General features: G+C 50.1%; 2 protein-coding genes, 1 long non-coding RNA gene and 1 pseudogene across 10 annotated transcripts; 1 reads left to right on the top strand and 3 right to left on the bottom strand.

The window, feature by feature from the left end:
- Positions 1-8,035: 8,035 nt before the first annotated feature.
- LOC128776053 (U4 spliceosomal RNA) lies at positions 8,036-8,140 on the bottom strand (annotated as a pseudogene).
- A 15,512-nt stretch (positions 8,141-23,652) lies between these two features.
- LOC128772965 (uncharacterized) lies at positions 23,653-26,501 on the bottom strand. Its single transcript, XR_008417104.1, has 4 exons — positions 26,273-26,501; positions 25,391-25,506; positions 23,950-24,245; positions 23,653-23,762 (listed from the first exon to the last, which is right to left on the bottom strand). It is a non-coding gene; the product is annotated as an uncharacterized LOC128772965 (long non-coding RNA).
- A 15,408-nt stretch (positions 26,502-41,909) lies between these two features.
- On the top strand, positions 41,910-76,736 carry GRHL3 (grainyhead like transcription factor 3). 2 transcript variants are annotated; one of them, XM_019461800.2, is made up of 16 exons: positions 41,910-42,164; positions 53,787-53,973; positions 57,032-57,093; positions 58,494-58,839; positions 59,096-59,169; positions 60,131-60,284; positions 60,495-60,606; positions 61,976-62,070; positions 63,731-63,889; positions 64,440-64,518; positions 64,641-64,774; positions 66,787-66,821; positions 67,954-68,042; positions 68,929-69,014; positions 71,439-71,503; positions 75,794-76,736. In XM_019461800.2, exons 1-16 carry the CDS (start codon positions 42,148-42,150, stop codon positions 75,906-75,908), a joined length of 1,809 nt encoding a protein of 602 aa, XP_019317345.1. In that variant the 5' UTR covers positions 41,910-42,147; the 3' UTR covers positions 75,909-76,736. The 2 variants fall into 2 exon arrangements, with proteins under 2 accessions (XP_019317345.1, XP_019317344.1); XM_019461799.2 differs by having other exon boundaries at positions 64,638-64,774.
- A 3,981-nt stretch (positions 76,737-80,717) lies between these two features.
- On the bottom strand, positions 80,718-136,071 carry STPG1 (sperm tail PG-rich repeat containing 1). 7 transcript variants are annotated; one of them, XM_019461803.2, is made up of 11 exons: positions 136,007-136,071; positions 133,038-133,156; positions 130,717-130,857; positions 118,365-118,486; positions 111,507-111,665; positions 107,525-107,626; positions 102,920-103,090; positions 98,018-98,126; positions 92,890-93,055; positions 83,786-83,976; positions 80,718-81,827 (listed from the first exon to the last, which is right to left on the bottom strand). In XM_019461803.2, the coding sequence occupies exons 3-11, from the start codon at positions 130,841-130,843 to the stop codon at positions 81,751-81,753; spliced, it is 1,224 nt and encodes a 407-aa protein (XP_019317348.2). In that variant the 5' UTR covers positions 130,844-130,857; positions 133,038-133,156; positions 136,007-136,071; the 3' UTR covers positions 80,718-81,750. The 7 variants fall into 7 exon arrangements, with proteins under 7 accessions (XP_019317348.2, XP_019317347.2, XP_019317346.2 ...); XM_019461802.2 differs by having other exon boundaries at positions 133,038-133,149; positions 136,007-136,052; XM_019461801.2 differs by lacking the exon at positions 133,038-133,156 and having other exon boundaries at positions 136,007-136,065.
- Positions 136,072-137,178: the final 1,107 nt, after the last annotated feature.

Here is a 137,178-nt window from a genome sequence, read left to right as displayed (position 1 = left end):
CACAGTTTGTGGTTCAAGCCCTGCGTCGGGCTCCGTGCTGACAGCTCGGAGCCTGGAGCCTGCTTCGGATTCTGCGTCTCCCTCTCTCTCTGCCCCTCCCCTGCTCATGCTCTGTCTCTCTCTGTCTCAAAAATAAATAAAAACATTTTTAAAAAATTAAAAAAAAAAGAATGGAGGAGGGGCAGAGGGAGAGGGAGAGAGAGAATCCTAAGCAGGCTCCACACTGTCAGTGCAGAGTCCAGCTGGAGGCTCGAACTCACGAACCATGAGATCATGACCTGAGCCCAAACCAGGAGTCAGATGCTTAACCGACTGAACCACCCAGATGCTCCGACAGACTTTGATCTTAAGGGAAATGAAATAAGCAAGGATTGCACGTCGACTGCCTGCCAGCATTATGCTATCTACACATATTTCCTTACTCCTCACAACAGCCGGATCAAGTAGGTACTATAATTGCCCCCATCTTACAGATGAGGCGATCGAGGCTCAGGAGAAGGGAAGTGACTTACCCAAGGTCATGCGGTGATAATGGGCAGAGCTGGATCCGAGCCCAGACTATGTGCCTTCAGAGGTCACACTGACCCTGAGTAATTCAGCACAGGTTAGCAGGTCCCCTAGAAACTACTCTCAAAGTGTATGGCTTTTGTCAGTTGACTTCTGTTTGCCTTATGAGCCTGTAAATTCCTGGAAGCAGGGTCTGTGTCTTACTCCTCTTTGTATCTCTGATACTCCCAAAGCGTGCCTTGGAAACAGACATTTCCTGACGGACGAGCAGACGAGTGGATGGATGAGTGGCTAGACGGACCGACGGGAGGACAGATGGACAGGTGGATGAACCAATGAGCGGATGAACAAAAGAGTCCCCAGATGAAGGGCTTGCACCCCAAACATTCCTCTTCAATAGCTCCCTGCCCCCTTCCCCAGGGACAGCCCGGCTCAGAGCAGAAGACGGAGGGAGACAAGTGGGGGGAAAAATACACCCCACGTGACCACCAAGCCTCTTTCAAAGTGTCATCGTGGTGGACACGACAGATTCCAGCCTCAATAGTCATGCCGGCCTGTTGGATGCCTCCATGGTGAGCAGACTTCCCAGGTACCCATTAAGCATGGGACTAGAGCCTGATTCACGCTTCAGCCTTTCCTCCCCCTTTCCCTCCACCAGCACTCACTGCCCCACCCCAATTCTCGGCCATAAGGAGAGAGCCCCCCCCCCCCCATCAGATTCTGTTACCAGAGCCACCAAAGCCCCAGAGAGGGAGAGAGGCCCTGAGGCTGGCTTTGGGCCAGGAAGTGGGTCAAAGGCCACTGCCTCATTATCAAAATAGTAGCGAACCCGTCGTCATCACCGCGCTGAGCTGATAACATCTCTGCCTCCCCACGATAGATAGATGTCATAGATATCCCGGGAGGAAGGGAGGGGACAGGGTGGCATGAATATCTCCAGCCCACACTCACTTGGGAGGGATGAAGGAGATGATGCATTCAAAGCACTTCACGGGGATGTGGCCCATAGTAAGCGCTCAATAAATGGAAACCACGATCGTTCGTGCTACCAATGATCGTTAAAGATAATTCACTGCCATTGAGGAAGCACTTCGCTCTGGCTACGTCTGGAATGGTAGCCCGTGGTTTTGATCTCGCGGCCCTGGCACACCCCATGGGAAATGCTGTGTTTATTTGCAGGCATTTCGGCTGCGGTCCTCGAGTGTTCAGGTGTGAAGTCAGGGGCGCCAGCGAGTTTCTTCAAGCCACTTACACTTCCAGGGCCTCCGTTTCCCAAACGTAAAACGCCCTACCTGTGGATGAGTAAATGAGGACTGGCATCCCTACGCTTGGTGTCGAACGAGAATCCTGAGAATAAGGACACAAGTCCAAATCCCCGTATTTCCGGCAAACAACTCGGGCAGGTCTGACGCAGCGGACCCCAAAACTGCTTCGGGGAACGTGGAGTTAAGATTTGTAAACAAGGAGGGGCGCCTGGGTGGCTCAACCTTCGGCTCGGGTCATGATCTCACGGTTCGTGGGTTCGAGGCCCACGTCGGGCTCTGTGCTGACAGCTCGAAGCCTGGAGCCTGCTTCGGATTCTGTGTCTCCCTCTCTCTCTGGTCCTCCCCGCTCATGCTCTGTCTCTCTCTCTCTCTCTCTCTCAAAAATAAAATAAACATTAAAAAAAATTTGTAAACAAGCTTAGCAGTTCTTGGCAGTCGTAAGTGCTCGGTAAAGAACTTGCTGTTACCAGCGGCCTCTGAGCTGTCCCAGAGCTCTCCACTCCCCACCTCTTACATCTGTCGACTTCCTTCAGAATTAAGTCTGAGCCCCTCCAGTGCTCGGCCACGTCTCCTGCTGCAACCCTGGTGCGGGCCACCTACATTCCTGCGATTGGTTTCCTCTCTTCCACACTTGGATCCCCAGAGTCTAGTCCCCACCAAGCGGCCACGCGGATCCTGTTTCTCCAACAGCTAAATCGGATCATGACACTGAAAGCAAAATGCAAACTGCTCCCCGTGATCTGTAAGATCTGGCTCCTGCCTGTCTCTCCAAATAGAGCTTGATCTTTCACTCCGTGGCCAGCCACACTAGCCTCCTTTGCTGTTCCTAAAACAGACCAAATTTGTTTCCACCCCAGGACCTTTGCACCTGCTGTTTCCTCTACTGGATCTAGTCCAAGGGTGGCTGTTCTCATCACGAAGGCCCCAGTTCAAGGGTTACCTCCTCAAAGAAGGCTTTTATGACCCCTCTCAAATGTTGCCCCCCGACATATTGCATTGTGTTTTTCATAGCACGATCAGAAGTGAACGTTTTATTTTTGGCCTGAAAACTCCATTGAGGGGGAGACTTTGTCTCTTTTGTTCATTTCTGTATGTTCAGTGTCTACAGAAAGTACCTAGAAATATTTGTGGATACCATAAATATTTTGCTGAAAGAACGAAGTTATTATTACTGTTTGGTGAGCATATTAACATGTCTGTGGTAGGCGAAGGCAAAAGAGGGGTTTCAAAACAGAATGACATCTCCCTTTTCTAAAATTTTATTTCAAAAAGCACACACGCACACACACTACACACTACACACCTAAATGAATATATACACATCTATAAGGGATTTATCAATTTTTTGTAAGTTTATTTATTAACTTATTTAATTTTCAGTAATCTCTACACCCAATGTGGGGCTCGAAATCATGAGCCCGGGATCAGGAGTCGTGTGCTCTTTCAACTGAGCCAGCCAAGCGCCCCATGGGATACATCAAAATGTTGAGTTTTTTTGTTTACAGTCAAAACGCTTTTATTTTAAAATTAGAAATAACCTACGAAACACTTTCTATTTTGAAAAAAAAAAGTTAAAAACGTTTTTTAGGGGTGCCTGCGTAGCTCAGTCCATTAAGTGTCCAACTCTTGATTTCGGTTCAGGTCATCATCCCACGGTTGGTTCGTGAGTTTGACCTCCGCGTCGGGCTCTGGCCTGCTTGGGATTCTCTTTCTCTCTCCCTTTCTCTCTGCCCTTTCTGCTCTCTCAAAATAAATAAGTGAACTTTAGGGGCGCCTGGTTAAGCGTCCAACTTCCGCTCAGGTCATGATCTCACGGTACATGGGTTTGAGCCCTGTGTTGGGCTCTGTGCTGACCGCTCGGAGCCCGGAGCCTGTTTCGGATTCTGTGTCTCCCTCTCTCTCTGCTCCTCCCCTGCTCATGCTCTGCCTCTCTCTCTCAAAAATAAATATTAAAAAAATTTTTTTAATAGACAAGAAAGTGATGTTGGTGAGATGTAGGGGCATGGGTTTGGGGGACAGATCGCCTAGGGCTTGAACCCTGCCTCCTAGCACTTTTAGCTGTGTAACAGGTTTCTTAGTCGCTCTGTGCCTCAGTTTCCTCATCTAGAAAATGAGAACTCACACCTACCTCTTATTGGGGTTGTGGAGATTAATGGGATCATCAGTGTGAACCTGCCAGTCCCAATACCTGGCTCTATTGAGAAGGTCTAGTTCTCTGGGGCCCAGTCCAGAAGCCATGATGGAGGCTTCCTCCTCCATAAAACAGGGAATAATCATAATATCTACTCCATTGGGTGGCTCTAGTGACCTTTTAAAAATGTTTATTTGGGCGCCTGAGTGGCTCAGTTGATTGAGTGTCCGACTTCGGCTCAGGTCATGATCTCACGGTCCGTGAGTTCGAGCTCCGCGTCCGGCTCTGTGCTGACAGCTCAGAGCCTGGAGCCTGCTTCGGATTCTGTGTCTCCCTCTCTCTCTGCCCCTCCCCTGCTCATGCTCTGTCTCTCTCTCTGCCAAAAAATATTTATTTATAATAAATATTTATTTATTTTTGACAGAGAGAGAGCTAGCTGGGGAGGGGCAGAGGGAGAGAGAGAGAGAGAGAGAGAGGGAAAGAGAGAAAGAATCTTAAGCAGGCTGCATGCTCAGCATGGAGCCGGACACGGAGTTCCATCCATGACCCTGAGATCGTGACTTGAGCCGAAATCAAGAGTCAGACGCTTAACCGAATGAGCCCCCCAGGCGCCCCAGTTCTAATGACTTAAGACAATAAGGGATGCACAGTGCTCCACAGGGCGCATCCTTGGTGCTTAGTAAACGTTAGGCATCATCATCACCTCTGTGGTGCTAAGAAAAGGGTAGGAAGAGTAGAGGTTCTCCAGGGTCATTGCGTCCGGATTCTGGGACAAGTTTTCCCAATCTCAGTCTCCTCATCTGAGAAATGGAATCATAATAGTACAAATGGGAGAAAGTATGTAACGCCTTGGCACATTGCCCTGCAGTCAAGCCCTCAGTGCTACACTCTCCAACGCGTTTACCGAGTGCCCGCTCGGTCCTAAGCACCTGCCCCCGGGGGCAGGGGTTGGGCTGATTCTGTATCTGAGGGTCCTTGGCTGACAAACCACCTGATCCCTGGCTGTCAACGCTGTACAGTAGAACGACCTACTGTCCCCAGGAAAGCCAGCCGGGCGGGTGGAACGGCATCTGGCTCGGGGCTCGGGAATGAGCACGTCTTGATGATCCCGCGTTTGGCAGACAAGTTTAGAAAGCGGAGGCCCACCTTCGGGGCAGGGCCTGGCCTACGGCCAGAGGAAGCCCTCGGTCTTGCCGGCGCCCTGAGCATTCCCTGCTCTGGGCCTCCACAGGGCTTTCTTCGTGCGGTGACGGCGCAGATGACTGCTTCTGGGCGGCACGTTAGCCGCCAAAGGGCTGCCCCCGACTTAGCAGCTGGGGAGGCTCTGCTGGGCTGAGCCAGCCGCTGCCCCACAGCCCTGGACACTCCCCACCCTGCGCTGGCCAACCCCCAGGACGCCAGTGCGCTGGCCCAGAAGGCCTGGGGAGAGAGGAACCAGAGCCACGGTGGGGCTGGGAAGCCCCAGATCCCCTGAGGTCTCCAGGCTAAGAGTTTCAAGTTTGTCTGTTCCTCACAGCAACCCTTCCAGGCAGGGATTATTAGCTCCGCTTTGTAGATCGGAAACCGGCTCCCGAGAGGTTGATAATGGGTGGCCCGAGGGTCCCCAGCCCCGCTCAATCCCTTCTGGCTGCCCAGCGTGAGCCCCCCGGAGGTGTGGCCAGAAGGGGACGAGTGACAGTGCTGAAGCCGCTGTTTGACATCACTCAGCATTTAGCGAGCCCGGACTGCGTGATGGACTATGTGATGTGCGCAATGCGCATGCGTTGTCTCACTCTGTCCCGACCTCACGCCCTATTATTAGGCCTCTTGCAGACGCGCAAAACGGAGACCCATGAAGTTTATTTGCCCCAGAGCGCACAGCTGGTAAGTGGCAGGATCAGAGTTTGGACCCAAATTTCTCTGTCCCCCAAGCCAGGATCTTTCCTTTCCATTTCACACGCTCCTCTGTGTGGCACAGACCCCGGGAAAACGAGTTTCAGAGTCAGGGATGGTGGCGGCACTGATTGAGGATGGGAGAGAGGGGTTCGGGGAAGAGGGGAAGAATGAAGGCCAGAGGAAGCAAGACAAATGGAGGAATCACGACCCTGTGTTGATTAAGGCAGGTTGGTAACATTGCAAGCCTTTTTAAATCTCTTTAAAGTACAGGGGCGCCTGGGTGGCTCAGTCAGTTAAGCCTCTGACTTCCGCTCAGGTTGTGAGTTCGAGCCCCTGCATCAGGCTCTGTGCTGACAGCTCAGCGCCTGGAGCCTGCTTTGCTCTGCCCCTGCCCCGCTTGTGCGCGCGCTCTCTCTTTCAAAGATAAATTAACATGAAAAAAAAAAATTACACGAAAACTCATTAAAGTGTAATATACCTGTAGTCAGAAAAAAGTAATAAACATTCCGGAAAAGTGTAGGAATCGTGAAGTTTCACACACCGAGCATTGCCATCAGCACCTCAGTGAGGAAGCAGGACCTCTCCAGCGACCCCCCCTCGCGCCCCCTGCACTGACCACTGTCCTGACTCCTCATCAGCGGGTCACGTCTGTTTTGTTTTGAATGAAATCACGCGCATTCTTCCGTGTCTGGTTTCTTTCATGCAACATCATGTTTGTGTCTAGCAACTGTATTCTTCAACATTTTCTTTGGAACATTTTCAAACATACAGCAAAGTTGAAAGGCTTTTCCAGTGAACTCCCACAAATCTACTACCCAGGCCCTACTGTGAACATTTTATTACACTCGCTTTCCTTTCATATCAAGCCATCTCTCTATCCATTCATTACTATGTCTATTTTATTACGCATTTCAAAGTAAATTGCAGACATCGGTCCACTTCCCCTAAGTACGTCAGCTTGCATGTTATTAAGGGGTTTAATATTTGTTCACGTTGTCTGGTGCAAAATTCAGATACGACAAAATGCACACATCTTGAGCACACAGTAAATTGTGATAAACGCACGCACACGGGTCACCCCCCAACCCTGTCGGGTTATAGAACATTCCCGTCACCCCCAAAACTTCCCTTGTGCCCCCTCCCAGTCAGTACTCCCCTCACCCTGCGCCCGTGGGCAACTACTGTCCTGATATTTTTCTACGCTATATTAGTTTTGCCTGTTCTAGAACTTCACATAAATGGAATCATGCAACATTATACCCGTTTGTGTAAGGCGTCTTTCTCTCAGTGTAATGTTTTCGAGATTTATCCAGGTTGTTATACCTACTGGTAATTTGTTCTTTCTATACCACAGTTTATTTAACCCTTCTCCTAGTGATGGCCACCAGGGCTCCTTCTTCTGGAAAAGACGCTGTAAACACCCTTCTATAAGCCTCTTTGTGCAAGTACTCTTACTCGAGTAAGAGTACTGATAATACCTGCACTAAGGCGTGGAAGTCTTAAGTATTGGGTCACAGGGTAGGTATATGTTTTGTGTTACAGAAAACTGACGGGCTCTTTGCCAAAGTGGGTTTTATCAATTCATATTATCACCAGCGATGAATGAGAGACCCAGTTCCTTCACAGCCTTGTCAACATTTGGTGTTGGCGTCTCTTCACTGCTTCTGGCAGGTACTTTGCATTTCCATGAAAAGGCATCCCTCCCTTCAGGTGGATACAGCTCCTTGCCCAGGCTCACAGCCTAGCAAGCAGAGTACATGCTCTCTTGTGCAGACCACAACCTGCCCAACTGTACATGGCAACCCTGCTTCAGGTCTTCCCGTCCAATGAGCACAATGAATAAGAGCCAACCGTTGGAGCGCCATCTTTATTTTAAAGAAAAATAGCATTCACAGTGGTTGAGATTGGCCTCTGCAGTCAGTCCGGCTGGACTCACACCTCGGCCTCACCACACACCAGCCGGGTGATGATAGACAGATTACTTAACGTTTATAACTCGTTCTCTCTAACCTACTCACAGGTTTGTTGTGAAGATTAATGAGATGAGACACACGAGCTGCTTAGCACAGGGGCACCTGGGTCGTTCAGTCGGTTAAGCATCCGACTCTTGATTTCGGGTCAGGTCATGATCTCACGGTTGGTGAGTTCAAGCCCGCATCAGGCTCCGTGCTAATGGTACAGAACCTGCTTGGGCTTCTCTCTCTCTCTCTCTCTCTCTCTCTCTCTCTCTGCCCTTCCCCTGCTTGTGTGCACGCTCTCTCTCAAAATAAATTTAAAAATTTGGTGGGGGGGAATTTTCAATTAGCAACAATCGTGCCTCAGATAAACCTCATTGGCTACGACACTGCCACTGTGCAGTGCTGAAATTTAAAAATTAAGAAGAAAATATGCTCAGCACAGTGCCTGGCACCCAGGAAACACTAGCAAATGTTAGTTCTTTTGTTATTTTTACGTCCGATCCGAAAAGCTACGTCCGTGCTTATTGGAGAAAAGTTAGAAAGTCAATAAAAGTAGAAAGAAGTTTGAAGTCATCACGACGTCGCCAGCAGCCAAAGATAACCAATATTAATGCTTGCTGCATTTTTTTCTAGCCCTTCTTCTACAGAATCTTTTTAAACACACAGTTGGCATCATACTCTATCCGCAGCGTCATATCCTCTTTCTTAGAATTGACTCTTCATCGTTAGCGCCTTCCCCTGTCCTCGCGGATTCTTCGAAGATTCTGCTCTGAAAGGCTGAGTGATGCTCCGGCAACAGTCGTGCCGCATCTGGAACGTGTATCCATGTGCAAGGAGATGCAACAGTGGGTTCAGGAGCAACCACCCTTAGACAACAGCCTTCATGTCCTTGACCACGTGTGGTGTTGCCTTAGGATGGTTTTAAAGCCGTCGATAAATGTTGCCGGATTGGAGCCACGATGCAAAAACACCCTTTTGCCTATGTCCAGACATAGCAGGATGAGACGGTAAAAAGTTGCGAAGAAAACAAGTGAGACAAGCCACGAATGCGAAAGAGAGCAAGCAAAAGCCCCTCCCTGGTCCCCTTTTCATCCCACTGGTAAACAGCAGTCACTTTGATGTACATGCTTCTGGCCCTTTCTTCCATAGGTACGTAACCACAGACACACTGATCCAGGGCTAGCCAGGGGTCCGGGAGCCTGCCCAAACCTGGGTCCGGTCCTGACTGCCGTGCGTGACCGCGTGGGACCCCGGGCAAGTTACACCTAGCCTTGCCACGTGCCCCGTTTTAGAAGGTCTCGGGCAGTTGTTTCTGCAGTGAGTTTTCTAATGTCTCCAGCACCTCCCCCCCACCCCCCCACCCATCCTCCATCAACCTCCGAACGGATACGGAAGATTGGGTGAAAGCCCATTCCTGAAGCCGGGTGGGGGTCCCCTTTGCCCTTTGGACCAGACATTCCTGCTGAGCCGCTTCTCGAAGGCCCCTGGACCACAGGCAAGGTTGGCACCCCTGACGCTTGAAGCAGGGGGACGTGGATTCACCTGGGCAGATGGGGGATTGCACAAGTTGCCTACACGGATGCCTCCCGCCTGGCTCCTCAACGCTCACCCAGGTGGGTGTGGCTACGTGGGGACAGGTGGGACCTCACTTACCACTTGGGGGCCCCAATCATGGTCATCCTGTCCCCGTCAGGGAGCATGGAGAATGCCATCTAACGCTTTCTCAAAAGTGACATCGCCTTCTCCAGCCCAGGGTGTTGTCAAGCTATGGCTGTCACCACGGGACAGGAGGGCATCTCACAGAACATTTAAATAAATGTGGAACAGGCCGCAGTGAGTGACCCCCGCCCCGCTTAGGCCTTCCCCAGGCATTGTCAGATGCGCCTTCTGTGTGCACCGCCCCCCGCCCCCACCCGCACCCCCTGCTTCTGTCTGTCACCTCTTGGTGCTGACCTCATTCAATCGCGTGGGGAAAATCAACTGTGTGATTAACGAAAATTGCAAGACACGCTCAGCTTTACCTGGAAACTCTCCAGAGAGCTGCTTCCTCCAGGAGCGGGGAACTGGGCCACATGTTCACTTTATTTACTTCCCTACACATATCTGGCCCACTTTGCACGGTGATTCATTTCAGGAGAGGTGGATCAGATAGGGCAGCACCCAACGCGGAAGCCGGCTGGGAACGGATGCTTGAGTCCCGGAATTGCCTTCCCGGTAACCTCGGAAGCGGGCTCTCCTCTTTCCCACTCACACTCGCCCTCTCTCCTACCTGACGAGGCTCCTCGCCAGAAATCCCGAGCCTTTTGCCCATTTGCCACAGGAAAAGGGGACTGGCCTTTCGGAGGGGCGGGTGACTCAGGTGGAGTCCCCAGGGAGACCCCGCGGGCTCAGAGTGCCACTGTGCAGCCCTAGCAGGTTGAGGACCTCCTGAGGACCCGGTTTCCTCATCTGCAAAATAAGATGCTTCCTCTCGGGGTGCTACCAGTTTCAGCGAAATCACATTGTGGGGAAGCTTGCCTCTGGGCCTTCGCACACGCTGTTCCTTCTTCCGGAGACACGGTTCTTGTCACTCCACCCCAGTCCCAGCCCCTCCGCCTGACGGACACCAACGATACTTTTGGACATAGTTTACACGTTATTTCTTCACCCCCAGTCTAGCCTGCGCCCAGAAATACAGTCTTTTGCGCTCTTCTTTCCGCCTCAGCTTAAGTACCTCTGGACTCTTTTTTAACGCCTGCCTCCTCGGCCAGGACCGGGAGCTTCACAGGGCAAGGCTGGGTCTGCGTGGCTCGCCCCCCACCCCCGCACCCCCACCCCGGTCCCTGGCTCCTCGACACAGGTCTGACCCATCGCTGGCCCTCAGGAAACACCAACGTCCCTTTCAGAATCAGGAAGCAGCCGGCAGCTCTAAAGCCTCCCATGCCTACGTGGGAGGCCCTTAGACTTGGCATCTTGCGGATCAAGGCCGGGCCAAGGCCAAGGGGACTGTGGCAGAAGCCTTGACGTTCGCTGGGGTGCCTTGCAGCTCTGGGCCCGTGGCCGAGCTCCCCCTAGAACTCGGGGTTCAGTCAGTTCCCTGATTGTGCGGTCAGATTAGGGGCGGGCAGGCCCGGGCAGGCCTCCTCTGAAGCGCAGGCCGCCGGGACGGGCAAACCCAGGGCCTCGCCCACGCAGCCCTGCACGCTGAGCGCACACAGGCTGCTACATGCCCGGCGAGACGCGGCGGGCTGCTCGCCCCACACAGTCACAACCTGTCTCCATTTTGAGGGCAAGGGAAGCCCCTGAGGTACAGTGTGGCCCCTTGAGCCCCCCACACCAAAGACACACCGGGTAGACACACACGCTGACAGATGCCCCTGTGCGCCCACCCTCCACTCAGAGAAAACTGGGGGGGCCGGGCCCAGCCCTCTGCTGTGGGTTTTCACGGGCCCAAACAGTCCTGGGTTTACGAGCTGAGGAGGGTGGTAATCCTGATAAGCATGGCCCCGTGCCACAGGAAGCTGCTCGTCTGTGTGCCCTGGGGAGCTACATTGAGTGTGAGAATCATGCCAACGGTAGCCGCCACCGAGGCTGGCTTTTGTCAAAGGCTCGCTGTGTGCCAGGCACTGCGTTAGGCCCTTGGGACACGGCGAGGAGATGAGCCAGACCTAAGAAGTTCTGCCCTCGCGCAGCCGATGGCTGGAGAGGACAGACGGTAAATGGGATACCTGGCGTGGCTTCCAGCGGGTTGGAAGGCGGCCGGTGCTGTGGAAGGAGAAGAAAATAGGAAAGAAGTGTGGGGCTGGGCGGGGGATCTCTGAGCTGCTGCACGGCGGTGATCAGGAAAGGCCTCCTGGAGAAGGGGACCGGGGATCATCTCGCGTCATCTTGTTAACAAGCTCTTGGAGTCATTATACTCGCCATCCCCATTTTATGGATGAGGGAACTGAGGCTCCGAGGGTGTCCCTGATATCCAGGCGCTAACCTGCCGTGAGACCCTGTCCCCTTGCCCCCTTGCGTGGTGGCCCCAGCCTGCCAGGCCCCTGCGGGACCCTGGGCTGTGCTCAGAACCCCACCTGCTGGGTTGGCCCAAAGAGAGCAGCTGCTGAGTGTCCTAGGGCCCGGCACTCCTGCCCGGCAGACCTGTTTGGGCTGGACAGCCCAGCCCCTGAAAAAGTTCTTTTGTGTTTTATCAAAGGGCCTCACAGAGGGTTAAACGCCCTCACATTAGTGCTAATTTGGGGCTGACTGTCCTATTCAGCCAGTGACAAAGCCAGGTGTTTGCACAAGGGCCTGAGGAATGGGACCACACGCACTGCCAGGAGCACGGCTCTGTGCCCTCCGCCCCCTGCCCTCCCAGGCACCTGTTTCTGTCCCAGTAAGTAACCGGAGCTCTGTTTCTGGCTCTGCCCCACATCTGCACCAGCCTTCGCCCAGCTCTCCCAGTGGAAGAGACCTCTGGGAAGGACTGGGAGCCCCACCTACCAAAGGGCCCAGGGACCTTGATTTGGCTGCAACCCCCTCATTGGCACGAACAAAAATGTTTGTAATAGGGGCGCCTGGGTGGCTCAGTCGGTTAAGTGGCCGACTTCAGCTCAGGTCATGATCTCGCGGTCCGTGAGTTCGAGCCCTGCGTCGAGCTCTCTGCCGACAGCTCAGAGCCTGGAGCCTGTTTCAGATTCTGTGTCTCCCTCTCTCTCTGCCCCTCCCCCGTTCATGCTCTGTCTCTCTCTGTCTCAAAAATAAATAAACTTAAAAAAAAATGTGTGTAATAATGAAAAATGAAGACACCCTAAATGACCATCTAAGGGAGAAATAGCTTAATAAATGAGAGAATACACCACAGATCTTTAGAACGAGTGAGGCAGGTATGTAGGGACCAAAACACAGAAAGTAGCACACAGCCTGTTGTTATATGAGAAAGGGAAATTGCACAATTAAATAGACAGTAGTCTCCCATGTAGGTTAATTGAAAAACAACCCAAAAGAGGGCCACATGTCTTTGGATATGGTTGTAAACATATATATGAGTCTGATTTAAGGATTTAGAAATCAGTTCACTTTGGTCAGAAAAATCATAAAACATTAAAAAAATTTTTTTTAATTTTTTAACGTTTATTTTTGAGAGAGAGTAGGGGAGGGGCAGAGAGAGAGAGGGAGACCCAGAATCTGAAGCAGGCTCCAGGCTCCGAGCCATCTGCACAGAGCCTGACGTGGGGCTCGAACTCACGAACTGTGAGATCGTGACCGGAGCCGAAGTCAAGACGCTCAACCGACCGAGCCACCCAGGCACCCCTGAAATGTTTTTTTTTTTTTTAAGAGTCTGGAAACAAAACATCAAACTATGAACGGGGAGGGGTATGGATGGGGAAATAAAAATGGACTTTCAATGTTTCATTGAATTTTCTTCTGAATTGTTGACAAGTTTTTAAAGAATGAGACTACATGTATACATATGTATTTCTGTATGTATATGTCTCTGGGGGCTGGGGCTGGGGAGAGAAGCACGTTTGACAAAGAACTCCCATTTTGTTATATACAGTGGCTTCTCATCATTTGTGATAATTCTGTTCTGTAAAGTCCCTACTGCTCCCAGGGGAAATACAGGCGAACGCTCCTGCAAGCCTCTGATCACGTTTCCATCAACTGATCAACCTGTAACCTTGTTTGACATGTTTCTGTTTAAATGCACCTTATTTAACATAATTGCTGATTTCTTCACATTGACCTCACAGCCTCTCTCTCCCTCTCTCTCTCTCCTGTTCTCTCTCTCCGCCCCTCCCCCACCCACGCATGTGCGCACCCTCTTTCTCTCTCAAAATAAATAAATAAAACTCAACAAAACAAAACAAAACAAAAACAAACCCGAAACAAGAAGGTGGAGCGTCACCGTGTTTATCGTCAACTGGGAATGTGTGTGTTGGGCAGTTCGTATCCCCCCCCCCCCCCCCCCACTGGATGCGTGTCCAAAAACGACCACAAAGGTGCCTCAGGTGCTGACTTGGGGATTGCGAATAAATCTTGGCAAGCTGGCTACTCCACAAACACAGACTCTGCGAATAATGAGGGTCAACCGTCCGTTCTTCAGCCTTCTTCCCACCGCAAGCTCCGGGTACCCGTGTCAGGCCGCTGGGGGGGCTGCGTGACCTTGGCTATGTCAGTATCTGAGCTCGGTGTTCTCTCTGTACCAACGCGGTGCCTGACAACTTTTTGGTAGGTCTTCAAAATTCGAAAGACAACCACCGTTGTTACCCTCACCCCTGCGTCTGTGCCCTGCGGGGAGGGGGACGTTCACCTGAGGTTTGGAGAAGTTTGTCTGCCTCAGAGCATCGGGCTCACATCTTTGGCACGCACGCTCTTTGTCCCAACCTTCCCCTCCCTGGCTGTCCCGCCAAACCCAGACGACCATCTGAATGTCGAAAGTTGCAGTCACTAGTATGACTTCATGATACCGGGACAAATCAGGATGGTTCCCCTTTGAAGTGGTGCCTTCGCCTGTCCTCTCTTATCACCTCCGGTGTGGCGGTGTGGCCCTGGGGCTCCGCTCGCTCCTTGGGATTCCCCTGAGACGCTCAGCCCAGATCCCACCGGGTGATGGTTTAACGGTCCAGATACTCGGGCCCCGGGGCCAGAAGAGCCGCTCACCCTGGGCAGTCAGTACTCCTCGGGCTCAGCACGGGGCCCGGCAGAGATGGGCCTGTGATCGGCGAGCCGGGCAAAGCCGGGCGCCCTGTGAACGCCGAGTGGAAGAAATAGGGACCGGGAGTGAACAGAACTTCCCACCACAAAACTCTCCCAGCACGAGCAGAAGGCAGTGAGCCCGTGGAGAATAGATCCAAAGTACAGCTTGTCATCAGCGTGTGCTTCGTAAGTGGTATCCAATGTTACTGATATTTTTGGCTCAATCTAGTGTCTCTCAAATCCTAAATGGCCCCCGATACATTTTGCACTCTAATAAAACTACGAATAAAAAGCCTGGGAGCAGAGCGGGGATTGCAATTTTTCATTTAAAAATTAAAGCTGAGCCTGGGTGGCTCCGTGGGTTAGGCGTCAGGCTCGTCCTTTCAGCTCAGGTCACGATCTCACCGCTGATGAGATCGAGCCCCGCTTCTGGCTCTGCGCTGACCTCGTGGAGCCTGCTTGGGATTCTCTCTCTCCCTCTCTCCCTGCTCCTACCCCGCCCCTCTCTCTCTCTCTCAAAAATAAATATATAAACATTCAAAAAGATTTATACAGGGGCGCCTGGGTGGCTCAGTCGGTTGAGCAACCGACTTCAGGTCATGATCTCGTGGTTGGTGAGTTTGAGCCCCACATCGGGAAGCCTGCTTCAGATTCTGTGTCTCCCTCTCTCTCTCCCCCTCCCCCGCTGTCTCTCTCTCTCTCTCTCTCTCTCTCTCTCTCAAAAATAAATAAGCATTAGAAAAATTAAAAAAAGATTTATCCAAAAAAAGAAACTTTTAATATTGAAGAGATTAAACACAGTAATGGGGGAAAAAAGAAGGAAGCAGCGAACAGAGTTAGCGTCCCTTATGTACTTGCGAAGAGGGACAGGAAAGGAGGAAGCAGCATGCCTGACAACTAAATAACCAAACAATCCAGTGAAATGACACCTGAATCGGACGGAGACATCGGAGCCCTCCTCCTCTGACCACCGCTGGAAAGGGCAAGCAGTGAAATGAGCCAGGGGATATGTCACAGGCACTCGCACGACAGGTGCAATTGCTAGGCGATCGGTTCTGTGCCGTGTCTTTTGAGTGTGTTAACCAGTTTAAGCTCCACGCCAGTCCTAGAAGTATTACTGACCCCGTCGTACAGAGGGGCAGACTGAGGCTCCAAAGAAGCAAAGCGGATCACCCAAGGTCACAGGGCCGGTTAGCAGGGCGATTGAACTTGAATCCACACGGCTGGCTCTAGACCCTGCCCTCCTAGCCACTACGGGCCACTGTCCCTCTGGGCTGTGAGTGTTCTTGTCCCTCAGAGGCACTTCCAGGTGGTGGACATCCCATAGGGTGATGATAACACGAGGCTTGTCGGGACCACGCCCAGATTCCGCCGCCCAGATCACTGGGTCCGGACTCCCCTTGCTTGCCTCTTTCCCATTTCTCTGCCGCCTGTTCCAACAGACCTTTCCAGTCTTATCTCCTTCCCCTTCTTCCCCTTTCCACCGACTCGACTCGGTGCCCCAGCCCAGCCCAGCCCAGCTGCTCCCTGTTCTCTAGTCACACCCCGCGCATTCCTGTGTCCAGGCCCTTCCCGTTGCTGTTCCTTCCTCAGCCCAGAATGTGTTCTCCCACCCCTGTCCACTGGAGTCCTCCCCACGTCCCAAGTCAAACTTTGGGGCCACCTTGCTCGCGAAGCCCTCCCTGGCCGTCCTGGTTGGAATGTGTCACACCTTGCCAGCCGCTGGGCTTCAAGAGCTAACTCTCGATCGGCCCCAAAGCCTGTCGTCCCCCACGGCCACAGCCCACCCTAAGAAATTCTCATTGACCGGCAGCCTGGGCCGCACGTTCACACCCCTTCCCACCACAGATGTGGGGGTGCCGGAGAGCAGGGAGCTTTGTATAGCTCATGTCTTCGTCCCCACAGCCTCACCCGGCATTTGGCGTGGTAAACAGAAGTACTTCCGGCCCTGCAGGTGCAATGAATATCTTGACGGTAAAAGTAGCGACAGTTTCAAAGTCATCTGTTCTATGGATCCGTGCTCTGTGACTTATTTGCCCCATGAGTCTCTGGGTGCCGTGCGTTCGTGTTGTCAGCCATTAGGCTGACGATAGCACGATGGTGTTCCCAAATCTTCAGTTCCAGGGCTCCTTGGGGCTCCCTCAACATACACCATTCTTCATCACACCTTTACCACGCTGTTCCCTCCATCGGGAATGCTTTTCCCCGCCACAGTTGCTCAGAGAATCCAATCCTTGCAAACTGGGTTTAAATGTCCCCTCCTCAGAGAAGCCTTGCCTGACCACTCAGCACCCTCTTTTGTCCCCAGAGCTAGCCATTTCTTTTGAGTTCCCGACACACTTCACACCTACCTGGGTGGTGGCTAAGCTTGCTGGTGCACGACAGTGGATTTGTCTCTATGTCTGTCCCCTGATGGCTTTTTAAGGCCAGGGACACGTCATATCATCTCTGTGTCCTCAGGATCAAACATAGTAATGTTCAAGCGTTTTTAGGCGTGGACCTCTCTCTCCAAAAGAAAATCTATGAGCATCTTGATATAAAACAGGTACAAGGAAAACAGTTCCTGGGGCGGTGGGTAGACACCCCTGCCTGTGTGGTCACCTCAGACCCTGCCTGGGACCCTCCCTTGGAGCCCCTGAGCTTCTACAAAAGTCTGAAAGCCCCTGACTCAGCACCATGCTGGGAACAAGGTCACTGCTCAACAGATACTTTTTAAATGACTTGAAGAGCAAACCCCTTCGTGACCCAAGGAATGAATTCCTTGGAGGAGAATTTCGGACACCTTGATTGCAAGGAGGGGTGCACCAAGCCTTTGGGTCAGGAGACAGGGGTTCAAGTCTGAGCCCAATTGCTGTCTGGCTGGCAGGGACCTCACCTCCCTGGACCTCATTTTTCTCATCCATCAAATGAGAACGGTAACACCTCAGCAGGGCTCCGGGTTTGTGATTATTCCCAGGGGCAGGGCTGTCTAACCACCCCTTCCCCTGCCCATCATTCATGTCCACTGAAGTCAGGATGGTGGGCCAGTCTGGTATAAAGATGCGAGCATGGGCTTTGGCACTAGATCCCAGCTCTGACATCGACTAGCACGGTGAGCCTCAGTTTGTGCATCTGCCAAATGGGGATAAAAATAGTAGCTCAGAGGGTAGCAGTAAGCATGCGGCCAGGTCCAGAATGTTCTACCCTGAGGCCTGAGGCCTCACTTTCTAGCCCTGCGACCTTGAGCAGGTTAGGTTACTTAACCTCTGGGAACCTCAGTTTCCCCATCTATACAAAGGGGCCCATAGTAATTGCTACACGGGAGCAACTGATACCACCCCCCATGGGGCTGTTGTCAGGATTAAATTAATTTATATCTAAAATGTGCTTAGCCCATGGGGCGCCTGGGTGGCTCAGTCGGTTGGGCGGCTGACTTCGGCTCAGGTCATGATCTCGCGGTCTGTGAGTTCGAGCCCTGCGTTGGGCTCTGTGCCGACGGCTCAGAGCCTGGAGCCTGTTTCAGATTCTGTGTCGCCCTCTCTCTGACCCTCCCCTGTTCATGCTCTGTCTCTCCCTGTCTCAAAAATAAATAAAACGTTAAAAAAAAAATTCTTTTAATAAATAAATAAATAAATAAAATGTGCTTAGCCCAGAGCCCGGTACGTGATAAGTTTGCTTGACAAGAGCTGATATTTAATACGAATTCAGTTCGAATTCAGCATGTTGCATATGAGCTTTGGGGGAAAACACACACACACACAAAACTCAAAAAACAGAAGGTGGGCAGAAACTCCAGGGCTTTGGATCTCCCTCTGTAACCTCCTGTGAAAGGGACAGAGGCAGCTTCTCTGGTAGGGTGGGGGTGCCCCATGGTGTGCTTCGGGGCGTGTCCTGCTGCCTGACTCAGAGAAAAGCACCCCCTCCCACCTGTCCCCCACCCGTCTCCCGCGGCACCCTGCGCCTGCCCATCCGTGTGGTGATCAGACCTGACCCTGGAGAGCTGCAAAGATCCTATCACTGCCCCAGGGCTAGGGGTGGCAGGAGCGGTTATAATTACGGGTTTCATCGAAATTGTGGCTGTGATGAGCCCCGCTTTCCACGGCTCCTCTAAGAGCTCTGCCTGGGCCCTCCCCAACCCCTCCCACCTGGGTGCTGCCAGAAGCCGGCACTCCCAGCCCAGGGAGCTAAGCACTGTATTCGAAGTATCTCATTTAATGCTCACAAAAGCTATTGTCTCTCCCCACCCACCCCGTCCCATTTTACAGATGAGGAAACTGAGGCTCAAGGAGGCAAAGCAATTCGCCCCAAAGCAAGTGGCCAAGACAGGCTCCAAGGTGCTTCTGGCTCATGGCCCGTGATCTTAACCTCCACCCCAGCCTGCATCTTGAACAGAGCCAAAATCTGCTTGTAATCGTACAATTCGGAAACTGGGCTCTAGAACCCAACTGCCCTGGGTTTGAGTCTAGGCTGTGACGTTGTGTGATCCTGGGCGGTCATACCGCCTCTCTGAGCCTGGATCCCCCGCCACACCTCCCCCACCCCCGATCCCCTGGCTTGAATGTGAGAACTATGTGAGAAAACATAGGGATCTGTAAATGCCTGGAATAGAGAAGGGTCCGGTCAGGGTCAGATACCCTTCCTTCGCTGTTGTTAGTGTTAAGGTTTATTGACGAAGAGTCTGCATAGATACAGTCATCAGGGTGTGAAGAAACCTCTTGGTATCAGACGTGCCACATGTGACATTCCCAATTTTCTCCAGATTCTGAGTCATGGAAATGTGGATTGAGTCACGGGGTTTCCATTTTGCTTATATTAAGCCATCAAATTGTGGGATCTTTAACAGAATCTTTGGTGGAAAGCAAATGAAACAGATTCCTCCCCCGCCCCCCCATTTGCTGTGTGAGTGGACCCCAGTCAGTCAACGTCTCTGATCCCAGAGTGTCTCTCTCTAGCTGAATGTGTTGATCCTTTGCCTGGAAGCTTGTAGCGACCACGGTGCAGAGCCTGGAGCTCTGGGAGGGAAAGGGGTTTTAGAAGCCCTAGGTTGGGGCGCCTGGGTGGCTCAGTCGGTTAAGCGTCCGACTTCAGCTCAGGTCACGATCTCTCAGTCCCTGAGTTCGAGCCCCGCGTCGGGCTCTGGGCTGATGGCTCAGAGTCTGGAGCCTGTTTCAGATTCTGTGTCTCCCTCTCTCTCTGCCCCTCCCCTGTTCATGCTCTGTCTCTCTCTGTCCCAAAAATAAATAAACGTTAAAAAAAAATTTTTTTTTTTTTTAAAAAGAAGAAGCCCTAGGTAGTCCTGTCCCTTGTTTCCTGTTTCCAGTCCCTTGTTTCCTGTGATAAATGACTGAGAGACAAAGATGCCCAATAGGGAGAGGGAAAGGGAGGGGGTGTCATTTACTGCTCTGGGAGCACCTCTCTAAGACACAGCTTGGAGTTCTAACCATCTCCGGTGACCCACTTCACTCTGTGGCCCAGAGCAAGTATCACTCTGGCTTTCAGTGACTGTGCCGTGATCACTTGTCTCAGACTTACTCACGTCTCCCGGCGAGGCAGGAAGGAAACACCGTGCCTGGCGTTAGGCAATCCCGAGGACCGGGCAGGATTCCATTAACCCCAGAAATGAACCTTGGGTTCCCATCTGCCAGGTCCCACCCGTGCCGAGGCTGGGGCTTTATCCTAATTTACGAGCTTCTCCATTTTGCCTGTGATTATGTCCCTCTTATTCATGAGCAGGCTTAGGACATTCAGGATTTCCTTAATTAGCGTTTCCTCTTTCCTGAGCATTCTGTCTTAGGATCTTTATAGGTCATTTACGACCTTGCAAAGTTTGACATTGTCCCAGGCAACTCTGGTTTCTTCGCTGGGAAGGACAAGGGACAGGTTGAGAAGACAGAAATGGGCGGCTCATCTCAGTGGGCAGGTGGGAGCCGCTTCAGCTCAGGTCAAGGGCAGCCTCTTAATCACCAAAGGCCGTAAGCTCACCATGTCCGGTCACTGGAGGACAGACACCATGCAGACAACCGGCCCGGAGCGGAGGTTTTGTACGTACGCTCTTTGAAAATCCAGAGGGCCAGAAACTGGTCTCCAAAGACAGCAAGTTCCTATCACCTTCCCCACTTTTTTTTTTTTTTTTTTTTTTTTTTTTTTTAGCTTCTGGGTTTTTTTCCGAGCTTCTAGTTCTGCGAGGTGCTTTCTGCCAAGGCCCTTTTCCCCCAGCCTCAAGCTCTCTCTCGGGCTGAGGTGGGCAGGGGAAGGGCCGGAGGTGAGATACAGTCCCAGTCGACACAAGCACCTTTCTTTTCGTTCTGCGGTGTTGGACACACGGGCACGCTTAATAAAACAGGTGGCTGATCCGAAGTGCTGATTCGGCCACGCCCCCTTCCTTTCATCTTGGGCTGTGAGTGTTTAACAGCCACGCTTAACAAGAAGAAATGGAATTTATCTCCTTAATAAGCCACCCTGAAGTCACTGGGCTTAATCATGTTCATCTCCCAGGAGGCTGCGGGGATCATTTCTGGTTTTAGTAATAATTCACCTAGTGTGCTGCACAACGATCCATATGGTCATTTAAAACAGCAACAAACTCGGGGCGCCTGGGTGGCTCAGTCGGTGAAGTGCCAGACTTCGGCTCAGGTCGGGGTCTCGCGCTTCGCGGGTTTGAGCCCCGCATCGGGCTCTGCGCTGACAGCTCGGAGCCTGGAGCCTGCCTCGGATTCTGTGGCTCCCTCTCTCTCTCTGCCCCTCTCCCCCCTCAAAAATAAATAAACATTAAACGACAACAAAAAAGAAAACCCATTGATACGGGTCTTTTGAAAAAAGCAAGTTTATAAAACATAGCACCTTGTGTGCAATTCCGGTTTTGTTGGGGAGCGTCCACTTGTGGACGGGAGAATAGTTTGGAAGGTTTAAAATATCAGCACTGGATGGTGAGGTAACGTGGTTTTTGAATTTTCGGGTATTTACTGCCTCTCGAGATTTTGATAAATTCCTTCCACAAACATACACTATACTCGAGAGTCAAGAAAAAAGTAACCCCCAGGATATCCCTCAAACAAACTTGAGCTTGGCTCAAACAGTCTCGGGGACTCAGACCAAAAGAAAAATCTAGATGTCGTAACTAATTTCTGCTTTTATATCCCCTTCCTCAATTCAGGCCCACCTCCCCGCAAGGCCCAGGAGTTGAAGGTAGGGAGAAATGATCACTCGTCATTTGTGTTCGACTCAGTAGCACATTTGCCCCCCTAGTTCTGGCTCCTTCCCACAGTGAGAGCTGTCACAGAGGCACGCAGGGGTGGGAGCGGCTGTCTTTCCACAGCCCTCAAATGTTTGGCTTCTCCCAGCCTGTGCTTTATCCTGAAAGCCGGGGGTTAGAACTACCGTTCACTTCTCTGAGGGAGGTTGAGAGGAATTTGCCGGTTCATCCTGGGTTGAGGCAACCAGACCTCGAGTGTGGAACCAGCCTCTTTCTCGCAGCCTTTCGGGGGGCAGTGTTCTCGGCAGAAGCCGGGACGGGCAAGGCCTCAGATAGGGGCTTCGGGTACTAACTCTCTTCAGCTTCCTTGAGAACAGCCTGATTCCCTCCCTGCCTGAAGTTAAGCCTGGAAAGTTCCATCCCCATGATTGGAGGAAGAAGAGGGGTTTACAAAAACGCCCTGGAAGATGAGGAGGAGGGCAACAGGCCGTTTGGGAGTCAAACGACATTTGTGGCTGATGAAGGCTGATTTTGAACCCCAGGTGGTAATTTCCCGTGGGATGGGGAGAAACCTCGAGTGGGCTGACTGCTGGGGCCTGCTCCTGCGATGGCTGTGCCCAGGCCTCCCTTCTGCCAGGCGTGGCTGGCGAGGAGCGCCTTCCCAGTGGCCCGGGCCTCCCTTGGGCCCGCTGCCCCGCAGCTGCCATTTCAGATGTGAGGCTGCAAGCTTCTGGGGGGGGGGGGGGGCACCTCCCGGGAGATTACGCACCCCTGCGGGAAGGCTCCAGTGAGGAGGAAGGCCGGGCGAGAGGGGGTACTCAAATGAATATCAGGTCCACGGTGGGCACTCAGTAAATGAATGAACCCCGGGAAGCAGTGGCTAAGCCACTGGAGCTGGTGGATCTGGGTTCACACCGCGGTTAAGAGCTGTGTGTCGGGGCGCCTGGGTGGCTCAGTCGGTTAAGCGTCCGGCTTCGGCTCAGGTCATGATCTCACGGTCCGTGAGTTCGAGCCCCGCGTCGGGCTCTGTGCTGACGGCTCAGAGCCTGGAGCCTGCTTCAGATTCTGTCTCCCTCTCTCTCTGCCCCTCCCCTGCTCATGCTCTGTCTCTCTCTGTCTCAAAAATAAACATTAAAAAAAATTAAAAAAAAAAAAAAAAAAAAGAGCTGTGTGTCCGTCAGCAAAGGAGAACCGAATGCCCACTGCCTAGGACTTTTGAGGGGGATTAGCAGAGCACTGGGGCCTGCTAGTGCCACTGAGGACCTGGCTTTTAGACTTAATTTAATTTAATTTAACTTATATTTAAATCTGGAAACTGACTCAGCGTAAAATATTTTCCTATGAAGGACAACTTTGTTGCTTTGGTAGGACTGCGTCACACTTTTCATGTATTTTTCTCTAACTAGCTGCTTAATTAAGACATAATTTACATACCATTAAATTCTCCATTTGAAAGTATACAACTCAGTGGCTGTTAGTATATTCACAAGGTTAGGCGACCGTCACCACTAAATGCAGAACATTTCATCACCCCAGAAGGAAAGCTCATACCTGTTACCAATCTCTCTATGTTCTCCCCTGCCCCCAGCCCCTGGCAACCATAATTTACCTTCTGTCTCTATGAGTTTGCCCATTCTGGACGTAGCATATAAATGGAGTCATTTAATATATGTTCTTTTGATTCTGGCTTCTTTCACTGAGCATAGTTTCTCAAGGTTTCCTTCATCTTGCATTTACTCCTTTTTATGGCTGAATAATATGTAATATTCCTTTGAAAGTATATGCCACCATTTGCGTATCTATTCATCAGTTCACAGGTATTTGGGTTGTTTCCATTTTTTGGCTACGAGCCCTTGGAAACATAGCATTCAAATTGAGATGTGTGGTAAGTGTAAAATCGATTCCAGATTTCAAAGACTTGTACAAGAAAAGAATATAAAATGCCTTGTTAACACTTTATTTGTATTGGCTGTATGTTGAAATCACACTTTTTTTTTTACATACGTTGGGTTAAATAAAACATATCCTTACAAAAAACTAGCCTGAAAACAAGACCGGGAAGGCGTGAGCCGCTGGGGGGTTGGGGGGTGGGGGTGGGCAGGGGCAGGGGTAGTTCAGGGCCTGAAATGCCGAACAGGTTGACTCAGCAGCCAGAGCAGACACTTTTGGTCACCCTTCCTTGGCACTGAGGGCAGCTGCAGGGAGGAAAATCCAGGCAGGAGTTGGGAGCAGACCCGCACGTAGAATTATGGACAAAAGGAGTAATTGCAGTGGCCAGTGACAACAGTGGCTTCTCCTGGCACCTGGCCTGGGTCGGGGCTGCAGAGATGCTCACACCCCCATAAGCTCCCCGGCTCCTCCCAATGGGAGAGGCCTCCTTACCCCTGGGCACCGGGCACCTGGCTCCTGAGTGGCCATCAGGAGGCTGGAGCCCCGGCTCTGCACTGTCACCATCCTGCTGTATGTCCTTGGGCAAGTCCCTTCCACTCTGGGCCTTGTCAGGCGAGGGGATTGGCTTAGGGGATCTGGAGCGTTCTCCAGCTTCACTATTTAATATAACAATTTTAATATTAATATTTCCTATTCTAAATGAAAAAGTCCTGAGTCAAACAGATGGGAGATCAATCCCGGCTTTCTCCTTACGGGCTGTGTCACGTCTCTGCCCCATGTTTCTCCATCTATAAAATGGGGTAAATAATAAATAGTTACCTCACAGGGTCACCGTGTAGTTTAAATCAGATAATCATTGCTGAGGCTGAGTGCTTAACTAGGTACCAAGTACTGTCCTAAGTGCTTTGCACAGATGAGCATATTTAATCTTCCCACCAAACCCTCCAAGGCAGGTCTCATCAGTTCCATTGCCAAGGGCACATAGTGACAGTGTTTCAGAGCAAGGGTTTTAAAGCCAGGACTTCCAGAGTTCTTTATGTCTCATGCTAACCCAGTGCCAGCACACATAATAAACCCTCAGTAAGTGTTGGAAGGGAGAGGGAGGCAGAACCCCATGGTTGTTGATATACCTCGATGGAGACACTATTAAGCTCCCCACCAAACAGATAGGGACACCAGGCCCAAAAGGATGAAGTGATGTGTCCTGGGCCACCGCCAAAATGGTGACAGTGCGAAACCCAAGTATCCTGGCTCAGAGCTCCCTCAAGTCTTTGAAACAGGAGTGGATCTCATGCAAATCTGCTGGCAGATGAGTGGCCCCAACCCAGGCTGATCTCAGAACTTATCACTTGGCTGATTAACATCTGAATATCAGCGCAGTGCTTCTGGAAATGCCTTTGTCTTCCTCTGTGTAGAGTCCCTGAACTCATCTAGGTAGAATCCTTAGTTGTTAGGTCTCGCATTTAATAAGAATTGTCCGCCCAGGGCACTTAAAAAGTCACTCTTGGCTTGAGACTCAGTTCAGATATTTCTTGAGTGTTTACTGTGGGTAGAACATGTATTAGCTGCCGGAGCTACAGGGAGATGAAGGGACTACCTCCCTGCCCTGCCCTCCGGGAGTTCCCAGTTGAATCAGACAGATAAAAGAAATTCCCTTGCTCAAGAATAATTGCTTAAAGATGGGCAAAAATGATAAAGGCCAGTGTTGGTGATGGTGTGGGGAAGGAATCACTCTTGTTCCCTGCTGGTGGGAAAGGAACTTGGTACCACCTTTCTGGAGAACAGTCGGTCACAGGGACTAAATGTCATAAAATTGTGCCTGCCCTTAAGATCCTGCAATCCTACCTCTTGAAACCGTCCCCCGGGGAAATAATTGTGGCTGGGCACAAAGATTTAGCTGTAGTTATGTTAATACAGCATTGATTATACTAACGACAAACTGGATGTAACTCGAATGTCCCTCAGTGGGTACCTGGTAAATGAGGCCAGGTCTTCCATACAAAGGTCTTCACAGAACATTTCATGCTGGAAAGAGGTTCACGTTGTTGCCTAATGGGAGAGAAACAGCAGGTAACAACAGTATCCGTGGAGTGATATCATTTTTTTTTTTTTTGGTCAGGATACATATTTGCCACGATGAGAGCTAACATTTATTGAGTCAATTACAGGGATTATGTCAATCCTACAACATAGATCATTTCTTAAAAAAAAAAAAAAAAACCTTCTAAATATACTTTTTAATTTCATAGATGCGGTCTTTATTTTCATTTTACAACTGGGGAAATGAGGTTCAGACAGTTTAGGAGACCAGGCCACCTGTGTATAGCTGGGATTAGAATCCAGCTCAGAGAGCCTGTGCATTTAACCCCGGGGGCTGTGGCCTTCCTGTAGGCAGAGAAAAAGGTAGGGAAGAGCCACAGTAGTTCTCTTTGGATGAAAATTTTTCAGTTATTTATTAAATGTATTGTTACTTAATTTAGTCTTCATTATATTTATCTGCATTTTCGTTTTTGTTTTTTTTTTTTCTCTCGATGAGCACGGTTATTTTTACTTCAGATAATACTGGCCTATTGACCCTACAAATCAAAAAGATCAAAAGCTTGAACTGTCAACAGGGTTTTTTCCCTGCCATGCCTTTCAACTGCCAGAGGGCTGTTTCAGGCTAAGGAGCAGGCACACCAAGGTCCAAACTCCTGCAAAGAGCGGAACCTCATCCCCAGCCAGCCCCCCTCACGCAGGATCCCAAAGGGCTAGGTTCCAGCCGAAGGGGTTCAGTCTACCCACCAGCCCCTGACCTCCAAGGCCTGGACCTCACCTGCAATTCAAAGGTGGGCACTCTGGTCACGGTGGCCCCATTCCTCTTGATGTAAGGCTTCCAACCACCTCATTTCAGAATGAACCAGGCAAGGAGAATCCCAAAGCAGGTGGCAAGGATTCTTAAGAAAACCAAGATTCATGTTTTTCCCAAATCAGTTAGCGATCCCCTAGTCACCACCCACCAACGGGTTAGTTCTTTTTACTCCCTGTGCTGGCTGGATGCTGTAATAACTTCATGATTAAAACTGTCATGGGGCGCCTGGGTGGCTCAGTCGGTTAAGCGTCCGACTTCAGCTCAGGTCACGATCTCGCGGTCCGTGAGTTCGATCCCCGCGTGGGGCTCTGGGCTGATGGCTCAGAGCCTGGAGCCTGCTTCCGATTCTGTGTCTCCCTCTCTCTCTGCCCCTCCCCCGTTCATGCTCTGTCTCTCTCTGTCTCACAAATAAATAAACGTTAAAAAAAAAAAAAAAGAATAATTAAAAAAAAAAACAACTGTCACAACGGCTCTTAGACGGCCATATCTTAGGTTTCCACCCTCTGAGGAAAGGGAGACGTTGAGAGCAAGCCAAAGAACTGTTGGGGAGGGGGGGCAGGGAGGAGTGGGAGCGTGGGCGGAGGAGGAGGGCAGGGAGTTGTAACCATACCGAAAATAGCAAAACGGTAATAATAAACTTAACCAGCATTTACTGAGAACTTAGACATGCTGTGAGGTTTACATGCATGATCTCATTGAATCCTCCCTTAAAACACCAAGAGGTAGATCAGGCACTGTTACTACATGACCTCAAAGGTGGGAGAACCCAGGCGGAGTGATATTAAATAACTCGCCGGAGGTCATGTCATGCAGCTGATAAATGATGCAGTCAGTTAGGCTTCTAAACCCAAGACATCCGCCGCTAAGTAGCGCCTTCCTGGAGCTGTGGGAGCCCCAAACAGTCTTTACACCTCTCGGTGCAGCATGCGCGCGCGCGCTTGCGCGCTTTGCAGTTTCAGGGAAACTGCCGCTTTCAAGTCTCTTGGCCAGAAAGAGCTCACATTCCTTCTGGATTTATGCGATGCCACTTTGGAAATAGGCCAGCTCGACGACTCTAAGATCAGGCACCCGGGTTTGTATCCTATTGCCAACACTACATGTTTCTGTGACCTTGGGCCGCAGTATCTCAGTGTAAAATGAAGATTGGTAATAATACATACACGCATGTACACAATCACATGCTGACCATAAGGTTTGGAAATATACTATTATTTTGCCTGGATTATAATGTAACATAGCTAAACCGTTCGCATTTGTTATTCTTTGTTATTCGTATTTGCCTGTTTTCAGACTTAATGGCTACTATGTATTTATCTCATGGGGGTTATATGTATGCGCCTGTGTATATGTATACATACAGATACAGATGTTGAAACACATGTATATATATTGAAATATGTGTGCAAGGAACTTAGCATACAGCCTGACACACAGCAGCGGCTTAATACGTGATGGCTCCTGTTATTTTTATTTTCAGAAATCTGGCCTCAACTGAATCTCACCAATGTTAATTCAGGGCTTGCTATGGGAGGGCCCTGGGGGGAAGCTCACACCCAGTGGGGTAGGCAGACATCCTCATGAAGAATTCTCATGGGAGTCTACATAAGTGATGTGCTACCTATATAGACACAGTGCCTCGAGAAAATAATAGACAAAGGAGTGCATTATTGCCAGGGAGACTTAAGTGGTAAGATTTTTATTTTTAGGTTAAATGCACAATACAGATAGGTGCACAGGTCTTAAATGTACAATTTGGTGAATTTTGATGGAAGTATACACTCGTGTAACCACCACCAGAATCAAGATGGAGAATATTTCTATTCCCTGCCCCCCCCCCAAGCCCTTTTGTGCCCCTTCCAGTCACAAAGGCAACCACAGTTCTGTTTTTTCCACAGTAGCGTTGCCTGTTCTTGACCTTCATATAAATGGAATCATTTACAGTGTCCTCTTTTTAGGTCTGGCTTCTTCCATTTAACATGGGCGGCAGGTTCTAAGTTGAGCTTCAAAGCATTGCTAGGATTGAATAAGTAACATTGGGGGCCAAGGAGGTAGCTTGAGAAAAGGTAAAAAGGGAGAAAGATTAACATAGTATGCTTGGGGAATGGTAAGCGTGGCTAGAATAAGGGTTGGGTTCCCAATGGGGAATAGTGAGAAAGGGATGGAAAGGTAGGTTGGAGTTTTGTTTTGCAGGGTTTTAAATGCCAGGTCAAACAAAGTATGTGGACTTTATCCTGAAGGCAGTGGAGAGCCACCTAGGATTCCTGAACAGAAGATGAAATGTGGGTTTTGAGAAGAAACATAGATATCTATCTCCATAGCAGATGGCATAAAATGGAGTAGAAAGAGTCTGGGGCCAGGGGATCAGTCGTTGGATCGTTCATTCATTCATGCATGCATGCACACATGCGGGCCATTCATTCAGTCTCCCAACTTTTTGACCAGATAGATGGTTCATTCATTCACTCAAAAAGAATGTATCTGTGACTGGGGTCTGGTTTGACCATTCTCCATTACATTTCATCCCTGGCTTTGGTCCTTGGACTAGAAAACAAAAATTTGATAAACCCTGTCTGTTGTTGTTTCAAATTCTACTCTCCCTTATTCCACATTCTAGAAAATCCTTAATCTATTCTGGGCATCATCATCAAGTCTTAAGAAAATCTTCATCCCCATCAAATATATTTTTCTTGAAGACCCTATTGGGCAGGCATCCCCTTATTTTGTGAGATTAGTCCCAAGAAACAGGAAAGGCTTAAATCAATGAAAGCAAGATTAACTGCTTTTGGTGGAAGGCTGGCATTAGAATTTCCCAAAGTGGGTTCTGCACTGGGCCACTGGTTCTATAGTTGTTGCAGGTATATGGTAGGGATAGGGAAGATGATTACGTGGCCACTTCAGTTTGGGAAACCCTGGGTTGAAAAAGCAAACAAAACAGCTTTCCTGAGGCGCCTGGATGTCTCAGTTGGTTAAATGTCCAACTTCGGCTCAAGTCATGATCTCACGGTCTATGAGTTCGAGCCCCATATCAGGCTCTGTGCTGACAGCTCAGAGCCTGGAGCCTGCTTCAGATTCTGTGTCTCCCTCTCTCTCTGCCCCTCCCCTGCTCACGCTCTGTCTCTGTCTCTGTCTCTCAAAAAATGAATAAAACATTAAAAAAAAAAAAACAGATTTCCTAACTGTTGGACTTTTAGAGACTTGACTGTGCATTGTTAATTTTTAAGGGGGTCTGGTGAGCAGCTCTACCCGAATGGTTTGATCCCAGAACCTTTTCTTGGGCATTCTTGTATTGTCCAAAAACACATCTATGGGATTTCCTGACTTGACTTTAGAGAATTCAAAAGCAATTGAGATCCAGGAGAGGCATGGAGCAAACTGCCCAGGACAGTAAAGCCAGAGAGAGGAGAGCCAGGAGCTGTGAAGAAGAGGGTGCTACTTCCTCAGGAAGGGTGGGGTGGGGTAGAGTGGGGTGGGGGAAGGGAGTGGACTTGAGCCTCACAAGGAAGTGGGAAGAAGAAAGAAGCTTCCCAGCTGGAAGAGGAAGTGGCTCAGGCTGGACTGGGGCCTGGAGAGGATAGGCATCATGCAGAATTCTATGGAAATGTTCTCTTCAAGACTTGACCGCATCTGGATGCTGTTGCAGGACAGAAGGAAGAGGAGGAAAGAGTCCAAGGTTCCTGGCCACCGACTGGAACACAGGGTCCCCCATCACAATCTCTAGGGCTCTACCCACACCCACGGACAGAGGCCTGTGAAGCTGAGCTCCGCCCCTTCCTGTCCTGGCTCAGACACTGTCACAGGCCCTGGGCTGCAGCTGCCGCTGCTGTCAGGGGACCAGAGGATGATCAGGTGGCGCTCCCAGAAAACAGAGTCTGAGATTTCATGAAAGACGGGCAGATCTGTGTCTCATCACCACCTAGGTGGTGGCTTCAGGCAAGTTTGCACACGAAATTATGGCTGCCGCTGATGTTCTGGGGTAATTCCGGCCCCGGGTTCAAGTCCCAGCTCCACACCCTCCTTGAACAAATCACTTTACTTCTCTGGGCCTCAGTTTGCCCACCTGGAAAATGAAAAGCCTATTTTTTCCTAACAGTAAAATATTTTTTTAAAAAATAATAACATAATAGGTATAAAATATTTAGCATGCGTTGGGCACTAAGGGCTTTGTAAAAAGTGTGTCTGTTCCTTACCACCAATAAATTCCTCCAAAGCCCATTGTCTCTGCAAAGGGAAATTTGTGGCGTGTTAAAATGGCTAAGTGATGTTTTACTGTAGGGGGTAAAAACTGGTAGAACTAGTTGAAACCAATTGTTTTTTATTTTCTGTAAACCCCACCCATCTCATCCCCCTGGGGTCAAACAGGGCATAAGAACAACTCAGTGGGGCTCTGCACTAAAGGACACTCCTGCGGGGAAGGACTCTCATTCCCAGGGATGCTAGACGCCTCCTCTATCCCCAGCATTTGTCCCCTGCTGGGGGTGACTCAGACTGCTTGATAGGCGAGGGGTTGGGGGTGGGGGGGTTGGGGGGGAGGAAGTGTCAGAGGTCACTACACTAAAAAAAAAAAAGAAAAAGAAAAAGAAAAGAAAAAAGAAAACGTTCCATTTCCCTGGCGGGGCCTGTTTTATAACAGATCACTACATCCCCAGGCTCCAGGGGAAACATCCCTCCCTTACCATAAACTAATCCGTCCTGAGGAAGTGAAGACCACTCCTGCCTGAGGCATCCGTAAGGGCAAAATCCTGGGGTGTGATGTTTGAGGCTGGCCAGGTCATTGTGATGCAGGTTTTGCTTTCTGACCCCACACCTTCCCTGGGGCCTTGCTGGGGCCTTGCTGTGGCTCCAGAAAGCCTCGTGGGGTCTTACAAACAGTTCTTGGGGTTGAGAAGGTTTAGCCTAGAGGCTGCTTGGATGCGGGGTGCATAGGTGGGGGATCAGCTTTTGAAGACGGCACCAGGTCGCTGGTGTTTGTGAAATGTGATCCTGGCAGATAAGACATCTGGCCCTAATGCTTTCTTCCATTCTGTTTTCTCTTGGGGGCACCTTCAACATCACAAATCACAAATCTTACCTAAAAGGAACCTGAATGACCTTCAAACCCAAACCTTTCACGTCACGGTTGAAGGGACTGGTTCGGAGAAGAGAGTTAACTTGCCCAAGGTCAACACAGCCAAGGAGAAGCAGAACTGGAACTCAAACCTTGACCTCCTGCCTCTTGGTCCAGTGCTCTCTCCCCCACTGGGTAACAACAGTACTGGGAGCAGCCGTGTTAAGTGCTTCACATGCATTTCATCCTCACAACCATCTACGAGGTAGATACTGTTACTGCTGCCATTTTACAGATGGAAGAAACAGACCCAGACAAACAAGCTCAGGGTCACGGCTAACAAAACGCAGAATCAGGATTTGAACTCAGGTCTGGCTAGAAACCTGGAGCTCATGATCATTAACACTAAACTTAACTCTCAATACTCCAAACCACCTCCTGGGCTGCGGGGAGCCTGGAGAGTGGACCAGGGTGAAGCAAAAGGCTCCCAAACGTGTCACGTCCAGGTGAGGCTAAGTATAAGCTGTCAGTTATCCAAGGGTGACCGAATGAAATACTGTGGGACCCTATATTGGGTCATCAGTCACTTCAGAGGCCACTAATAGTTTTGAAATATGGCCACACAGCCAAAGCCACTAGCTAGAGAGTCAGGTCCCTGTCACCTGCCTACGGAGACTCTTCTCCTCCTGGAGGTGTCCTCAGGGTCCTTTAATGGGTAATACTGGGGGGTGTCTGCTCATGACTGAGGAGGGTGTGAATGACAGAGCTCGTTGTGAAAGGGGAGGGGGCTGAGGCTGAAGCATCTCTCCAGGGACAGTTGTCAAGGCATGACTCAGATTTCGAAAGAGCCTGGGCAGAGAGAACACTCATGCTCACTTCCCTTCTGAGGATGAGGAATCTGGTGACTAACCTCCATCACCAGGCACATCTGCCCTGGGCTGCGTGCCCTGGTGGCTGGAGCCGAAGAAGAAACAAGACAAGGAACTCACTGTTTCACTGGGAGGCAAGATAAGCCATCTGTAATGACAGCAACAACAGCTGACATTACCAGGACTTAGAACACAAGAGTGGTGCTAAACGCTTTGCGTGTGTTCAGTCATTTAAAACCCTACAATGTAGGAGTTATGCCTACTTTGAAGATGAAGAAACGGAGGCTCCGAGAGATCAAAGAACTTGCCTAAGGTCCCACGGGGGGTAAACGGTAGAGCCAAGGTTCTAACTCAAGAAGGTTGGCTCCACAATCTATGATCTCAACTAGATGGTGCCCTACCGTGTATTCATGTGTGTGCACGTGCACGTGTGTGGGGCAGACGCTCTGCAGTAGAATCCTGCATCCCCTGGAGGGGGAGATTAGCACATTAGCACATTAGCACACTCTCACGGAGTCCCCCAACATGTGAGAATTTGACAATTCCATCAGGAAACCGATTTTGCAGACAGCCAGTTGTAGACAGAGGAAGGAGGCAAGGTTTTCCAGAGTAGAGGGGTTTGGTGAAGGTCCCCCCACCAAGCTTCCTGGTGGGCAGAAACATACCTTATTTGTTCCTCCCCCCGGGCCGTGGCACAAACGCTTGGCCAAAGCAGGTCCTCGCTAAGCTTACTGAATAACTGCTTGCTGAGGCAACATCGACTGGTGGTTCGAGGGCTTGAGCTTTAGAGCCAAATGTCCCAGGTTCGAATCCTAGCATGGTCACTCTAGGGCTGTAGGACACCATCAAGTTCCCTGGCCTTTCCATGCCTCAGTTTCCTTACCTAGAAGATAAGAGGTGGTGATTGTATCTAAATCTTTGGGCAGTTGTAAGGATTGAGTGAAACCGGTCAGGGAACGTGTTCATCACAGACTGGCATATAGTTAAGTGCTCAAAAAATAAGAGCTACCGTTATAATTTTTAATGATTCAATGAATCTTCATAGTTGTTTAAATGAATAATGCACATATACAGACAGCAGGTCCTGAAGTGGAGGAGATTCCAGAACATCTGGAAAATCGAAGGTAGAGGTGGTAAATAAATAAACCCAGCCCGGGAGGGAAAGCTGACCGCAGCGTGACATGTGCCCAGGTAGTGTGGGCAGCCTGTCCCGAGCACAGGCTGAAACGGTGAGTAGGGGCAGGTGGAAGTAGTGAACTGAGGAGGACTTCTGAGTAGCTGCCCTCCTGAGGGAAGAGCCGGAAAGGCCTGATCTCGGTAGGAGACAGGGTTCGTAAGCACCTCCAGGCCGCAAGAGGCCCCAGAAGCTCTTCTTCCTCCCTTCTTCCTCCTCGCCGCTTGACCACCTGCCACCAAACTGAGGGCCTTAAAAATCTCCCAGCAGACCAGTCATGGATTCAGAAAAACCCGAAGCTGAATGTCTGGGGTCCAAGGTCGAGTACTGAACCTGTGACCACATGGCCTTTGCCTTCCTGAGAAGGCGCGGGGCCCAGAAGGCCCATGCATGTCCCTCCCTCCCCACTTCTCCAGTGAGATCAGATCTAAATAAACACCAGGGGCAGGCTGGTAAAGAAAGGCATACTGTAAAGAAATAGCAACAACGGACCTTACGGGTTCATTATGCCTACCTGGAACCTCTCTGAGCCTGGAGCAGGCCCCGCCCCACCTAGCCCTACCTCTGTCTCACCTAGGGACACTCCACTAACCCCAGACACTCACTCCTGTTCAGCACTGACACACCAGGACTCTGTGTCCAAGCCAGGTCTTGGACATTTTCCTTGTAGTTCCTCAAGGAAACCCTCATCTGAACCCCGCAAGCCTCCAGTTGGATCCCTGCAGACAGATGAGAAGGGGAAATACATTTTTAGCTTTGTTGGCCATGGTGGCAGTGGGATTAATAGGTGTTTTTCAGCGAGTCTCCCTTTTATTTGAAAGTGGGCAGTAACTTTTTTTTTTAAGTTTCTTTGAGTGTGCAGGAGTGGGGGAGGGGCAGAGAGAGAGGATCCCAAGCAGGCTCTGTGCTGCCAGCGAGGAGCCCAACCTGGGGCTTGAAGCCCAGCGATCCGTGAGATCATGACCCAAGCCAAAATCGGGAGTCAGACGCTTAACCGACTGAGCCACCCAGGCGCCCTGGCAGTACCTTGTTTAACGGTGGCCCTTTTAACATGCAGACTGATGATGGCAATGGGGATGGGTCGTTAAGGCCAGAGAACAGGTGCCTAGAAAGAGTGGGCCTCCGGGGCTGAGCCAGGAGGGTTCTGTTCTTTCCAGAGGGCCCTCTCCTCCTAGGATGGAGGCTGCCTTCCCTGGCTGCCTTTTGCTCTGGCCAGTTCCTGGCAACAGAGAAAGACTTTCCAAAGAGTCCTCTGGCTGCTTCTTCCTTCCCAGCTCAGGGACAAGCCTTCTCTGATTTGCTACTTTTTTTAAACCACAGTTTCCTTTTTCCTTTCTTTCTTTTTTTTTTCTTTTAATGTTTTATTTTATTTGTGAGACAGAGACAGAGTATGAGCAGGGGAGGGGCAGAGAGAGAGGGAGACACAGAATCCAAAGCAGGCTCCAGGCTCTGAGCTGTCAGCACAGAGCCCGACAAGGGGCTCAAACTCACAAACCGCGAGATCATGACCTGAGCCGAGGTCGGACGCTTAACCGAATGAGCTACCCAGGACTGCCACCCCCCACCCCGCTTTTTTTTTTTTTATTAGCAGAAGAAATACTGTCCATAAGTAAGCTGAAAGAATAAAATATAAATGACCCCTGATCCATTATCCATGATACTCTCTGGTGTGTATCTTTCCTGTTCTTTTTCTATTCATATAAATGGGTTTTTAAAACAGGAAGTGACTAATTTACTAAAAGTAGAATTTGAGACTCAGAAGTAGAAAACAGACCCGGCTTCTACACCCAGAAGCTTTCAGCAAGTTGCTGCATGAATGGGCCTCCCTTTTCTCGTTTGTAAAAGGGTAACGGCAGCTACCTCATAGGGTTGTCATGAGCATTAAATGAGATAGAACACTGAGCCCAGTACCTTGCCTACAGTAAGGACCCTAACAATTGTGCTGTAAACTCAGTAAATAACTTTACGGGCCTCCTTTCAAACTGGCTCAGTGTGCAACTACATTCGGGTATCTTATTCATCACTGAGCTTCTGTTGAAGGGTATTTATATTAACTCTAATTTTTTAGGATTATAAACGATGCTCTGATGCATAACCTTGCAGATAACTCTTTGCACCACAGAGATTACTTGCTTAGACTAAATCCTTATGAGTGAAACTGCTAGATCCAAAATGAGCTAAAATCTAAAGCCCACGTTTGGACTGATTCACGTTCCCTCCAGCAAGGAGAGAGCCTGTTCCCTCACCCTTAACAACACTGGGGTTTGGCATTTTCTTTCATCTTTATCACCTTGGTAAGTGAAACAAACAAACAAACAAACAAACAAACAAACAACACTTGCCTGCTTGTTTTCCAGGTATTCGAACCTTCTCTTGGCTTTTTTAAAGGGACGCTCTGAGGACAGTTTTAGACCCCATAATGATTCTTCCCATCCAAAGCACTGCCAGGAAGGAACACAGGTGGTGTTAACAGCAGAACTGTGATAAAAACCTCAAGTACAGAACCGAAGAGGGTCTGGATGCTGTCCACCCCTCACCCCTCACAGGCACAACTTCCAGCTTCTTCCATGCTTTCAAATGAGGGCTGTATTCTCTGTGTAGGGCGTGTGGCCCGTTTCTCTGCTAAAGTCCAGGGATGGGGTAGAAAAGAATTTTACGATGAAATGTTTAAAGAGCTTCAGGCACATGTCCAGGATAGCACTTTGGGGACCCATCAGGCTCCATAATGGTATCCAGGATGATGCTTTATCCAAAACCTGAGGTTCCAATCCAAACTCCTTTCTTAAGTAGGGATGTTTTCTTCGAACATCAAGTTCAAATGGGGCCAAAAATCCAACCCCACCCCCCCCTTCACTACCTCCATCCTGATAAAGCCAGAGATAAGCCAGAGATAAAGCATAGGAAACATATTCTAAACTGAAAAGAGCTTCACACATTGGGGCTGTTAACAGAGGCTGAGTGCTGAGTGCTTGCTGTGAATTAAGCCACGTACTGAGGCCAGAAATAGGTGGTGGCCAAGGACCCTAAGCTACATGCTCACCTATAGCCCCGGCTATCTTTTATTAGGTACCTACTATTAGCCACTGGCTTTCCATTGAGATCTTATTTAGTTTAATCTTCAAATCAACCCCACTGAGGGATGATGGGGAAACTGAAACTTCCAGAAATGAGTCACTGGTCCAAAGGTATATGCTAATAAGAGGAAGTGTAGCGACTCGAACTTTGGAAGTCTTCCTTGGGGGTTGGAGATAGAAGGCAGCAGCCGATTTTCCCAGGATGTCAATTACCTTCTGTACATTGTACATGTTCATCCGTTTTTCATTTATTCAACACATTTATTGAACACTTATGTTGAGACCTGGGACAGATGCCACATAAGATTTATTTTTCTTTGTGTGGTTTCTGCACTCCAGAATCTTATAAATCCTTCCTACCTTACAAATCCTATCAACCAACCTATCTCTTTTTCTTCCTTTCTTCCCTCCTTCCCTTTTTCCTTCCACCACCCATTCATCCATCCAAGGCTTTATTCTAAGCACTCAGGATGCTGAAAGGACTGCTTCCAAGGCTTTAGGGTCAGGCAGACATTGGTCTGATTCCGTCACTAGTCAGACAGCCAGGTGACCCTAGAGGAGTTCCCTCACCTCTCAGAGCTGTTCCTCTTCTGCAAAGTGGGGATAATTATGACAACTACTTCACAGAACTCCAGGGAATGACATGACCTGCACATAAAGCACCTAGAACTGTGCCTGGCACGTACAGGGACAACGGCACGTACTAAGGACAGCATCTCCTTTAACTTGCAGAGCAATCATTTCACTGAGGAGGAAACTCAGGTAACAAGGAAGTAAAGTGGCTTGTCCAAGGTCTTAGGCAGTTGACTCCGGAGTCGGTATCCTGTAGTAACTTGGCCAGTGCTCCAGGAGTCAAGTCCGTCTGGAGTGCATTATGTGACCCCATTTGACAGGCAGGAATGGGATAAAGCATCTAAAGCAAGTAGCACAGGATGAGGGCTCAATTAATGATCATTTTAATGAAGTCAAGATTAGAACTGATTCCTGAGCTCCCTGCTTAGAACCTGCAAGTTGGGCAGCCCCCGTTTTCCATGCACACGCTTCACAGGGAGGCTCCAAGCAAGGACTCCACATCTTTACTACCTTTATCTCCACCTTTGCTCCAGGAAGAATGGGGACAGAAGGACCACTTAGTTAATGGGCATTAAAACTGGGGTTTGGGGGTGCCTGAGTGGCAGGTAAGCATCTGATTCTTGATTTCGGCTCAGGTCATGATTTCACAGTCTGTGAGTTTGAGCCCCACGTCAGGCTCTGCGTTGCCTCCCTTGGGATTCTTGCTCTCTGCCTCTCTGTTTCTCTCCTGCTTGGACTCTCTCTCACTCTTTCAAAATAAATAAATAAACAGCAACAACAACAACAAAAAACCCCTGGGGTTTTGTAGGGGTACCTGGCTGGCTCAGTCGGTAGGGTGTGTGGCCCTTGGTCTTGGGGTCATGAGTTTAAATCCCACACTGAGCACAGAGATTACTTAAAAAAATAAAAATATTTATAAACAACAACAACAACTGGAGTTTGGTATAGTATTTCTAATTAAAAAGCAATGCAAGGTCAGTGCAGAAACCTGGTGGGGAAGAGAAGATAGGGAAAAAATCAAAATTCTGTCATTTTAGCACCCACAGAGAAGTATTGTTGACTTTTGGGAATTTGTCCTTTCAATATTTTTATTTAGGTCAACAGATTTTCATGAAGTCTTGGATGCCCATGAAGTCTTGATGTGTTAGAAAAAAAGGACTGTTCGCAGGGCCATCGTGTCCAACAGCGCAAGTCTTGTACCCTAAGGTGGCACTGTGCTTGTGCAGTCCACAACTTCTGCAGACAAACAAAACAGCTCGTGCTCTTAGCATGTACTTAACTCCATGGTCCTAACCTTTACCCCTTCCCAACATGTAAAAAGTGTCACACTCTTTCAGAGATAAATCTGGAAAGGAGAAGGAGGGATTTCCAGAAGTAATCTAGAAAAGGAAACCTGGGTGATCTCGCATGTAACGCCTCCCTTTTGGTGATTCATTAATCTGGTCTCAGAGGCTCCGAGAGAAGAAATTTACCCAGTTGTAGAGCTAGGAAGTGGCCAGCGGCCAGGCAGAACTTGAACCCAGGGCAATCCCTAACTTAATCTAGTTCTACAAGAATGGAGGCAGAAAGATGTGGGTTCAGATTTCAGCTTTTACTTATCAGCTTTTCACTTTTGAGAAATCATTTAACTCCTCTCAGTTTCTTCACCTGTAAAATGAGGCAGCAGCTTCCTCATGAGGTTTACATGAGAATTAAATGAGAAAAAAAAGGCTGTCCTAACAATTACTGAGTGCTCTGGGCCAGGCATTGCAGAATGCACTTCACGTGCATTATCTCATTTAATCCTCACAATGACCCTATTTCACAGGTGAGGAAACTGAGGCTCAAAAAGCTCAAGTCATTTTGCCCAACATCACGTGGTTGGGCTGGGCTTTGAACCCCAGATCTGTCAGTCTCAGAGCAATACTGTTAGCTAACATAGGTAACTCTTAGCACAGGGCTTCCAACATACAAATGTGAAATAAACAGCAGGCACCATTATTTGCTCACACTGTTGTGAAAATAATTACTATGTCACATGTGACTGGTTGGTCTCTGTTTTCAATCTTCTCGGCCAAGAAACCAAGAATTGGGCCAATCCATAGAGGAGGAGAGATGCCAGCCCAGCTTAGCCCTGGGGCATGCCCAGGCTACACAGGAGGAGGAAAGGGGTGTGGGCAAAGCTTGGGTAGTGTCTCTCTCAAACCTTGGCATCTGTGATTCGTTTAATGAAGGGCTAGAACAGCCCACACCGTCACAACCGGGAGGCATAGCTCTGCTGAGGGGTCCGGTAACCTTGTAAACTGGCTCATGGTGCCCGCGCCTACCTACCCTAGACCATTAGTCTATGGTCTCCATCCCACCCAGGGTGCCTTCCCATGTTTGGAGACATAGGACCCCTCTGCCCCATGATCTGGGCCTCTGCTGATCTCTGCAGATGGGGTGTGTGTGATTAAAGAGGCAAAATCCAGAAGTAGAGAGAGAGGACCCATTTTAAAAAGTCCAGCGAGCACAGACACGCCGCCCGGAATCCCAGCCTCCATCTGAGCCCAGCCAACATGAGTCACCTCCACAGCCCTTTACCTGTGAGTTGCGACACAGCTGACAGAAACTCCCAGCCTTCCAGGAGGCGGGCAGACCAGTGTGCCATCCCTTGGGCCGCAGTGAGCTTTGCAGTTACAGCTGGCACCGAATGGCTCTCCTGCCACCAATAACATCTGCAAAGTGGTTGGGCACTGGCTCTGTTCTTGGATCAAATCCCAGCTCCAGCTCCACACTTCTAAGCTCTGCAGCTTGAGTAACTTAGTCACTTGTACTTCAGTTTCCTCATCTCTAAAACAAGGACAACCAAAGCGCCCATCTCACAGGGTCCCTATGAGGATTAAGTGAGACGATGCATGTAACGGCAGAGCACGACGCCTGATATGCGGTATACCGAGCACCTACCGTCCGCCAGACCCGTAGTAGGCACCGGAAGTTCAAAAGCGAACAGGACAGACAAGGTCTTTATTAATGGAGTTCACATTCCTAAATGGGGGGGGGGATGAACAATAAACAATTAGAAAAATATAAAAAGGCTGTAAGAGCTTTGCAGAGAGCCAAATAAAGTGGTGTGATATAGTGACTGAATGTAACTTTAACAAGGGCAGCTGGGGGGCCTGGGTGGCTCAGTTGGTTGAGTGTCCGACTTTGGCTCAGGTCATGATCTTGAAGTTTGTGAGTTAGAGCCCCGCAAGGGGTTCTGTGCTGACAGTTCAGAGCCTGGAACCTGCTTCAGATTCTGTCTCCCTCTCTCTCTGCCCCTCCCCTGCCCGTGCTCTTTGTCTGTCTCAAAAATAAATGTTAAAAAAATTAAAAAACAACCCCCCCCCAATAACCCAGAAAAAACCAGGGCAACTGGGGAGGCCCACTCTGAGCTGATACTTTATTAGCAATTACTATTACTATTTAGTGTTATTCATCAGGGTCCCCTTGGCTGCCACCAACACAGCCTCCAGTGAGAAACCAACGTCTGACATTTCTCAAACCCAGTACCCTTTCTCCACAGGCCTGACCTCACCCTGAGAAGGCTCCTTCAGATTCTGACTTTACCCTGAAAACCTCCATCATATTGGCAGGAGGAGCTGAAACCGCACCCTTCCCTGAGAGAGAAAGGAGTGGGCCAAGGCGAGGCTCCCAGGAAGACAGAGCAAAGAGATAATTTGCTAAAAGGGAAGAGGGGGTGGGCAGAGAACAGAAAGAGAGAGGGAAAAAACAGATACCAAGATCTGTAGCTTAGATTTAATTTCAAATTAATCCTGGTGGAAGCTCTAAAAACAGCTCTAGCATTCTCCTAATTGTGTCTGTGGATCTTTCGGGTTTACCAACCTGTGTTCCTCACAGCTCATGGCAATTATTCCACAATTACTTAGTCTGAGGAGTATCTGATTTCTCCTGTGTTTCCAATGAGGAAGAAAGCGCTTATTAGGCTCTGTGAAATGACCAGCTAGCTAAGGCTTCAGAGGTGGTGGACTTCAACTTTTCCATCCCTTCTGTGCTGGCCAAAGGTATCTGGTTTGCTCATCTCTCATTCGGATCTGTATCACACCAAAGAAAAGGCTGCTTCCCACCCTATCTCCACCCCCCCACCACATGCACACACACTCCAATTGTAGACTCCTCAAGAACAGTGACCCTGTCTTCTTGGCCTCCGTCTCCTCAGAACCCAGAGTAAGGCCTGGCACACAACAGGTGCTCAGTAAATCATCTGTTGAATTGCGGCCACTGACTTCAGCTCTAAGGGACAGCCAGACTTGGAGATGACTGAAGATTCACATCTGGGCTCTGACACTCAACTAGCTTTACCCCTGGGCAAGTCAATTTACCTCTCCCGCCTCCATTTCCTCACCCGTTAAGTGTGTTGGGAAGGAAGGGGGTGCAGTAATAATATCAGCCACGCTGGGTTACTGTGAGAATCAAAAGAACTCACTTGAATAACTGTAAGATTATTCAAAAATAACATACTGTTATCTTAAGGGGAAAGCTCTGAAAAGCAAAGGGAATTTACACACAGGACTCCCCCACCCCCATACGGTGGGGGTGGGGCGGGGAGATCGGCTCTCTGAGAATTCCCCAGCGACTGAAGTATTTGATGCTGGGTAGAGGAAGGGGCAAAGGAATTGAGGGGATGTTCCCAAGTATCCAGGATACTAACTAGAAACAGAAATCGACCTTTAGCCAAGTATCTGTCTCTGTACTTTTCCTCTATCTTCTCTCCAGCATTTTTTTCCCTCCCTCTCTCCTCCCTCTTCTCCACCTCCCACCCCCTCACCTAGGAAGGAATTGGCCAGCTCCACCCAGCCGGCCCCCCTTGGCTCCGCCCCCAACGCGGCAGGCCAAGAGTTAACAGCTGCACCTGTTGAGGCATACCTGCTGTCGCCGGCACCTGTACCCACAGCCAATCAGCACCAGCGCTGCCGGGAACCTACCTGTCAGCAAAATCCCGACACTCAAACCTCGACATAAATCAAACACTTCCCTGGGCAGGGAATGTCTGTGTCAGGCAAGAATTAGAGACAAGCGGTCAGCAGAGCCTCAGTGCTGGTGCCCGTCTTCATCTTTGAGCTTGGGAGCCTGGGAGCAAGAAGATGTCGAATGAACTTGAGTGAGTAAACATTGGTGGATGCCTGGCGCTCTCTGAGCATGGAGGCTCCGTGGGGTTTCCAGAAGGGGGAAGCGCAGGGAGGCCGGCGCCAGGATTCACAGAGCAATTTGTAAGGGTAAATGAATGGGCTGACGATCTCACTTTGACGTGTTGAGGCAAGCCCCATCTCAAGCTAGAGTTGAGTGTTTCCCTGGGAAAATAGGTTTTTTTCTCTCTCTCTCCACGCTGAGCAGTTTCGAGCCGGGTAGGGAAACACAGAGGACTGAAACCGCGAAGGCTGTCGGCACCACTTTCTAATACTCTTAAAGGGACTCAGAAATCAGCTCCAATCCCAACTAGGCTATCTTCTTGCCAAAAGGAACTTCTTTGAGGTAGTTCTAAGAGCAGTCTTAGGCGGAGAGCTGGCTTTCTCTAAAGGGGCTTGTTTGTTGGGTTGGAACAGTCCCAAGGGGGAAGGTTACAGAGTGGTGTTTAAACATATGGGCTCTGTAGTCAGCCTGACCTAGGTTCAAATCCAGACTCTGCTCCTTATGGGGTATGTGATCTTGGACAAGTCATTCAACTCACCTGAGCCTCATTTACTTCATCCAGAAAATGGGCACAAGAATGTTTTGCAGGGTTCCTGACGGAGTTGTGTGTGATAAAAACTGTAAAATGCTAAGCACAGAGCTCGGGTCTGAAGATGCATTAACAAAATGTAGTTGATTTTATTCAGAGGCAGTTCTAAGTCTGAAGAAGCTGAGATGTGGTTTTCAGTGAGGTCGTCTCCATTGCCTGGCAGGATGCAGTGCCTTCCTGCCCGTATGAGATTTAGACTCCCCACTGGCTGATGCTGATCTTCACCACGGACCCCCTGCTTAGGGTCTAGACCTCAGAGAAGGTGGCTTGGAGCTGGGATTCTGGGCTGCTTTAGTTTGGGCTCAGGGAATTGGCAGATGCCAGGCTTCTAAAACAGACTCTCCTTGCTATGCTCAGAGGTGAGTGGGCAGAGACAAGGGCGGAACCATCTTTTTTTCTAGCTACTCCTCAATAAATTGTTTTAAGAACATGAGACCTGCGGGGGACAATTGGTGGGTCCTAATTGCAAACAGTGTTCCATGACACCCGCTAGCTCTTGAGTTCTCCTGGATTAGCCAACTATGTCCATAGTACACTGACTGGGCATCAGATTTCACTTAACAAACTCCCTGGGGTTGACGATGTGTTGACAACTGGAATAAAAGCAGGGGCACTGGAGGCAACACCTGGGTTCAAATACCAGCTGTCGCTAATGAGCTGTGTGACCTTGCACAAGTCACTTCACCTACCCGAGTCTCGGTTTCCTCACTTGTAAATTGTGGGTGCCATAGTGAAGTTGTTGGGGGACCCAACTGCTTTGGAAAAGTGATTGGTTTAAAGCCTGATAAGGAGCAAACTAACAATACCCTCGTTCCTTCACAGAGAAATAACCGATGAGTATTTATGAGCCTCTTGCTTTTTATTTTTCCACACTCCTAAAACAAACAAAAATCTTACGTCTTTATCCCACGTAGATCTGCTGGTTAACACTGCAGAGGCTGCAGACAGAATCTGCTCGTTAGTGCCCCTTTGGGGGGGGTGGGGGGAGGGGTTGGTAAGTGTCCTGAAGCTGGGATACTTGAACAGAAAGGTTTCCTGATTTTCTCCTTCCTAATGATTTGGGTTTGAAGTCTGATCAGCTGACAGTGGACACTTCTCTGATCCGATTGGGGGAGGGGGAGGGGAACCTGTGCCCGCAGAGTAATTGCAGACAGACTCGGAAGCCACCATCTGAGAGATTACAAGGACAGAGCCTCAGTGCCCTGGGGCTGGGCTACACTTACGGATAAGGGGGGGGGGGGGGGGGGGAGGGTGTCAAGTGCTTGGCTTGCAACTTTTGAGTAGTTGCTGCTGGTGCTGCTGTGACCACAGGCTTGGCTGCCGAATTCCGCCCCCCCCCCCCGCCCCCCCCCAAAAGTGCCGAGTTAGGAGGGCTGGTTCTAGCGTCCATCTTGAGCTCCGACAGTGTGATGAACTCTTGCCAGGCCTTGGTGTGGTGGGAAAAGCCGGGCTCGTGGAGAACTAAATGCTGCCACTTGGCAACCGCAGGATCCTGGTGAAATTTGTTTCTCCTCTCCGACCCTCTGTGTCCTCGGTCCAACATGGGCTGTGCACACCCACCTGGCAGGGGAAACAATGCGCTCCGGCGTGCGGGCCACCCGGCCCGGGGCAGGCCTCGGGTGGAAGGCGGCACTTCGAAGGCCGGGTCCTGGGGTGCATGGCGGCGCGTAGTTAGAACCCCGCTCGAGGCAGCTTGCGGGTGGAGCACTCCGGCCTTTCATGTGGTCGGGCCCAGCGCCTGCCGGGTGCGTCTGCCAGCCTCGGGGCCAACGCAGGCCGCCTCGGGTGCCGCCAGTGGGCGCCGTCTGCTGCCCCCGGGGCTAGAGCCGCCGCAAGGGATCCTGGGGCTGCGCGAGGCGCAGGAAGTCGCGGCCTGGCGCGCTCCTCTCGCGGGACGCAGTGGGCGCCTGCGCGCAGCCCGCCGTGGCTTTCTGGGGGTGGGGGCGGTCCGCTTACAGCCCCGGGTGTTATCCCGGTTGCTGTGGGTCCTTCGGGGCCTGGTGTGTGCCTGGAGCACCTGCCCTGGCTCGCCCCGCCCAGGAGGAAATGAAGCGTTAGGAGACTAAGTGATCAGCACATAGTAGGTCTAGTCGAGTGGAGGAGAGAGAGTGAAGTGAGCGAGGCGCACCAGGATTCCGTTCTCCAGCCTTGCACGGTCTTCGGACTGAGAGCCCACCTGCCGCCTAGAATTTTCTCCCTCCCGAAAGCCTTGGAGAGACGGGACTGCCCGTGGGAGGGGGACAGGGGACGTCCCAGTGGGTGACCGCAGGCCTCTGTCGCCGCTCCATCTGATCTCCAGGAGCGCCAGGCTCCAGACTGCCTGGAGCGCTGAAAGAGTTAACCAGGAACGCCTCCCCACTGCGGTTTTGTGGTCGAAACCATGATTGCCAGGAGCAAATTTTTGTCGTGCACAAGGTGTGTTATTAAAAGTCGGAGTTACGCTGCTGGTGAATGAAAAGTTAAGAGCCCTCATTAAGCTCGGCCTGTAAAACAGGCGGACTGAGGCTGAGACAACCCTAACGGCGGCGGCTCCGGGTGCGGGACGCTCCTGAGGCTCCTGCTACTGCCCTGGCTGCCCAGGCACAGCGAGGGCCCGGGGTCAGGTGCCTGGAGCCAAAGGGGGCGTCGGGGGTCCACCCAGAGGAAGCGGAGCCGGAGGAAGGGCGGACAGGAGGAAGGGCCACAGGGCCGAAAGAGAAATAGCATACTGGAAGCTTTCCCTTTGGTTAAAACAAAAGCAACAGCCAAGCATTGACCCGAGGGCCGACTCCACAGCAGACACGGTGCCCGGTGCTTGGTAAATACATGATCTCCTTTAACTGTCCCAACAATCCAGTGAGGATGGGAGCATAAGTGCAGTGTTGCTCAAGGACGGGTCTGAGGCTTGCCCCAGGCTTGCTCAAGATCTCAAGGAAGAGCTGGAATCTTCACTGGGTCTCAACCGAGGGGCTAGAAGGATGTTCCACACCAATGTGTCACCCTGCTTCCTATCTGCACAGATATTGAAAAAAGAGGAGGAGATACGCCAACCTGTTAATAGTGGTTATCTCTGAGTGGAGGAATGCAGGTGAATTCTGGTCTCTGCTTCCAATTTTCTCTGTGTTTTACATTTTGTATATTGTGGTTTTACATACCTATGTTACTTTTGAAATGGGGAAGGTGAGGAGAGAGAGCCATTATTTTGCAGAGAGAGAATTATTGGTTCACCTAAAACTGATGTTCTCGAAGTGTGGTTCCTGGACCAGCATCATCATCTTCACCACCTGGGAACTTGTTAGAAATGCAAATTCTCAGCCTCACCCTAGACCTACTGAATCAGAAATTCTGGGGGTGGGGGTTCAGCAATATGTGTTTTAACAGGCCCTCCAGGCGATTCTGATGCATGTTCAAGTTTAAGAACCATTGGCCTAGAAGACCTGGCAGAGGATTGGGAGACAAGAGGTTCCCAGATCCTCTTCTGACCTGCCACGTAGTTGCTGGGTCAGCAAGCTGAGAGCTCGTTGCTATGGGGGTCACGCTTGTGTTTGAGCCCAGCTCTGCCATGTAGGGACCAGGTGACTTTTGGTTGAGCTCCTTAACCTTTCTAGGTGTCAGTGCTGTATGTGTAAATTAGTGATAATACGCCTCCCCCCCCCCCCCCCCCCCACACACAGGTCAAGTATGAGAATGAAAAGGCACAGGGCCTGATGCTTTTAAATAACAGTTCCTTTTCCTTCCCGTGTTGCCCTTCCCCTCTTGGGAACTCAGCATTTGCAAAATGGAGCAAATAATCCTGGCTTCCTTTCATCTTCTAAAAAAGTCAGAACTGACCTAGTGGATGTCCTGAAGGGAAATTATCTCACCAATATTTGGTGTTATTTCACTGGTGGGTGGAGCACCCGGGCAGCAAGAATTGGAAACTTTTGAGGGCAGGGACAGCGTGGTGTTTACCTTTGTGCCCTAGTACCCAGCACAGGGCTTATTATAGGGTAACTCTCAGTGAATGTTTATTGGATGAATCAGTGCGTGAATGAATGAAGGGATGTGGCACCCTGGGTTTAGAGGTGGATTTCAATTTCTTTCACATCTCAATTGAAAGAGGGAACAAGGGGCGCCTGGGTGGCTCAGTTGGTTGGGCGTCTGACTTGATTTTGGCTTAGGTCATGATCCCGGGGTTATGGGATTGAGCCCTATGTTGGGCTCTGCACTGAGCCTGGAGCCTGCTTAAGATTCTCTCTCTCTCTCTCTCTCTCTTTCTCTCTCTCTTTCTCTCTCTCTCTCTCTCTTTCTCTCTCTCTCTCTCTCTCTCTCTTCTCTCTCTCTCTCTCTTTCTCTCTCTCTCTTTCTCTCTCTCTCTCTCTTCTCTCTCTCTCTCTCTTTCTCTCTCTCTCTCTCTCTCTCTGGCCCTTTTCCCTGCTCACACACTCATTCACTCACTCCCTAAAATTAAAAAAAAAAGTGGGGGGAGGGACAAGAAAATTGGACAGGAAACGAGAAGGACATAGCACAAAAGAAAAATTCCCATAGAGGGCAGGATTTTTCAAAGAGGAGAAAGCGAGTTTCTGTTATAATTAGAAAATGGCACATAATTAATTTGCGTGCAACTAGGAGAGTTGGCTGGAGCCTGGCCGCCCTCAGCTTGCCCACCTGAAGCCGGATGATGAAGCTGGCAATGCCTGCCCCTCTTATCTGGGAATCTCCAAGCTTTAAGTCTCCTGTTGCTGCTAGGAGGAGGTGTCCCATTTACAGGCGGGAGAAGGTGAGGCTGTGAGTTGCCGTGCAATTTGATGGGGGCTGCCCTGCAAAGTGAGTAATAATAATGATAATGGTTCGCATTATTATGTGCCGGCACTCTGCTGATTACCTGCATTATCTCATTGCATTTTCCAACAGTAATACCTCATAAAGCTGCAAAGATGAAATAAAACAATGACTAGAAATTGTTGGGCCGGCACCGGGTGCTTGTTAAGCCCTCGAGTGAACAGTAGCTATCATAATAATTCTGTGAGGTTAGTACTCTCGTCTTTCCCTCTTTTTACAGGTAAGAAAATTGAGGCACAGAGAGGTCAAGTTGCATTAAGTCACACAGCTAGTAACTAGCAGAGCTGAAACTGGAAGCAGGTTTGCCCAACTCTGGGGCCCACCCCGTAGTCATGAGCTCACACTACCTCGTTCAAAGTGGCGTCACGATAGAGCCATGCGCTAGGCTCCCTCCTTTTTCCATCGAGGCCCCCAAAGAGCCCCCAGCATGTGACAAGGCACAGTTCACAACCCGTGCGTCCAGAAACCAGATGGGCCGCTGGCAAGCGCGAGAACCCCAGAGTGCTCCCGTCGTGCCCAGGGGAGCACTGTGCGTGGGACTGACTGATAAATGATTCCTCGGTGAGCGGTTGTGGCAAGGCCTCCCTGTGGGTAATTAGTGAGTGTGGTTGATCACTGCTGAGGAGGCTGGGTGGCTCACGACAGGGTTTGCAAGATACTGGGTGTATCTGGGTGTCCCACACCCAGCTCAGGTGGCCCCTGGAACTCTTCCTCCTTGGGCTGGAAGGGAAGTTGGGACCCAGCTCACTGGATCTATCCTGTGCCAGGCAGGGGCTTGAGGCTACCCCCGTGGCGGTGAGTTTTCTTCTCCCTTCTGCAAAATTGAGTAAGAGTCCTTCCTTTTACATCTCTGAATTATTGAAATGCCTTTGAGGTGGGGCAATGATTCAATTTAGTACTAGCTGGGAAGCTAAAAGACTCAACTCTCAACCCTGCTCTGTGCTGAGTGTCCTCTGGCAAAGTCACACTTTGTCTAAGAGACTAGAGTTTGAAAGTCCCTTTGCACCCTGAATTGAACCCCAAAGTCCTCAAGTAATGGCTCAGACACATTTACTTAGCATCATTGGGAGTTTCCAGTGGTTCTCAGCCCGAAGGCAGTGGGCGCTCGGAGCCCAAAAGGACTTGGGAGGAAACCCTCTTCATCACCCTGGGCTTCCTCCAGCCCGGTGCCCAGAAAGATCCAGGGTAGAGTCAGGAGGCTAAGAGTATGGCTGGGGGTGGAACAGCTGGTGCCACACCCCCTCCCGTGCTGTGGGCCCACAGTGAGCCCCTGGGGCAAGGCCCCACCCACATGAGAACCCCTGCTTGGGCAGTTTGCACATCCCCACAGGCTCGGGACAGGGGCTTCAGGAAGTGAAGCTTAACAGGTAGACGCCCGAACTCCTCTCTCTTGATCTTCTTTCCAACCCTCTCCCAAGTGGAGGAGAAGGCTGGACCGGGGAGGCTCTGAGGAGGCAGCCTTGTGAAGGTTCTTGCTGTTAGAAACCAGAGACCTCTGTTCTAAGCTTTATGCCGTGAGATACTAGCTGGGTGGCCTGAGGCACGCCAGTGGCCCTCTCTGTGGCTCAACTTTTCCTGCTATCACACGGGGGATAGTCATACGTTCCCTCCCTACTTTACAGGGGCGTTGCAGGATCAGAGGTGATGACAAATGTATGAGAAGCATGTTGAAAAATATAACACGCTATGCAAATGAGAGGGATTATCAAATCTCTGACTTGAGTTTCCTCCTCAGTGGGCTGGCCTTCCTTGAAACAAGGCGACTTATGCAAAAAACCTGGCACACAGTAGGTGGACAAGCTCTGGGAGCGGTCCCAGGCTTATGCCTTTGATCTTGTGTCTCTTCTCCTCTGCTCTGGAAGATCCAAAATCCTCCCCACCTGTCTCACTGCTCCCTCTTCCCTCCAGTGCTCCTCTTAACAACATCCGGTTACTCCCCAGACTTTAGGCAGGTCAGGCTCCTGCTTCCTTTCCTTCATCCCTGTCTTCGCCTAATGTTAGGTGTTTGTTTTTGTGGTTTTGTCTGTCTTCCTGCCACTGAAATGCAACCTGCATGATGGCAGGGATGACCTCGTTGTCTTGTTTGCCTAGGACAAGGCCTGGCACATAGTAGTTACTTGACAAATATTTGTTAAGATCAGGGATGGAGGGTTGGATGGATGCCACCCATATTTATTGGGTTTTTCCTCTCTTCTGTGTCCCTTCTTGGAAACTAATTGTCGGTGGAAAAGTGACTAGTTGTGGAGTTAGATCCCAGGAGGGCTGGCTTTGTAACTCACTTGACCAGTCCCCTGGAACAGGTCACCTAACATCTGTGTCGTCTATTTCCTGGTCTGTAAAGTAAAGATAATAACACACCATGTATGTTGGGAGGCCCCATGAGATAATGAACGTGAAAGTCAAGGCAAGGGGTTATTACACTGTCTCTTTTGTTTTTGACACAGAACCTTGTTCACAGGAGGCTTAGGGAGGATGTTAATTTAAGAACCTTAGGCAGAGTCTCCCCTTTACTCTCATTTGGGGGGCCATGATGATGTTGATGATGATGGCTATTATTTACTGAGTGATTATTCTCTGGCAGGCTCTAGGCTAAGCACACTTCTTACGTTAATGCATTTAATTCTCCTAACAGCCCATGAGATTAGCCCCACTCGAAAGTAGCCATTCCTGGTGACTCCCTCACATGACTGTTTTAATTTTCTTCACAGCACTTATCACTGACTAAAATTAACTCATTTACTCCTTGTTTGTGGTCTGTCCTCCCCAATTAAACTGTAAGTTCCATGGGAGCAGAGCCTTATCTGTCTTGTTCTTGGCTGATTCACCAAGGCCTAGAGAGTCCCTGACTGGGTGCACAGAAGACATTCAGGAGACCCATCTAACAGATGAGGAAATAGGCTCAGAGAGGCTAATGCCTTACCCAAGGACACACAGTTGACTTGGGTCTGTCAGGTTATGACTCTGGTGCTATTTCTTTCCATGGTGCTGCTCAGGGTTCTTCTATGCCCTGGTAGAGATCTGACATCAAGAAGGCTGCCCAAGGCCAAGTCCTCTGGCCATCCTGTCCTCCCCCCATTCTCCTTCCTCCTTCTTGAAGCCGAGGAGCTCTGCCTTGGGCCAGCAGAGAGTTGGTGGAAGCCCTTGAGAAGGTGACTGCACAGGGTGAGAGTCACCTTGTCTCCCCTCCTTATTCCGGCTCTGTCACCCTTAAGTAAGGCTCACTACCTGGAACTCTTCACATCTCTCACCCACTGGGCCCTTGATCCTCAATTCCAGTGAGAAGTTCTTGGATTTCAGGATTTGGCACATAAGTCAATGCCAATCTTATCCATAGTCAAGACTTTCTGGAAGCCAAGTGCTCAGTCTGGGAACATGAAATTGATTGGTAGCATGAGCAGGCATGGGGACGAAGACACTAGGGCTCCCAGCTCCTGGCCAGAAACTTCCAGTCATCTTGCTTTCTTACTCAGTTCCTCCTTCCTTGTGTGGGTGGAAAATCCTTTTCTGTATGTCAGTGGACCATCTGTTCAATGTATTGCAGAGGAGGGGAATTTCCAGAATAAGAAAGGTATCCCGAAAGGAGACGAGCATGGGGTACAGAACATCTTAGAGTCCGGCAGGTCCGAGTTCAGGGTGAGCTTCTACCACCTACCAGCCGAGGGCCCTTGAGCAGGTAATATTACCTGTTTGAGTCTCCATTTCCCCAATACCTGTCTCTCAGGGCTATTGCACAGAGTCGATGAGACAGTGCAGAAAACCAGCACCGTGTCTGCCTGTGGTAAATGCTTAAGGTGTGACAGCCACTGTGTAGCAAGGACTCAGAGGGTGGGGTCCCAGCAGGGTGGACCGGAGACCCTCGTAGGCCAGAAAGGCCTCCCGGAATAACGACAAACACTGACCTTTTCTTCCTGATGGGACTTTATCACTGTCTTCTAAACCTGGATTTTTAAATACGGTAAGATAACCGGTAGCTCATCGCAGCTGGTAATGGCCATTCCGCCAGTCAGCGAACGGGCTCTAGGCCCAGCTCTGCCACTGGCTTGCAGGGTGACCGTGTCTTGTGTCACTTTGCAACGCTCGATGTCTGGCTCCAAAGCTGGGTCCGGAGCACAAGAATGGCTCTCACGTGTTAAGCACTTGTTATGTGCCAGTCTCCGTTCTAATCATTCTTTGTGTGGCAAAGCACTCAATCCTCCTACTCCTCTGTGGTGGGTGCTTTTATGAGACTCCTCTTACAAATGAGGGACAGTGCAAAGCACTGGGGGTCCCAACTGATGTGGAGGGAGGGCGCCCACCAGGCCTTTGCCTGCTTCTCCCCCGTCCTTTTCGTGTGGGAGTTTCCTTTAGCCTGGGGCTGGGAGGGGCCGGGGCCAGTGACCTGGGATTGCTCTGTAAATTCTTCTAACCCCCCGGCCCAGGAGGCAGCTAGGAGGGGCCTACTTCTCACTTCTCCGTCTTAATGCCCTTGATTTATTGTAACAGAAACTCGGGGTGTGCCTCCCTTTCCGCACCCCTAGCGCAGGAAGGTTTCTGTCATTTCTCTTTCCTGTGTGACAGCTCTCTCCCCCTCCCTCTCAGAGCCCTATGTCCCGCACCCTGGGGCCCAGTGTGATGGGAGACACTGTGCCCTGGATGAAGCCCCCTCCCCCTCCGCCCCGAGAGCTGCCGCCCACTGCCTGCCTGGGTGTGGTCTGGCTGCTGTTCCCACTCCGTGTCTGGGAATGCAGGCTTGAGCTGCAGGGTGGCTAGAGGGCACTTCCTGCAGCGTGATTGTGAGGTCCTTGCCCACCCACTAGCCTCCCGCAGTGTCCCAGCCTAGCTGCTCCCATCTCTCACCTGCCACTCTCCACACACTCATTGCTCTAAAATGAACAGACCGGAACTTTCCCACCTCTATGCCTTTGCTCACCGTTACGAGCGCGTTTTACAACCATGATTCTCAAAAGGTGGTCCCCAGACTACCGGCATCAGAATCACCAGGGAACTTGTTAGAAATGCAAACCCCCAGCTACCCCAGACTTACTGAATCAGAAACGCCAGGGGTGGAGCCCAGAATTCTGTGTTTTAAAAATAAGCCTTCCGGGTCATTCGGATGCAGCTAAAGTTTGAGAACAGCATCCTGAATTACAGCATCCTGCATTACAGCATCATCCTGCTTGAGCTTGATTGCCCTCAGGGCCCCTCACTAACAGGAGTTTGAGCAATTCCCTTAGCTTCTCTGAGCTTCAGTTTCCTCATCTCTAAAATAGGGACACTAATAGTGCCTGCCTTGCGGGGTTCTTATGAGCATTAAGTAAGAGAATCCATGGAGAGTGCTTAGCACAGCATCTGAAACATGGTCAATGCTCAATAAAGATTAGATAATTTTAATAATCTACATCATTATTCTGTGTCCTGTCCCTATCCCTATGGCCTCCCTTGGCTCTTCTGTGTGATCTATTCCCCAGTGCTGAGTATTCCCCCTGCTAAAATGTCCCGCTTCCTCCAAAAAGCCTCTCATGATCTCTTTCCTTTGAGCCCCTGTGGCTCGTCTCTTGGGCCACATGCCTTGTACGTGTCTGAGTTCTCAGCCCTTCCGGGTTCCGTCTCCGCGTGGCCTCCAGCTTTCGCCTCTGGTTCCTGGCTCTGAGTGGCTGCTCGTGCCCTCTGCAATCCGTGTTGGTCTGAAAGGCCACTTCCCAAGACCAGGTTCTGCCCACAGGCTTCCTCGCCCTGGCTCTCTCTGTTCCTCGCCACGCTCCCTAACTTGCAACAATCGCCAGCCTTCCGTGGCCTTCACAGTCTGGAGAGGAACTTCTTTGGAAGAACTTGTGCTGGGCCATCTGGAAATTTTGTTCTTCACAGCTTGTCGTTGTTTCCTATCCTTCTAATGCTAAATCCCCCTTGAATAAGGATCTACCATGGAAACATTTTATTGAATCCTGTCTGAAGCTTTGCAAGGTTGGGATTATGGTCTTTGTGCTGCAGATGAGGGAACTGAGGCCCGAGGTCTGCGGCTTTCATATGGCAACATTTGATATTGACTGAAAGCATCTAGCGCCCGAGGGCAGGTACGTTCTAGTCCCCCAAGCTGCCCGGTGGTGGCAGAAGAAACGGTTCCAGGTTTTTAAGACTCTGAAATCCCTGGGCATTGGCCTGAGGCTGACCATCCATGGACCTTCTTCTGGGACAGCCTAAATTTAACATTCCTTACTCACCTCCTAGTTTCAGGTCCGTACGACTGCTAAAGAATGACCCGGTCAACTTCCAGAAGTTCCCCTACACTAGTGAGGACGAGGCCTGGAAGACCTACCTGGAAAACCCCTTGACGGCCGCCACGAAGGCCATGATGAGGGTCAATGGCGACGACGACAGTGTGGCGGCCTTGAGCTTCCTCTACGACTACTACATGGTGCGTTCACCCCTCTGGGCACGTCCCCCCCCCTGACTGAATGTATGCCTTCGCTTTCAGGCCTCACGGCCCCGCAGGCCTCCCCCAGCCCCTCGCTGTATTTTTTCTCTCCTCTGGGTCTTTGCACATGCTGTTCCCTTTGCCTGGCCCCCTCCCCTTTCCCCCTGACCAAACCCCACTCTTAACTCTGGATCTCAGCTTCAAGGTCACCTCATTCATTCGCTGAGAACGGGGAAGGTTTTCTTGGGTCTCCCATTCTGTGCCTCTTGGCTCCCTCATTATTACCATCATTACCCTTGACCCTGTCTTTAGAAACTTATTATTTATGCATTTATTTCTTCATCTCCCCCATGACTGAGCTCTCGAGGGCAGGAACCACGTGGTGATCATTACTCGGTCCTCAGCACCCCACACTACTGGCCACACACTCAGTGCTCCGTGTGTGCTGATGGAATGAATCAATGTGTACCAGTGGCACACACACGCCCTGACACCTGCCATCTTCCTTCTGCCCCTGCCCTTGGGTCATCCCAGCTGCCCTGTCCCCCCCCCCCCCCCCACCTATCCCAACCTGACCACCTGGAACATGCCTTCTGCTCTTGAACCATTTTCTTTTCTTCCCAAGGCCACTTTCACTTGGCAGCTGTCCTGCCACATCACCTCTCCCTCTCCCGAGTGTCTGACTGTCCTTCCTGCCCTCGCTGCCGTTCGGTATGATTCAGCACCTCCTGACGAACGGCCTTTATTGTTCTCTGATTGTTTCCGGGGACCTTGGCCTTGACACTCTGGTAGACTCTCCGCTCCTGAGAATTAAGCCCTCCCATATCTGACACGCGGGCTTGAAGTAGTCAGCAGTAACAAATACATAACACAGTGACCCAGCTACCCCTTCCAGTGCCTGTGCCAGACATTGCTAATGGATTACAGCCTGCATTCTCACTGGGGGTACGTGGGGCTGAAGAATCTTTTTCAATGCAGTGCTCCAAGCAGCCCCTACCCATCTGTCTGAATTGTCACATGACAGCAAACTTTCTTACCTTCCCTAGGCTGGGTGACTGCTCTAAGAGACTCTCCCAGATTTGAGAATAGGAAACAGAAACAGCCAATTATTGAGATAACTGGCTTTGACCTTGAAGATTTTAAAGCTACTTTGTAAATAAGCCCTCAAATTTACTGACCAAAGAAATACTTTATCTACCTTACCCCAAGGGGGAAGGCAAACTCTGTGTGTAAATTCACGGGCCAAGGATAGAACGTGTGGCCCCAGATTCGAGAAGGCCCCCAATTTTCTCTCTGGCTTTCCTTCTCCCCTTGGAGTGGTATGGTTACCCTAGCTTACTTCCTCCCCAGCAGAACAATAGCATCCTGATAGCATTTGGCACAGGCCGACTGGAGACACAGTGGGAGCTAAGAATCCTAGGCCTGGATTGAAACCCGGCCTGGGATTTACAGCTCGAGGTTGGACCATAAAGTAAAATCCAGCACCATCTCCCCAGGCAAAGGACCGTCCCCCAGGGCCAGAACGGTGGGGAGCCGCAGGTGACACCTATGGTGGCTTTAGTGAAATACTGTGTCCTGATGAGGCACACCTGCCCTTCCTCCCCATTTCAGGGCGCTCTGGGTTCAGAACAGCTCCGTGGATAATGAGGACAGGGTCTCATGATGTGAAGAGAGCACTGAGTTGGGATTTGAGACCCGGTCTGGTCACAGACTGGCGATGTGGTTTTGGGCAATATAGTTCTAAAGGTGACAGCTTATCCTTTCTTACTGAATGCCAGGTACCTTCCTTCATCCTGTCCCATGGGGTGTGAGTAGGAGCCCAGGCTTTGGAGTCACTAGGCTGGGTTGGAGCCCTGGTTATGGCTTTATCAGCCAGAAGTCGAAATGACCTAGATGCTCTAAGATACAATGATATTATAATTATAACCATTAAAATAACATTTATATAGTGTCCTCCATATGCCAGGTGCTGTTCTAAACATACATGGGGTTGATGTTGCTATTGTTATCCTTGTCTTACAGAGGAGGTACAGAGAGGTTAAGAGACTTGCCCAAGGTCACACTGCCACTATATGGCCTATCTAGGAATTGAATCCAAGAAATCTGGATCCAGAGTCCATGCTCCTAACCACTAAGACAACAGAGCCTCTCTGGGCCTCAGTTTCTTCATTCATATAATGGAGATAACATTAGTAGCTGTCACAGAGTGGTTGCAGGGACTAAATTAGAGATCACATAGAAGGCCTTCATACAGGGCCCCGTGCACAAGAAGCACTCTACTGAAAAACCACAATGAAGGGGCTCCTGCTGGCTCAATCAGTAGAGCATGTACCTCTTGATCTTGGGGTTGTGAGTTCGAGCCCCATGTTGGGTATAGAGATTACTTAAAAGTAAAGTCTTAAGGGGTGCCTGGGTGGCTCAGTCAATTAAGTGTCTGACTCTTGATTTCGGCTCAGGTCATGATCTCACAGTTTGTGAGTTCGAATCCTACGTCGCGCTCTGTGCTGACAGCGTGGAGCCTGCTTGGGATTCTCTGCCTCCTCTTCTCTCTCTCTCTGCCCCTCCCCAACTTGCTCTCTCTCAAAAATGAACATTTATAAATAAAGAAATAAGGAAATAAATAAATCAGACCTTTTTTTAAAAAATAAGCATTAAAAAAATAATAAAAATGAAAAATAAAAGTAAGCATTATTTTTATTAATAAATCTCCACAATACCCTTGAAGTAGGCATTATAATCCGCCACTCGCCATGTGAAGAAACAGTCTCAGAAAGGCGCGGTCATTTATCTAGAGTCAGACAGCCCTTTTAAATGGTCAAGTTAGAACTTAATCCGGATCTGCCTGACTCCAAACTCCATGATGCCTAACTGCTAATCTTGGGGTACTTCTCCAGCTGGGGGCTCAGACTAAATGATGGCCTGCCAACTCTAAGGACTGGGTGGCAGGTTTTCTCCCAGTGACCAAGATAGCTCCCCTGCCTGGCCAAGTCTGCTGGGGGGTGGTGGTGGTGGGGGGGTTGGTCTTAACATAAATGTATAAATCCCTCTTTCCTCTCAGGGCCCCAAGGAGAAGCGGATACTATCCTCCAGCACTGGGGGCCGGAATGACCAAGGAAAGAGGTGAGACACACCCAACTACCACATCTGCCCCTTTCTTCACCCTTACCTCCACCTCTGGGCTTATCCATTGGGCACAGAGGGCTCAGGGCTTAGGACCCATGGGACTCTTAGGGGCCCATGAAAGTGTTAGAATTTATTGTCAAATCAGAAGAAAACGATGATCGTAATCCAACCTGGATTATATTTATTTTTATACCAATGCAATTGTAAAAGGTATTTTAAAATATTTTTCATGGAAGAAGGAGCCTATGAAGGCAAAAGAGACTAGGGGCCACCAAGTCATAGAGACCCTGCTTGAAAACACACACACACACACACACACACACACACACACACACACACACACACAGAGTTTACTGAAAACAAACTTCAAAGCCCTCGTCTAGGAAAAGCCCTGAAGGCAGCTTTTCTGTCCTAGCTCCAAACCCCTCCTCCCTGCAGCCTCCCGGGAAGGGAGACCTGGCCTGGGGCGGGAGGGGGGGAGGTGGTTCAGGTACTTCTTTCCTCTGGCTCTCTTGGGCCTCTGCCTGGCATTAGTGCCTTGGGGCACTGATGTTCCTCTCCCTGTGGAAGGCAGCCCAGGCCATGCTCATGGTTAGATGGGCACTAAGAGGGACCCTGCCCTTTCTCTACTCTGCCCCAGCCCCCCTCTCCCACCACACCCCCCACTGCTCTGCCCCACGTAGGGCCTCTGCCGGGAAACCTTCCGGGCTTCTGTCTGCCTTCCAGAAAATCCAAACTGCTAAGGCAGGCATTACCACTCATGCAGCTGGCTCAGGGCCCCTCCATGCTAGAAACAATAGGGTTTAGTGTGTGGGACTTTTCTGAAAACTAATGTTTCTTTTAATGTTGTTAGCTTTTCTGATTACAAAAGCAATACCTGTTTGTTATAAAATATTCAAATTCTATAGAAATGTATAAAGTAGAAAGTAAAAGTTTCCTGTATTCCGACTCCCCTCCCCGCCCTTAACAGTTTGGGGTATATCCTTCTAGACCTTTTTCTGAACATATATTAACTGTACTCACAAATATACACCGCCACCCCCCTACACACACACACTGTATTGATGACCGAATACAGGTGTTTTAAAGTGGAGACATTGGACTCTGGATAAGAGATAAATAAAATTTCAGTTTTTAAAATTACCAAGGACAGTAAAAGATAAAGCAGATGTTTTCCCTTCAGCCCTGAGCCGGTACTTTGTTCCGTTCTTAACACCCTCCTCCCCGCTCATCCCTGTGACAAACGGGCCTGGTACTGTGCCCTGAGTCATGCGTGTCGGGAAGGTCCGACGTGACGTTGTGTTAAAGAAGGTCGGTGCTCACCCTCCAATCCGGCCAAGGATCCCCCCGCCCCTGGAGAGAAGAGGGGCACTCACTCAGCCCTCCTCTCTCCCCAGGTACTACCATGGCATGGACTATGAGATGGACCTCGCTCCCCTTGAAAGTCCCACGCATCTCATGAAATTCCTGACCGAGAACGTGTCTGGAGCCCCAGAGTACCCAGATGTGCTCAAGAAGAATAACCTGATGAGCTTGGAGGGGGCCGTGCCCACTCCGGGCAAGGCAGCTCCCCTCCCCGCAGGCCCTGGCAAGCTGGAAGCTGGCTCTGTGGACAGCTACCTGCTGCCCAGCAGTGATGTGTATGATAACAGCTCCCTCAACTCCTTGTTTGAGAGCATTCATGGGGTGCCGCCCACACAGCGCTGGCAGCCTGACAGCACCTTCAAAGATGACCCACAGGAGGTGAGGGCCCACCCCCATACCCCTCACAGCATCCCTGGATATGTGCATGCATGTGCAGAAGGGGAGAAGACAGTGAGGAGATCAGAGGTTTGGAATCCATGGGGTGAAAAGTCCTAGAGCAGAGGCAGGTTTGCCATGTACTGTTGTTCCAGTTGTGCACTAAACAACCTGCACAGCTGTATGGAGCAGGCCCGGGATGAGGCCCCAGCAGCCTGAATGTGGCCATTTATTCTCTCTGAATTGTGTTTCTCTGCAGTCACTGCTCTTCCCAGATATCCTGAAAACGTCCCCAGAACCCCCGTGTCCAGAAGACTATCCCAGCCCCAAGAGGTAACTCAGCTGCTCTGGAACTTTGGCCACTTGGGCAGTAGGCCGGGGGCTACAGACAGAGCCTCATACTGTCCCCAGAGTAGCCATCATCAATGAATGCGAAGAGGAGAGTGAAGGCACATGAAAGGAAAGAGACTGATTTCTCCATTTGTTTCCTGGGCTGAAAAGGGGCTCAGAGCCCTGTTTAAAACACTGAGGTTCTGAGGCACCTGGGTGGCTCATTCGGTCAGGCTGTCTGACTTCGGCTCAGGTCATGATCTCATGGTTCGTGGGTTCAAGCCCCACATCGGCTCTCTGTCGTTAGCACAGAGCCTGCTTTGGATCCTCTGTCCCCCACCCCCCGCCCCCCACGCACACACATCCGCCCTTCCCCCCGCTTGTCTGCCCTTCCCCCGCTTGTGCACGCATGGGCGCTCGCTCTCTCTCTCTCTCTCTCTCTCTCTCTCTCAAATAAATAAACATTAAAAACAAAAACAAAACAAAAAAACCAAGATTCTGTTGCCCTTAGTCTCTCCTATGGTTTTGTCACCCCTCAGGGATCTCTCTGGTTTCCATTATTTATTATTCAGCAGGATTGTGGCTCAAAGAAACCACTAAATAGAAACTCCAGGGACGCCTGGCTGTCGTAAAGCATGCAACTCTTGACCTCAGGGTTGTAAGTTCGAGCCATATATTGGGTGTAGAGATTACTTAAAAATAATTTTAAAAATCTTAAAGAAAGGGGGAGAGAGAGAGAGAGAGAGAGAAAGAAAGAAAGAAAGAAAGAGAAAGAAAGAAAAGAAAGAGGAAAAAGGAAGGAAAGAAACCAAAAGTGTGGAAACTGAGGCCCAGGGAGGTTGAGTGATTTACTAGGTCACACAGCAAATCCATAGCACAACCTCAGGCTCCTTGCCCCACTGCCCTCTGGGATACTCCTGCCTGGGAGCTCAGCCTTACTGCCCTCACCCTCTCTTCCCTGCAGTGACTTTGAGTACACCCTGGGCTCCCCCAAAGCCATCCACATCAAGTCAGGGGAGTCGCCTATGGCCTACCTCAACAAAGGCCAGTTCTATCCCATCACCCTGCGGACGCCAGCAGGCGGCAAAGGCCTTGCCTTGTCCTCCAACAAAGTCAAGGTATGTTGCCCCTGGAGCAGCTTGGGAAAGGGGTAGGATGGTTGGGCCAGCCCTGCCTGACGAGGACCCTAGGATAACTGTCCATTGCCATAGAGTGGGGGAAACCGAGGCAAAAGGGCAGGGGTACCGGACCAAGGCTCTGGGAAGGGTCAGGGGATGCCTGGGCCTCTACGGGAGGCTGGGAGTCACTGTGGCTGCTTGTGCCTGCAGAGTGTGGTGATGGTGGTCTTTGACAACGAGAAAGTCCCGGTAGAGCAGCTACGCTTCTGGAAGCACTGGCATTCCCGGCAACCCACTGCCAAGCAGCGTGTCATCGATGTGGGTGAGAGCCCACCCAAGCCTCCTCTCTCCGTCTCCCTCCCTTCTGCCCACCCACCCCCCCCCCCCCCCCCGCAATTTCTCTGTCACACACACACGCACACACACACACACACTCACCCCAGTCAGGTCTTGAAGTGCCCCTTTCCCCAGCCCTCTGTGATCTCTGCAGGACTTCCTTCTGACCCCAGCCGCCTGCCTGGCCCCTGTCTCCAGGTCATAACTATGGGGTTTGCAGGGATTTGCATCTGTTGGCTGCAGGCTGTGGCATTTTACTGTGTTGCTTTGGGATAAACAGTGCCCTAGAGACCCCAACAGTGTTGGATAAATAGACCCCTGGCCTGCTTGTCCCCACGGGGGGCTTAGCCAATTGAGACACAAATTCATAAGACAAGAGAGCAGGCAGCTGGTGACCGGGAAGGTTTGAAGGGCGGTGCAAGAGAGCTCTGCTCTGGCAGCTGGGACCTCGGCTCTGTCAGCAGCTAGGGGGCCCGGGGAAGAGGCATGAGGTGCCGCCTCATCCCTGCCCCAGGCCCTGGGATGGGGCACGTAGGAGGCACAGCCCATCCTCGGGCCTCAAGGTTCTGGCTCCACACTCTTCTGACCGTGTGACCTGTGTCGCCTCCCCTTTCCGAGCCTCAGTTGCTTCAGCGGTCAAATGGAATAAGGCCAGCCGCCCTGCCTGCCTACGTGCTGTTTCTTCTGCCTGGGAGCACGTGTACTGGAGAACATGATATACATAGGGGTGATTCTGTGACTTAACTGAGAGGCTACATAGCAAGTGGGTAGGAGCCTGTGTTCAGGGGCCAAAGCTGAGCTCCATTCTTGCTGTGCCTTTTTTTTTTTTTTTTTTTTTTAAGCTGTGTGACCCTGGTCAAGTGACCCGACTTCTCCGAGCTTCATTTTTTTGCGTGTGTAAACTGTGTATACATAGCATCGTCGTGAGGATTAACAGAGGGCTCGCCACATTGACGTGTTCAATAAACGGGGTGGTGGTTCTACCGTTTGTTCGATATTCCTACCCCCATCACTGCCCTCATCACTACTACTAGTATTTTATCTGGGAGATCTCCTCAATCACAGTCCCAGTGAGAACGCTAACCCCCACCCCAAAATCATGAGGGCCCTGACCTAGTTGGCAGAGTTAGGGATTCTCTGTGGGGTGTGGGCAGATCTGCTTCCCAGGCTGGACCTCAGTTTTTGCATCTGCAACTCAGGGCGCAGCAATCAGTCCTTCCTTCCCCCTGCTCACCTGCCCCTGCCCCCCCCCACCCCAATTGAGGGATGGTTCTTGGGGAAGACAGTACAAACACCTCCCCACCACGTCCCCAAACCCCTTTCCTCCTGACTCTCCTGGTCTCCTGTGGTTTCAGCCGACTGCAAAGAAAACTTCAACACCGTGCAACACATCGAGGAGGTGGCCTATAATGCATTGTCCTTCGTGTGGAATGTCAACGAGGAGGCCAAGGTCAGTGTGTGGCTGTGGTGGGGCTGGTCACTCACAAGTCCCCAGGTGGGCACCTGGGATTGTGGCAGCCGCTCTGATGAGGGCGCCTACGGAGGAGGCAGGGCACACAGCAGTGGCTCTAAAGCCAGAAGGGCTAGGCCTTCCTCCACCTCCGTGACCTCGGACCGGCGCCTCGGCCATCAAATTGGGGTGCAGTTGTAGCACCCACTGAGAGGTTGACGGGAGGATCACGGGAGATAAGTGACAGTAGAGCACAGTCTGGCACCTTAAGCGGTGGCTGCCGTTACGAATCCGATCCACCCACTCACCAGATGGGAGAACTGAGCCTCGTGCAAGGTCACACGGTAAGCCACCGAGGACACCAGCTTCCCTGACTTGCAGGCCGTCAGTGTGGCAGGAGAAATGCTTTGGAGTCTGGTAGATGAGGCTGAGATCCGTTACATGGTTTCCCGCGTCCGTAAGGAGGGAAAGGAGTCCATCTCCTGGGGCTGGGGTGGGGATTTATTCCATGGGATCATGCGTGTCTAAGAGATGGGCCCGGCGCCAGACCCACTGGAGAGGCCTGAAAATGGAGCCTCTGGTGACTCTTTCATACCAGCCATTTGGTGCCTAAGGCCAACTTTCCGTGTGCTTCTGGGCCTCTCTGTGCCCTGGTTTTCTGTTTGGAGAGCCGGCACTGTGGACAGGGCACTAGCCTGACACTCAGGGGCTGGGTGACATTCAGGGGCTGGGTGACATTCAGGGACTGGGTCCCTTTGCCTCCTTGGGCCAGGCCTGCCCTATCATTCCACGGTTGAGTCCAGCCCTGGCAAGAACATTTCTGGCCTAGACAAGCGGGGGAGCTGGGTCCTGTCTCCCGGTTTGCCTCATGGAGCGGTCCAGGCCGCCTGGAGGAAACGGAGCTGAAGGGGCTCCGAAAACACAAAAGGAGGCACAAACGTGAGGGATTATTATTATTCAAACAGATGCCAGGGGCCAGAGGAGGGACTGGGGCCTCCAGTTCGGGGAGGCGGGGAAAGAGTTTCGTAGGAAGGGAGAGGAGGGTTTCGGTTGGGATTTTCTCACAGCCTCTTAAGCCCCCAGGCTTGGGTCTCTCTCAGGCGTGAGCTGGGTGGGAGCTGCATTAGGGCTGAGTTGGCTGAGGGGGAGGTATGTCAGGCATGCGCCCGGGGGCCTGGCCCCCCACAGCCAAGGAAAGAAGGGGATCTGCTCGGGCACCGCACCCCACCCCTACCTGTGCAGGTCAGGACCATTTCCGAGGGAAATGTCCCAGAGAACAGTGGCCAGTCTGGAGCGGGGTCTGGCCCTGGTGCCCCACGGAGGAGTCGGTCAGGCAGACAGTCGTCAGGCGAGCTTGGCAGGGAGTGCCCAGCTGAGACCCACCCCAGACTGCCGTCGGAGTTGGGCGGGAGGCTTTGGGTTGAGACCCCAGCCGTCCCACTCCCCATGACAGGCCCACTAGGTGCTCCATGCACCCCCTGTGTCCCCTGGGGAAAGCTGGCCCGCTGCCCTGGGCACAAGTCTGTCCATCTGGAAAAGAGGTGGTGACAGGTGCCTCCCAGGGGCGCCGTTTCCCGGGCTCGATATGCAGGGCGGTTGTGGGATGGCAGGGCTGGCCGCCGGCGCAGGCTGTTTATCCAGCTCCCCTGTGTGTCCCCAGGTGTTCATCGGTGTCAACTGCCTCAGCACAGACTTCTCCTCGCAGAAGGGGGTGAAGGGCGTCCCCCTGAACCTGCAGATCGACACCTACGACTGTGGCTCGGGCGCTGAGCGCCTGGTGCACCGCGCCGTCTGCCAGATCAAGATCTTCTGTGACAAGGTGGCTGGGGTGGACGGGCCCTCTGCTGGGCCCCGGCGGGGAGGAGGGCCAGCCCCCACCCTCGCGTCCTCCCCAGCCGCGTGGGGTGTGTCGGTCTGTCTCTGCTTCTTGATCTCCAAACCCCTCTCTCCTCTGTGTGCTCGTCACTGTCTGCCTTGGCCCCTGTGTGCATTTTCCCCGGGCTCTCTGCGCTTCTGTCTCTCATCTGTCTCTTTCTGAAGATCTCTTTCTAGATCTCAGCATCTCTCCGTGTCTCTTTCTGTGTCTGTCTCTCTCGTTTCTCTTTCTTCTTCGCATCCCTCTCTGACTCCACTTCCCTCTTCTGTTTCTCTCTCTGTTCCTCTCTCTCCACATCTGTTTCTCTCTTGTGGCCTGTACTGGCCTCAGACAAGGCTGGGCTGGGCCGCATAGGCTGGGAGCTGGTGCTTTCCCATCTCCCGGTCTCACTTTGGAAAGAAAGCAGCACTGGATGGCTGGTCCAGATTTAAGATGCAAAGCAGCCAGCCCGTCTCAAGGCCCTGGGTGACCCCCTTTGCCCTCTTCCCGGCAGGGAGCAGAAAGGAAAATGCGGGATGATGAACGAAAGCAGTTCCGGAGGAAAGTCAAGTGCCCCGACTCCAGCAACAGTGGTCAGTGGGGATGAGTCAGGGGCTGGGCTGGCCTGGGGTGAAGGGGAGAAGGAGACTGGAGGGCAGAGGCTTGGGACGTGAACAGAGGGGCCTCGGACGCAGTGCCTTCCTTTTCCCAGCAGGTATGAAGGGCTGCCTGCTGTCTGGCTTCAGGGGCAATGAGACCACCTACTTGCGGCCTGAGGCTGATCTGGAGACCCCACCGGTGCTGTTCATCCCTAATGTGCACTTCTCCAGCCTGCAGCGTCCCGGAGGGGTGAGGGTCTTGGGCCAGAGAGGGTCTCGGCCCCTGGGTGGGGTCTGATCAGCACAGCCCAGCGAGGAGAAACCTACCACTCAGCCACTACAGACCAATTTAGATGTTTATAGGCCCCAATGTATATACATTTGTAAGTTAATGAATTTATTTTGAGAGAGAGAGTGAGTGGGGGAGGGGCAGAGAGAGAGGGAAAGAGACAGAGTCCCAAGCTGATGCAGGGCTTGAACTCTCGAACCGTGAGATCGTGACCTGAGCCGAGATCGAGAATCAGACTCGTAACCGACTGAACCACCCAGGTGTGTTTCCCCCCGCCCCCGACTTTTTTTTTTTTTAACATCAAGATGCAAATACTTGTATTGAATCCCAGGGGATTAAAAACATGGACATACATCCATATGTAACATTAGTGAAACTTTTCTACTGGGGAGAAGAAGGTTAACGAAGAAAGGGATTTCATAACCACCAAAGCGTTCACACCTGGGGCACACACGGAGGGTCCGAATTTCTGAGCCCCAAATTAGATTGCAGCCGAATCAAAGCTGTGTGGATCACGATGGTGGCGGCAATGCCCGCGAGCGCTCGCTGTGCGCCAGGTGCCGCTGTCAGCACGGTCCACGCGCCGGCTGCGTTAACCTTCACTACCTCCCCGGGAGATCGATACTACGACTCTCCCTGGACTTGTGGGCTGGACGTTGAGGCGGAGACCAAAACCACACGGTACATGGCAGAGCCAGAGTGTGGACGCAGGCACCTCGGCTTTAGAAGCCACGCCCGGGAATTCTAGCTGTACCACCTCTCAGGCCAGTGAGCCATCCTGTGAGGCAGACACTGCTGTCCTCTCCACTTTCCAGATAAGGCCACACCATAGCTCAGTGGCAGAATCGAGACTCCAGGGCCTATCTAGTAGTTTGCTTCCATATTAAACAGTCTGACTATTTCCTGCCATTGAGGTCCCTCCGTGTAGGTGGGACTGTTTGCAGAAACAGCCCTTGCCCTCCAAGATGCGTTCAGTGCCTTGACCTCGAACAATAAGAGATTCTGGAACGGAAAGAGCAGGCAATTCTTTTTTTCTTTTTTAAGTTGATTTACTTATTTTGAGAGAGAGAGAGAGAGAATAGGAGCAGGGATCAGAGAGAGGGAGAGAGAGAATTCCACGCATGGAACTCGACATGGGGCTCGAAACCACGAACCGTGAGATCGTGACCTGAGCCGAAACCAACAGCCAGCTGCCTAACCGACTAAGCCACCCAGGTGCCCCGAGAGCAGCTAGTTCGGATGTGGCCCGTGGTCCACACTTAAAGGCCTCCTGCGCCCACCATCCTCCCTTCCCTGCCCCACCCCGGAAGCGCTCTGTGGCCCCACAGTCAGGTGGCCGCATCACCCTAGTGTCTCTCCCCAGCCAGAGGCCCCGAGTTGGGAGATGACCGCTCTCGGGATTGAGGGCCCTGTGGCCAGGCTGACGGCTGCTCTGTGGGGAAGAGGGAGGCACCCTTGCACCTATGAGCCTGGGGGCCGCTCGGTCCGACTCTGCCTCCTGCTGGGTGCGTTCCTTCGGGAGGCACTCACCAGGCCCGGTGCCTCACGTCACGGAACCGGTGATGACTGCTGCAGACAGTCTCTGGAACCCTCCGGAGAGTGCCCTTCCCCCCACCCCCTTTTCCCCTGTGCCTCAGCTTCCACTGCCCTGCATGATGGTGTGCAGTCCCGACCCTTCTGGGCGAGCTGGGGCTCAGGTGGGGCTCATGGAGCTGGCCGCGTTCCTTTAGCACCTCCAGGCTCAGTCCCCGACCCTTCCACTTGGGCTGGATGCTCCCTTTCCGCTCAAGATCTCAGCTCACCTAGGAGGACTAAATCTGAGCAGAATGGGCTGGAAAGCCATCACAACCGCATTCCCCACCTCACCCCCACAAAGATTGTGCCCCCTCCCCCCAGAACGCCACCAGCAGCAGAAGGCCCCTCTCATCTTCCTGCCTGCCTATGATGGAGAATGTCTTCTCTCTTCGTTGCAGGCAGTGCCCTCGGCAGGTCAGAGCAGCTCCAACAGGTAAGGGCCTCCCCCCCTCCCCCCCCCCCCGCCTGGCCCCCTGCTGCTTGTGCTGCCCCCCCAAGCCAGGGCCTGGGCACAGAGGAAGCAGCCATGGGACTCTGCTCCCAACCCCCAAGCTACATTCACGCTCCTTTCTCACTGAAACTGCCTGCGTTTTTATGGGTTTGTTTTATGTGAAAAGCTGGCGAATCTCTGGCGAGACACCTGCTTGTAAAAAGGGAAAGAAAAGGCCTCTGAGATGGTAGCACAGATTTGGAGAGTTAGGAGGGGCCACAGTGCTGGAGGACCAACTGAGGGGTCCACACACACCCCCTCCCTGACTTGAGGAGGGAGGGAGGCGCCCCGAAGGGCCCCATCCTCCCCTGTGTCAGCCTAGAGATCTGTCCGAGGGAAAAAATGGAAAGATGGCCTCGTGGGCGTGAGGCAGGGATGGGGGGGGGGGGGGGCCATGTGAGAGGAAAAGCACACATAAGAAAGCACCTTAGTGTCGATATCAGTCTCTTCCCCCATAGACAAGGGGTACTTTTCCTCTGGTGCTTTCACACCGAACCACAGTGCCTGCCAGCCAGCCAGGCAGGCGAGCAGGGGTTATTGCCCTGCTTTACGGATGAGGAAATGGAGACTCAGAGAAGTGAAGTGACGTGGCCAGGCTCACACAGCTCTTAAGTAGCGGAGGTGGGCTGGAACCGAAGCCTGTCTTCCTCCAAATGCCACCACGCTTCCCCCTCTCCCCGCCCCACATCCGAGTGGATTCTCCCGAAAAAGAACAACACGCTGATGATGAAACGAGAGTCCATATTTACTGAGACGCAACTGTGTGTCACACGCTGTTCTGAAAGCAGTTTGTGTGACGTCCTTCAGCCTCACAACTTTATGAAGTACTCTTGGCCTTACCTAATTGTCACCCCATTTGATAGAAGGGGACACTGAGGGACTAAGAGACTCATCCCGAGTCACCCAGCTAGTGAGTGGGATTCGAACCCAGGCAGTCCCACCTCCAGAACCTGCTGCTTTCACCGCCGTCCTCCTGCGCTGTGCCTGCCTTCATGGGGTTTTCTGCACATCTGGGGCCCCTTTCAACTCTGGGAAGTCCCGGGTTCCTCACGAGCCCCTCCCTGTCACCCCCCAGGCTGCCGCTGAAGCGGTCCTGCTCACCCTTCGCTGAGGAGTTTGAGTCTCTGCCCTCCAAAAAGGCCAAGGAAGACGATCTTCAGAGAGGTACCCTCACTCCCGGCCCATCTGTTCTCTGAGCCCACCGCGTGGCCCCCAGCCCCCCACGGGGCCTTCCCCCAAGCCTCGAACGCCAATCCTGGCCCGGCAGCCGGGGCGGCACCCACCCAGCAGAGAGGGCGCAAGGAGCTCTTTGGAGCTGGATTTGGGCCACGACTTGAGGGTGGAGTAAGGGTGACACGCAGGGTGCTTGGAGAGTTGACAGTGGAGCCGGAGGTCTTCTGCCTCCACTGGCCTCGTGGGCATGTCCCTTGTTGGGCATCCCACAGCAGCTGGGCCGAGGCAACAGGTCCATTATGTTGGGCAACCCCCCCCTTCTCTTCTGGGGGTGGGAACAGCATTGGGTTTCCATACCTGGCTTTCTGGCTCTGACAGCCTAAATCTGTAACTTCCTGGGAGAGGGGGATGTGCCCAAACCTCGGGGGGCTATAGCTGATCATCAGGAAGAAACCAGCCAGCAGCCAAGATCAAAAGCTTCTGGCAACCTTGCACGGAGCCTCGTACCGCACTTGGTGTTTAAAATGTCATGTCATTAATTCCCCAACACCCCTGTGAAATAGGGGGTGGAGCCACCTCCATTTCCCATTTGGATAAAGCGAGGCTCAGTGATGTAACAATATCTTCTTCAAGGTCACCTGGCTGGCAGGTGATAGAGCAGGGATTCCAACCTGCCCAGATCAGCACAGTCTGAGGGGGGCCTGCAGAGCCCGTGGGATTTCCCATCTGGGTACAGACCCTCAGCGAGGATTTGCCTTTCCTGCAGAATTCAATCGAATGCCCGAAATGATACTTTTGAAGATTCCCCCATCCCGTGAGGTATTCCCCGGCTCAATGACCCTCTCCTCACCACTAAAGCCACCCCTTTGCCTCTCAGTTCTGTTGTATGTGCGGAGGGAGACCGAGGAGGTATTTGACGCCCTCATGTTGAAGACGCCAGACCTGAAGGGGCTGAGGAATGCGGTAAGAGGCCCTGTGAACCCCGCCCAGCCCTGGCCGGACCCCACTCTGAGTTCCTGTCCCCACTCTTCACTACACAGTTCTGATTTCCCACAGGAAGCCTCTGAGAAGGAATATGCTGGAACCCTGGCTTTCTGATGGTCCACCTGTCCCACCCCATTTCAGGGGGGCCTGCGGGCCTGGCTGGTGGGGGCGTGCCTCTGTGATGTTATCTCGAAGCCAGAACCCTGGCCCCACCCTGGGAGGCACACACACCATAAATCCTCCCTAATCTGATGGCTGCTGTCTGACAGGCCAGAGCTTTTTGTTGGCTTTGCAAACCTGTTTCTGTTTTAATGGGAATGAAACCCAAAAAGGCCAGGCCCCAGAGACTCTCTTTTTTCTTTTCCAGGGGGCCTCATTCCTCTCGCCTGTGGTTGGCTGGGGGGCACTGGCGGGGGCAGCCAAAGGTGGTGTCTGGGCAAGGAGACCTTCCCCAACCCCCCAGATTGCCAGAGCGGGCAAAAGAGCTTTGAACAAAACCCACAGCAGCTTTGTGCCTCAGCTCAAAACCGAGCAAACACAAGCCTCCACCAGGGCCGGCTGTGCTTAAAGGTCCAACCACAGAGTAAAGCCAGACAGGTCCAAGATGCCAGGCGGGGGGGGGGGGGGGGGGGTGGGGGTGGAGGGATGAATCTAATAATAGCACCAGCTTCCTTTTACTGAAGACCCACTATGTGCCAGGCATCGTGTCAAGCAAGCTGCGTTTGCTAGCTCACCATATTCTCTTAACCCTGAAAAGTGGGTACTATCATTATCTCTTCATTTCCCACAAGGAAATGGCCTTCCAGTGGTCGGGCAACTTGCCGAAGTGACAGAGCTACCATCCAGCCCAAGCTCTCTCCACTCGGCTATCCCCTCCTGGTCACTTCACATCCCGTCCACCCTGCTTGGTCGGCACCAGCCCCAGAAGTTGGGCTCACAAAAGGCCACTAACGTCACTTGAATATTGACTCAGAATCTTTGGGCCGGACAGTAACTAAAAGGGTCCCCATCTGGTATTTGAGCTCTCTCCCCAGGCGGGTACCCGCTCTTGACTCGTGTCCTTCCAGGAATGGGGAGCTCACCGCCACACGGGGCAGCTTACGCCTTCTTTGTACAATTTATGGTTAGAAAATACCTAAGTCCTTTCGAGTGAATGGAGATCTTCCTCCTGGAAGCTTCTAGCCATATAGCCATTAAAACAAATAGCCTAAGAACTTTTCTGGACTGGAGGGATCTCCGGCAGGGCGGAGAATAACTGAGGAGCCAAACCTGACCCTCTTCCTAAAAGGCCCAGAGAGAACGTCAGTCTGAAGCCCTTGGTCTGAGGCTCGCCGCAGCCAGTAATGCCAGACTGCAGAGTAACCTCTGCCTGAGCCTCTCACCAGGGCACAGGCCCCGCACTGGGCCCTTCACGTAATCTTCTCGGTCCCTGCGTGGGACCACGCTGTGCGTTTACCCCGTTATTGTGCCCGTTTTGCAAACGAGGAAGCCGAGGCTGGTGACCGGCTCAGAGTCTGCCCTCCGGGTGGTGGAGCTGGGACCAGACCAGACCCATCTGCCCCGGAGGAAACTTCCGGTGGTCTGGGAGAAGCGGGCTGGCTCTCACGGCCACACTCACGGGCCTCGGAGCTGCAGGTTCTTCGTCTGCAGAAGGAGCACCCGTGATTTGGGTCGTGACGGTTGGGATGGGGCAGGAGACCAGGGATCCGGCTGGGCCTTGGTTGAGCCCAGCATCCTCCCCCATCCGATGGGGTTAGTAATTCCTGCCTAGAAGGGGGCAATATTTCGATAATCCCCCTCGCGACAGGGTGGGAGCGTCCCCACCACTCCCCTTCTAAAAGGACAACAGTGAGCATTGATGGAGGCCTTCCACCGCCAGGAACCGACCCAGGTGTTTTACACGGGCCAGATTGGTCACGTGAGCACCCCTGTGAGGTAGGCGCTTCGACCGGCTTCCCCAGCTAGTTTGCCCGAAGTCGGCAGCTGGTGAGTGGAACCCGCTGGAACAGTGTGGTTCTGACTAGAGGCGAAGGTTGGGGACCTGGAGGCTGCTCTTTGGGGTATTTTACAGCCACTAAACATGCAGTTTTTCAGGAGCCTGTTGTGATGCGGGAAGGCTCATAACATACAGTGATAACTAAAAACAGTTCTATAAAGCTGTCTGGGTGGAACATAAAAGATCTGTACACATGGCCAAAAGACGGGGAAGGGCACACCCAGATGTCAGTAGCGTTTATCTCTGAGAAACAGGATTAGGGACTATTGAAATTGTCCTCTCTGGATTTTTCCACAGTATGGATGTATGTTACATTCAGAATCAGGAAATAAAAAGTCCTAGTATGAAAGGCTGGAATGGATCCAGTCTGGGCAGCAGACAACACATCCCCTACTGTTTTCTTCCAGATCTCTGAGAAGTATGGGTTCCCTGAAGAGAACATTTACAAAGTCTACAAGAAATGTAAGCGGGGGTAAGTGTTCATAACAGCTCTCCCTCCCCCTTCCCCCTGTGCTGCCCCTTTCCCTCTATTTTATTTTTTTTATTCTAATTTTTAATATTTATTTATTTTTGAGAGAGAGAATTCACGTGAGCAGGGGAGGGGCAGACAGAAAGTGGCGAGAGAATCCCAAGCAGGCTCTGCACTATGAGCGCAGACCCTGACTCAAGCCTCAAACCCACGAACTGTGAAATCATGACCTGAGCCGAAACCAAGAGTCAGATGCTCAACCGACTGAGCCACCCAGGCGCCCCTGCCCCTTTCCCTCTAAAAGTGTTGGCTCTGGGAGCTCCCAGCAAGTGTGCTCTGCCTGGCCCATGCCAAGCAGCATTTGTACTTGGCTTCGTGGAAAGGATGAGGGGTGTGGGGTTGGGTGGAAAGCCCCCAGTCAGGCAAGGCCACCTGCAGAGACCGGACATTGAACACCACCAGGAAGGAAAGGAGTGGCAGACTGATGGAAGGGTCTTTGTAGAGACCACAGGTGGAGGGGCAGCGCAGGTTCAAAGATCAGAAGACCCAGGTCCAAGTTCCGAGGCTGCTGGATAGCCAAGTGATTTGATTGTAACGATGATGATAGTGACCACCATTCACTTGACTATGTGCCAGATACTGGGCTACGAGTACCTCACTTAAATCTCACAGCCACACTATGAAGTAGACACCCATTACCCATGCTTCACAGATGGGGAAATTGAGGCTTGGAGGTGATAAGGAATATTCAGGAGCAGGAGCAGCAGGGTAATGGCGTGGAGGCAGAAGGGCCCAGCAATGTGGCCACAGGCCGAGTCAGGGGGCCCCAGAAGGGCAAAGCTGCTGATGAGTCTGGAAAAGGGGTAGTGGTTGATGTGGTTTTGAGGGAGCCCCCCGGGGATGCTCCCCAGGCCTCCCGCTCAGGTCTGGATGAGGCAGCAGAGAATAAAGCTTTACCTTGCAGAGGGTCCAGCGGTGCAGGACCTTCCATATGTTCCTGGGGATTAGTGCTAAACACCACAGCACCCTTTGCTATCTGCCCGGGAGATCCCTTGGCAAGGGGAGACGGAGGGCCATGTGGTGACTGCCTTCCCAGGTTTGGGTCCCGTGGTCAGAGCCAGTGAGCTGGACCTTCACAGCCCTTGTGGACTGAGTCCCTGCACCTGCCCAGCCTGGGGCCTCGGGTTAGCGAGGAATTGTCAGCGCCATTCCCTGCCCAGAGGACCCACTCCCAGCCCTCTGCCCACAGCTCAGACCCCATCCTCTTGCTCTAGATGGTGTAACTCCAGCTACACTTACTAGCGGCCCTGGAAGGTGCTTGGGCATCACCCCGTGGCCACTGACTACGGGCTTTCCTTTTTAGAAGGCTTTGCAAAGCCAGGCAGGTTCTGTTCCCAGGCTGAGGCCCCATCCAGTCAAGCCCGGGGGTTGGCCTCTAGCCCTCCCTCCTCTTTGGTTCCCAGCAGCCTCCCCCAGAAGGGCAGGGCGGGGGGGGGGGGGGGGGGGGGGTGGAGTGTGCGGTCCTGCAGCCCCTGGAGAAGGATCCGTTGGGTTTTGGTTGTATGAGCGCCTAGGGTTTTTTGTGGGCTTTTTTCTTCCAAGTTTCGGTTTCAGATTGGGGCTCACATGTTCTCTGGGACGGAATCCACCTCATAGCAGAGGGCAGGCCCTGCTTTGCCCAGACAAGCCCAGCCCTACTTCCCCTTGGTGCCAGTGCCCACGCCCCCCCAGCTGCAGCGGCACCTGGGCCACCAGCCTCCCTGACGGATGCCACTGCAGGCTGCGCTGAGGGGCTAGGAAACGTGTCGGTGTGATTTGGGGGTGGGGGTACACACGCGAGGATGCCCCAGCCCCCGTGGTAGATGATAGCGTCCACGTGTGGAGCACGTCCTGTGTGCCAGGTGCTGGGCTAAATGAGTCCCAGGCATAGTTTGGTGTGATTATCTGTAATTCTACAGATGAGGAAACTGAGGTTCAGAGTAGTTCGTAACCAGCAGAAGGAATCCCGGCCTGTCTCCAGCCTGTGCATGCACCCATTTTTTACCTCGCCTCCTGCTTGTTCCTCTAACTGCCAAGTGATGTGCAAACAAAGACTGTGGCCAAGTCCTGTATTTGCCTAACCCCGTAGCCCAGGGCATCACTCAGCGGCCCTTCAGAAGCACCCTACACCCCCCACACCCGCAATCATGAACACTTCAGAGCTAGCATCCTCTGAGATGCTTAAATGAGAAGAGTCCACAAAAACGCTTTGGGGAGAGGAGAGGCCGGGCCCATTTTCCACCTCCCTCAGCGTCAGACTCACCTCCTCTGAGGAAGAGAGAAAATTCTAATCGATGGCCTAGTTTATTTGCACAGAACCCTCCTGAGAGTCCCCTGGACAAAGGTAGATACAATCAGCTTTACAAGCACCACTGAGTGATTGAAAGATTAACAAATACATTGTTTTCCCGGCAGCTGGCCAAGCGTTTCAGGGGAACCAGGACAGAAGACAGCTAGTAGCTGGCAAGGGACAAGAGGCCCACATTCTGGGACAGTGGTTCCCAACAAGCCCTGCCTCTAGGGCCCGGTTGTCACTGACCTCTGAAGGGAAGGGGTCTCAGGGCTTGTCTGGGATCCCTTGTGTGTAGGTGTGCACTCGGGGCCCGCGGGGAGCCCGGCAGGGGAGTGGGAGGGAGGCAGCCTTCAAGTTCATGCACGTAAGGCACACAGGGCCTGGCATCTAGAAGCCCCCAGTAAATAGCACTATCTGAATCACACACCCGGCTGCCAGCAAAGCGCTCACCCCTCTGGCCCAGGCCCAGCCTCCTCCGGTCTGGCCCAGCCTGCAGCCCCCCGGACGAGGATCCCTCTGAAAGGAAGGAACGGCTGACAGGACCTAAGGAAGGGGGGCGCCGTAATGAGACACTGGCAGTCAGCACTCCGGCCTGGCAGCCTGCGCCCAGACCTCCTTGCTGGAAGCAGCAGCGTCTGCAGAGACAGCCCGACATAGGCCATAGGCTTAGGCTCGCTGCTTCTGTAAGGCCTCCATCCTCCAGACCCGGGGACGATGGGGACAAGGCTACCGCCTCCCCGGAGCTTCCCCTGGAAAGCCAACAGCTACTTGCCGGAAGCAGGGAGCAGTAACGTGAGATCCTCAGCCCCCCGACTCCCCCCACCCACCCCCACTTGAAATAACCTTGCGGCCATCTAAACTCTTTCCCAGCCCTGGATTTTGCCTTCCTTGTATATGCCACTTCCTAACTTACATTCATAGGGTTTTTGTTTTTCTTTCTAAAAAACCGGTACAGCAGAAAGAAACCGAAGTCTGGATTCAAGTCCAGTTCTGCCATCTATTAACTGTGTGACCCCTGTGCTTCTTTGAGCCTCAGCTTCCCCCTCTACCCACTGGAGTAACAGGGTTACAAAGAGTCATTTTCTCGGGCCCTACTAGATTCTGAATTCCTGGAGGGCAGGCTCTAGGATCTCCGTGTGGCCCTTGTTCTTGCTGGGCGCAGGCCCTGCACATGGAACGGCCTTGGCAAACGCTAGCGGGGTGGATGGACGAGTGGCTGCAGACACTCAACTCCGTTACAAAGGGAAGCTGGTGTGGTCAGGTCAGGTCACGTCTTGCCGGGCTCTTCATCGGGGAGGCAGCAGCCAGAGGGGTGTCCTCTGGCTAACACCGTGGCCTTGACCCTCTGCGGAGGCCCACGGCGCGGAGGCTTGGTCCCGCTCGGGTTGGCCCAGGTCCCTGCCTGGAGGGTGTGGGGAGAGAGGACGGAGCCCCTCAAGTGTCTTGTACCATCTGTGAGATGGCAGCTTCGTGGGGGTGGAACTGAGAGGGCACCCGTGTGGCACCCGCCTCTGGCTCAGGCGGGCACATCCGAATGACACAATGCAGCCTCCCACTGAACCCAAACCACACTGGTCCACCCACCACACCTCTTGTGCTCGAACTCTCGCTTTGTGCCCGAGTCCTCGGTCCGGCCTGGTGACCAAGGGACACCGCATCCTCCACACATCTCACGTCAGCCGCTCGAAGTGTCCACGCTCGTGTGTATTAGGAGAGGTGGTCTGGCGCAGCGGTGGCCGTGGTTGGAGGTGGGGCTCGGCCACTTGGGGATCGTGGCCTCCGCCGTAACGGGGGACAGTGAATACCCGTCTCTGTTGTTCTGACGGTCAGAGGGAAAGTCCAGGAGGTGCCCGAAATGTTGGCACCCAAGAGGGGGTAACCGTTACTGTCATCCTTGTCACCCAGCAGCCCTGAAACAAGGGGCCTGCCACATCCTAGACACATCTCCTCTTCTCTTCCAGAATCTTGGTCAACATGGACAACAACATCATCCAGCACTACAGCAACCACGTCGCCTTCCTGCTGGACATGGGGGAGCTTGATGGCAAGATTCAGATCATCCTGAAGGAGCTGTGAGGCCCAAGCATCCACACCCTCAGGCCCCGTGGGGTGGCTCCAGGCAAGGAGCCCCCTGGGGAGTGGCCCATGCCGCACACAACCTCTGCTCATGCCCCAGTGCTGTTACTTGAATGCCCTCCCTGAGAAAAACACATCACAGACCCACGGATGTCAAGGTCAGGAAGGGACCCAGGAGGTATCCTGACCTGAACCCCATCTCATGCTTGAATCTACCCTGGACTTCCTGCCGGCCCCCGCCCAGCCAGAAAGAGTGTCGTCCTGCTTAACGTTCCCATAGCCTGTCTCCTTCTCGGAAGACCCTGCTTTCAGTCCATCTCCTGGTTGGCCGTTCAGATGGTGCCAGTGGACCCTCTTTCCCAAAGCTGACTCGACTCCTGTCCGGCCTGCATTCTTGATCCTTCCATCAACTTCAGACTGAGGATCCCTTACCCTTTGGTCAATTAACTTGAAAACTCTTTTGATTTTCAATGCAAACAACTTTTAAATGTTACCATGGTGGAAACACTCTCTTTCTCCCGGATTTCCTTGATACAAGTTGTAAATAATAGAGCTGATTCATTGGAGTGGCTGCTGTATAAAATAACTTCCGTGCCTGTTCACTGATGTACACATTTCTTATTTACAATTTTCATTTATGTTATATATATATAAGTATATATTGTATATATATGCAACATTTTATATTTTTCATGGATGCATTTTTATCATTTCAAAAAATGTGTATTTCACATTCTTGGACTATTTTTTTTAGCTGTTATTCAATTATGCATTTTGTATACTCACGTGGTATTTAGTAATAAAATTCTACCTATGTATTACTTCAAACGCTACACTTGTTCCTTCTGTGGATGGAAGTCTTCCCGGAAGAGAGGGTGAAAGCAGACTGGGCCCGCCTCCTCCTCTGTCCTGAGGGTGCTTTACCTGGGCTCGAAGGCTGGTGGCGAGGGCTGGGCACGGGCGAAGCAGAGGTGCCCCCGGGAAGGGAGTGGGAGCCTGATGTCGAGATCTGTGTCTCACGCCGCCCCACAGGTTGAAGGTCAAGCCCGTAGGACCACTGACTGGAGACGAAGAAGTCCCGGGAAGGACCCCACCGCGGGCGCCGGCGGGCGGAGCCCCAGGCTGGGAGCCACGTGACCGGAGTTCTCTGCCAGCTCCGCCCCCACGCTCTGGGCCTCGCCGTTCTCCCCGCTGCTGACTCAGCGGCTCACAAAAGCTGGTGCTCCCGTCTCTTCCCAGCTTCGCGGTCAGTGACCTCATGCTGGGACGTTGCCCGGGGAGCATTTACACCACAGACATTGACGACGGCTACAAATCAAGGCCTTTATTCCCTCTAGGGAACAGACGACAAACCTGCCCTTCCTTCCTCCTTCGCCCGCTTCCTAGCGCGACCACCTCGGGGCCTCAGTTTCTTCGGCTCTGAAATGACGGGCGTGGGTCTACGCCGGCCATCTGTAACTATCATCTTTAGAGCCCCAGAGCTCACCGCTGGGTCTCAGAGGCCACCTCGAGGTGGGGGAGGGGAGAGCGGCAGCTTCTGAGGACCCTCCAGACTTCAGACCCGCTTTTCCCCTTTTACACGTAAGGGTTTCCCATAAACTTGTCTGAACAAAACTTTTTAAAAGGTTTGTAAACCGCAGATGCCTCCAACTCTCAGCTCTGACAGCCAGAGCCTGTGGTCCTAATTCCCACGGCCCTGCCTGGAGTCCGCACCAGGACTAGGGTCCGGCCGATGAGCCAAAGAGCTCAGTAATCAAGAGAAATCAACACAATGTGTTGCTTTTTTTTTTTTTTTTTAAATAAAGGCAAAAAAAAAAAAAAAAAATCCATGATGAACAAGATAATCAAAATTTTGAAGCCAGGATCAGCATCACTGATGTTTCCTTTGGCCTCAGCCACCAATATGGCCTGCACGGCACTGCTCAGGGGACCCTGTGGGCATCCGGAGATGCCGTGTCCACTCCCGGCCTCGCCGCTGCTCTGCCACCTCCCGGGAAGTGAGAGCAGGATGACGTGTGGGGATGGAAGGACAGAGTGCGGGCGGAGTGCCGGCACATCCGCGAGCACCAGAGGTGCTCAGCATCTGTTCGTGTCCTTCCTTCAGAGCTTCCTGCCGGCTCCCCGCCCCCCTCCCAGAAGCAGGCTGGGAAGCAGGCGGGTGGTGCTTCTCGACCTTGGTTTGCACCCTGGAGTCACCTGGGCAGCTTTTATCCCTCTCCCCACCGGCCAGACCCCACCCTGGAGCACTTAAATCAGAATTTCTGGGGGTGGACCCAGACCTCAGAACTCGTTAAAGCACCACTCCACCCACCCCCGTGATTACAATGTGCAGTCAAGGTCCAGAACCACTGCTCTAGAGAGGCCATAATTATACAGGCCTTGAACTTGAAGCCTTTGTCATCCGGCAGTGTCTGGCCGAATTAGCATCCACAAGGAATCAGTACCCGTGCATAGCCTGCTGCAATGTTCGGGAAGGGAGCCGGGCAGCTCCATACCCCCACGTGGCCAGCAGCCACCAGGGCTCAGTTCTCAGCAAAGCCCCCATGTGATGAGACCAGGGCCGTTGGTGCCTAGAAAGGCCGTGGGGACCTCAAAGAGAGCCCTGCAGGGCTTGAGGAAATTCAGCCCTGCCCTCAGAGAAGTCAGGGGGCAAGGGCAGCCCCTGAGCCTGACAGCTGCCATTCTAGGACAGTCTCTTGCTCCAAAGAGTAAAAGGGGGAAAAGGAGTGAAGGAAAGTCCTTTGCAAACAGGAGTCACTTTGGAAAGGTGGCTGTCAGCCGGTGGGGAGGGCATCCCCTGCCTGGTAGCTCTCCCCTAGATGGCAAATTGCCAGTGATGGGGGGAAAGGGAATGAATGAATAAGTGACGGAATGAGAAGAAAGGAGGGAGGGCGCAGGGAGGGAGGAGGGAAAATAGGCAAACAGCGGACGGGCCAACAAACGGCCAGAGTTAAGCAATTAAGTGTATTTACGAGACCCTCGCCACCCTAAGTGTGGTCCACGGACCAGCAACATCGGCATTGCCCAACAGCTTGTTAGAAATGTTTACACCTAAAACGAATACAATGTGATAAGGTCAATTATATCTCAATTAAAAAAAAAGAAATAAAATGAAATGCAGGCTCTCAGGCCCCACCGCAGACCTACAGAATCTGCCCTTTAACGAGATATCCAAATGATATGCGTGCCCACTAAAATTTGGAAAATACTTTATTCAGCTATCAGTGTATCCTAGCCCAAACTACACACATTATAATCACGCTGAGAACTTTTTTTAAGATTTTAATAATCCCTGTGCACAATGTGGGGCTCGAACATGCAACCCTGAGATCAAGAGTTGCACGCTCTACCGACTGAGCCGGCCAGATGCCCCTGCTAAGAACTTGAATAAAGACACCAATGCTCAGGGGGCACCTGGGTGGCTCAGTCGTTTGGGCCTCTGACTTTGGCTCAGGTCACGATCTTGCAGTCGATGAATTCGAGCCCCGCGTCGGGCTCTGTGCCGACAGCCTAGAGCCTGAAGCCTGCTTCAGATTCTGTGTCTCCCTCTCTCTCTGCCCCTCCCCCGCTTGTTCGCACACTCTCTCTCCTCACTCTCTCTCAAAAATTATACATAAACATTAAAACAGAAAAAAAAGATACCAACGCCCAGGCCCAGACCCTACCTCAGATCAGTTAAATCAGAGCTCTGAGGGTTGGGGCCTGGGCAAGGCTGTCTGTGTAACACCTCCCAAGTGATAACAGCCAGGGTTTGAGAATCCCTGGGCTGGATGAAGCTGTGAGCGGCAAACGACACCTTTAGAGAGACTAGACATGGTCAGGACAGACCCTCTGAGCTCAGGGCCTCACCTCCAATCGTGTCTTCGACAGAACACAGATTCAGACTGGCCACGAGCAGCCCTGCCACTCTTTTTCCCAGAGTCCCCTCTTCCCTGACCCCACTTGGAGGGGTCTCCTCTGGAGAGGCAGTATTCACCTGCCGGTGCTCGGCCCAGCTGCCCAGAGGGAGGAGAGGCCTGTCTCGTTTTCCCATACATGTCCCCACAGAGACCCCCGGGCCCACAGAGACCGGACCCCAAGGCCGGCTGCTTCTAGCCCAACGGTCTGCTAAAAACCAAGGCGCGGGGATCTGGCCCCGTTGTCAAGAGTCTGCGGTCAAAGAAAGGTACAACTTTGAAAGGGTCTTCCAGAACTTCTAGCACCCAAGTGGACAGCTGACGGCCTGCGGAAGTCTCCTTTAGCCCCGGCAAGCAATTCGAAGTTGCAGTGTGGTTGTCCGCGTCTCAAATCAGGAGATCTGGCATTTTAAATATTCCCCAGACTGTGTCGAAAGTGGGCCGATCTGGAGCCGTGTCGGACGCCCCTTCAGCCCAGCAGCCTCGGCTCCCACACCCCATCCCTGCCCCTCACTGTTTTGCCCCATGTGCCGCCTGCCCGGCCCCCGCAAGTGTCGACCTTGAGCCCCGGAATTCGAGCCTGACTCTTTACCTTCGAGAAGGAGCTCCGGACCTGACAGGATGGGAGCACGGGGTGTCCCGCCTCCAGGTCCAGGTGGCATCGCTCTTAACGAGGTGCCCCAGGCCACCTCCCGCCCGTCCCAACGCAGCGGGCACTTGAGGGAATCTGAGGTTCACAAAAAAGGCCAGCTTTGGCGAGAGGCAAGAAGTCGGTTTAATTGGATATGGTATTCCATCCTTCTCCCTCCCTCTTTCTCACCCACCCCTCCCCAAAGGGGGGGCCAGTCAGCGGCCATTCTGACGGGAAGGCCACTCACCCTCTGGTCACAGAGCAAAGTCAGGGGAGGGGCCCCGGACTCCGTGGGGAGCGGGGAGGGGGCTGCATCAGTGCCTTCCGCTTGCAGAAGTGAACCACAACATCAATATTTGGGAAAGGAGGGGATGCGTGGTTTCTTCTATTCCCCCTTGGTTCTTTGGGAATCTCTCCCTCTTGCCGGGGGAAACGGATGTGGCAGGCCAGAAAAGATTCATCAAAGGCTGTGTCAAACTTGAGCAGGAGGCCTGGGAGGAGACGGAGGCCAGGCCCGGGGATAGGAAAGTCCCAGTAAAAGAAAGAACCCGCAGGCACCAAGCGGTGCCTCCCTGCCCCCTTGCTCCCTCGGAATGCTGTTTCCAGGGATCTGGCTCCAGCAGCGACCTGCCCATGTGTGCTGTTGAATGCCGGGCCACTCAACGGATGTGGTGGCCTTCTCCTGAAGGTGGGTACCGAGCACAAGTGACCACGGTGACTGGGGCCATGCTCTTCCTGAAGGTGAGGTGCGTAGGCTTAGCTGGGGGCCCGGGCCCAGGCAACCCCCTTGTGCTGTCACAAGCACCTCTGGGCCTTCCCGGCTCCTGGAAGCCAAGGGTGAAGGATGGGAGTTGTGCCCGGGCCGCAGTCCTGTGTGGTCCACCCAGCAGGTACAGTCTGGACCTCGAGCCCTGGCCCAGCGTCAGGCTTCTAGATGGGGAATCTGCCAGTGGCAGCCTTCTCCCTCGAGCCTGAGCTTCAGGAACCTCTTACATCTGCGGGGAGGACTGCACGTCCCAGCACGGGCAGGTGCATGGCAGGTAACAAAGGAGGGCTCTGTCCACCCCTCATTTCTGCTCAGGGAACCACTGGAGTCAGTGGAGGCGGGTGTCAAATCTCCAGGAGGCAGTTCAAGACAAGGACAAACGCAGCCTCCCAGCTCTACGCCAGCCACGGGGGACGGGGGGCAGGGGCAGATCTGCCCTCCAAGTCGTCGTCTGTCACACACGAGATGGGCATTCTCTGAATGAACGTCCTGGGGAGCCTGGGTGAGGCAGCTGGTGGCCAGCGTTCTCCCCGAGCTTGTGTGAGGTTCCTACAACACTGGGATCCATTTGTTGTCCTCGTTGTAGAGAAAGGACTGTTTTCCAGGGAATTCTGGCTTGTACGTGGCTGTGAGGGGAGAGAGAGAAAAAGACAGTATTAAGAGGGGAAAGGCCGGTTGCCCAAGCCCCTGGCATTCTACATCAGAGCTGGCGATGTCGGGGCACCCCTGCCCGGGTCCCTGCAACTTACAAGTGGGGAGGCTGAGAGGGGAAGGGATTGTCCCAGCCGAGGCAGGACTTGAACCCCGGCTTCCAGCCTTTAACTCCCTAACAGGAGAACATTTACAAAAGAGTTTTCGATCAGATTTGATACAAAGGAAAAAAAAAAAAAAAAGGAGTAAAACAATAGTCTTAAAGAAGCAAGGTGTCAGCTTGATAGGGTTTTGTTTTTCTTTAGTCCAGAAATTTCCAGAAGGGCACCTGGCTGGCTCAGTTCGTAGAGCATGTGACTCTTGGTCTCAGGGTTGTGAGTTCAAGCCCCACACTGGGTGTGGAGCCTAGTTTTAAAAAGGAAAGAAAAAAAAAGAAAAAAGAAATTTCCAGAAAAGTGAAAGGCTTGACAACTGCAAGCACTTTCCGTAGGAGACCAGCTGCCAGGACCACACAGGGGTGACTGGAAACTCGCATACTGATGCCGATTCGGCCGACGAGGGTCCAGGCAGATCCGCACCCACGGGAGGCCAAGCAGGCATGTGGCTCACTCCCAGGCCAGTCCTCCGGGAAGCCCACCTAGATGCAGGTGGTCACAGCAGCAGGAAGTGGCCTGCACCTGTGTGCCAGGTGCCCCACACCAGGGGCAGCGTGGAGCAGACACTCAGAAAAAGCTCCTAGATGCCTGGACCAAACAGGGTCAGACAAGGCTCCTCACCGGTCCCCAGGCCTCCGGGAGCCCGCTGCTTGATTGGAGCGTGAATACATTTGCCCCACCCTGCTGGGTCCTGCCTGGACTGACCAGGTGACCCCAAGGTCAAACCGCTGCAGTCTTCTTGACTTGGTTATCGTTCCATTTCCAAGGCTGGAGCCATAAGGATGACTCTCCCTGTCCCGTCCACCTTACGTTTTACTCACCGGTATGTTTGGAGGGGAAGGTGTCTCCCCTACCAGACTGACACCTCCGGGGGTAACACCAGGCTAAGTCACCGTTGTCCCCCAGGGGAGGAGCGTCATCAGCGCTCCCTGGACGACTGATTTGGACAGACCTAGCAGCCACCCCGGCTCTGCCTTCCTCCTCCCCCACCGCCTGCCCACCAGCACACGCTGTCTAGTCCCCAGCGCCACCAGCTCCGGCCAATGTCAGGGAGGGGCAAAGAGCTAAGGGGCTGTGAGAGAGCTACAAAGAGGTCAGGAATAGGTCCCTCAGGCTATTAGCTCTCACGAAGGTCCCAGAGGCGACAGGGTCCCGCGGCTTCAGCCATCTGCAAAGAGGGCTCGGAACCCGGCAGCTCACGGGAGCTGCTCCGGTGAACAGTCCCCGGCTTGTCTCACGACAACAGGGCACAGGGGGGAAACGGCGTGGCGCTCTGCCCCGCCGCTCTCCCACTGTGGCTCAGTGCACAACGTGCTCTCCAGGTCTTCCCCAGCGATAAGGTGACTCTGCCAGATCAGGCCAGTGATTTAAGTACTTTCAAGAACGGTGAAATTGTTGACCCATCTGACAAAGTGCTATGGCCCCTTTCTCCAAAATAATAATAATAATGACAATAATAATAATGTCTTCATGCTCCAAATCTGCAGGCAGTCTCAGGGTCACAGACCCCTCTGGGGGTCCGGATCCCATCTCCGAGCCTCTCGGACATTCACGGTCATTGGTCGTGAACCCCTGGACGGGATTAACTCCAAGAGTCCTTTCATCTCAAAGAAAATCCTTTCGTACTCCAAAAGCGCAGGCCTAAAAGTCTTCCGGATCGACTCTAACCTCTGTAACCTTCTTGGCAAACATCCCATAAATCAGTGACATCTGATGGCCCAGGAATGACAAACACTTCCAGATTTGGTTTTTACAATCATTTAAAACAATCCTCTGACCTGGGCCGGGCAGGCCTGGCTGGGACGGGGCTGCTGTCCACCGGCTGGTGTTGGACACAAACGATGCGCTGGAGGTGAAGTGTCTGGGGGGCCCCTTGTAGTCCACGATCTCGTACTGACCGGGGCCTGGAAGAGGCAGCTTCGGGGGCAGGGGCGAAGGCTGGGCAGAGAAGTTCAGGAGGGGGTTTCTCCTTCAAAAAGAGACAAAATGTGAAGACAGTGCTCAGGCAGTCTGCTGGGGAAACGGTCGTTTTTAGACGTGGCCGAGACCTGCCCAGCACCGAGTCGTCGGGGCGGCTGGGCAGGGCCGTGGCTCCATTGCCGGGGAGCCGGGGGCCCCCGGGCCTCAGTGTTCTCTTCTGCGCAGTGGCGGTTCTCACAGTACTTTCCTCATAGGCTTACCGCCGGGTTCAATGGGATGAGGCATCTGTAACACAGAAGTCAGGGCAGCGCCCAGCACAGTGAGAGCGCAGCACGCGGTGTTGCGGATGATGTCGCTGAACTAACCAGAGAGGGGCAGACATGTGCCAATTCTGATCACCTGGTGGCGCCCGGCTGGGGCTCCGTGTAGAGAACTCCGGCCTCGCGTGGGCTCCAAGGAAAGAGCATGGGTGATCCACTTGTGATACCTGCCATGGCCAGGAAGTGGGACGAGGCATCCTGAATTCCAAGGATTTGCCATCCCAAGACTAGTAGATCTCAAGAGACCATTCCAGCACAGGCAGGCCGAATCCTACTATCTTCCTGGCAAGGCAGGACGTGGGAATGGAAATCAAGAGACCTCTGCATAACACTTACCTTTTGCTGACATCTTTGGAAGCAAGGGCATTTAAAAAAAAAAAAAAAAGTTTTTTTTAATATTTATTCTTTTTTTTTATTTAAAAATTTTTTTTTTTAATGTTTATTTATTTTTGAGACAGAGAGAGACAGAGCATGAACGGGGGAGGGTCAGAGAGAGGGAGACACAGAATCTGAAACAGGCTTCAGGCTCTGAGCGGTCAGCACAGAGCCCGACGCGGGGCTAGAACTCACGGACCACGAGATCATGACCTGAGCCGAAGTCAGCCGCTTAACTGACTGAGCCACCCAGGCACCCCTTAATGTTTATTCTTGAGAGAGAGAGAGAAGAGACACACACACACAGAGCGTGAGTGGGGGAGGGTCAGAGAGAGAGAGAGGGAGAGGGAGACACAGAATCCAAAGCAGGTTCCAGGCTCCGAGCTGTCAGCACAGAGCCCGATGTGGGGCTCGAACTCACAAGTTGCGAGATCATGACCTGAGCCGAAGTCGGACGCTTGACCGGCTGAGCCACCCAGGCGCCCTGGAAGCAAGAGCATTTTAAAACTTGGAGAGCTAGAGGGGACCTAGAGATGTCTTATCCACCCTCCTTATTGTGCTAAAGAAACTAGCACTCAGAGAGAGAAAGTATGTCACCCAAAGTCACCGAGCAAATGAGCGGTAACGACAACACCAGAACTTGAGTCTCAGGGGCCTAGCAATTTGGGGAAGGCATCATGGCAGAGGGGACTTTTTGAGTTTTAGAGTCACACAGACCTGCATCTGAATTCCTGTCATCCCACTTACTGGCTGTGGGACCTCAGACAAGCCCCTGGACCTCTCTATGCCTGCAGGAGGGAGAAATCGCACCCTCTCTTTATAAGGGAGGTCAAGAATGGAGGAAAGGTATGGAAGGACCGAGCAGAGCCCACAGTAAGTGCTCAATAAAAGTGGCCACTGTTATGATGATGCTCCTGGAAGCCACTGCCTCCTGCTTGGTCTTAGAGGACGGACCAGCCTCTGGAAGGAGACGCCAGGGCCCCCCCTCCACCCCCCGCAGAGTCACCTGAGGCAGGCCAGCCGGCCAGGGAAGGCCCCTGAAAGTCATGGTAAATCTGCCGGAGGCTCACATCTAATAATGGAGGAACAGCTGGCGTGGATGCTTATATTTAGAACAAAGGTGCCCACAGAAAAAGGAGAGAAAACATTGCCTCTTTCTTCGCCTCCAGCTGACATGGGCGAACTGGTTATAGTGTGTGATCAACCACTTCTCCCCTCGGAGATAAAAGCTGGCTTCTCCTTGTTCTGGCTTCTGTCGCCCCTTCAAAGCACCCCCAGAAATTGGATGAGTGTGTCACTGGCATCCCTGAGAGACAGGCTGGATTCCTCACCGCCGCAGCTGGAACGAGCCAACCATTGCATGAGGTCACCCCATCGGTCTGGCTCACGCCCTCGCCCCGATCTTCGAGAAGGCCGTGAGGTGTGTACGTTCCTAACCGGGAACAGCCTGTAGGCGGCTGGGCCCGTGTCTCATCAGGATTCTTGGCCAGAGGGGTTAGAGCGGTCCCGTGCCCTCCACCCCGTCAGCGTGCCCAGGAGAGGCTCAGCTGTGACAGCTCAGCTGCCCAGACCTTTAAAGAGGGCCAGGGGCACCTGGGTGGCTCAGTGGGTTAAGTGTCCGACTCTTGGTTTCACCTCTGGTCATGATCTCACAGTTCGTGGGTTCGAGCCCCGCCTCGGGCTCTGTGCTGGCAGCATGGAGCCCACTTGGTTTTCTGTCTCCCTCTCTCTCTCTGCCCCTCCCATACTCTCTCTCTCTGCCCCTCCCATACTCTCTCTCTCTGTCTGTCTCAAAATACATCAATAAACTTAAAAAATAAACAAAGAGTGCCAGCCACGTGTGCAGCTCTGTGCTAAGACACAGACCCTGAATGCTCCCAAGGGCTTGACAATTCACGGCTAGCGACAGTCGTGACTGGTGACAACTTAAGGAAGTACAGGCTTTGCACCCAAACTTGGGTTTGGATCTGCACTTCCCCACTCACCAGCTATGTGTCCTTAGAGACGTTTCCTAGCCTCCCTGAGGCTCAGTTTCTTCATCTGTAAAGTGGGGGATAATAATACCTTCCATCCAGGATTGTTATGAAGTTTAACTGGTGTTTTCTTTACTTGCGTTATTATGTGATTTTTTTCTAAACATGAAATGTTAGAATAGAGGTAAAAACACTGCATTGAGAGAGAGAGAGAGATTCCCACTAAGTGAACCCAGAAATCTACCCTAGAAGAGATAACCTTTGCCCTGAAAAGTAAGCAGGGAATTCTTCAGGTAGAAAAGGTGGGGGAGGGGGCATTTCTAGCAGAGGAAACAGGAGGGGCAAAGGCACGGACAAGGCATGAGCTGTGGCTGCATTTGGCAGGAATTGGGACAGGGAGGCAGAGGCCGAGCCTCCCAGACTGCCTTCAGCCCTCAATGCACCCAGGACTTCTAGGCTGTTCACCTGCTTCTGGCCATCCACCCTCAGAGACCCTGAGGGAAGCCGAAGGAAAAACTCCTAATCCAGCCTAATCCCCTAGGCCCCTTGCTCCCATTTGACCTTCCAGAAACACCCAACACAGATTCAGTCTTCAGCCACTCCTCGCCTTGGCCCGTGCTATTCCTTCTGCCAGGAGCACCTACTGTCCCTGCAAACTCTGATCATTCTTCCCTTCTCATGTCCTTCTGGGAAACTTCTGTGGCCACTGCCCTCCCCCTCCCCCTCCCCCACCTCTCTTCCTGTGGCTCCAGAGAGGAGCATGGGATCTGGAGGCAGCCAGACCTGCATGCCACTCCCTGCCCCACCAGCTTCATCTGTATTCTAGGTAACAGTAGTTAGTGCCCTGCAGGGGCGCCGGGATGGCACTAAGGGGGACATCCGTCAACGCTCTTAGCTCGGTGTGGCTGAGCCCTCGCGATGTTCTAGCCATTCTTCTTTTCTCCGCACAGAACGTGCTGGGTTTCCTACGCTCTTTATGTGCCCAGCTCTTTATGGCAGGGGACTGCGTGTGACTCATCTCTGAGGCCCCCTCCCTACTCCCAGGACATTGGCTGAACTGTAGGGAAAACAGAGAGGTTGCAGCAAGTGGGGGAGCCCAGACATCTGAGCCCCACCTGACAGTTTTATCATCGTCCAGGGCTGCTCCCTCCACGGCGAGGTGGGGCTGGGCAGATCACAAAGGTCCGGCTGGATCAAACCCAGGCCAGCCCTCAGTGCATTGTGACCGGAGCTTTTATGAGCCTCATTGCTCAGTTATAAAAGCCAACTGGGTCCTGCCCCGTAGAAAGAAAACATCTATCAAAGGCTCTGAGTTGGCCACAACTGGATTAAAGTATGTTTGCAGCTTCCAATGTGAGCTGTTTGCAAATCGCCCGAGAATAATGAATGTCGCAGAGGACTCAGCAGGTCACTGGGGGAAGGCATCCGAGACCCCTCGGGACACTCCCAGGCACCGGCACGATTCACTCTGCCTCGGGGATTCCCAGGGTCGGGGAGGGATAAAGGGGCAATTTTTTCTCATCATTAAAGGGCAGCTGGTTGCCTCTGGGGTGGAATGCACTCTCTGTTTAACAGGGTAGAGGGTGACAGATTACAGCCGCTTGGGAAGAAGCATCCCATATCTAATTGAAAATCCCAGGGGAACGTTAGGTGGGTCATCGTAATTACCCAGACTGGAGCGGGGCCAACAGGGTTTGATTCTTCAGCTCTGGCTGTGGCAGGACAGCGTGTCTGTGCAAAACCAGTGGCTTAAAAGTTCCAGGAAGTAGATCAAGGGTTAGGAAGATGTCAGTGGGCGTTTCCCCTTGTTGCTGACGACAGCACCGGGGAGGGACCGTTTTGATCTCCAAAATAGCCCTTCTCCTGACTCACCCTGATTCACTGAGCCATCACTGTGACACTTCTCTCCTAAAGACCCCCCTGGGAGCTGATAAATGCCCTTAGCTTTGAGTCGGCAACGTGGCCACGGCAAAGAGACACCTGTGCCCTGTTCTTCAGTTAGGGAGCCCAGAAACGGTCATCCTAACACCCTGCCAGCCCTTAGCACAGCATCTGCCCTCCGAGGTCCACCCAAGAAGCACCAGCTGAGCACAGAGGACCCGCTCACAGACCTCAATAAAAACGCAAGTTACATGTATGGAAAGCTTACCGTGTGCCAGACCCAGTGAGTTGTGTGAGTTATTTTAGCCTTGCAAGCACATTATGAAGTGTTCATTTCACCATCTGCAGGGTTGAATTTGAATTCCTGGGAGTGAGGTGAACCCTCCCCGCCCCCAGGCCCCCAGGGCTGGCAAGTCGGGAGGCTGGGCGCTGGCCTGACTTGGAGCCTGTGCTTTCCACCAGGCCACATTGCCCCCGCAGCCCATTCTCAGCTCTGCAGGCCGGGCCAGGGGAGTGGAGACAAGACAGGCCCATGCCTGGCCCCCTGCCGGCCTCCCCACCATTCCCAGGCCATCACCCAACCCTCCCCTCCCTGGGCTTCACTTTTGTTGGTGGGGAACACGGGACTAACAACTGTAGGGATAAGTAACATCTCCCGATTCTGCGTCCTCAAGAAAGCAGAGCCGAAAGATTATTTTTGCAGGCTAGGACCCTCCCCTCCGGATAGGGAGCCAAGTGTTCGCAATCGTAGACAAATAAGGACAGGCCTCAAATCACGTCACGTGGGTGTGACGCCTGTGTTTGCCCAAAAGAAACACGCGAGGTTTCTCAGATGCCCCACGCAGCCCCGGAGAGCTAAATGTGCTCAGGCTGAGCGCGGATAAAGTCCCAACGAAGCCACATAGAGATGGGGAGGAAGCAACGCAGACCTTCTCAGGGCCCTGAGGATCCCAGCAGGGGGCCCCCAGCTCCTGTCCCTCTCTTCCCTCCAGGGACACAGGAGAGGAAACAGAACACCAATTTGAGAGACAGGAGTCTGGATTCTCCCTCCATACCACGACGTTCAGCTGTATCTTTTCCTTATATTAACCCATTTCTTCATTAGTCAACATAAGCAGATGGATGTTTATTTAGGCTAACCCAAAGCACACTTGAGTTTTATCTTTTTGTTTTTTTGTTTTTTTTTTTTTTTTTTTTTTTTTCAACGTTTTTTTTTTTATTTATTTTTTGGGACAGAGAGAGACAGAGCATGAACGGGGGAGGGGCAGAGAGAGAGGGAGACACAGAATCGGAAACAGGCTCCAGGCTCCGAGCCATCAGCCCAGAGCCTGACGCGGGGCTCGAACTCACGGACCGCGAGATCGTGACCTGGCTGAAGTCGGACGCTTAACCGACTGCGCCAACCAGGCGCCCCTATCTTTTTGTTTTTTAAATACAATTACAGATTGTCAGCTTCATCCTTTCCATGTCAATTAAAAATTTATATATTTTGGGGGCGCCTGGGTGGCTCGGGTGGTTAAGCATCCAACTTCGGCTCAGGTCACGATCTCGTGGTTCATGAGTTCGAGCCCTGCCTCGTGCTCTGTGCTGACAGCTCAGAGCCTGGAGCCGCTTCGGATTCTGTGTCTCCCTCTCTAGCTCTCTGCCCCTCCCCCACTTGCTCTCTCTCTCTCTCTCTCTCTCTCTCTGTCAAAAATAAACAAACATTAAAAAATTTCATTTTTTAATGTTTATATATTTTGGGCCTCCTTTGGGAGTCCAGGCTGGTTCTACGTTCACTGCCCCCAATATGCTCTCCTGAATGCCATGGTGAGCAAACACAGGGTCGTGGAGTGTTGGAAACGAAGAGACTTCCCCTCTTTTCCCACATGATGAAACGAAGGCCGAGGGAGGTGCTGAGAGCCACCTAGACCATAGGGGCTGTTAACCAAATGTCCTGCCCAGGGCACCATCCACTCACCAGGGTGAACCCAAGTGGGGGGTCTATCTACTCACCAGGATGAACCCAAGTTTAAGAGACACTGGGTGTAGTAGGGTTTTGGGTTTTTGTTGTTGTTGTTGTTGTTTTACGTCGGGACATCTCAGAGCCTTTAATTAGGCCATGCACACAGTGATGCTCCCAGAGGTACAGGGTTCATATGCAGTGCTTCCTAGACTTATTAACCAAACATCTGTCACTCGCAAAGCCCCACAGAGAGCCAGTGATCCCCAGACACCCCCAGACACACCAGCACCACCGCACTGCACCTGCTGGAAAGACTGCTCTCGGGATCTGTGTGGCCACACAACCTTGGGGCCATATGCTCCAGCATTCTGCTACCCCTCCTCTGCCTTGCTCTGGAGTTGTTCCCAGGTGAGCCTAGCTAAAGGCGTGTACAGTGCCCTGTTCACCCGAGCACCCCCACGGCCTCCGGCACAGACCCAGAAACCTACAGGGCCTGTTGACTAACAGGTGCAAATGCCGTGAGATGGGAATTATCCCGAACCGCTCGTTCAAACTTCAGCAGAGGCCACACGGCACTTCTCTGGGGCAAGCGGTTCAACGCTGAGTATTCTCCACTCTCCTTCTCACCATTTCCTCAAAGAAGCTTCCAGATTCGAGCTAGGAGCCTGAGCGGCTCGTGCCAAGCAACAGCCGTCCCCTGTACGCTCATATGCCTATAGGATACGGAACAGCAGCAGCTCTAACGATAACATTTCTCGTCTAACCCTCACAGAAGCCCTATGAGACGAGACTCTTATCCCCGCTTCATAACAGGGAGACAGGCTCGGAGAGAAGAAAGGGACAGAGCCGTGACTCACGCCCAGGTCTGCTGACTCCGAAGCCTGTCCTCTTACCCACTCTCCTCGTCGGGACAGTAAGGGAAGGTGTGCAGGGGTGCCCTGAGCCAGCCCGGAGGCAGTAAGTCCCTGGTGTTCAGAGAGAGCGTGTTCCTGGAGACTATCCTGCCCCGGTTTTGAGCCCTGGAGCCTGTGAAGGCTCAACCTGCAGAACCCAAGAACCGAAGGGCAGAAGGGACTTCTCCAGTGGATTCCATCTGAGGTCTGGATCCCTTCTCCAGATCCTAAGTCTGGCACGGAAGGTTCATCTCCTGCTCCTCTCCCCCCACCCCATCTCCTTGTCCTGGACTGATGGTCAGAGTATATGCCCAATGTTGTCAGTCTCCCGGGTTGCCTGGACTTCTGACCCACTGTGGGTATGAGCCTGACCACCTGCCTGACCTCTTTGGAGGGGTCTTCTGCAGGTCAGCCCGCCCAGTGGCCAATCCTGCCTGCAGAGGACTATACCCGGGTGAGGCCTCAGATGGCGACAGGCAGACTGACCTGGCAGTTAGTTCCAGAAGTTCTAGAACCATCTGAGGAATAAGTAAGCCCTGTGAGCCTTCGAACCTGTTAGGTGAAAGTAATATTAAATGCACCGGATATTAAACATGTTAACACAAATCCTGGTCTTCACTTTTTAAATTTGTGTGAATATTGTCACCTTCTGCACCTGCTACATGCCAAACATATATTATAAAATCTGAAAGCAACACTATGAGGCATGGACTGTCCCCACTTTGCTTCACAGATGAGGCCTTGGAGGTTCAGAGGGCTTAGTACCATGGCCAAGGTCACACAGCATGAAAACAGCATAGCTGAAGTTCAAATCCAGCAGGTCTGACCAACTCCAAAGTCTGGACTTTCAACTTATCAGTGCAAAATTCGAACGGCCCCGTGCTGCTATATATCCTGCTACCCCAGTAGAGGTTTTATGTTATAAAAGTAGAATCATGTCGGGGCGCCTGGGTGGCTCAGTTGGATGAGCGTCCGACTTCGGCTCAGGTCATGATCTCGTGGTTCGTGAGTTCGAGCCCTGCGTCAGGCTGTGTGCTGACAGCTCAGAGCCTGGATCCTACTTCCAATTCTGTGTATCCCCCTCCCTCTCTCTCTGCCCCTCTCCCGCTCGTACTTTGTCTCTCTCTCTCTCAAAAATAAATAAGCATCAAAAATTTTTTTAAAAAATATAGAATAATGTCAGCACCAGGATAAACACAACATCACGAGGAATGCGGAAAGATCCAGACAGTCCTGAGCCTGATTCCTAGCGGCATTTCAAGTTAGCTGTGTGGACTTAGGCAGCTCCTTAGCTGCCCTGAAACCTAGCTATGAAGTAAGAATAATAATTCTTGCAACTGGGGTACTACGATGGTTGAATAGGATGCTAAGTTCCTGGTGCATAGTAGTTGCTCAATAAATATCATGCAGTCAGCAAGTATTTCCTGAGCACCTACTATGTCACAAGGGCCCCTGGAGAGTGAGTGACCTGGCGCCATGTTCTGCCAAGCAGTGACACCCCTTCCTTTTCTGCTCACGTTGGGTCCTTTCCCAGAACCGCCTTTCAAAAGAAAGATCAGAATAATCAGGACTCACGGGAAAAGAGGCTTTTTCAGAATTTTGATGTGGTCATTGGGGTTGTAATAAGCAGGTCCCGGGCCCGTTGATGTCAGTTTTAATCCACGTCCAGTTTTTGATTTAAAACAAGACGTCAAGACCTTTGGCGACTGCTTCACGAGGGATTCGTTGATATTATAATGCCCTAAGAAGAAAGACATTTTAAAACAGAGTAAGGAACTCGTCCCAAATAAATAAAAAACACTACCTTACACCTAAGAATACATTTAATGACTATAAGGTGGTATCACTCCAAGATGGTCAAATGGGAGGGCTGCCTGAAAAATAATACCCTCTATTTTTTATTTTTTTTAAATGTTTTCATTTATTTTTGAGACAGAGAGAGACAGAGCTTGAGCGGGGGAGGGGCAGAGAGAGGAAGACACAGAATCCGAAGCAGGCTCCAGGCTCTGAGCGGTCAGCACAGAGCCCGACTCGGGGCTCGAACTCACAGAGCGTGAGATCATGACCTGAGCCGAAGTCGGCCGCTTAACCTACTGAGCCACCCAGGCGCCCCGAAAAATAATACCCTTTGGAGAACATGGGCCATGTGCATCACATACTTAGCTCATTGAATCCTCACAGAAGCCCAGCTACATGGGTAATTGTCACCTCCATTCCAAAAAGGAGGAAATGGAGACTCGGAGATAGTGAATAATTTGCCCCCCACATTTCATCTAACTAGGAAGTAGGCTCAGTTTCCTCTGCTATAAGGTAAGGATAATTCTTCCAACAACAGTAATATTTTAGTTCCAGGCGTATAGTCGTTGTTCAGTAACTATTATGCAATCAACAAATATTTATTGAGCACCTACTACGTGGGCCCAGGGCCACCTGTCTCCAAAGTCCGTGCTTTCCCACTATGCCCTGCTCCAAGAGAGAATAAAATTAACTTGCTTCAAGGAGGAAGACAATGACCCGGGCTGGGGGGAAGTAAAGGCAGTCTCCCCTAAATTGTCAGAAGCCCTGCCGGTGGGTGCAGGTGTTTTTCAAATGCAAAGCAGCGGTGCAGAGCGAAAGCCTTGAGGACATCTGGACCCACTACTCAGAAATTAAGGGAATTATTCAACATGCAGGAAAAGCTCTAAGCGTAGAGACTCACGTAACAGCAGCAACTGCAGTGTGAGAAGGGCTAAGTGGCCCGAATGTCCAAGGCCAGGGGTACTGTCGTGGGAACAGCAGCCCGACCCGGTGGAATATGAGCCTGGACACAACAAATACGGAGACCAGAAGCCACACGGCAATGTTTTGGAAAAATAAAGGTGAGTGAAAAAAAGTAAAATAATGCCTAAAATTTCCCATACTATGATGATGTCTAGGTACAAATGGACACATCTGAATAAAAATAGGTGGGGGACACCTGGGTGGCTCAGTCAGTCGAGTGTCGTGTCGGAATTCAACTCAGGTCATGATCTCACGGTTCATGGGTTTGAGCCCCACATCGGGCTCGCTGCCGTAAGCAAGGAGCCTGCTTCAGGGATCCTCTCTCTCTGCCTCTCCCCTGCTCTCTCTCTCAAAAATAAATAAACCTTAAAAAAAAAAATAGATGGGAACCCAGAAAAGTGGAAGCGATTACATTAGTGTAATTAGTAATTATAATTACACTATGGGCGGGAAAAATATTTCAAATTTTCTAAACATGGTGAAGTTGACTTTGTCTTCAATAAAAATGTACTTTTCCATTGCAAAAGTACTGAAAACAATATGGTACGTATTAGAAAGATTTTATTTAAATGATAATACCCAGTGGTGGCAAAGGTGAGGAAAAACAGTTACCTCACAGCAGCAGGAGGAAACTAATCCCTCTGCTTGAAGAACAATTTGGCCACCAATGTATAAAAAAAAAAAACCTTAACTATTCTACATGCTTCTGACTTAGCAATTCCGCTTTAAGTAATTAATATAAGGAAATACTCTTGATTTTACACAAGCTGCAAGCTACAAGGATGTTTGCTGCCTCTCTACTTATATCGGTGATCGGTTTAAAACAACCTAAATTGGGGTGCCTGGGTGGCTCAGTCGGTTGAGCGTCTGACTTCGGCTCGGGTCATGATCTCGTGGTCCATGAGTTCGAGCCCCACGTCGGGCTCTGTGCTGACAGCTCAGAGCCTGGAGCCTGCTTCAGATTCTGTGTCTTCCTCTCTCTCTGCCCCCCTCCCACTCATGCTCTGTCTCTCTATCAAAAATAAATAAACATTTAAAAATAAATAAAAAAATAAAACAACCTAAATTTCCAGTAAGAGGCCGTTTGTTCCTTAACTTATGGTACTGCCATGTGATGGAATACCAAACAGCCATTTCAAAAAATGATATTCTTAGAAGGGTTTTTAATAGCGTGAAAAGATGTTCCCAATATATGCTAAAGTTTTTAAAAAGTTGCTTCAGATTCTGTCTCACTCTCTCTGGCCCTCCCCTGTTCTCTCTCCTCTCTCTCTCTAGAAAAATAAACATTAGGGGCGCCTGGGTGGCTCAGTCAGTTAAGCGTCCGACTTCGGCTCAGGTCATGATCTCACAGTCCGTGAGTTCGAGCCCCGCGTCGGGCTCTGTGCTGACAGCTCAGAGCCTGGAGCCTGTTTCAGATTCTGTGTCTCCCCCTCTCTCTGCCCCTCCCCCATTCATGCTCTGTCTCTCTCTATCTCAAAAATAAGTAAACGTTAAAAAAAATTTTTTTTAAAGAAAAATAAACATTAAAAAATTTTTATTTAAAAAGCAGGGGGGCGCCTGGGTGCTCAGTCGGTTAAGCGCCTGGCTTCTGCTCAGGTCATGATCTCATGGTTCGTGAGTTTGAGCCCTGCATGGGGCTCTGTGCTGACAGCTCAGAGCCTGGAGCCTGCTTCACATTCTGTGTCTCCTTCTCTATCTGCCATGCCCGACTTGAACTTGCTCTCTCTCTCTCTCTATCTCAAAAAATAAACATTAAAAATTGAACCATCGGGGCGCCTGAGTGGCTCAGCGGGTTGAGCGTCCAACTTCAACTCAGGTCATGATCTCACAGTTTGTGAGTTCAAGCCCCACGTCGGGCTCTGTGCTGACAGCTCGGAGCCTGGAGCCTGCTTCAGATTCTGTGTCCCCCCCGTCTGCCCCTCTGCCTGCCCCTCTGCCACTCGTGCTCTGCCTCTCACATTGTGTCAAAAATAAATAAACATTAAAAAAAAAAAATTGAAAAAAAAAAAAATGTTGAACCATCAAAGTCAGGAACCATCCGGGCGCCTGGGTGGCTCAGACAGTTGTCTGACTTCGGCTCAGGTCATGAACTCACGGTTTGTGAGTCTGAGCCCTGCACTGGGCTCTATGCTAAGAGCTCAGAGCCTGAAGCCTGCTTCAGATTCTGTGCGTGTCTCTCTCTGCCCCTGCCCGGCTAATGTGCTGTCTCTGTCTCTCTCTCAAGAATAAACAAACATTAAAAAAAATTTTTTTAAGTAAATGTCCAGTTTGCAGCCTTTATAATATTGGGATATATCTCTCGTATTAGGTTTATTTTTCTCTCATTCATGTGTAAATATATGTATACATTTGTATATATGTTGTATAAAATATGTTTTCCCCTCCCACAGACAGGTTAAGGCAACCTTGATTATCAAACGCTGAAAAGCAGAAGCAAGACAAAACAGGCGCCCGTGATCTTACGGCCCAGAGAGAACCCGGTATAAGCTCTGGTGCATTTCCTCGCGGTCTTTTCCGGAGTGTGGTTGGAAAACCACTTGCTGCTGAGCCCACTGTGCAGATTCGATTCTGCAACCCCCGTTTTTCAAGTGACACTTTAACACAGGTGTTTCCCTGAACTGTAAGAAGCTTCTTCTATTTTGAGGAAAAAGAGAGAGGAGGACATTCCTGATGAGCTTGGCAGATGTAAACTTTAGAAAACCCAAGCAGCAAACGTGTGGAGGTGAGCATTTGGCTCAGGATTGAAGGCGGGCGGGCCCCGGCCCTCCGCCCCTGAGGTAGGGGCCCTCAGAGCTGCTGGGACAGGGGCCCGGGCCGGGCAGCCAGTCACAGCTCCGCATCTGTTTTCCCCCAGCGGGGGAAGAAGAAACAACCAGAGTTATTTCTGAGAGGTCAGGGCTGGTTGTTTCTCCCAGGAGGGCAGCTCCCCCCAGCAGGTTTCTGAGGCAGCAGGCGTCAATCGGGATGGGCCTGGATTCAGATCACCGATGGGCCCCTGGGCCTGCTTTCGAGGTGTCATTTTTTGTCTATAAAACGGGGGTCGATGATCGCAGTGGCTCACACCTTCTGAGCACGTGACGGCATGCTGGCCCAACACCCCGCGGCATCTGGACATCATTGGCTGAGAAATGGAGAACCTGTGGCACCCGGTAGGAGCTTCACAGACATTGGTGCCCACCTCTCCCTCTCCTGTGGACTCATGCGGTGGCTGAGAAGGTGCCCACCTGGGGGGGGGGGGTGCGATTCACTGGCAGGGCCTCTGGCCAAACTCCAGGGCTGCCGGCTTTGTTCTGTATAAACAAACAAGGTGGGGCTTTGCCTGTGATGATGCAAGGCCGGGAGCTTTAGCGGGGCTTAGCCTCCTAATTAGGGCTGGTTTTGTGATTCAGCTTCGGACTGATCTTCTCAGCTTTAATCTGGATTTGGTGAAATCCGAAGTGTGCTGCAATTTTATCCATACTCCCCTCCTCCCTGTTCCTCCCCTCAGCTCTGGGGCTCACGGCTCCCTCGGGGCGGGGCGGGGCGGGGGGGTGCGTCTTCAGGACCCAGCGGGCAGGTGACAAGGGCTCCCGGAATACCAGTGGCAGCATCACCAGACCTCTCTGGAAACCAGAGCCCGGGATGGCACCTGGGGCGTGTGAGTGTGCACACTTCTGAGGCGAGAAACCGCTTCCCCAGCTGGCTGCCCAGGGAAGCTGTGCCCGGTCCTGAAAGGGGAGGCCAGCGAAGCTGCTCTGGGGACCATTTCCAGAGCAGCGCCTTCTCCCCGGAAGGGGGAGACCCCGCCTTCTCCCCAGCCTTCTCCTTTTTTGTTCAACACCTGCTCAACATCCCCTTTCCCCCAAAGCCTAACTCCTTCCGAAGAGACTCCCTCGTGGTGCCCTGCGGAGCAGATCTGGTCCATTAACCCTTAGGTCAAGGCCAGTGCAAGGTGGCTGCTTACCTGGGGCAGGTCCTGTGTCAGTGATAGTGAAAAATCCTCTCTGGGTTTTGGACATAAACCCGGCTCGGGCACAGACGTTGTTTCTTTGCTTCCAGCAAGAGACAGAGGCCTGGGGACAGGGGAGAAAACAAGCATGGTGTGCCCAATGCCTTCCCTTTCTTTCTCTTTGTCATCAAGCCCAGACAAGGGGCACACTGGGGTAAAAAAAAAAAAAAAAAAAAAAAAAAAAAAGTCTGATTTAAGCCTGTCCTCACAAAATGAACTGACGTGAATGGAAAAGGTCCCAGTGCCTTTTCGGTCGCCTCAGCTAGAGTGGTCTGCGAGTTTGTGACCACCCTCAGATGTCTGGTCACCCAACATGGCACAGAGGACCATGCCCGGAAGAGAACCCGAAGACCTGGCTGCCAGGCCCGCGCCTGCCCCACACGGGGCGTGATTCTGCACGAGGTGTTCAATTTCTCTGAACTTGGGTTTTCTCACCTGTAAAGCAGACCCGATAATCCCTGCTCTACTCGATGGAGTGTATGCTGGTGACAGATTTCGTCTATAGGACAGGGATTTTTCTGTAAGTCTGCAACACCACACATGCACGTTATTTTCATAATTTCTTCTATGCCTTTCGTTCCTTTCAATACACTTAGTCCTACATATCTCCACCCTGATTCCGTACTGTTCAAACAGCCCTTCTATAAACGCAGGATTTGGGGCACACCAGGGCGTCATGTAATTTAAGATTACGATCAGATTTATAACGCTCCCTCATCCTGACTTTTCTGGACCGACCAGAAATCAACCATTTTGACTGATCCATGCAATATACAGTGTGCACAGCACTCTAAAAATAACAGGGGGGCGGGGGGTGGGGGGGGAAGAACACTGAGATCATTCTTCCGTGATACGTGAATCATAAATATTTTAAATGCCAATTGGCAGTCAGTCCCTTGTATTCATTAGATAAAGTCGCAATAAAAATCGGATATGCCATGACCGGGCCTATTTACTGAACAAGTGAAACTATGTGCCGGGGCCCAGATGGTTTGATTTTCCGAGATACTCCTTTGTCAAAAAAAGGTTTCTTGAGAAATGCAGATGGCATTTCGATTTTGTGTTTACAAAGGCGGAGGAATTTAGCTTTTCCCGGGGTCCTAATGGCTAGAATGCATGCAGGGAGGACAAACAAAAACATCGGGTGGAGAGGCTAATTACTGGACAGAGGGCCAGGAGCCAGGCTGCCTGGAGAGGAAGTAATCACACGGTACCACGAAAAAGGAGTCGAATAGAGAGGTGGGGGGGATCGTGGTAAGCAGAGGGGAAGAGAGGCCCCGACAGACCTCACTGCACCGTGTGGCTAACAGGATTAGCGCATTTCTGCTTCTTGCCAGTTGACTCAACCATTGTTCTCCGGGTCTGAAAAAAGCCTCCTGTAGACAAAACACGATCTCGGCCTTATTCCTCACCCAGACAGAAAAACAACTGAAAAAGGGAGCATTTTTGTCTACCCTGAGTGTCACTGGAAGATTTCACCATTAGACGAGGAAAACAGTCCACTCCACTAGCAGGTTGGGGGGGGTGGGGTGGGGGGAATGAAACAGGTTTATTGTATTACCAGGGGGAAAAGAACCCAAGATACAGTGGAGTAGAAAATGCACGTGTACTGTGGATAATGTAATCCTAATGCTGGAGGTAGGGATGGGGGAGGAAGAGAATATGAACGAAACTGCACCTGTTTTGAATGGCGGTTTGCTTCAGAGAGCGGAATCACGAGAGACTTCTACTTTCCTAGCTCAAGCATTTCTATAATGCTCGAATATGTTTTATGAGGAGCATGGATGCTTTTCACAGTCACATTAAAACCATAATCAACAAAAAAACACGCACTTGAAATGGATCCACTGGCAGGAGGTCCGAGCTCTGTCTTGGGAAGCGGTCTTTTCTAGATGAGCGGCTATACGCTACTGGGGGTAATTCCTTCAATGTCATAGACACTTGTCGCCAAGTGCTTGGCACGCCAGGCCCTGCACGGGGCACCGGGATGTGAAGTGAAGGAGCACCCAGTGGGCTGGGGAGGCAGGCGTGTGAAACACTGAGTACCTGTCTCACGAATGGCAAAGGCATTTTGCGGTGGCCAAGAACCTTTATTACTACTTTCTTGGACCGGGCCTTGACCTCTCTCCTGTTAGTAGAAGAGCCTTCTAACTGGTTTTTCAAAAGCCACTCCTCGCCCACACCATGGTCCCTTTTCCATATGGCTGCTGGAGGGAGCTTTTTAAAAAAGTACATCAGATGATGTCATCTCACATCCTCTCACCGCCCCCCCTCCAAAGTCTTCCCACAGAGAATAAAATTAAAGATCCCTCCCAGGGTCTTTAGGGCCCTGAGTGAACTGGCCCCTGCCTATCTGTCTGGCTTCCCCTTCTCCCCTCTCCTAGCTAATGCTACTCTAGCCACCTTCTTGTAGTTCCCAGAGCTAAGCTGCTTGCTGTCCCAGGACCTTTGCACACGCTGTTCCCTCAACTCTGCCTCTCCCTTCGGTCCTCGGGTCAGCCTCAGAGCCTTCTCTGACCACCCAATCTAACCCAACCTGAAGTACATGATACTGCCAACCCCTTATATTCTCTACATATTCTCTCCCTCGGGCTCTGTTTGTCTTTCTCAAAGCTGGCCACAATGTGTAATTATTTTGCTTCCCTGTTTCCTAGTTTTGTCTCGAGTTCCCCACCAGAATCTGAGCTGGATCACTGGTCTGGCACGGAGGAGCCACAGAACCCATGAAGGGAGACCCAGCAGGGCTGGACCATGCTGACTGATCACCCTCCAGCTGTATACCTCAGTTCTCTCCCTGTGCTCACTGATGTGCAAATGGTCCCTTCGAGTGGGGTGACTTTGGGCAAATCCCTTCCCCTCTCCGAGCACCAGCTTCCTCTTCTGTGAATTGAAGATAACCCACTTCATGGATTCTTGTGAATATTAAATAAGAATGAATCCATAATGCTTAGAATGGCACATGGGCCTTGAAAAGGGTTTCATCATCATCATCATCATCATCATCATCATCATTTTCAGGCTCTGATTAACCCAAGGGAAGACTGTCTAGAGCGATACCACCCAACTGGGTAGCCACTGGCTATCAGCACCAAAAACATGGCTGGTCTGGATTAAGATGTGCTGAAAATATAAAATACACACTGGATTATAAAGACTTAGATGGAAAGAATGTAAAACATTACTTATTTTTACTTATAATTATATGTAATTATAATAAAATTTATAATCAGGGACGCCTGGGTGGCTCAGTCGGTTAAGCGGCCGACTTCAGCTCAGGTCATGATCTCGCGGTCTGTGAGTTCGAGCCCCGCGTCGGGCTCTGTGCTGACAGCTCAGAGCCTGGAGCCTGTTTCGGATTCTGTGTCTCCCTCTCTCTCTGCCCCCCCCCCCCCATTCATGCTCTGTCTCTCTCTGTCTCAAAAATAAATAAACATTAAAAAAATTTGTTTTAATATTTATAAAAAATAAAAATAAAACTTATAATCAATAATTTTATATTGATTTGATGTTGAAATAATGTTTTGAATATACTGAGCTAAATAGAATATGCTCTTAAAATTATTTCACCTATACCTTTTTACTTTTCAATGTGGCTTTTTACTTTTCAACTATACATTTACTTTTCAATGTGGCTACTGGGAAAATTTAAATGATGTATGTGGCTCCCATTATATTTCTATTGAACGGTGCTGGCCTCACAGGCATATATTGCTTTGAGCACATTACAATTGATCTGACCACTCACAGAAGGTGGGCAGGGGCCTTGTAGTCAGAAAAACAAATATTACTTGAAAGTGTTATAAAAGAAAAAGGAGGGGCGCCTGGGTGGCTCAGTCGGTTAAGCATCGGGCTCTCGATTTCCGCTGAGGTCATGATCTCACCATTTGTGAGACGGAGCCCCTTGGTCAGGCTCTGTGCTGACAGTGGAGAGGAATTCTCTCTCCCTCTCTTTCTGCCCCTCCCTTGCTCTCACTCTCTCTCTCTCTCTCTCTCTCTCTCTCTCTCTCAAAATAAGTATTTTAAAAAGGACATTAAAGATGAAGTATTCTAAGACCAAAACATTTTGCAACATATAGTGATATTAATACCTTATGTACAATTCACGTCTTATGTTTTCACACTTGCTGTCTCGTTTGCTTTTTATAATAACCCCGTAGGGCAAGTATAATTGATTCCATTTTACACCTGAGGCTCAAGAAGTGACGTGACTTCCCCAGAGAGAGTTCTGCTGATCTCCATGTATAGTGGAACCCTGTGTGCCCAGGGCTGTGCCAAGCACTCAGCATCCATGACCTAATTTAACATTTGCATTAATACTATGAAGTGGACATGTGTCCCCATTTTACAGATCAACAAACTGAGTCCTGAAAGCTGAAGGGACTTGCCCGGAGCCACACAGAAAGTGGCAGAGGGGACATTTGAACCTGGCTCCATCTCTGAACCATTAATCATACCGTTCTGCCTCCGTGACTACATAGCAGGGCGTTACTGTTAAAAAAAACAACAATTTCTGATATGGAAATATCAGGTGGAAAATAAGGCGGTAAATACCTATTGTCGCAGATGAGAAAACTGCCCCAGAAAGATTCTAGGGCAGGAGTGATGACGGTGTTTTCCAGGGACTGGTCTTCCCACTGCTCCGCCCTGACCTCCAGGGTTGCTCACATCTTTCTCCAGTTTCTGCAAATTCTCTCTAAAGGCCTTGCCCAGCCTCATGTACCCACTGGGCAGTCAACAAATACTAACTGATTTACTAATCGCATTAAAATGATATTTCCCAAAGCGTCCCCCCCCCTTCATTTATTTTAGTAAAGCATTCATTCGATACATATTTAACAAGCATACCCAACATCTTACATTGTAATGGTTTGGTGCAGGAGTCTCAGATTTGAGGGCTTTCGCAAAACTTGGCAACTGAAACATGCTGGAACAGGAATTACTGAAGTCTTTCTTCGAAACAAAATGTGATGGGATAGTGTACGCGTTAGCTGCAGGGTATTTAGAAATGATGGTGTCCAGTCGGGCACGCTGTAAGGGGAAAGCCAAAGGCATCAGCAGTCTTACATAATCTGGGGGCCCCAAAGGACAGACGTCAAGGGGATGATGCCCAGCACTACGTCTAAAAGCAGTTTGTAAAAGCTGAAACTCTAGCCGGTAACAACGATAAACTGACCTCAGGCTTTGAGGATTTGCTCTTGGAGGATGCGAGTTCTGGCCTGTTGTAACTTCTGTAAACTAACTCAAGTTATTCATCTTCTATTTGGGACTTGGCAAAAATAATGTTGCCATAAATGCATTGCCACCCAATCCCATTTCAGGCCACTTATATTTGACTCATCAGCTGTTGGGTAATTTATATGATGGGAAGCTTTAGACTTTCTTCCTCCAGCCAAGGCTTTCCTTCTGAGTAAAACCCCACGTCTTACTTCTAAGATTAAGTAATCTGAATTGCTCAAATGACAAGTTTGCTTCTAATGTCTTAAAGGCACAAGGGTCCATGGGGCTCGCTGTCCACCTGTGCCTCCGATCCCTCACCTAATTGCTGATTTCAAAAAACCCTACGATATCTTTCTGTTTCAGTAGAACTGATTCTACTCCTTCCAGGAAGCCACAATAAACTATTTTCAGTTAAAAAAAAAAACACAAAAACAAACAGAATCAATGTTTGCCAAATGAAAAGGGGCAAAAGCCATAGAAACTAGATGATAACATCACTTTACCCTAGGATGGCAAGTATTGGAGTCTGATAAAACAAACGAAAAAATTCTCATTATTTTATGATTAGAAGCTTGAGAACACTGCTCTGGGTTTTCCTCAGCCAGATAGGGGTCACTACCTATACAAGCACAGCGAGTGGGTGAGGCTGTGGGAAGGCACGAACCCCCACCCCCACCAACTTCTCGCCCTTGCTCGGTTGCAGTGGGTCCCAACATTCAGTCTATGGACCACTGATGGTACGTGGGTGGATGTGCTCCCAGGGGCAAGAATGTTCTTGTCCAGAGTCCCAGCTGTTCAGAGTCGAGCCTGGGTTCAAGTCCCAAGTCGGCCTCCCCCTGTGTCCGGATTCACTGATGTTCCCAGAAGGAAGGTCACCCCAGCCCTGTATGCACTTTGCCTTTGAGTTTTGGGCAATAGTTAACTGAGTGCTTTCCACGGGTTGTTGCATTTAATCCTCATGAAAAACCTGGAGAGTGGTTATTGTGATTATCCCGAATTTACAGATGAGGAGACTGGACTTTCTCCATCAGATGAGGAGTGGAACCAACATTATCACCCAGGCAGTCTGCCCCTACTATATGGTGTGGATTAGATACCTCATTCTTTTTTTTTTTTTTTTTTAATGTTTATTTTTTTTTTTATTTTTATTATTATTTTTAATGTTTATTTATTTTTGAGACAGAGCATGAACGGGGGAGGGGCAGAGAGAGAGGGAGACACAGAATCGGAAGCAGGCTCCAGGCTCTGAGCCGTCAACCCAGAGCCCGACGCGGGGCTCGAACTCACGGACCGCGAGATCGTGACCTGAGCTGAAGTCGGCCGCTTAACCGACTGAGCCACCCAGGCGCCCCAATGTTTATTTATTTTTGAGAAAGAGCAAGTGGGGGAGGGGCAGAGAGAGAGGGAGACAGAGGATCCAAAGTGGACTCTGCACTGACAGCAGCAAGTCCTACGTGGGGCTCGAACTCACAAACCGTGAGATCATGACCTGCGCCAAAGTCAGACGCTCAACCGACAGAGCCACCCAGGCGCCCCTAGATGTCTCATTTTAAAGAGGAATGGGTCAAAAGGAATAAAGCAATACAAGTTTTCATTTACAAGCTGGCCAGCCGATAAATGACTGTGGAAGGTTCTAGTTCAAGAAGAATCGCTATGCTCTCTCTCCTCTGCCCACTAGGCTGGACACATCTTTCCTCTTTCCTCTTCACTCCAAAGGAAGAGGGTGGGAAGGTGAAACCCTTCCTGGTGGTACTGTCTGTAGTATTTCCATCCTGAGTCACTCAACAGAATTAGGCAAGAGCGTTCTTCTAAAGCACGATTTCCCAAAGTGTTTCTTGGCATGCGAGGTGCATAAGGTAAGTGAGTGTTGGCGGTCGCAGCAGCAGGGGGAGAGTTCCAGAGCCAAATAAACTTGAGAGGGTCTCACAGCATCTTCCCATTTTGAAGATTCATAATACCCGCCGCCATATTAAGTGCCCTGAGAAGTCCTACAATAAAGAAGCCTAACTATATTTTAACTAGGCCTTCCAGAACCACTCCTGCCACCATGCAAATACAGAAAGGCCATGGAAGTCTCCTCCCACCAGACTGACTGCTGTGTCATGAATAATTCTGGAACAAAGATTTAGAATATGCTATTGAAGCTCTTTAAATTACTTGGACTTAGAGCACAGGTCCCCTCCAAAGGTTGGGTGTAGTGGTTCCAACAACCATCAGGAAGTTTCTAGAATTTATAGATCCACAGAGTGTTTTGGTCAGCCTCACCTACAATCCCGCTCCTCCTGGCCAGACCGGGGTCAGTCAGGCAGATCTTTCTCTGACAAGGGCTGCTTTTAATTCCTTCAGAGTCTTCAGATCTGGAAAAGGAGGAGGTAACTAACGAATGTGAAAGTTACCAAGTCGGGGGACAGAGGCACGAAATTCGCATCCGTGCAGAAAGCTAGATGAGATGTGGGATCTCCTAATAGATCTCCCCCAGCCACTGCCGGCTGCTTCCAGGAACCCAAATGTCTAAAAAAAGAAATTCCCATATCCATCAAATCGGGGAGGGGAAGCCGGCACCACTCAACGGGCCAGCGTTCTTTTTGGGTTTGGTCTGAATGTTTCAAAGACCCGACAGGCGTGATTCGATTCCGTAACACTCCGACCTTGCCTTGGGCCTCTTCTCCTCCAGACGGCCCAGCCTCGTCGTTTGGAAAGTTACCGCACGCAAAGCCTAGTCGGGAGGAATTGACCGGCCACGAATGTCTCAGAGAAAACCTAGGTGTTGCACGAGCTATTGTTTGTGACTCAGGTGGTAACACTCATGATATTTAGCATGTTTTCAATGCTCCCAGTTTCAAAGAGCACGTTGCTCATTGCAATTTGCCCAGAGCCTCCAGGGAGTCTCCGCTTTTATGAGGCACCTGGGACACAGAAGGGTGACGTGCTTGAGGCCACGTCGTCGAGCGTCCACAGCTGAGTCAGGATCAGGTCTTCAGTCTTGTCTCTGGTGCCAGAGCCTCGTGAGGTGGCATTTCTGTTGCAGATTACTTTCAGGTCTCTTTGTTTGCAGGGCGTGGTTCCTCTGTAAGCTCACTGGGGGCATGTGTGACTTCAAGGGCTTTGCTGATGGGGAGCTGGCTCCAAAGTCAACTCGCTCCTTGAGTACTCACCTCTGCCAAACTCAAATTCCAGTAAGTGGCTGCATTCAGTGTGTCTTAAATGGACCCTTTGTGTGGTGTTTTGTTTTGTTTTGTTTTGTTTTGTTTTTTTAATCCATTCCAGTGTCAGGCATTATAATACATCTTTGCAAGAGATAATTTTTTTTTAAAAATTTTAATGTTTATTTTTGAGGGGGTGCGGAGAGACAGAGCACAAGCAGGGGAGGGGCAGAGAGAGAGGGAGACAGAATCCAAAGCAGGCTCCGGGCTCTGAGCTGTCAGCACAGAGCCCGACACGGGGCTCAAACCCTCGAACCACGAGATGGTGACCTGAGCTGAAGTCGGATGCTCAACCGACTGGGCCACCCAAGTGCTCCTTGAGGTATTTTAATTTTTAAAGGGACAGATGGCATACATGTTTCGTTGATGCAAGTTTGGGTTTGCTTTCTTTTTCACTTTCCTACCTCAGCCGGTCTTACCCTAGTTTGGCCCTTTTCCCTTGCTATGTCTATTCTTCTTGCCAATTTACAAAGATTCGAATAAAGAACAAGAAAATCCTGCCCAAGTATGTTCAGGGACATTGGCCCTTCATAGAGTTCCTTGATTCTTAGAGCCATCCACCAACATAAAGACCCTCATTTCACAAAGAAGGGAAACAGGGAGGTGAGGACGATCGCTGCATTTCAGGCCTGCTGCCTGCTTTCTTTTTGCCCCCATCAGATTTCTCAGTATCTTGAATAACCCAATGAGACCAAGCGGTGTAAAACCTCATATTAGAGTGAGATCTTTTCCCCGGAACCTAAAAATCTCAGGAAAACATCTGCTTAGTCCACTCCGTGATGACAGAATCGATGGTGGATGATCAGGTCCTGAATCTCCCTCTGGCCTCTCTTCCCACCCTGGCAACGTCTAGCAGGGGAGGGGAATTACTTAAAGGCACAGGCTCTAATTTACTTGCGTGACACGTGAGGTGGCAGTTATGCTCCTAATTAGAACCACGGCATTTGGAGAGAAGGGACCAGATGACCAACACATGCTTACGCAAGGAGAAAAGGAAGCTCCTGATCCCGCTAGCGGCCTCACTCAAGGAGGGGGTTCTCACCATAGAGGGAAAAGTGCACGTCCCTTTCTTAGACAGCGAGACACTGCTGAACACCGGAGACTGGTGAATGACATCGTAGAAGCCAGGACCCGGGATATCATCCTGAAAGGGACAGAACGTGGTGTCACTGGGATCCACTCATTTCCACTGTGCTCTTCTGCGAGCTTTGCACCCATTACATCCACGCTAAGCCCCAGTGTAATCCTCCAGGATGGCACCACCACTTTCCCGGTGACGGCTCGGCTCTACCATTTCCTAGCCTGCCCAGTCACGGTCTCAGTGACCAAGCGCTGGGGTTGGAATTCCAGCCCAGGTCTGGGACCCCCAAAGCCCCGACTCTCCCTCCACCATGCTGCCCTGCATTCCAGAAGAATGCTACTGTTCTGTCATGGCATCAGAGAAGTGAGCACAGGATGGGCTGCTAAGGACAGCTGATGCGTGAGTCAGCGTGTGCTGATTGGGTCCGCCAAACCCAAGGTGAGGGACCGATGACCGCTGTCACGTTAGTTAACCGCACCCACCTGACTCAGCTTCCTCCTCAGCCTTTCAGAGGAGAAATCAGGGAGCGTTTCTGTTTACAAAGCAAAACGAAACAAAAACAACCTTCCTCCCAAACAAGTCCCTTTCTAATTCTCAAACAAAAGGAGGCAGGCTCACGAGGCTCAAATGCTAAACGGAGGGAGGTATGAGAGAGAGGAATAAACAACCGCTTGATTTCTAAGCTCATTTCTGCTTTTGCAGCTAATTGGACTTTCGGCTCATTTCCCAGGCAAGTTACCGGGGGGAAGTATATGCTGACGGAAGTTGGCCAAGCAAGTGGCATGAAATGAAAAGGATGTTCCGTTGTCTTGAGAGTTTACTGGGTGCCTACTCGATGCCACAAGCTTTTCAAAGGTTGCTTCATTTAATCCTCTGACAAGGAAGGGGCTACTGTCCCCATTTTACAGATGGAGACACCGAGGCACGTGGGGATGCATTTATCCAACACCCCACTGCTACTAACGGCCGTACCTGAATTCAATGCTAAGGGCATGATGAACGCAAACCCTTTGCAGTGGGGGTGTTAGCAGGCCCATTTTAAGGAAAGGAAGGCCCAGAGGCACTGGGTCCACATTTAGTAAATGGTGAAGCCCAGATTTAAATCCGGGCAGCCTGACTGCAGACTTGCTCTCCCCAACCTCTGTCACCCAGGCTCGTTGTCTCCACCGTCCCTGCCACTCTCCTCGGGGCAGAAAGAAAGCTTAAGGGGCCACCAGGGCTTTCCAGGACTTTCCAGTCTGGCCTGAGCAGTGTGTGATTAAGGTTTAATATTTGGGATAGGGCCATCAGTCAGTGAGATTAATAGGTTCTTCTGTGCTGAATTTTAAACACAGGGAATCCTTTGAGCCTCACTTAAAGCAGGTGGGTGAAGGGGCACTGATTCCCACTTTGTAGGTGATGGTGATCTTGGGTGCAGAGCGGGGTCTGATCACCAGGGAGAATGGGGCAGGCCATGAGACGTGCAGCAGAATCAGGTGCACCAGCGCCCCAGGCCGAGTCCTGCACGTGGGAGAAGATTCGAGGAGCTACCGAAAACAAGGAAGAGATTTTTCTAGGGGGCTGTTTGTAGGGCTAGCATTTATTTGTTGAGTGGCCACTCACTGTGTGCCAGGCACTGTTCTGAGCACTTTATTTTTTTTTTTTAAGTGTATGAGAGACAGAGAGAGAGAGCGAGCAAGTGGGGGGGGGGAGAGAATCCCAAGCAGGCTCTACACCATGGAGTCCAACAAGGGGATCAATCTCAAGACTGTGACATCATGACCTGAGCAGAAATCAAGAGTCAGACACTTAACCAACTGAGCCACCCAGGCGCCCCTGAGTACTTTATGATTTTTTTTTAAGTAGGCTCCACCGAGCGTGGAGCCCAACGCAGGGTTTGAACTCACGACCCTGAGATCGAGACTCGGATGCTTAACCGCCTGAGTCACCCAGTCACCCGCAGTAACTCATTTAATCCCCATTTTAAAGACAGAAGGACAGGACCAAAAGAGATAAGGCCCAAGGTCACATGGCTAGTAACTGTCAGAGCCTGAATTTGAACCCAGGGGGTCTTAGTACAAAGTCAACTCTTTTTTTATAGATTGAGGGATAACTGACACATAACATTCTATTAGTTTCATGTATACGGTGTAATGATTCAATATTTTTATACATTGGACAGTGATCACCCGGTAAGTCCAATAAACACCTGTCACCATACAGTTACAGGATTTTTTTCCTGTGATCAGAGCTTTTAAGATCTCCTCTCTTAGCAACTTCCCAATATGCAATACAGTGTTATTAACGGGAGTTGCCATGCCTTATGATACGTCCCCGTGACTTTTTTATTTTGTGATTGGAATTTTGTGCCTTTTCATTCCCTTCACCCATTTTGCCCATCTCCACCAAACATACAGAATCCACTGCTCTTTTTTTTTCTTAATTTTTTTAACGTTTATTTTTGAGACAGAGGGAGACAGAGCGCGAGTGGGGGAGGGGCAGAGAGAGAGGGAGACACAGAATCTGAAACAGGCTCCAGGCTCTGAGCCATCAGCACAGAGCCCGATGCGGGGCTCGAACCCACGGACCGCGAGATCGTGACCTGAGCCGAAGTCGGACGCCCGACCGACGGAGCCACCCAGGTGCCCCCAGAATCCACTACTCTTAAGCATTAAACCAAACTAATGTTCAAATGAGAAGGTGTAGGATAGAAGAAAAACAAAAGTCCCCCTGCGTTTTGAATCCGCGAATTCCCGTCTCGGTGCTGCTACACCCGCCAAGTGACTTTTAGCAAGTCGCCCCTCTGGGCCTCAGTTTCCTTATGTGCAAATCAGAGACATGGGGCCACATGCCTTTCTTTGGGTGCCTCTTAGCTTGGAGAGTCCCTAAGTCCAGGGAAAGCTGAAGCAGGACACGTACTCGCGACTCTTCCAGGTTTAAACTGTGAACGAGGAAGACGCACACCCCTCGCCCCTAGTTTACCGCTACGCTCGACGCCCGCCATCAGTTTCCCACCAATTTTCTGGGCACCTACGTGTCTGAGGAGCTAGAGTTGCCCGATAAAAGCTACTCCGTCCCACCCTGCCCAGGTGAGTTTGAATTTCAGATAACTACAAACGATCTTAGTGTAAGTACGTCCCCCGCAGTTTGGGGGGACATATTGATACTAAAATAGTTGTTCGCCATTGATGTGAAATTCTACATTAACTAGAAACCCTGCGTTTTCCTTTGCTCGATCTGGCAACCCCACTGGACGTAGCTCATGCTTTCATTCTGCTGTGTTGCAAACTGGTGGGAGGCCAGGCCAAATACGAAGAGGGCTGTCACCTCTTAGCCTGGAGGGACAGAGTGCTGCCTGTTTGCTCTGAAGGAATGTCTGAGAAGAGGTGTCCAGGCAGCAGTCTGCTGGAGCTGGCCCATGGCAGCTCCAGAGGGGGACTGTTAGAATGCCAGAGGTTTTGCTAGTGGCCCCAGGTGGGGGTTTTTACACCACAGAAATTGGCAAATGCTATCAATCGGAACTTGCCCCCTTCGCGGAGGGGACAGCTGGTCTACCAGCCCCTTGCTACCTTCTCATGACACCCAGCTAGGTTTCTAAGCTCCGCGGAGGGAAATGTCCAAACGCAGAGCCTTCAGGCCCTCTCCGGCAACTGCTAGAAGTGGTGAATGGCTCTCTGGGCGGGCAATAAAAAGTCAGACCTTTCACCTCTGGGATGACAGTTCACATGACTAACCTTTCGTGGCTTCGGTGAGTTGAGGCCTCTCAGAGCAGATCCCAGAAATAAGAATCCAGACTGCAACTGGGGTGAACTTAGCCGCCTTGGTTTCTTGGCCAAGACCACCCCCAGAGGGCAAAAATAAGCAAAGCAAAAATGGGTGTGGGGAGGGAGAAGGGAAGAGAACTATCGATCTCAGCCCTACCAACTGCCTATCGAGCACTGAGAGAACTATGCGGATGTCATACCTGTGGTCTCCCCGGCCTGGCCCAAAGTGTGAGGATTAAATGAGTCAATACACGCAGAGGGGTGAGAGCCGGTGCGTGGCCACTCTCATCCTCGTTCCTACCTCTGCACTGCCCACGCCAGCCGCAATGGAGCCGAACCTTCCCGTGGAGGTTAAAGACCTGGAGAGTGGGATTAAGCAAGAGAGGACTGGCTCATGTGCTCCCATCCCTCCACCCAACACACACCTGGGTGACGTTTGGCTGAAACGCACTTTGAGAGCCCTTCTGAAGGATTAAAGTCCCGGAAGGCAGCCTGTGCGGGTGCCAAGGGTGGGACAAAGATCTCCACTCGCTTGACCCTGGGATAGGGTAGGGAGGTCATGGGGAGCAGGGCACAGACCTCCTCACCCCAGACATGTCCATGGGTTATAGGAAGCTTGGAGTCCCATAGCTTGCAGCCAGCTATGCAGCCTGAGCTTTCGAGTCCTGATTTCATAAATTCTGTCCGATTAATACTTTCAAATCAACGGTTCGTCAAACTGCTTCTTGGCCTACAAAACATAGTCTCTGTTGGATCATTGGCTAAAGGCCACACTAGAGCTGCCTTTAGACTCTGCAAAGATGTCCCACCCTGATTTGGTCTATGTTGGGGAAGCGAGCTGGTGTTTCGTTCATGCGCAGGAAGAATGAAAACTGGGGACCTGCTGAGGGGCTTAAAAGGATCTAATGGGGGGTGGTGCGCCTGGGTGGCTCAGTCAGTTGAGCCTCCGACTCTTGGTTTCAGCTCAGGTCATGATCTCGCGGTTCGTGAGTTCGAGCCCCGCATCAGGCTCCGCGCTGTCAGCGGATGGGATTCAGCTTGGGATTCTCTCTCTCCCTCTTTTTCTGTCCCTCCCTTGCTCGTGCTCTCTCTCTCTCTCTCTCAAAATAAACAAACTTAAAAAAAAAAAAAGTATCTAACGGGAGGAGGACGTGCCTGAGGTAGAACCAGAATCCTGTGCTGTGGTTAAGCCCCCAGCAAAATCACACAGGGATGTCAGGCTCCTGGGGAAACAATTTTTCCCCACAAATGCCTCTGGTCTTCAGATCTCAGGACAACGTGTCCAACGACCCTGCTGACTTCATCGAAGCGAGAAAGCTTTTACTCGGGTTGATGTGCCCAGAGTGAAGAGGACAGCACCGCCTGGACGGCGGGAGAGTCGGCCTCTGTCCCCGGGGCGCGGCACCGGCCCTCAGGCCCCTCATCTGTGGGGGCGTCAAGATCTGTGGTTTTCCGGCCACATGCCAGGCGTCCACAGGGAGCCAGGGAAGCTGGCAGCAGCTTGGAGGAGCAGTCTGCCTGTACCTGGCCCACCAGTGGGCTTCAGGACGAGACACTGTCACAGGAAGGGCTGTTCTGCTGAGCCCGGGGTTCGAGGTCACGGAAGCTCTTTCTGGTTCAAACTGTCTCTGACTCTGAGATTTGTCCCTTGGAAGATGCCTTCTTCCTTTCTGCTCTCTCTCCCTCCCTACCCCTGCCCCCCCCCCCACATATGTTTCTGTCTGGCACCAAAGTTTCCACACCTCTGATCACAGCTGCAAAGGGAGAGAGGCCGCGAGCGTACTTCATGCAAGAAAACATTGTTTTGTTCAGAATGGGGGAGGATGGCAGAATGAAGGGACCCTGGAAGCTCTGCGGGAGCAACCAGGAAAGGGGATGAGGTCTCTTGAGGAGATTGTTTATCTTTGCGGGGTGGGGGGGGGAGGGCGTGGCAGGAGGGGCAGAGAGAGAATCCCAAGCAGGCTCCGTGCTCAGTGTGGAGCCTGACACGGGGCTCGAACTCACTACCGTGAGATCACCACCTGAGCTGAAATCAAGAGTTGGATGTTGGGGCGCCTGGGTGGCTCAGTCGGTTAAGTGGCCGGCTTCGGCTCAGGTCATGATCTCGCAGTCTGTGGGTTCGAGTCCCACGTCGGGCTCTGTGCTGACAGCTCAGAGCCTGGAGGCTGCTTCAGATTCTGTCTCTGACTCTCTCTCTCTCTCTCTCTGCCCCTGCCCCGCTTCCACTCTGTTTCTGTCTCTCAAAAAATAAACGTTAAAAAAATTAAAAGAAAAAATAAGAAAACTACTGTGGACCAGGGCTTGTGCTAAGGTGCAAGGAAGGACACAGCACGATCTCTTAGCAGTTCACACACTCTAGGAATGGGATGGAGGGGCCGCAGCAAAACAGTGCAAAATGGACAGGGTGTGTTCCGTGACTCAGCAAGGGATGCATAGACTGGAGTTGGGCTCATTCATTCCATGCACTTTTGAGGGGTGTTGGGGTCAGGAAAGGACAGCGATGACCCCAGGAGTTTCCGGACAGGTGAAGGTGAGACGGGCACACCCCCTACCATCAGGTGAAGCAGAAGGTGGACAGGGGCACAAGAGTGGCCGTCCAGAGCTCAGAGGAGGGTGTCCCTGCTTCCATCCCGGGGTGACATGGGAAGCAGCGTCTGGGAACCAGGAGCTGCCACCTGCATGCATCCTTGCCCCTCCTGACCCTGGCCGTGCAAGTTACTCACCCCTCTTTGTGTCTCAGGGTCATTATCTGAAAAGCAGAGATAACGATGAGACTCAGCTCACAGGGTGATTATGGGAACTAAACGGGCAAATAAATGCAAAAGTCTTCGAGGGGTGCCTGCCGTGCGGTCAGTGCCAGCCAAGTGTCTGTTATATCCGGGAACATATACTGCAGACCCCGTGGGGAGGCGTGCCGCTGACCCTACTGTGGTTCAGACGTGCAGCCGAGTGCGCACTTGGGGTAATTATCCCCTTGGACACGGTGGCCCCTGCGAACTGAACTTCCTTTCGTTTAAATATCCCTGACATGTGGGGCGCCTGGGTGGCTCAGCCGGTTGAGCATCTGACTCTTGATTTCGGCTCAGGTCATGATCCCGGGGTTGTGGGATCGAGCCCTGTGTGGGGCTCTGCACTGAGTGTGGAGCCTGGTTGACCTTCTCTTTCTCTCCCTTTGCCCCTCTCCCCAGGTTGCTCGCTCACTCTCTTTCTAACTGAATGAATGAATGAATGAATGAATAAATAAATAAATAACTCGACATGTAAAACATCCCTGATCCAGTGCCTCATCAAGTTAATCAATGAAATGATATTAGCTTTCTACAATTTCACACAAACTAAATACAGGCCTGCTTACCAACTGGGACGGTGGATTGACTGTCAGGCTCTCTATCAAATTAACATGTATGTTTAAATTGAGCCCTTCTAGAGGATACAGTATACGCATGCTACTGACATTCATTGATTTGAGCCTGGAAGGGATAAGCTGGCTTTAGAATCATGGGCCTAGCAATTATAACGTCCTTGCTTTATTTTTTTTTTTTTAATTTTTTAACGTTTATTTATTTTTGACAGAGAGAGACAGGGCATGAGCGGGGGAGGGGCAGAGAGAGAGGGAGACGCAGAATGCGAAGCAGGCTCCAGGCTCTGAGCCGTCAGCACAGAGCCCGACGCGGGGCTCAAACTCACGGACCGCGAGATCGTGACCTGAGCCGAAGTCGGACGCTCCACCGACTGAGCCACCCAGGCGCCCCACCTCCTTGCTTTTAAGATGATGCAAAGATATTATTAGTGTTACACAGCCTGGAAGGCAGTGACCACCGTCCAGAGGGAAATAGAGACAGAAACAGGGAGGTGGAGGAAGAAAATGTCCATCAGCCTCCCGGGCTACGTTCTGCCCCAGGTTAGGCATGTCTCTTCATGCACACGGAGTCACCAGCACATTTGTAAATAATTGTAAAAATGTGCAGGGAAGCAGACTTCATTTCTAGCAGCCTAAATTGCAGTCCCGACACCAAGCCCCGTGAAGGATTGATTACAGGGCATATGAGCTGGGCAGTGTTTCCCCACAAAGTTAGACGGACAAGGTGAGTGCACATTTCACAAGGCACTGATTCTCTGTGTCAAAGACGGGCTAAATGGGTCACAGAACTAATGTGAGGATACAACCAAGTTATGAGATCAGGCTCAGGGTATGGATGACTCATGTCCTAAGAAGGGTGGTGAACATCAGAGTTTTAAAATCTGTTTTTAATTTGTATTGCCTCACGAAATTATTGGGTGATGTTACACAAGATCTTTCACTTCTCAGTGTCCATTTCCCTCAAGAGAAATGAGAATAATGAGCATAGAACAAGAAAATTTTTTTTCCAGTTTTTATAGCTTGAAGAAGCTAAAAGATTATATAGTCCAAATTGTTTGTGTTTCAGATGAGGAAACCGAAGCCCAGAGAAGTCAAGTGACTTGTCTAAAGGCACACAGCCTCTTAACAGGGCAGAACACAGGGAACCTGATTTACGGATCCCGTCCGTGCTCTTGCCACAGAATTGCGTACTTTTTTACAGAAGGCTTTCAAATACCTAGATGAAAGTTCCCACGTTGTCAAACCAACGTGACTACATCTGAAAAGTATGAATCAAATTTCTGAGCGATTTCTTTCCGTATCTGATGCTGCTTACAGCTTTGGCTGGTTGCCCCCCTTGGTTCCTTGAGCAGAAACGTTTCTGAAAAGCAGTGGTTGGAATGCTAACTCGAAATGCCGGCCTCTTCAGTTTCAGGAAGCGAGTCTGGAGAACCGGATCACATAGAAGGGCGCCTACACTCATTGCCTGACATCCTTCCCTACCTTGTGCCGCGGCTGTTCTGGCGAAGGCCTTTTCAGAAACATACCTGCTGACTTTCATAAATCAAATGCATGGCTCTGGAGGCCGCAAGAGGTGTGGTAGTGTGTGGAAACAACATGAGGCTTTGGAGTGAGCTAGACCTGGGTTTGAGGTCTAATTCTTTCCAGGTTGATTCAGCAAATATTTATGTAGGGCCTCTTATGTGCCGAGCCCTGTGCTGAATGACCTTGGGTGGGTCATTTAACTCCCCTAAGCCTCGATTTCCTCTCCTGTTAAATTAAGACAATGAACCCTTCCTTTTAGCATTGTTCTGAGGATTAGGGACATGGTCTAAAAATGATTTCACACCTAGAAGGGACCAGTAAAATGGTGGCTGCTACTATTTTTATTGGAGGCTGAACTGCAAGTATTCTAGAGATGGGCAACATATTATTACTGTCTTGACAAACAGGACCCCAAACAGAAGGTACAGAGACCGGCGGACAGTTAAAACACAGACACAGAAACTAGAGGGAGAAGAGAGAAAAGTCCTGAGCAAATATCTTCTTTATCATCTCTGAGGTAAACCTTCAAGTAATTAAAAATGTGCGTGTGTGTGTGTGTGCACGCACACGCGAGCCTATACACACACCCTATATTCTTTATTATTTGCTTTCTTAGAATCCTAAAATGTTAGAAGTGAAAGGAATTTAAACGTCCTCTCATTCAGCATTCTTGTTTACAAAGGAGGAACAGGCTGAGGGGCAAAGGGGCCTGACGAGACCCCCCACGTGGCCAAAGGTAACTGAGATGTTGACTCCTTCAAAAGAATGTTATTCTACAGATCTTGGTTAAATGAGTAAAGGAATGAAGATTTTAAAGACTAAGGATGTCTGTGAGGTGCTTCGGCCCCCTGCTGGTGAGAGAGGAGACCGTCAGACCCTTGAACCTTTAGCTAATGCAATCCCAAGCTACTTGAGGACCCACGAGGAGCCCGGGGAGCCATGCAGAATCTTCCAGATCGAGGAAAAGAGACACAAATATGTGGAGAAACGGGGCGGGAGGGGATACAGCAACAGAAACAACACACTGTTAAAGGAAGTTTGAAAAAAGGGGGGGCCTTGATCACAAAGGTGGTTTTAAGTTTATTCGACCCTTTTATTTCTCCTTTTATGTTATTTGAAGAAAGGTTTGTTATTTCCTCTCCTGTCACAAAGAGTGAACGGGACCAGAGGGAGAGAAAAGGATTTTTACCTTTTACTTCATATACTTGGGATTCTTGAATTTTATACTTTTATAATAAATTTTAAAATACATTTCTTCTTGGGAACGCAAGCTGGTGCAGCCACTCTGGAAGAGACTATGGAGGTTCCTCAAAAAACTAAAAATAGAACTACCCTACAACCCAGCAATTGCACTACTAGGCATTTATCCACGGGATACGGGTGTGCTGTTTCAAAGGGACACATGCACCCCCATGTTTATAGCCGCACTATCAACAATAGCCAAAGTATGGAAAGAGCCCAAATGTCCATCGATGGATGAATGGATAAAGAAGATGTGGGATATATAGACAATGGAGTATTATTCGGCAACAAAAAATGAAATCTTGCCATTTGCAACTACATGGATGGAACTGGAGGGTATTATGCTAAGTGAAATTAGTCAGAGAAAGACAAAAATCATAGGACTTCACTCATATGAGGGCTTTAAGAGCCAAAACAGATGAACATAAGGGAAGGGAAACAAAAATAATGTAAAAACAGGGAGGGGGACAAAACAGAAGAGACTTTTAAATATAGAGAACAAACAGAGGGTTGCTGGAGGGGTTGTGGGAGGGGGGATGGGCTAAATGGCTAAGGGGCACTAAGGAATCTACTCCTGAAATCATTGTTGCACTATGTGCTAACTAATTTGGATGTAAATAAAAATAAATAAATAAATAAAACAAGTTAAAAAAAATAAATAATGAAAATAAAATAAAATACATTTCTTCTTTAAAAAAATGTTTGGGGTACAATATGGCACCATGAGTCCAGACGCCATCGTTCTCTCTGAAGCTAATAACTTCCCAACTCGTTCTTAACCTTCTGGCACACTGGGAGATAGGCTATTGGCTCCTTGGGTGACACTGCCCTCTATTGGTCATAGGGACAACTGCACCAGCCTGGCTCACACACACCCGTCCTGAGGCTCAAACCCAGATTAAATGCAGAGTTTCTAAGACGATGTTATTACCTTTTTATAATAAAATCTTTTGGCTTGACTATTGAATCCCTTTTTTTCTGATTCTGGAATTGTTGAAGTCTGGTTCTTAAAAGGAATGGAGGAGGATTGTGCTGGATGTGCAGCAGTAAAACCTGAACAACAAAAGCGAAGTAAAAATTAGCAAGAAGAATTGACAAAGGCAGAAAACGAAGAGCATTTTTAAAGTGTTATTTTATTTTCAATATTTTCACTTTTATTTTTTTAGAGAGCTACAGAGAGAGAGCACGCGAGCAAGGGAGGGGGACAGAGGGAGGGAGAGGGTCTCGAGCGGGCTCCATGCTCAGCAAGGAGCCTGACGCTGGGCTCGATCCCATGACCCTGGGATCATGCATGACCTGAGCCTAAATCAAGAATGGGACGCTCAACTGACTGAGCCACCCAGGTGCCCCGAGATTTTATTTTCTTTCTTTATTTTTTAAATGTTTATTTTTGAGAGAGAGCACAAGCAGGGGAGGGACGGGCGGGGTGTGGGGGGACAGAGGATGTGAAGTAGGCTCTGTGCCTACCAGCAGCAAGCCTGGTGCGGGGCTCGAACTCACGAACCGTGAGATCATGACCTGAGCTGAAGCTGGAGGCTCAACCCTCTGAGCCGTCCCGGTGCCCAACACCGCCCCCCCCCCCACCCCAAGATTTTATTTTTAGGTAATCTCCACCCTCAATGTGGGGCTCAGGCTCACAACCCTGAGATCAACAGTCTCATCCTCCACCAACTGAGCCAGCCAGGCACTCCTTAAAGTTTTATTTTTATTTTATTTTTTAATTTTTTTTAACATTTATTTTTGAGACAGAGAGAGACAGAGCATGAACAGGGGAGGGTCAGAGAGAGAGGGAGACACAGAATCTGAAACAGGCTCCAGGCTCTGAGTGGTCAGCACAGAGCCCGACGTGGGGCTCGAACCTACGGACCGCGAGATCATGACCTGAGCCGAAGTCGGACGCTTAACCGACTGAGCCACCCAGGCGCCCCCTTAAAGTTTTATTTTAAATGGAATAGGAGAGAAACTTGCCTTTTGATAGGAGGTAAACATGAAACTTTTTTTTTTTTTTTTTTAATATTCTCTTTACTTTTTTTCCCTCTTGGTAATCTGGCATTTCCCCACCCCGGGGCAACTAAACTAGTGAGATTTGGTCACATTGCTGAAGCATCATTTATAGAAAATCACCTTAAAATTGTGGATGCCCGGGTTGTGACATACAAATGATACACAAATTCCCCGCTCTCCTCCGCCCGGCCCCACATGTGGGAGAATGTCTCACATGAGAGACAACTGTTAAGGCTCCACGAGGGGCATCTCTCTGCACGGCAGACCAATTCCAAACTCCAACCTGTGAGGGTGATAGCATCTGACTCCGTTTTCGATGTGGGGCTGACTGCTCACAGCTTGTAAGCCTCAGCCCCCGGCTTCCCCTTCTGAGCCACATTGGGTAAACTGAGGAGAAGGCCTGGAGGCTCTCCCCTTTGGTGCCGGCCAGAAGTTCAAACCATACCAACCCTTGCCCTCACTCCAGCCCTACCAACTAACCACAACAAAACCCCAAACGTGTCTCTCTCCTCTGGTTCTCTCGAGCCGTTTTGGGGCCAGATTAGGAAGCCGACCCTGCTCTCCCCAGAAAACCTCACCATGTGAGGAATACCCCTCTTCGTGTCCCCTTGGTGTGGCATCACCAATCTTGACTTTCAAGCCAAATTTTGGATGGGGGTCCACCCTGACTCTGCAGGATGCGCGCAACATATCTCAACATCCGAGTCCGAACCCTCGTAGAGGAAATGTGTGCCAGAGTCGGAAAAAGCCAGGAGACGAAGGGACGAGGGACGCGTTAAGAGTGGGGGGTGCGGTTGCACAGGAGCTGGCTTTAAGGCCCGTTTCTTAGTCTCCAAATTTTTGAAAACACAAAACTGCCTTTCAGACTCAGACACCCAATGCCAACAGGGACCCCTCAGGAGGTGCTGTGACAGATGAGGAAACTGAGGCTTAGACAGATGAAGTCACTCGCCCTTAAGTGAAACACCCGGCTGGGGTTTGAACACAGTTGGTCTAATGAGCCGAGGCTCTTAAGGTCCAAGCTGCACCTCCTCGTTCTGAGTCTGGCCCATAGTCAGCTCCCCACACACCAGTGGGTGGAATAATGGGGGGCGATCTAGCCCAATGTGCTCGGCTTGAGGGTGAAGCAAATAAAAGAAGCAGAAGAAATGTCTGGTTAGAAAACATTTGAGAGAGAAATCTACGATGTATTTATGATTTTCTTCCCTTCTCTCCCCACCCCCATTTAGCAGGTGGATGGCTATGTAATTTTCTTTTAGCGAACTAGACAGCCAATCAGAAAACAGCAGACGCAAGGCTTCCTAGCTTTTGTTTCTAAAAGTCCATGGAGCGATTTAAAGAGTTTGCAGACAAGGCAGCAAAGAAAGGGGGATTCTTTTCTTTTCTTTTCTCTTTCTTTCTTTCTTTTTTTTAAGGTAAAAGGAAGGACATTTCCCCCAGGGGAAGGAAAAAACCTTCCTGACTAAAAAAAAGATCACTTTCAGGGCGCCTGGGTGGCTCAGTCGGTTAACTGTTGACTTTGGATTTTGGCTCAGGTCATGGTCTCACGGTTCATGGGATCAAGCCCCACAGCGGGCTCTGTGCTGACAAGCATGGAGCCTACTTGGGATTCTCTCTCCCTCTCTCCGCCCCTCCCCACACCCTCAAAATAAGTAAACAAACGTTAAAAAATAAAATTAAAAGATCACTTTCACTTCTGGCTGTGGTAGAACCTCCTGCATGAAAACAACCCTCTTGAGAAGAACCAGAAAAATAACATTTTTATTTTTTTTATTTTTATTTATTTATTTTGGAGAGAGAGAGAGAGAGAGAGAGAGAGAGAGAGAGAGAGGGAGGAAGAACAAATGGGGGAAGGGCAGAGAGAAAGAGGGGACAGAGGATTTGAAGCAGGTTCCGCGGGGACAGCACAGAGCCTGAGGTGGGACTCGAACCCACAAACCGCGAAATCGTGATTTGAGCCAAAGGCAGCTGCTTAACTGACTGAGCCATCCAGGTGCCCCGAAAAATAAAGTTTTTTAAAAAAACACCCTGGATAATTTGACCTTCCATTTCCAACCAAAATGGGGCTGGCTTTGCCCTCTGAGCTAGGGAAACAAAAGTTAAACATGGACAAAATATATCAAACGATGGTTTTCAAGACACCGGACACGAAGCAACAAAGGATGGGGCTGCCCCGAGAAATGGGAAGCAAATGAGAGAGCAGTGGGATTGCCCCCAGCTTACTGCCTGGAGAACTTTCCAGGCCACAGCACAGGATGGAGGAATCCAGGGAGAGCCTGGCTGCCTTCTTGAGTTGAGAAAATGAATCCGAAAGCCCAGAAAGACCAGGTGGCTAGAGCTGACAGAGCAGAGAATCCAAGAAGAGAGCTCCCCAGATAAAGAACTCTGGAGCCCAGCACTGGGTTTCCCCTCAGGTACCTTTCTAAGTATTGCTCAGGATACACATGCGAGAAAACTACCCAAGGCTGGGGAAAGAATCAGCCGAAAGATGAATACCTGAAAAGCAGTACAGGAATAGCTTACACCAAACCAGGAGACCCTCCTGTTCCCACGCATCAGAGGGAAAAGCTTTATAATACGGAGGACATAGAGTATGCAGAGTTTTGCCTCCAAAATAGAGCAAAATTACCCCTAGGCTTAAGGCCGCTCGGGTCCCAGCTAACACTCAACGGCAAGACTTGAAAAACTCCAACTGTTTCCAAGTAATTTAACTGTATCCCAGAACAAAGCATAAGAATTTACAGGACTGGAAAAGGATTCAGCACCCAACAGGTACCATGAAAAATATATAGTGTTCAGTTAAGAATTAATAGGCATGTAAAGAAAAAAAAATGCAATTCATCATGAGAAGATATACAATCAATCAAAACCAAAATTTAATTTATAAAAACAGGCCGCAGATCAGATTTGGCCAAGGGCCAAAGTTTGCCAACCCTTGCTCTAAAGCAGCCATTAAGAAAACACGGTAAAGAGTTATTCCTTTTTTTTTTAAGATTTTATTTTTATTAAAAAAAATTTTTTTAAATGTTTATTTATTTTTGAGAAAGAGAGAGACAGAGCATGAGCAGGGGAGGAGCAGAGAGAGGGAGACACAGAATCCGAAGCAGGCTCCAGGCTCTGAGCCGTCAGCACAGAGCCCGGTGTGGGGCTCGAACTCACAAACTGCGAGATCATGACCCGAGCCAAAGCCAGAGGCTTAACTGACTGAGCCACCCAGGCGCCCCAAAAGATTTTATTTTTAAAGTAATCTCTACTCCAATTCAGGGCTCAAACTCAAAACCCAGAGGTCAAGAGTCATATGCTCCACCAAATGAGCCAGCCAGGTGCCCCAAGAGTTATTCCTAATAAGCCAACAAAGGAGATAAAATAGAAACAAAAATATACTCAATGCAGAAGATGACAGAAAAAGTAAATAAGGCATAGATACGACAAATACCAAGCAAATCACAAGATGGTAAACTTAAACCCACACACCAATGTTCACATTAAATTTCAATAGTCTAAATAGTCCAATCAAAAGACAGAGCTGCTCAACTTGGATAAGAAAGACCTAACTATATGCTGCCTGCAAGAAATATACTTTAAAGGTAATCCCAGAAATAGGTTAAAAATAAAAGAATGGGAAAAGATACACTATGCTAACATTAAAAACAATGCTAGATATTAGTATCAGACAAAGCAGATTTCAGAGAAAAAATATTCCCTGCAATAAAGAGGGTCATTTCATAACCATATAGAGGTCAATCCTTAAGAGAACATTACAAGCCTAAATACCAATATATCTGATAACAAGAAACTCAAAATACACGAAGCAAAAGCTCATAGTACTGTAAGAAGAAATAGAATATTCCACAATTACAGTTAGATTTAAAAGTTCCTCCCTCTGTACCCCAATGTTTATAGCAGCACTTTCAACAATAGCCAAATTATGGAAAGAGCCTAAATGTCCATCAACTGATGAGTGGATAAAGAAGTTGTGGTTTATATACACAATGGAATACTATGTGGCAATGAGAAAGAATGAAATATGGCCCTTTGTAGCAACGTGGATAGAACTGGAGAGTGTTATGCTAAGTGAAATAAGTCATACAGAGAAAGACAGATACCATATGTTTTCACTCTTATGTGGATCCTGAGAAACTTAACAGAAGACCATGGGGGAGGGGAAGGGGGAAAAACAAGTTAGAGAGGCAAACCATAAGAGATTCTTAAAAACTGAGAATAAACTGAAGGTTGATGGGGGGTGGGAGGGAAGGGAAAGTGGGGGATGGGCATTGAGGGCACCTGTTGGGATGAGCACTGGGTGTTGTATGGAAACCAATTTGACAATAAATTTCATATGTAAAAAAAAAAGTTCTTCCCTCACTAATTTAAACAAGTAGATAGAATATCAGTAAAGATATATGAGACTTGGGGGCGTCTGGCAGGGTCAGTTGGTAGAACATGGGACTCTTGATCTTGGGGTTGTGAGTTCAAGCTGCATGTCGGATATAGATATTACTTAAAAATAAAATCTTAAATATATATACATATTATATATTGTATTTATATATTATATGTATTTATATATATTATATATAAATATATATTTATATATTATATATTTTTATTATATATTATGTATATTTATATATCATATATCATATATTATATATTTATATGGATTATATGTTTATATAGATTATATACTGATATATAATAAATATATATAAATATATATTTATATAATATATGTTATATAAATAATATATAATCTATATAAATATATATGACGTGAATAATACTATTACCTAACTTGACCTAACTAACATTTATAGAACACTGCACCTATCAATTCTATATAATCTATCCCAGAAAATTGAAGAGGAAAAGACATTTCCCAATCTATTCTAGGTGGTCAGCATCACCCTAATATCAAAATGAGACAGTGTCATGGTGGGGTGGGAGGGGAACCACTACAGATCAATAATCCTCATAAACCTACACACAGAAATTGTTAGAAAATTTGGGGGCCCCTGGGTGGCTCAGTCGATGAAATGTCTGACTTCAGCTCAGGTCATGATCTCACAACTAGTGAGTTCAAGCTCCGTGTCAGGCCTGGAGCCTGCTTAGGATTCTGTCTCCCTCTCTCTGCCCCTCCCCCACTCATGCTCTGTCTCTCTCTCTCTCTCTCTCTCTCTCTCTGTCAAAAATAAATAAACATTAAAAAAAATTTTTTATTTATTTATTTATTTATTTTTTTTTAAAGATGGAATTTTTTTTTTTAATTTTTTTTTAACGTTTATTTATTTTTGAGACAGAGAGAGACAGAGCATGAACGGGGGAGGGTCAGAGAGAGGGAGACACAGAATCTGAAACAGGCTCCAGGCTCTGAGCCGTCAGCACAGAGCCCGACGCGGGGCTCGAACTCACGGACCGCAAGATCATGACCTGAGCCGAAGTCGGCCACTCAACCGACTGAGCCACCCAGGCGCCCCTAAAAAAATTTTTTTAAGAAAATTTTTAGTAAATTAAATCCAACAGTGTATAAACAAAGACAATACATCATGACCAAGTGGAGTTTATCTCAGTAATGCAAAGATAGGTTAACATTTGAAAGTCAATGTCATTCACCACACTGACCAACTAAAGAGAAAAACCATATGATCATCTCAGTAGATGCGGAACAGAATCATAGAGTATGTATTCTTTTTTGCCTGTCTTCTTTCATTTAGCGTAATTATTTTGAGATTCATCCATGTTGTTGAAATATCAATGGTTCATTGATTTTATTGCTGAGTAGCATTTCATTATATAGAAATGTGACAATTATTAATACCTTGCGGATGGAAATTTGAGGTGCTGACAGTTTGGGAGTACTACACATAAACTCTTCTCTCCATTCCACTACAAGTCCTCATACAAATGAAAGAGTGGGCATACACTGTCATTTCTCTTGGGTAAATACTCAGGAGTGGAATGGCTGGATAAGATGTTTAACTTTCAAAGAAACTGCCAGGGGCACTTGGGTGGCCCAGTTGGTTGAGGCTCTGACCTCGGCTCAGGTTATGATCTCACGGTTTGGGAGTTCGAGCCCCATATCCAGCTCGCTGCTGTCAGTCCAGAGCCTCTGTCCCCCCCCCCCCCCCCGCCCCTCCCCTGCTCACGCTCTCTCTCTCAAAAATAAATAAACATTAAAAATAATAAAAATAAACTGCCGAACTCTTTCCCAAAGTTGTGCTTTTGTAAGTCTCCACTACTAATGTATGAGAGTGACTGTGCCTTCACGTCCTCACCAACAATGGGCAATCTTTTTCATTTCTGCCATCCTGTGGGGTGTGTAGTATCTCACTGTGGTCCTTATTTGCATATTTGTAATGACTAATGATGCTGAGCATCTCTTTAGATGCTATTTGCCATCTGCGTATCTTTTTTTGGTGGTTATCTGTTGAGTACATAGAGAAAGCATTTCATAAAATCTAGCATCCTTTTAGGATAAAAAAAGAAAAACAACCTAGCCAACTAGGCCTAGAAGCAAATTTCCTTAATCGGATAAAAGCTATCTATCACAAAAGCCTATAGTAAACGTGATACTGAAAATGAAATATTAAAAGCTTTCTCCTGAGACAGACAATGAAGCCAGGCGACTGCTGTCATAGTTCTCTTCAACACTGTCCTGAAGGACTCTCATCAGCATAAGAGCCAAGGGAAATAAATAAACATGGATCAGAAAGGAAGAAATAAACATGTCATTATCTACAGATGACTAGATTATATGTGGGAAAATTTGAGAAAAATCTATAGATAACCTATAAGGGGTAATCACTGAATTCAGTAAGGTCACTAGAATCAAGGTCAATATACAAAAGTCAATTTGTTTTATTTCTACACCAGGATACAATTAGAAAATGAAATCAAAATATTACCATTTATAACAGTATAAATATCAAATGCCTAAGGGAAACCAAAGCAAAAATGAACTATTGGGATCTCATCAAAATAAAAAGCTGCACAGCGAAGGAAACAATCAGCAAAACTAAAAGGCAACCGATGGAATGGGAGAAGACATTTGGAAACGACATATCACATAAAGGGTTACTATCCAAAATCTATAAAGAACTTACCAAACTCAACACCCCGAAAAACAAAATAATCCAGTGAAGAAATGGGCCAAAGACATGAATAGACACTTCTCCAAAGAAGACATCCAGATGGCCAACCGACACATGAAAAAATGCTCAACATCACTCATCATCAGGGGAATACAAATCAAAACCACAATGAGATACCACCTCACACCTGTCAGAATGGCTAACATGAACAACTCAGGCAACAACAGATGTTGGCGAGGATGCGGAGAAAGAGGGTCTCTTTCGCATTGTTGGTGGGAATGCACACTGGTGCAGCCACTCTGGAAAACAGTATGGAGGTTCCTCAAAACACTAAAAATAGAACTACCCTACGACCCAGCAATTGCACTATTAGGCGTTTATCCACGGGATACAGGTATGCTGTTTTGAAGGGGCGCATGCAACCCCATGTTTACAGCAGCACTATCAACAATAGCCAAAGTATGGAAAGAGCCCAAATTTCCATCGATGGATGAATGGATAAAGAAGATGTGGGATATATATACAATGGAATATTACTCGGCAATCAAAAAGAATGAAATCTTGCCATTCGCAACTACGTGGATGGAACTAGAGGGTATTATGCTAAGCCAAATTAGTCAGTCAGAGAAAGACAAATATCATAGAACTTCACTCATATGAGGACTTTAAGACACAGAACAGATGAACATAGGGAAGGGAGGCAAAAATAATATAAACAGGGAGGGGGACAAAACATAAGAGACTCTTAAATATGGAGAACAAACAGAAGGTTACTGGAAGGGGTGTGGGAGGGGAGATGGGCTAAATGGGTAAGGGGCATTAAGGAATCTACTCCTGAAATCACTGTTGCACTATATGCTAACTTAGATGTAAATAAAAATTAAAAAAAAAAAACCATCAAATGCCTAGAAGGCATAAAGGAGATACACATGACCTCTACACAGAGAGCTGTGAAACGCTTTAAGATTTTGTTTTTAAGTAATATCCACACCCAATGTGGGGCTCAAACTCACAGCCCCACATTCAAGAGTCTCATGCAATACCAGCTGAGCCAGCCAGGTGCCCCTCTGTAAAACATTTTTGAAAAAAATTTAAGAAGACTAAAAGAAATGCACATGGATGGGAGAAATCAACATTATAGACATGTAAGTTATCCTTAAATTGATTGCTAGAATCAATGCAATCTAAACCAAAATGGCAGTAAGGATTTTTATTCTTAGGACATTAATGAGTTGATTCTAAAATCAATATGGAAATGCAATGGGGCCAAGAGTCACCAAGATAAAATACAAGGTTGAAAGATTTATACTACTACATTAAAGACTTATTATAGGGGCGCCTAGGTGGCTCAGTCATCTAACCATCTGACTCTTGATTTTGGCTCAGGTCATGATCTCACGGTTTGTGGGAAGGAACTCCACGTGAGGCTCTGTGCATAGAGTCTGCTTGAGATCCTCCCCCCCGCCCCTCCCCCCCTCATGCTCCTTCTCTCTCTCTCTCTCTCTCTCTCTCTTAAAATAAATAAACATTTAGGAAAAAAGACTTGTGTGGGTGCCTGGGCGGCTCAGTCAGTTAAGCTCAGGTCATGATCTCGCAGTCTGTGAGTTCAAGCCCCGCATCGAGCTCCGTGCTGAAAGCTCAGAGCCTGGAGCCTGCTTTGGAGTCTGTGTCTCCCTCTCTCTCTCTTCCCCTCCCCTGCTCATGCCCTCTCAAAAAATGAATAAATGTTAAAAAAAAAATTTTAAGAATATATATAAAAAAAAGATGTTATAAAGTTACAATAATTAAGACTGTGTTGAGTAATTGACCAGAATAAAGAATCCAGAAGTAGCCCTGCATATACATGGACACCTGATTTATAGCAAAGATAGAGCAGCAGAGTAGTAGAAAAAGAATGGCCTTTTTTTTTTTTAAGTGTATTTATTCATTTTTGAGAGAGAGAGAGAGAGAGAGAGAGCGTGTACCCGTGTGCAAGCAGGGAAGGAGCAGAGAAAAGAGGGAGAGAATCCCAAGCAGGCTCCGCAGTGCCAGCACAGAGCCAGAGATGGGACTCAAACTCATGAACCGTGGAGAGCATAACCTGAGCCGAAATCAAGAGTCAGAGGCTCAACTGACTGAGCAACCCAGGTACCCCGAGAATGGCCTTTCAATAAATGGTCCTGGTTCACTTGGATATGGATATTGAAAACACCAAACTTGTACATCCACCTCATACCATACACAAAAACAACTCCACTGAATTGTAGGTCTAGACACGAGAAGTAAAATCATACAATTTCTAGAAGAAATTATTTGGGGCTAGGCAAAGATTTCTCAAGTAGGACGGATATACACAGCAACTAAAAAGGAAAGGATTGATAAGTTGGGCTATATTAAAATTAAGAGCGGAAAGGAAAATCACAGACGGAAAGATATTTACTCTACCTGTAGGTGACAAATCGACTCATTTCTAGAATGGTTTAAAGACCTCTTAAAAATAAGAAGAATCCTGGGGCGCCTGGGTGGCGCAGTCGGTTAAGCATCTGACTTCAGCCAGGTCACGATCTCGCGGTCCGTGAGTTCGAGCCCCGCGTCAGGCTCTGGGCTGATGGCTCGGAGCCTGGAGCCTGTTTCCGATTCTGTGTCTCCCTCTCTCTCTGCCCCTCCCCCGTTCATGCTCTGTCTCTCTCTGTCCCAAAAATAAATAAAAAACGTTGAAAAAAAAAAAAATAAGAAGAATCCAGGGGCTCCTGGGTGGCTCAGTCGGTTGAGCATCTGACCTTGGCTCCGCATCAGGCTCTGTGTTGACAGCTTGGAGCCTGGAGCCTGTTTGGGATTCTGTGTTTCCCTCTCTCTCTGCCCCTCCCTCACTCCTGCTCTGTCTGTCGGTCTCTCTCCCAAAAATAAATAAACATTAAAAAAAATTTTTTTTAAGAAGAAAACTCCAATAGAAAACAAATGGGCAAAAAACTTGAACAATCACTCTTCCAAAAAGAATATTCTAAAGGTCAACCAACGTATGAAAAGTTGCTCAATTTCATCAATCAAAGAGCAACGCAAATTAAAACCACTATGTGTGAAAGATGTTGGCGATGACGTAGAGCAATTGGAATTCTCATACGTTGCTCGTAAAGAAATAAAACTGGCAAAACCGCTTTGGAAAAATGGCGATATTGACTAAGCTGATCATAAACACATCTTAGGACCCAGCAATTCTACTCCAAGGTAGAGACAACATATATACACATATGTCCCCAACACAGGTACACGCATAGTTTAAGAATCTTATATTCATAGTAGCCCCAAACTGGAAACGACCCAAATGTCCTTCAATGGTAGAATGGATAAATAAATTGTGGTGTATTCCAACCACGAGAAACTTTATAACAGCGAAAATGAACTCATCACTGATACAGGAAACATGGAGTTCAGTCCCTCAAATACGAGTGAGAAAAGCCTGAGAGCAAAAAGTTCACGTTGTATGATTCCAATTTATATAAAGTGCAAAAACAGGCTAAAGTAGTTAATGCCATTAGAAGTCAGGATAGCTGTAGTGTGTACTTTTGCAGAGATGGGGGAAGGGACAAGATGGGACTTTTGGGTTACTTGTTGCGATTTTATGTCTTAGCCTGAAGAGTGATTCCATAGGTGGTGTTTTCATTATGAACATCCATTAAGCTGTATAACTATGACTGGTGTACTTTTTCTGAATATGTATTATGCTTCGAGTTAAAGAAGTATTGAAGAAAAAGAGAGCACAAAGTCAAAGGATGGGAGGAAGAAAGAGAGGTCTGGCTGGGGTTGGAGAGCATCAGGGACTCTAGAAGCCCACCAGGGAGATGGAAATACCCCAAACAACCCAGCAGAAGGGGGGCTTGCATTAATTTTAGGAATATAGAAAGTTAAGATCTCTTTATACATCTAAATGTGAGGACTGAGATTCTTACCAGATACATGGAAATAACAAGTGTGTTGAATAGACTTCCTCCCCCTTCCCCCCTCATCCTTTCTTTTCATAGTTTCTTCCCAGTCACCACATTAGAAAGCAGTGAGGAACCACCAATGCAATCTATCTGATGTCCCTTAAGCCTTGAGGGTATGACCCAGGATTTACTATATTCCTCTAGAATGTGTTCTTATGTGCCAAAAAGAACACATGTCAAGAGCTCTCTTGCCCCTCAAAGACATCTGTGATTAAATTCACAAGACCTTTCTGTACTTTGTTGGCCTTGCTGGAATGTTTTTTGCCAGGGTGTTGGTCTTTGTGTGTTGAGTCGTCCATCTCAGCAAAGTTCTGCGACATGTTCCATTTGTTTGATGAAAAACTCTGCCACATGTTCTTCTAAGCACCTGAAACAGCAAAATACAGCATGGGTAGGGATCATTTCACCTTCTTGTTAACCATGTTGATTGGGTTCTGGTCTATCCGCAGAAGACACCGGGGAATCTTGTGGGCAGAGGCTGAGATTTACCGAGTTCGAGGACCCTAACTCCCAAGCACATCGCACTGCCTGTAACAGGAACTCCGAACGTGTTCACTGTTGACGTTGCTTACAGAGCTACCGAAGGCTTGAACTTTATAACTTTATCCACGCTCAGGTAATTGACATGCAATCTAATTCATCAGTTCTAAGTGTACAGTTCAAAGTTTTGGCAAAGGTTTACAATTGTGTCAAACACATCACAACGGAGACATAAATATACCCGTCATCCCCAAATGCTTCCCGTGTTTCTTTGCCATCAGTTCCCTCCCAACCCTGCATCCGGCAACCACTGCTCTGCTCTCTGTCACAAGAGTTGCCTTTTCTAGAATGTCATATATATGTAATCATGACTATCTTTTTTCACATAGCACAATGCTTTTAAGATTCTTCCATTTGTTGCCTGTACCAGTAAGTTGTTCCAATTGCTACACATTCTGACCACGGTCATCACGAATCAAATACTTGAGAAGAAACTTCTTCCTATTTCTTTTTAATTTTTTTTAATGTTTATTTTGAGAGAGAGAGAGAGAGAGAGAGCACAAGCGGGTGAGGGACAGAGAGAGAGGGAGACACAGAATCCGAAGCAGGCTCCAGGCTCCGAGCTGTCAGCCCAGAGCCCGACGCGGGGCTCGAACTCACGAACCGGGCGATCATGACCTGAGCTGAAGTCGGACGCTCAACCGACGGAGCCACCCAGGCGCTCCCCTTCTTCCTGTTTCCGAACTTTACCTGTGCAGGTCCCCCCTCCTCTGTGGTATTCTACCCTATAAATTCCAGCCTCTCCGGTCTTCCTAAACTCTGATTTCTATCTCCCCAGTCCAGAAAGCTGGGCTTTTTTGAGGGTACCCTCCTCCCCCCCACTAAACTGTGGCCCGGAAACTGCCCCCAGCACTAACCTTGGGCAATTGCAGGGCTCACCTTATTTCCCTTCTCTCAGGAATTGCCACACTAAGCTACCTCTTGTCTTACGTCTAAAACCAGTCGCCTCATGTCTGTCTTTATTTTAGTTGTTAACAGCAGGAGCATGACTCAATTTCCATCGCAGTTCATCTTTCGTGGACAGACTTCAGTTCTATTTTGCTCATCTTTTCTTCCCCCAAAGAACTTAGACCATTTGCGAACAAATGGAGGACTGAACGAATGATGGCGTGCTCAACCAATCCTTTTCACCTTCAGTATTTGTTCCCCACTTGTCTCTTAGCAGCAATTCTCAATCTGTTTTGGTTGATAAGCTACACCGAAACTTTAATCTTTAATAGAGCTATTGGCAGTGCACTCCAAGAAATTAAGAGATTCAAAGCAACAGAAATCAATAATGCTCACAGAAAACCACCTACTCCAGTATAAAAATGTCTTCTAGGATCTATAAAAGCAGCCACCATTGACTCACCACCCCAGAGTGCTGTGTTGTCTTAGTCCTCCTACTGAGCACTTGGTACTTCTACCATCTATTTCCCTAGCCACAAGAAAACTCTTATTTTTAAAATGCACTAATGGGAGGGGCGCCTGGATGACTCAGTCGGTTAAGTGTCCAACTTCGGCTCAGGTCATGATCTCGTAATTTGTGAGTTTGAGCCCTACGCTGGGCTCTGTGCTGACAGCTGGGAGCCTGGAGCCTACTTCGGATTCTGTGTCTCCCTCTCTCTCTGCCCCTCCCCTGCTCGCGCTCTGTCCCTCTCTCCCAAAAATAAATGTGTAAAAAAGATTTTTAAATAAAATAAAAATGCACTAATGGGGTGAGCACAGCATGATGGGATGCCTGTGGGATCCCTGTGTTGTACATCTGAAACTAATGAAACATCGTGTGTCAACTACACTCAAATATAAAGGTTAATTAAGAAATAAATGATAAAAAATAAAAATGCACTAATGTATAGAATTACAGGTGTTTAGAAAAAGAATTAAGCTTCCTATTATAATGGTGATATGGGCACCTTATCAAATTTTTGAAATACATAAAAAATTAAAGAGACTTTCTAAAACAATCCATAAAGTCACCTAAAGTCGACACTGGAAATAATGCTTTCGAGCCTTGTCACTGCATACCTGTGAAGCCAGGATGAGAGCAGGTGCAGCCCAGGTCTGAATGGAGCACTGTCCGGATGTACCTTACTGGTGCACGTCCTTGTATAACTGTTCATGACAGGATGTCATGGGCCTAGAATCTCAAAAAAGAGGAATGAAGATATACCACCTTCCTAATCGGTGGTACGTGTTTAAGCAAGTCCCAGGTGAGCGCCAGCACACTAATCAAGAGTATCCAGTCCTGGGTTCAAGGTTGTACTCTGCCGCTTACTAGTTCTGATTCTAGACAAGCCACTTAATCTTTTGAGCCCACTGCCCCCTCCGTAAACTGAGAATGATAATGGTACTTTCCTCTCAACGTGCTCGTGGATTAAATACAATGATCCACGTGATGAAAGAGATGATGCTGGGGCGCCTGGGTGGCTCGGTCGGTTAGGCGTCCGACTTCGGCTCAGGTCATGATCTCATGGTCCGTGGGTTCGAGCCCCGCGTCGGGCTCTGTGCTGACAGCTCAGAGCCTGGAGCCTGTTTCAGATTCTGTGTCTCCCTCTCTCTCTGCCCCTCCCTGTTCATGCTCTGTCTCTCTCTCTCTCTCAAAAGTAAATAAACGTTAAAAAAATTAAAAAAAAAAAAAAAAAGAAAGAGATGATGCTGCCAGGCCTATGGCAGGCTTTTATTAATACTAGGTTTTGACCTATGCACAGGGATAATATATTAACAGCTTAAAATAAGAACTATCATTTATTTATTGAGCCCTTACAGTCCTAAATACCTTGAATGCAATACTTCATGCTGTCCTTACAATAATCCAGTGAGGTATTATCCCCATTTTATAGATAAGAAAACAGCAGTTTAGAGAGAGGGGTTAGGTGACTTACTCAAGGTCACACCAGAGTAAGAGGTGGAATCAGGCTTTGAACCTAGAAAGGCTGACTTCTGCTCACTCTTAACCACTACAGCAACCTCTAAGGCAGAACCCACTGAATGTTAACCTGCTAAATTTTGACATTTAGCAGCCTTGAGTGGGTATGGTTGGATTTTTTAAAACGAGGATACTACAAATAGTTTTCTTTTTTTTTTTTTTTAATTTTTCTTTCTTAATGTTTTTTATTTATTTTTGAGACAGAGAGAGACAGAGCATGAGCGGGGAAGGGGCAGAGAGAGAGGGAGACACAGAATCCAAATCAGGCTCCAGGCTCTGAGCCGTCAGCACAGAGCCCGATGCGGGGCTCGAACTCACAGAGTGTGAGATCATGACCTGAGCCGAAGTCGGACGCTCAACCGACTGAGCCACCCAGGCACCCCTACAAATAGTTTTCAAAAGCAAACATTTGAGACTGTTGCCCTTTCGCAGAATGCTGGGCTCTCCCAGGACTCAGTTTGAGAATTCCCGAGGCAGTTCACTGTTAGGCAGTTCTAACTACTAGAAAGCTCCGCCTGTGTCAAAGCTGATTCCTTTTTCTCCCCCTTCACTCATCCTCATTCCGCACCTTGGAATCAGCCTGGAATCAATCCCACTCTCTTTTCACGTCGGTGATTTTCAAAGTGCAGGTCACAGCCTGCAGTTTTTTGTGAGCTTTTTGTTTGTCATGTGCATGTGTGAGTGCTGGATGGCAACATAAAATGCACTTCTAGCATGGATCACATTCCAAAAGTTTGAAAGCCACTGTTCTATAGGACTCTTCTTCAAGTATTTGAAGGCAGTTGTCATATCCCACTACCTAAAGGCATTGGACCTTTTCAGCCTCTGCAATACCTCCTTGTAGTATGGGGATTCCTCCCTTCCCTCTTCTGGGTATTGTCTTCCGGCCCGGTCACCGGATTCGTCTGGGTCTCTCCTCAAAGTTTCTTAGGGACGTCTTCCTTAATCACTCTCTCCTACAGAATACCACCCCTCTCTCTCCAGCCCGACACTGCCTTAAGTTTCTCAATGCACTTTTCACCACCAAGCATCATATTTTATACGTATTTCTTTGTTTATGGTTTTCCCCAATAGAACGTTCATCACTGAATCCCCAGTGTGTTTCCTAGCACATGGTCGTTGCTCGATAATATTTGTGGGATGAATGGATACTAGGGGTAGACGTATTCTAGCCATAGTCCATATAGATGTATTAATAATACAACTCTTCCCTTTCGGAGCCACATTCTATAAGGTTTTAACTCACCTGACTATAAATACAGGCATATCTTCACTCAACTACATGTTAGAAAAAAAAAAAAAACCCTTTATCATTTATGTTACAGTATTATCACATTTTTTATACATCTATACATGCATATTAATGTGCGGCATGTATCAGTATATACCAAATCATATATACTGTTACTGTATGTGGAACTTTATAGTATTTGAGTGAGCAGTTTTGACTATATGAGATTTTTACCGATTCAGTCATATATAATGCTAAAGGTGCATCTTGAAAGTATTTTACACTTTTCAAAGCCCTCTCGGGGGAAATAATCCATTTACTATTTTTTCATGAACTGAGAAGGCATGTCAAGAGAGCAGGAAGGAGCTTTAGCAGCCGGCTAGTGACTGCCAAATTCCAATCTCACCCTTTCACTTTACAGATGGATAAACTGAGGCCCAGAGCAGGGGAGACTTCGCTGAGGGACACCCAAGTTGCTGGGGAGGACCTGGGGTTAGAACTCAGCTCTTTGTCGTCCACCCACTGCCCAGCACGGAGCCCCCAACCGTTTGTACACTCCCAGAGGCAGAGGCAGGGGGCCAGAGGCCCACGCCCTTCATAGGACCTCCGTGGGGGAGGGCAGGCCGTGGTTATCATCACCGCTTTAGCTGGGGGCACACCATCAGGAGGGAGCACCTCCGACCTTGGCTTTTTCTCGCCCTGGGGCACCACCCAGCTCCGCAGAAGAATTCTGCACGCACCCAGAAGGCCGGGGATCTCAGTGGTGTCCCATGGGGTGCGCCAGGTCCTCCTCCCCACCACCCCGCGACCCGTTCCCGGACAAGAACTGCCTCCTACCTCGTCGGGTTCCCCAGGGCTGACTCTGGCCTGCGCAGCCTCCCCGTCGCTATGGCAACCAACCGCCTAACATTCTAGAGTCCTTCCTCAGCCCGCCTCCTGAGTAACTAGCCAATGGTTTCCTCTGTTTCTTTAAAGTGAAAAGTTGTTGCCCAATCGCCAGAGGCTTTAAAAAAAAAAAAAAACCGCAGGGAGTTTGCCAGAATTTTAAGGGTTCAGGTTAATTAAGTCAGAACGGGTTGGGAAATTTAATAGGGGATTATCTAAGTGATCCCTCAAATGTCTTGTGATAGACCAAGACCCTTAGAATTTTACCTACCCAGAAATCTTAGTTAAAAGAATAAACCTAAGACAACATTCCTCCAAGCTCTATGTATAAAAGAAAAAAGATTGCTATGGACAACGATCCAATGGCAGACAGACATATAGTGTTCCTTGAGCCCCTCTTTACAAGCTTCAGAACAGTCCCTGTGATCTTGTCACTCGCCAGCTCAGAACCCTCAATGGCCCCCCCTTAAATTTAGGATGAAATCCAAAGGTTTTATTAAGCCGTCCCTGGCCGGGTCCTCTGATTGCGGCTCCTACCACCCACGCCCCAGAAAAATCTTGCTCGAGTCACGCTTTCCTATGGGCAGTTCCTACGAAATGCCAACCTTGTTCTGCTCTCGGGTGTTCCCTCTGAGTCTCTCTACCTCCAGATCTGAACCAAATCTGGCTACTTTCTCCTCCTTGGGGGTCTCTGCCCAAATGCCATTTCTTCATCTGTAAAATGGGTATGAGCTCCACGTCCCTCTTAGGGGGTTGTTGCAAGGATCTGAAATGAGATGCATGTATGAAGAAGTGTAAGCTCCATGCACGTGTTGATTACATTTATTGCCTACTGACTGTACTTACGGTTGTACCTTACAAGTGCTAGGCTCACTGGAGGACCTTAAGCATTGCGGAGCTGCGGACGCGCTGGGAGCGTCGGTATATAGCTCAGCCAACAGGTGTTAGGGGAGGGCCCGCAAAGGAAGATGTATATGGCCCCCAGTACTAAGGAAGGCTTTGGGGGTAGCCGGGTCTCGAGGGATGTGAAGGATTTGAATAGATGGTGAGAGCATAAAGCGCAGCAACAGCAGGAGCAAAGCCCAGGAGGCAGCGCTAAGAATTGGAAGGCAGGACTCCTGGCA

The sequence above is a fragment of the Panthera pardus genome, unplaced genomic scaffold, assembly GCF_024362965.1.
Source record: "Panthera pardus isolate Hobbes unplaced genomic scaffold, ASM2436296v1 HiC_scaffold_11, whole genome shotgun sequence".
NCBI lineage: Eukaryota > Metazoa > Chordata > Mammalia > Carnivora > Felidae > Panthera > Panthera pardus.
This window is presented reverse-complemented; position numbering and strand designations above follow the sequence as displayed.

Coding starts and splice junctions, on each gene's coding strand:
- GRHL3 (XM_019461799.2), top strand. Junction 64,775..66,786: donor GCCTGCAGCGTCCCGGAGGG/GTGAGGGTCTTG, acceptor TCTTCGTTGCAG/GCAGTGCCCTCGGCAGGTCA. Junction 66,822..67,953: donor GGTCAGAGCAGCTCCAACAG/GTAAGGGCCTCC, acceptor GTCACCCCCCAG/GCTGCCGCTGAAGCGGTCCT.
- STPG1 (XM_019461803.2), bottom strand. CDS start 130,843: ATGTGGCAGAGTTTTTCATCAAACAAATGGAACATGTCGCAGAACTTT. Junction 111,666..118,364: donor AAAGATTTTATTATAAAAAG/GTAATAACATCG, acceptor CCCACTCTCCAG/GTCTTTAACCTCCACGGGAA. Junction 98,127..102,919: donor CTGCACCAAACCATTACAAT/GTAAGATGTTGG, acceptor CCCTGTCCCCAG/GCCTCTGTCTCTTGCTGGAA.